Source organism: Sorex fumeus, unplaced genomic scaffold (assembly GCF_029834395.1).
Source record: "Sorex fumeus unplaced genomic scaffold, SorFum_2.1 ptg000064l, whole genome shotgun sequence".
Taxonomy (NCBI): Eukaryota; Metazoa; Chordata; class Mammalia; order Eulipotyphla; family Soricidae; genus Sorex; species Sorex fumeus.
In genome coordinates, this window is record NW_026606121.1 from 1,123,729 (window position 1) to 1,262,757 (window position 139,029).

At 43.7% G+C, this 139,029-nt stretch overlaps 4 protein-coding genes and 1 pseudogene across 5 annotated transcripts; 1 reads left to right on the forward strand and 4 right to left on the reverse strand.

The window, feature by feature from the left end:
- Nucleotides 1-17,629: 17,629 nt before the first annotated feature.
- LOC130036628 (cytochrome P450 3A12-like) lies at nt 17,630-53,069 on the reverse strand. Of its 2 annotated transcripts, none has more exons than XM_056128521.1 (13): nt 52,999-53,069; nt 47,584-47,677; nt 46,759-46,811; nt 43,208-43,307; nt 40,758-40,871; nt 40,434-40,522; nt 39,847-39,995; nt 31,339-31,466; nt 30,100-30,166; nt 27,329-27,489; nt 27,005-27,231; nt 22,813-22,975; nt 17,630-17,726 (listed from the first exon to the last, which is right to left on the reverse strand). In XM_056128521.1, exons 1-13 carry the CDS (start codon nt 53,067-53,069, stop codon nt 17,652-17,654), a joined length of 1,491 nt encoding a protein of 496 aa, XP_055984496.1. In that variant the 3' UTR covers nt 17,630-17,651. The 2 variants fall into 2 exon arrangements, with proteins under 2 accessions (XP_055984496.1, XP_055984497.1); XM_056128522.1 differs by having other exon boundaries at nt 22,813-22,969; nt 27,002-27,231.
- A 16,289-nt stretch (nt 53,070-69,358) lies between these two features.
- Nucleotides 69,359-90,472, reverse strand: LOC130036629 (cytochrome P450 3A12-like; annotated as a pseudogene).
- Nucleotides 90,473-90,566: 94 nt separating this feature from the next.
- On the forward strand, nt 90,567-106,173 carry LOC130036475 (cytochrome P450 3A19-like). The gene is given in 7 exon segments (XM_056128316.1): nt 90,567-90,716; nt 92,926-93,034; nt 96,771-96,871; nt 96,873-96,932; nt 100,772-100,998; nt 103,610-103,772; nt 106,099-106,173. Coding segments are annotated over 7 exon segments (885 nt in total).
- Nucleotides 106,174-124,583: 18,410 nt separating this feature from the next.
- Nucleotides 124,584-131,104, reverse strand: LOC130036636 (olfactory receptor 2AE1-like). Its single transcript, XM_056128532.1, has 2 exons — nt 131,000-131,104; nt 124,584-125,711 (listed from the first exon to the last, which is right to left on the reverse strand). The coding sequence occupies exon 2, from the start codon at nt 125,695-125,697 to the stop codon at nt 124,753-124,755; it is 945 nt and encodes a 314-aa protein (XP_055984507.1). The 5' UTR covers nt 125,698-125,711; nt 131,000-131,104; the 3' UTR covers nt 124,584-124,752.
- A 6,689-nt stretch (nt 131,105-137,793) lies between these two features.
- On the reverse strand, nt 137,794-138,738 carry LOC130036637 (olfactory receptor 2AE1-like). Its single transcript, XM_056128533.1, has one exon. The coding sequence runs from the start codon at nt 138,736-138,738 to the stop codon at nt 137,794-137,796; it is 945 nt and encodes a 314-aa protein (XP_055984508.1).
- Between the last annotated feature and the right edge of the window lie 291 nt (nt 138,739-139,029).

The following is a 139,029-nucleotide window of genomic DNA, read 5'->3' on the forward strand; positions in this document are numbered from 1 at the left end:
CCCAGGAACATCTACATTGCTTTTATCTCTCTCTCTCTCTCTCTCTTTCTCTCTCTCTCTGTCTCTAGTTGTATAAGTTATCAATATTTGCAGTTGTTTGGATAAACGCAGTAAGAGACAAAGATCCCAACACTTATTCTGTGGGCTGAGAGCAAGCAAGGCTTTTAACACTTAGTTCTCTGGGCTCTGAGAGCAAGCAAGGCTTTTACCATAAATCCCAGACTAAGTCCTCAGGCCAATTCAGCTTGTCTTTTCCCATGGGGGTCCTGTCTCTTTAGTTGTAACAGCTTGCATCAAGAACAAGCATTTATGTTTTATAGAATGTCCCATTTCGATGCCAGGTAACTTTGCGACTCACCCCGGATCCATCCAAGTCCCACGGTGGAAACTTCCTTTTGGGGTGTTAGGAACTACAGCAACAGAAGCCTGAGTCAAGTAATTATGACCAAGTAATTATGCCCAGGAGCAGATATATTTCAGAGTCAATCAGCTCCCAAATATTAGGAGCCTAACATTAATGATCTTTCTGTATTTAACCAAAGAACATTGCTCTATAGTTCGTTAATTGCCTCGAGCAGGCACCAGTAATGTCTCCTTCCTAGCCCTGAGATTTTAAAAGAACCATATTCAATGCTCTTTCAGGGTTAGGAGAATGAGACCCATCATTGTTACTGGTATTTGGCATATTGAGTCTGACACGGCAACTTTGCCAGACTTTGCCGTGCAGGCAGGATGCTTTTGGTAGCCTGCGGGTTCTTCAAAGCAAAAATGAGATAATAAGATTTTGCGCGGCCGCATTGTCTTGGCCGTTGATGGAATCAACCTGGTGCTGGTGGCCATTGGTGGGTATAATGCCTACCTACTGGAAGATGGGGCATCTGGGTGGAGAAGGCCCAGTCCCAATCCGAGCAGGCTTGGAGATCTCAGCCCCGAGACCCACATGCCTGGGTTCCTCTGCCAGTTCCTTCATGCATGAGGCTTGTCCAGACATGTGGAGAGTGGTCTCAGCATGGCTGTGGCTGGTTCTGGAGGTCTTTGGCTGTTGTGGCTCTGCTCGTGGGCGGAGGGGGGGAAGCTCAACCCGCTTCCCTCCAAGGGGCCCCGTGAGGACAGCCAGGGGCGGGGGCAGAAGACTTTGCGCTGTTCTCTTCTGGGAGCTGGATTTTACAGTCTCTGTGTCTTGGCCATTGATGGGACCAACTCTATAGTAAAATGTAAAAAGGCTACAGTGGAAATAGAAAAGCAGGTACAAATACACAGCACCTCAAATAAAAAGCAGTACAAATACAAAGTTCAGAATTATCAGAAACTTTTGGCTTATAAGTAATCAAGACTGACTTGGGGAACTATGACAATGATAGGTAAAATACAAGGGAAAGTGGCTGGAGCAATAGCACAGAGGGTAGGGTGTTTGCCTTGCACGTGGTCAACCCGGGTTCGATTCCCAGCATCTCTTATTGTCCCCTGAGCACCGCCAGGGGTGATTCCTGAGTGCAGAGCCAGGAGTAACCCCTGTATATCGCCAGGTATGACCCAAAAAGAAAAAAAATACAACGGAAAGGTTAAAGATAATCTGTAACTAAATTAGGGATGCTGGCAAGAGCATGTTAAGCTTCTATAGGAGGAAGAGAAGGGGCAATTCACTGATGAAGCCTAAGGATTTAGGGTTGATACCCAACTCAAAGGAAAGGTTGAAGATAGACTTTAACTAAATTAGGGATGTTAGCAAGGGCATGGTGAGTTAGCAAGCTTTGGGAGTGATGCAGGCAGGTTGTAGGGAAGGCCCCTCCCAAGGCAATGGCAAAAGCCAGCCCTTCAGAAAATAGGAACTAAGGCCTGATAAGACCTTCACCTGTCTCCAGCAACAATCCCAAGGAAACTCTTGCAGGAACAAAAGGCTAGGAAAGGAATTTCAAAGAAGACCATCACCACTCCCAACCCCCCTGGAAACCTCCTTAGCAAAGGACTTTGACCTAGGTAGAAGCCCTACAAGGGGGCAGGTTGGAGAAACCCTATATAGGCCACCTTGAACAAAGGAAGGGCGCGCATGTGCTGCCTGAGCCCATGTGCTGCTAGCGCCCATGTGGCCGAGCACCTGTGGTGCCTCAGCACATGGGTCTCCCACATTTCCCATCTTGAGATGTCTACTTTCATGCTTCCGTGTCTAATGCTAGCATGTGTGTAGGGGCTCTCTCCGCCCTTGGAGAAGCCAGTGTTCTCTCTTGAGTACGTTACTCTCTCACTCTCCCCCCCCCATCCACACCTTAAAAACCCTCTAAATAAAATCTATTTATTTCACTGCTTGTCTACTCCTGAAATTCCTTTCTTCAAGGCCAGACAAGAACCCAGTAACCCTAAGTCCCAGGTGGCAGGGGCAGTTGGGGAGAAAGTGACCGTCTTTCTCCCTGCTTCACTTAAGTCACCATGGGGCCCACTGACATCAGGAGGAGGAAAGGGGCAATTCACCAGTGAAGCCTAAAATACTTAGGGTTGAAATCCAACAGAAGATATGAGAACATTTGCAGAGTTTTTTTGAATTTTAGTAAAAGTTATGGAGTAAAGAAAATAATATATATTTTGTATACATGCACATTCATAACAAATGTACTATGAGTTACATTTTACAACTTTTATTGTGTTCCTACACTGAGCCGGATGCCATTCCATTATTTAAAGACAGTGGTTTTCACCCTTGTCCAATTGAACATGATTTTTAGCACGTATGTATGTCTGCTCTCTGCTGATCTCCCTCCAGTTGACTTTTATTCTCTTCCTTTTATTGTTGTTACTGATATGAATCACATCACAAATGCTCTCATACTGCCATAAGAAGCATTCAATTCTCTTCATCCAGCAATAGTTGACAGAGATAATTATGCAATTATCCTGGGAATCTGAACACCACTCCAAAACTCTAAAATCATTGGTCCTTTATTTTCTGTCTCTTTTGCATGAATGTTTTAATATTTGACTTCTTATTGCTAGGGTTTCTGAACATTAGCTCTCAGACCTCCTTTATCCATTTTCATTTCATAATGGGTTTGCCACTTCAAATTTATATTTTCATCCCTATCTTTCTTCAAACTCAAAATTTTAATGCTGGCTTCAAAGTCCTACTACTGCAAAACATGGTTTATTATATACAGAATTTCCCCCTAACACCTCTTTATTTAAAGGGGGACAGAAGGGAATGAGGCTTTAAAAAATCTAATTTTAATTTGCACCCATCATTTATTAGGTCATTTGCTTGATATAACTTCCTGAAGTCTAACACAAAATTTTGGGAGGTAGGCAGCCAGGATCAACCCATCTTATGGTAAATAAGGTGTAAAGAAAGTTAGTTAACTCTACTAGCCTCTGGGTGGCTACAGAGACCAGGAACCACACCCCAGAGCCCAGAGAGAGGCCAAGGCAAATAGGGATGTGCAAGGAAGTTTTGCTTCCAGGTCCATATGTTCTTGCTTGACCCCGAGACTGAGGATTCCATAAATGTGGTACCCCAGGCTCCTCACATCTCTTACTCTGGTCCTGCTCCAAACTGTTTGACTTCAAGCCCGTGACATCCCATGACTTTCCTTTTATGAACTTCAACCTGCATCACAAGCTTTTTCCTTACCTGCTGCTGCAGTTTTCCTACACTTGTTGGGTTGAGAGAAATTTCCATATTTTGACATGGTCTCTCATGAGGATCTTTCCAGATTTCACTGAATAAAATATACCACTGAAAGTAAACTAGAGGTCAATTTTCTTTTATAAGATTCTAACAAATTAATTTTATGGTTTTTATTTTTCTGGTGGTAATGGGGATCGAACTCAGGGTACACTCATGTGAGGATGAAGACATTCTCTCAACCCCTGGGCAACACCACATCATTGTTCTCCCTCAAACAAGTGGAACAACCAAGAAGTATTCCAGAAATAGAATCTGCTGAGAAAATTCTACACCCGGATATACTTTATGTGGGTCTCAGTATATTGAAGATAACGCCAATGTGGAGAAATTACTGGTTACACTCACCCTTTTGATTTTTTTCATTGGTATTTCCTCCTTTAAGTCACGATTACAATAGGATTCATCTTTGGGGTTCTTGCTCTGGTTAGTCTGAGATTCTGCTTTTATTAAGACGTTACTGGGCCCACTCAAGGAAATCGATGAACAACGGGAGGAAAGTGTGTGTGTGTGTGTGTGTGTGTGTGTGTGTGTGTGTGTGTGTAGGGGGTTCAGGATTTTGGGAACTCAATCTTTTCAGGTGCAGTGATATTTAAAAAAAAGATAGAAGCGATCATATGTTTGGGGGGAGATGCCAGTATATTCAACTCTATTCCATTGGTCTGCTGTTCTGCCTTTGTTCCAGTACCATGCTGTTTTAATTATTACTGCTTTGTAGTAGAGTTTGAAGTTGGGGAGGGTGATTCCTCCCATTTTCTTTTTCCCAAGAGTTGCTTTAGCTATATGTGGGGGCTTATTGTTCCATATAAATTTCAGGAGTGTTTGCTCCAGTTCTCTGAAAAATGTCATGGGTATCCTAATAGGAATTGCGTTGAATTTGTACAATGCTTTGGGAAGTAGTGCCATTTTGACAATGTTAATCCTCCCGATCCATGAACAGGGGATATTTTTCCATTTCCTTGTGTCCTCTTTTATTTCCTGAAGCAGCGTTTTGTAGTTTTCTTTGTACAGGTCCTTTACTTCTTTAGTTAAGCTAATTTCTAGGTAGTTGAATTTCTGGGGCACAGTTGTGAACGGGATTGTTTTCTTCATGTCATTTTCTTCTCTCTCACTATTTGCATATAGAAAAGCCATGGACTTTTGGGTATAAATTTTATAGCCTGCAACTTTACTATACAGATCTATTGTTTCTAGGAGCAAGAAATGTGAAATGGAGTAAGAAAAGCCTTTTTAACAAATCGTGCTGGCAAAACTGGACACCTACATGCAAAAAAAATGGGCTCAGATCTCTGCCTAACACCATGTACAAAAGTAAGATCAAAATGGATTAAAGACCTCAACATCAGACCGGAATCCATAAGGTACATTGAAGACAAAGTCGGCAAAACCCTTCATGACATTGAAGCTGATGGTGTCTTCAAAGGTGTCACGCCACTGGCTAAACAAGTGAAAACAGAGATAGACAAATGGGACTATCTTAAACTAAGAAGCTTCTGCACCTCAAATGAAACAGTGATCAAAATACAACGACAGTCTTCAGGATGGGAAAGGATATTCGCCAAATACACATCCGACAAGGGGTTGATATCAAGGATATACAAAGTACTGGTTGAACTCCACAAGAAGAAAACATCCAACCCTATCAGAAAATGGGGAGACGAAATGAACGGAAACTTCATCAAAGATGAAATTCGAATGGCTAAAAGACACATGAGAAAATACTCTACATCATTAATCATCAGGGAGATGCAGATCAAAACCACAATGAGATATCATTTCACACCACAGAGACTGGCCCACATCCAAAAGAACAAAAGCAACCGGTGCTGGCATGGATGTGGTGAGAAAGGGACCCTCCTTCGCTGCTGGTGGGAATGTCGACTGGTTCAGCCCTTCTGGAAAACAGTATGGACGATTCTCAAAAAACTAGAAATTGAGCTCCCATTTGACCCAGCAATTCCACTCCTGGGAATATACCCCGGAGAGGCAAAAAAGTATAGTCGAAGCGACATCTGCAGTTGTCTGTTCATTGCAGCACTGTTTACAATAGCTAGAATCTGGAAAAAAAAACCTGAGTGCCCAAGAACAGATGACTGGTTAAAGAAGCTTTGGTACATCTACACAATGGAATACTATGTAGCTGTCAGAAAGGATGAAGTCATGAAATTTACATATAAGTGGTACTACATGGAAAGCATCATGCTACGTGAAATGTATCAGAAAGAGAGGGATAGACATAGAAAGATTGCATTCATCTGGGTAACATAAAGTAACAAAATAGGAGACTAACACCCAAGAATAGCCGAGATAAGTACCAGGAGGATTACTCCATGGCTTCGAGGACAGCCGTACATGCTAGGGGAAAAGGCAGCTCAGATAGAGAAGGGAGCACCAAGTAAAGGGTGTTGAGAGGTTCCTCTCAGGATGGGAAATGCGTGATGAGAGTAGACTATAGCCCGAACAAGATTGCCACTCAATATCTCTTTTGTAAACCACAGCACTCAAAAGGAGAGAGATAACAAAAGGGAATGCCCTGCCACAGTGGTAGGGTGGGATGGGGATGGGGGGAAGGGGGATGGGAGGGATACTGGGACTGGTGGTGGTGGAGAATGGGCATTGGTGGAAGGATGGGTATTCGATCATTGTATAACTGAAACCCAAGCACAAAAATTTGTAAGTCTACAACTGTACCTCATGGTCTTTCACTAATAAAAATTTAAGGAAAAAGAAAACCGATAGAAGCAAAGGAAAGATACTTAAATCCCAGGCAACTGATGAGTGATGTAAATCAATCAAGATTTGTAAAACAAAGAACTGTGTGGATTGAGAGGGCCTGGCTCGCACTTGGACCAGTAGGTGTCAGCATTAGACTAGGGCCTCATATAAGCAAAGGCAACACTCTCCCAGTGAGCCAAGCCACAGCCCTTTCAAGTGGTGGCTCCCCATCAAAGACAGACTGGCATTAGAGACAGAGCAGTCAACTGCTAGGTTTCCTCGCCCAGAGCAGGGGACTGAGACTGAAGTATCTCTTGAAACCTCTAATGTCCACACAACCAAAGATGGGGTGCGGCTGTGGGGGATCTTCTTGAGTGCTCGACCCAGGCAATACGAAAAGGACCTGAAGGAACTGGCCATTCCCCCTCAAAAGGGCAAGGGATAAAGTTAATCTAGACCCTTGTCAAACCTTGGTATCCATAGGGACCTTGAAGTGTGCCCACAGCTGGCAGACAGCCTAGTCTTAGGTCTGGTACCCCAAGGGGACAGGTAGAATATACACTTTCCTTACCCCTGCCAGCAGCAGCACCTGGGAATCTTCCAGGCCTAACCTGGAATGAAGTGAAATATGAAGGAGAAAACAGGCAGAGCACCACCTTCTAGAAAAGAAACAGGTAAATGACCAGATTCCTGGCTTGTATCCCTGGGAGAACTTGGTGCAGTCAGTTTCACTCTGGATTTGGAAGAAAGGAATTTCCAAGTAGGACACTAGACAGCTAGCTACTCCCAATGGACTGATGTTGTAGAACAAGATCAAAACTGTGCTCTGATGTGCCAGGATAAAACTGACCCAGCAAGTTTAAAAACTTTGGATAATAAAATTGATAAGTGATCCACCCCATGTGAGGATTTTAGATTTCAGAATTTCTCCTGGTCAGGGCTTCAAGTCGAAGTGCTTCATTCCTTGGTTCGTTTCTTTCTCTGTTGTATAATGGAAGAGTTAAAATTAGCTCCTCTGGCATCAATATGTGGATATGTACATATAAGGGACCTTTGTGGTTTGCCTTTCGGTGGGGGAATCAAACCAAGGCTGGTGGGATGCAAGGTAAACTCCTTAGTCCCTGTCCTATTTCTCTGGGCCATGAATAAATGAATGTTTCAAAACAAAACACAAGAGTTTTTATAGTCTGGTGAAATATCTATCACTTACGCTTATTAATAAGTCTAGAAGAAAAAATAACTAGTAAAGTAAAGTAAAGTAAAGGCCCTCCCGTTGATCATTGATTTGCTCGAGCGGGCCCAGTAACGTCTCCATTGGAGACTTTGTTGTTACTGTGTCTGGCATATCGAATACTCTCGGTAGCTTGCTGGGCTCTCCGAGAGGGGCGGAGGAATCGAACTCGGGTCGGCCATGTTGGCTGCGTGCAAGGCAAACACCCTACCCGCTGTGCTATTGCTAGTAATTTAAGATAATAGATATCTCAATAGATATCTTCACTCGCTACCTATCTGAATTCAAGGTTCTGTCCCAATGGAAAACCAGCAGGACCGTGCTACTGTTCAAGAAGGGAGACATCCATGACATTGGCAACTGTCGCCCGATCTGCCTAGTGTCTGTCATCTACAAGTTGTTCACTCGAGTCAACCTAAATAGGATTGGCAGAACACTAGATGAAGGACAACCATGCGAGCAAGCAGGGTTCCGCAAAGGATTCAGCACCATCGACCATATCCACACAATAACCAAGCTCATTGAGGTTTCTCAGGAGTTCAAGATGCCGCTCTGTTTAACGTTCATTGATTTAAAGAAGGCCTTTGATTCTGTTGAGACGGAAGCGGTCATTGAAGCCCTAGCCAATCAGGGCATTCAAGCCCAATACATCAGGATCCTCCGTGAGCTGTATTGCGGATTCACTACCAGGATCTCACCATTCTACAAAGAAGTGATCGTTGATGTCAAGAGAGGGGTGCGGCAGGGTGATACCATTTCACCGAAACTCTTCAGTGCCACCCTCGAGAACATCATGCGATGACTGGAATGGGAAGGAATGGGAGTGAAGATAGATGGTCGGCAACTAAACCACCTCCGCTTTGCTGATGACATTGTTTTAATAACACCAAACATCAGCCAAGCGGCACAAATGCTGGCCGACTTCGACCGTGAGTGTGGAAAGGTAGGACTACAGCTGAATCTTACGAAGACAATGTTTATGAGAAACAGCCTTGTTCCTGACGCCCCATTCGCTCTCAATGGAACGACCATCTCTGAATGCAACAGCTATGTGTACCTAGGTCGAGAGGTCAACATGAGAAATGACCTGGCACCCGAGCTGCGCAGGAGGAAGAGAGCGGCTTGGAACGCCTTCAAGAACGTCGAAGAAATAGCTAAGAGGACGAAGAACCTCCGGCTCCGGGCACAACTCTTTGATTTCACTGTTCTTCCTGCATTAACATATGCCTCAGAGACCTGGGCCCTATGCAAACAAGATGAGAACGCTATTCAGGTCTCCCAAAGAAGAATAGAAAGAGCTATGCTTGGAATATCACGTTTCACTCAAATGAGAGAAAGAATCCGGAGTTCTGACATCCGTCGACGATCAAGGATCAGGGACGCTGTCTCATTTGCCAAGGTGTCGAAAATCAGATGGGCTGGTCACGTAATGAGATTTAAAGACGACCGCTGGACTAGAGCTGTTACCGACTGGATTCCACGGGATGTCAAAAGACCGCGTGGCTGCCCACCTACCAGATGGTCAGACTTCTTCGTGAAGATCATGAACGATTGGTTTGAGGCCCTTCATGTTCCCGGAGCGAACAGATGCCATTGGGCTACACTAGCACGTGACAGGGACAAATGGAGATGTTACTGACGCCCGCTCGAGCAAATCGACGACTAACGGGAAGTTAAGTGATTAAGTGATTAAGTGACTTATCTTCAACCCAATTTCAACTAACTAGGATAATTCAATACCAGTCAATGGACTTCTCATGCTTCTGTTATATAGTAAATGACACTGATCTGAAAGTAATTGTTTTCAACTAGCTGTTGCTATAATTATATTTCAAAAGGTCTTTTCTCTGTTCTATCAGATCATGTTTCAGGATGATGGAGAATATGTTAAGACCAGAGAATCACATGTAACAAGTAACAGTCATCAGACGTTGTGAAGTGAGTTCTTAATCAGAAGCAATGCTTCGTGGAATGTCATGGGAATAAAACATTCCATCAATTCATAGCTGGTACTGTGACAGAAGCACTGCAGTTAAAAGAGGCAAATGTATTTCCAGAAAAAAATGTCTCTTGCAGTCAGAGTCTCTTCCCTGATGGTAAGCTCCGATGCTCACACTCAGTAACTGTCTGATGCCCATAGGAATGATTCCATATCTGGGATAAGTGTTGCTCTCTGCAACGGGCAGATTGCGCTTCCAGCAGAGTCCAGTGAGATTGCTCAGGTGAGTGGAAGCACTTACACAGTCTCTTCCTAGTGCCATGGTTACATTGTTTTGAGCATTAACAAGAGTGACTAGAAAGAGCCCTGACAAACATCCACAGGACTGTGTTTGTGCTTCCATATGGGAGCCATTCTACATACAATAATACAGACTATTTCTTCCTTGTTTCCATCTGAATATATTGTAAATATGTATACCAATTTTTTTGGTTTTAAGTTATAGATAATCAAGACAGGACAAAAATAAATGTCCTGAATAAGACAGGACAAGAAGAACATCAACCAAAGATAATACACATAATTTGCATTATCTTCTGGGAAAGACAATATTCTATTTTGCTCATATGTTGAATACTTGTGTTGTATTAGGAAAAAAGGATTAATTGGTTATGTTTATTTTGCGATGACACATAGTTGAAGGAGATGTGTGTGTTTGTGTGTGTGTGTGTGTGTGTGTGTGTTCCCAGTTTGATGTGAAATGGCTCAAAAAGCTTTGCAGTATTTTAGTCTGGCTAGCACAAGCTACATTTCTTAGATTTCTTGTTTTTTTTGTTTGATTATTTCAGGTTCAGGTGATTTGAAAATGTACTCCTCATCATTTATTAGGAAACTGCAAATCAAAACCAGTGAGAAGAACATACATCAAAAAGACTGGAAACAACTAGTGCTGATGGGGAGGTGTGACAAAATAACTCATTCACTATTGGTGGAAATGACTAATGGAGATAGTATATGGAACTTCTGAAAAATCTGTAACTAGAACTTTCTGGGCTGAGCAATAGTGTGAGGGTGAAACTGATGCCATGACAAGCTGCAGCTAACATTAAGTCTGAACTAGGTCTCAGTTTCTGTTTCCTCACAGCACGAATTGCCATTTCTGGTAAACTCCAGTTGAGTAATTTGCCGAGATAAGGAATTGTGCAGTTGTGTCTGGCCAGTCATGAGGGATTACTGTATTCTCCTTAGAAACTGTTACTAAGTGTTACTGAGGAAACTATTGTCAAATTGCTGACCACTGTTGTAATAGGGCGATGATAAAAATAGACCAGTTCATAAATTGCTTCTTAACTTCTTAACACTATATAAACTGCTTGTAATTTGAAGTCGGGGTCCTTGTCAAGACTCCACTGTGGTGGATGAGACTTGGGCCCTAACGTTTCCTTTACACACAGCCTACTTGCGTTTCATCTCCGGCACCCTTTATAGTCCTCGAGCACTGCCAGGAGTGACCCCTGGGTGCAGAATCAGAAGTAACCCCTGGGTATTGCTAGGTGTGGCCAAAAACCAAAAAAAGTAAATAAATAATTAATAATGGAATTTTTAGGCCCAAGAGATGACTCAGTGAGCTGAGCACATGGTTCTATTCCAAGTCTGAGCACTGCGACATCCACCCAAGCACAAAGCAAGAGTCACCTCTGAGCACTGCCATGAATATCTCCAAAATGAGACAAAACATAAAGTTTTCAGTCTTCCTCCTGGGACAAGTTTCCTGGTTCCAGGCCTCCCACTAACCCACCTGGAGCTGATCAGAGGGTATGGAGGGAGACCGGTTCATTGTCTCCCCCCCCCCCCCCCCCCCCATCCTCTCTGCTTCAGGAGCAAACGAAGTTATTGCCAGCAGCTTCAAGCATATCCGAACTTCAGCGGGTGTGCACCAATTCCAGAACTTTCCCATTGGCAGGGTTGAGCTGAGTTTTCTGCTGAATTCCGCGGAAGTGGCCTGTCCTGGGGCATCCTCTGGCCATTCCACGGCTTAGGATCCTGCACGTCTTTCTAAGCCGCTCTCCACCGTGCCCAGCTTCTGACACCCTGGGATGTTCGACAGGGTGAATAGGATCCTGGGGCAGAGGACACCTACCTAGGGGATGAGGAGGACCGGCCAGGCATTTGATGCAGCGGACACCTGCCGAGGCAGTGGGAGTCTGTGGGAGGCCGAGGTAAGGAAGATCTGGAGCTGTCCGGGGTGGTGGGGGCTGCGCTGAAGGGGGTCCCTGTGCTGGCCCGTCTGTGGACAGAGAGTGCTTGGTCAGGGGAATTGGAGAAAGGACGTTTCGGGCTGCCCATTTTATCGTGGATGTTTCTTTTCTTGGTTCCAAAGTACAGCATCACCCGCAACAAACGCTTGTTTTAGTTTTTGTTTTGTGGGCGCCACCTGGTGGTGCTGAGGCTATTCTGCTCTCAGGGGTCATCCTGGCAGTGCTCAGGGGACCCAAAGGAGTGCCCGAGATTCATCCTGGCTGCCATATGTGGGACAAGCTCCGAGTTACTGTACTTCCCTCCCGTATCTTCAGCCACTACTGCGGCTAGCGAGGAAGGCATAGGCTCCCGCGCCCAGCGAGGGGCTGCCCTTTGGGGCAAAGGTTCGGGCCCAAGTGTTCAGGATGGCATCAGCCACAGAGCCTAGCTGGCACGTGCAGGCGGGTGTTGAGATTCAGAGGTTTAGCGTTGGGAAACAGTTTTTCCTCAGCGTGCCCAGACACGTTGCACACTGTGTCCGGGCAGACACAGGGCGAAGGATGATGGGTGCATGGAGAAACCATTCCAAGAGACAGCTGCTGGCCGCTCACTTTATTGCAAAATACACACCCATTTTATAGGCTTAAGAGGATGGTCCAATCACATAAAGTTTAGCATTACTGACCTATCACCTTTCCAGCTCTGCTTTGCCCCTGCCCAATCCCATTTAGGGTTAGATGCTGCAGTTAGGTGATAGTTCTTGGGAGTGAGGGTTGGGTGAGATTCAGGGCTGGATACCTGGTGCCTGTCAAATGCACCCAGACACTCCCTACTGGGTCACTATGCAGAGACAGATCTTATCTACTATGCAGGGACAGATCTATCTGCTCTTACTCCTGCTGTCATGTTCCACATCTTCCCCTTTTTATTGAAATTCAAAGCCTACAGCATTAATAATAGGGAAATCATAAAAAGTCAATCTCAATTAAAGGTGCATTACCTTCTCATTCCTTTGGCTAGTAATCTATTGAAATCACCATATTAAATTGACTTCTAGTCATTTTGTAATACGTGGCTCCTCCTGGGAACATCTCTTATCAGAAAACAGTTCTCAGATCAGATTGATCCTTCCCAACCCTAGCAGGGTCCTTGTTCTGTGAATTCTCTTAGAGTCATGACAGAACTAGTCCATAAGCGTGGTCCTAATTTACTGTTCCCATTTCGGCGTCAGGGTAGCTCAAAGCTTGCCCTGGGTCCATCCAGTCCCTTCATCAGGACCCTGTCTTTGTGTGCTAGGAACTTAGGGAAACTGAGGCATAAATGGAGTAAATGGATGCTCAGAAGTGTATATTATCCGGAGTCAATTAACTCCCAACTTACAAAACCATAGCATGAACTGTCTTTCTGTGTCTATACAAAAAGGGCACTGCTCTGTAGTAAACTATGTAAAAGGACATAAGGGAAAGAGAAAAGCAATATATGCACACCCAGATATTACAGTTGGGAGTCGCGTCGCCACATGTAAGAAAATTGGTTGTTAGGGACTCATATTGCTGAACTGTAAATTGATGGACCAATACCAAGTCATCTCTCAGCGGTTAAGCCATTTGCCTTGCACGCAGCCAACACTGATTCAATCCTTGGTATCCCATATGGTACCCCAAGCACCGCCAGGAGTAATTCCTGAGTGCAGAGTTAGGAGTAACTCCTGAGCATCACTCTGTGTGACCCAAAAAGAAAAAAAAAGCAATCAAACAAAAAGATTAAAAAGATTAAAATACTCATAGATTACCATAAGACAGTAAGACAGCAAGGATTTCACATTTGCTTACAAAGTTCTCTGAAGGTCAGGACTAGGTTGATACCTGGTGACAAAGCTTTGCATGAAATAAAATTATCATAATAATAGCATGCATTTTTACATACTGGACAGACTAATTAACAATCACTGTCACTGTCACTGTCATCTGGTTGTTCATTGATTTGCTCCAGCATGCTCCAGTAACATCTCCATTCATCCCTGTCGCGTGCCAATATAACTTTGTGGCATATTGAGGGCTCTTTCAGGCTCAGGGGAATGAGGACCATTATTGTTACTGTTTTTGGCATATCAAATACGCCATGGGTAGCTTGCCAGGCTCTGCCCTTCGGGCGGTATACTCTTGGTAGCTTGCCGAGCTTTCCGAGAGGGACGGAGGCTTTTGGGGCTCCAGGAAAAACTGCAAGTAACAATTAACAATATAGTTAGTAAAAGTTAACTAGTTATTTTGCCACTTTTTCATGCCATTCTTCATTCTCAGAAACTACTATAGCCGAAGGGCCTGTTCTTAGCCACTTGAATTTTAAAGTGACTCATTCTTTTTCTTTCTTCTGCAAGAAGGCCTGAATGAAGCTGGTCTGAAATTCCAACAGGAATGCCTGATATCCCTACAACTATTACCAAGGTATTTTAAAGACAGTCTGGAATTCCAGGAGTGAAGCCTGTTATTTTTACACCATTTCCCAAGATAAAATGTTATGACTCCAGACTATCAGACTGACAACTGAGATTAACCCCTTTTAACTTTTTGCTAAATTGCTCTACAAATTTTAGTTACCAAAGTCTCAGAGATCAAATAAAACACTGGTAGCATAAGTTTTGCAACCAATATTATAACTCTAAAAATTCATTTTAAACTAAACCATTACTCTTTGGACCAGTTTTTAGGTATCACTTGTCACACTTGTCATCCCGTTGCTCATCCATTTGCTCAAGAAGGCACCAGTAATGTCTACTTTCTTCCCTGTCGCATGCTAGTGTAAACTAATGGTGTCTGCTCACTCCAGGAACATGAAGAGCATCAAACAGTTCATTCAGGGTCTTGAGGAAGAAGTCCACCATCTCGTAAGTGGGCGGCCAAGCTTTCTTTTGACGTCCCGTGGAATCCAGTTGGTAACGGCTCTAGTCAAGCAGTCATCTCCAAATCACATTATGTGTCTGGCCCATTTGATTTTTGATGCCTTGGCAAACGAGGCAACATCCCTGATCCTCGATCATCAACAGAGGATGGGACTCCAGATTCCTTCTCTCACTTGAGTGAAGGGTGATACTCCAAACATAGCTCTTTTGATTCATCTTTGGGAGACCCAAATAGTGTTCTCTTCCTGTTTTCATAGGGCCCAGGTCTCTAGGGCGTAAGTTAGTGCAGGAATAATGATGGAGTCAAAAAGATGTGCCCAGAGCCGAAGGTTCTTCATTCTCTTAACAACTTCTGATGCTCTTGAAGGTGTTCCATGCTACTCTCTTCCTCCTGTGCAGTTCTAGCACCAAGTCATTTGTCATGTTGAGTTCTCGACCCAGGTGCACATAGCTGCTTCATTCAGAGATTGTCGTTCCGTTGAGAGCAAATGGGACGTCAGAAACTAATATGTTTCTAATAAATATTGTCTTCGTGAGATTCAGCTGCAGTCCGACCTTTCCACACTCATGGTCAAAGTCGACTAGCATTTGTGCCGCTTGGCTAATGTTTGGTGTTATTAGAATGATGTCATCAGCAAAGCGGAGGTGGTGTAATTGCCAACCGTTATCTTCACTCTCATTCCTTCCCATTCCAGTTGTCACATGACGTTCTCGAGGGTGGCACTGAAGAGCTTCGGTGAAATGGTATCTCCCTGCTGAACCCCTCTCTTTACATTGTTGGTCACTTCCTTGTAAAATGGTGAGATCCTGGTGGTGAATCCATAATACAGCTCACGGAGGATCCTGATGTATTGAGTTTGAACGCCCTGTTTGGCTAGGTCTTCGATGACAGCTTCTGTCTCAGTAGAAGAATGGCCTTCTTTAAATTAGACATTAGACAGAGTGGCATCTTTAACTCTCGCGAAACCTCAATGAGCTTGGCCACCATGTGAATATGATTGATCATGCTGAATCCTTTTTGGAACCTGGCTTGCTCACATGCCTGTCCTTTGTCTAGGGTTCTGCCAATCCTATTCAGAATGACTTGAGTGAACAACTTGTAGATGATGGACAACAGGCAGATCGGGCGATAGTTGCCAATGTCGTGGATGTCTTCCTTCTTGTACAACAGAGTGGTCCTGCTGGTTTTCCATAGGGATGGAACCTTGCATTCAGACAGGTAGCATGTGAAAAGCTGATCCAGTGTACTGATGAGTACTGGGACAGATTCTTCAGGTGTTTGGGTCTAACCTTGTCTGGACTGGGTGCTGTACACTTCTTTACTGATGAAATGGCATGTCACCAAGGTCTGTCTCATCTTATCTGCTGAAAATTCTGGTAAGTGTATTTTGTGACTGAAATCTTCAAGCTTTCTCAGAGTTCGGGTCGGCCACCTTCCCGCACTTCCCAATACACATGGAAGCACTGGCAGTCACCCCCACGAACCAACTCCAGCTCCACCCTGTAAGCTCTACCATTAGCCTTGCTTCAGAGACCCCTAAATAAATCTCGAAAGAGATAAAAAACCGCAGTTAAGTTCAGACCTGCACATGGCTGAATAGACCGGGGTAAATCGGAAGGGGGAAGGTTAGCCGGGGACCTGCTAGAACAGAGCCCCCAGCAGCTGCTTGCTTCCACAATCCAAAATCACCACCATACCCCTGACCTAACTCCACGGTCTCTGAATGGACCTCACTGAAATATAATCTCTTGGAAATTCTGGTATGCGGGGTTTGTGACTGAAATCTTCAGGCTCTCTTGGTATTGGGATGGACTATCTTTCCCCACCAACTCATACTTCTGGAAACCTCAGCAGCCATATCCACACCCCAAATCAGACACCCATTTCAAAATCTACTCCAGCCTTACCATCCTGATAAAAATACTGAGTTCCCAAAACAAATAGACCCGGTCTATTACCCCGGTCTATTCCCAAAACATGATCTCTTATCATCTGTGTTGCAAACCATAATGCATAAAATGAAAAGGAGAGAGAGAGAAAGAAGGAAAGTGCGTCCCATAGAGGGAGGCTGGGGATAAGGGGTGGGAGTTGGGGGATGATGGTGGGGAAACGGGGGACATTGGTGGTGGGAAATGTACACTGGTGAAGGAGTGGGTGCTGGATTATTGTATGACTGAAAACCAATTATGAGCAGCTTTGTACTGGTCTATCTCATGAATATTCAATTTGAAAAAAATTTTAAAAAAGTAATGTGGAGTTCATGCCCAGTTCAAACAGCTTAATCAATGACTGAATAAATATCAGAACCCCTACATTTAAAAAAAGGAATACAAAGAGGTAAGAGAAACAGTTTATTGCCTTTCAGAAACATAAGAGGAGATGTGACAAAAATGCTAAATTAAAATTGAACAATGAGTTTGACTCTGTTAATTGTTACAAAATATGTAGGATTAAACTATGAGAATGATTTATTGATTAATAGAATAAATGTCACTTAATATATCAAGATCACCCTAGCTCCAAACTGTGCTGATTAACAATGTAGAATCATGGACACTCGCTGGTACAGTTTTGTAGCTCCTCTCTGATGCATGCAGAGCCATCAGAGAGTGTTCAGGAAAGAGAAGATCACCAACGCACTCAGAGCACTATTCAATATTCAAAGTAAAATATGGTGTTACCCCTTCAGTCACCACAATGATTGTTGTGTAAATTATAATTTTTTTATTATAAACTCTGAGACACTGTCATTGCGTCATCTCCTTTACTTCACTTAAGACACACAACTCTGAATAGGATGCGATAAGTGAACAGAGGCAGTAGCTGCCCACCAACGACAGTCGAGTCAGTTGGTTTCATTACTGGGATTTATTCACAAAGTAAATTGGGCTCTCTAGTGTTCTGAGATGAAGCTTCCTTAAAAAATAAAGAATCAGGTCAGGCTCCACTCATGAATCTTCATCTGCGCTCAATCTTTAGAATGATGGGTTTCTCTGGTTGAATCAATTCTTGTTTTCCAAATTTCACAGGAATCTGCAACAATGAAATTATCACAGGACAGTTGGTGAAGAGAGCAACTACCAAAGAAAAATAGAGAAGACACACGGAGAACAAAATGTTTGGGGGAAATATTTAAAATTATATTCAGCATCATTTGCCATCAGTTATTTCTACATATAATAGAATACCAGAGCAGGATGACAAAAACATTAATCTGTGTGTTCTTCAACAAAATATTTAGAATCTATTCTGGTAGGCTGCAGAACAAAATCCCATTGGATTGTACTGGTTTTTAGAATTAGATTTTCAATGAAAAGAATAAGCATTTAAATTATTTTAGAATAATGAGATGACCATTTGTTTCAAGGTCAGAATATTTTTGGTGGCGGGGGCATACCAGACAGTGCTCAGGGAACCATTTAGGATGCCAGGGATTAAACACTGTCGGCCGGATTAGAAAATTGAACCCAACATTCTGCTGCCTGCAAGAAACGCATCTCAATAGTCAAAGCAAACACAGACTCAGAGTCAAAGGCTGGAAAACAATCCTACAGGCAAACAGCTCCCATAAAAAAGCTGGGGTAAAAAAGCCATAAAAAAGCCATCCTTATATCAGACCACATCGATTTCAGAGTGAGGAAGGTCATAAGAGACAGTGAAGGCCATTTCTTATTGATCAGAGGATCTATACAACAGGAAGAACTTACAATAATAAATGTATATGCACCTAATGAGAGACCAGCAAAGTACTTAAAACAACTACTCATAGATTTGGAAAAAGACATCAATAGCAACACAATACTAGTGGGAGACTTCAACACTGCTTTGTCACCTCTTGATAGATCAACCAGACTCAAGCTTAGCAAGGACATACTTCATTTGAGGGAAACAATGGAAGAAAGGGACTTAGTAGATATATACAGGACACTTCATCCACAAAAAGCTGAATACACATTCTTCTCAAGCGTACATGGAACATTCTCCAAGATAGACCACATGCTGAGTCACAAAACATGCCTCCATAAAATTAAGAAGGTAGAGATTGTATCAACAATCTTCTCAGACCATAATGCGCTGAAATTAGAAGTAAATCACACACAAAAACAGAAAACTAAATCAAACACCTGGAAATTAAACAGTGCACTATTGAACAACGAGTGGATTAGACAGGAAATCAAAGAGGAAATCAAAAGATTCCTAGAAACGAATGAAAATGAGAACACGAGTTACCAAAACTTATGGGACACAGCAAAGGCTGTGTTAAGAGGAAAGTTTATAGCTCTACAAGCATTCCTCAGGAAGGAGGAGCGAGCACACATAAGTAACCTAACCTCACAGCTTAAGAGCTTGGAGAAGGACCAAAAAAAGGAGCACAACCTGAACAGGAGAAAGGAAATAATAAAACTCAGAGCAGAGATTAACGAGATGGAAACCCAAAAAACAATCCGAAAGATCAATGAAACCAAAAGCTGGTTCTTCGAGAAAATTAACAAGATCGATAAGCCTCTAGCAAAACTCACAAAGAAAGGGAGAGAGAAAACCCTGATAAACCGAATCAGAAATGAAAAGGGGGTCATTACAACAGAAACCACAGAAATTCAGAGGATCCTCAGGGAGTACTTTGAGAAGCTTTATGCCACGGAACATCAAAACCTCGAGGAAATGGATAAATTCCTAGACTCCTACAGACTCCCAAGGCTGAACCAAGAAGACCTGGAATACCTAAACAGACCTATCACCATCAAGGAAATTGAAATGGTAATAAAAAGTCTCCCCAAGCACAAAAGTCCTGGCCCGGATGGATTCACTAGTGAATTCTTCCAAATCTTTAAAGAGGACTTACTCCCGATGCTCTTTAAGCTTTTCTACGAAATTGAAATATCAAAAACACTTCCGAACAGTTTCTACGAAGCAAATATCACACTGATACCAAAAGCAGACAGAGATACCACAAAGAAAGAGAATTACAGGCCGATATCCCTGATGAACACAGATGCAAAGATCCTCAACAAACTACTAGCAAATAGAATCCAACTACTCATCAAAAAGATCATACACCATGACCAAGTAGGATTCATCCCAGGGATGCAAGGATGGTTTAACATTCGGAAATCAATCAACATAATCCACCATATCAACAAAAGAAAAGATAAAAAGCATATGATCATATCAATAGATGCAGAGAAAGCATTTGATAAGATCCAGCACCCCTTTATGATGAAAACCCTAGCCAAAATGGGTATAGAGGGGACCTTCCTCAACATAATTAAAGCCATCTACCACAAGCCTACAGCAAGCATCATCCTCAATGGGGAAAAACTGAGAGCCTTCCCTCTAAGATCAGGGACGAGACAGGGATGCCCACTCTCTCCACTGCTGTTCAATATAGTACTGGAAGTACTTGCAATAGCGATTAGGCAGGAAAAAGATATTAAGGGCATTCAGGTAGGAAAGGAAGAAATCAAGCTCTCACTATTCGCAGATGATATGATACTCTACTTAGAGAACCCAATAACTTCCACCAAAAAACTCCTAGAAACAATAGACTCGTATAGTAAAGTTGCAGGTTATAAAATCAATACCCAAAAGTCCATGGCTTTCCTATACGCAAACAGTGAGAGAGAAGAAAGCAACATGAAAAAAACAATCCCATTCACAATTGTGCCCCAGAAAATCAAGTACCTAGGAATCAGCTTAACTAAGGAAGTAAAGGACCTGTACAAAGAAAACTACAAAACGGTACTTCAGGAAATAAAAGAGGACATGAGGAAATGGAAAGATATCCCCTGCTCATGGGTCGGGAGACTTAACATTGTCAAAATGGCAATACTACCGAAAGCATTGTATAAATTCAATGCAATCCCTATAAGGATACCCATGACATTCTTCAAAGAAATGGAGCAAACACTCTTGAAATTTATATGGAACAATAAGCCCCCACGGATAGCTAAAGCAATTCTTGGGAAAAAGAAAATGGGAGGAATCAACCTCCCGAACTTCAAACTGTACTACAAAGCAGTAATAATTAAAACAGCATGGTACTGGAACAAAGGCAGAACTGCAGACCAATGGAACAGGGTTGAATACACTGACATCTCTCCTCAATCATATGCTCATCTAATCTTTGATAAAGGTGCAAGTAATGTGAAGTGGAGTAAGGAAAGCCTCTTTAATAAATTGTGTTGGCATCACTGGACGGCTACATGCAAAAAAATAGGCTCAGAACTCTGCCTAACACCATGTACAAAAGTAAGATCAAAATGGATTAAAGACCTCAACATCAGACCAGAAACCATAAGGTACATTGAAGATAAAGTTGGCAAAACCCTCCATGACATTGAAGCTAATGGTATCTTCAAAGATGCCACGCCACTGGCCGAGCAAGTGAAAACAGAGATAGATAAATGGGACTATCTTAAACTAAGAAGCTTCTGCACCTCCAAAGAAACAGTGACCAAAATACAAAGACAGTCTACAGAATGGGAAAGGATATTCACCGAATACACATCTGACAAGGGGTTGATATCCAAGATATACAAAATACTGGTTAAACTCCACAAGAAGAAAACATCCAACCCCATCCAAAAATGGGGCAATGAAATGAACAGAAACTTTCTCAAAGAAGAAATCCGAATGGCAAAAAAGCACATGAGAAAATGCTCTACATCATTAATCATCAGGGAGATGCAGATCAAAACCACAATGAGATACCATCTCACACCTCAGAGACTGGCCCACATTCAAAAGAACAAAAGCAACCGATGCTGGCGTGGATGTGGCAAGAAAGGGACACTCCTTCACTGTTGGTGGGAATGTCCACTGGTTCAGCCCTTCTGGAAAACAGTATGGACGATTCTCAAAAAATTAGAAATTGAGCTCCCATTTGATCCAGCAATACCACTCCTGGGAATATATCCCAGAGAGGCAAAAATGTATAGTCGAAGTGACATCTGCACTTGTTTGTTCATTGCAGCACTCTTTACAATAGCCAGAAACTGGAAGAAACCTGAATGCCCAAGAACAGATGACTGGTTAAAGAAACTTTGGTACATCTACACAATGGAGTACTATGTAGCTCTTAGAAAAGATGAAGTCATGAAATTTACATACAAGTGGTACAATATGGAAAGTATCATGCTAAGTGAAATGAGTCAGAAAGAGAGGGATAGACATAGAAAGATTGCATTCATCTGGGGGATATAAAGTAACAAAGTATGAGATTAATACCCAAGAATAGCTGAGATCAGCACCAGGAGGATTACTCCATAACTTAGAGGCCAGCCGGGTATCCTAGAGGAAAGGGCAGTTCAGATAGAGAAGGGAGCACCAAATAAAGGATGTTTGGAGGATCCTCCCAGGAGGGGAGATGCATGTCGAAAGTAGACTATGGACTGAACATGTTTGGCACTCAATGCCTCTTTTGCAGACCACAACACCCAAAAGGAGAGAGAGAACACAGGGGATTGCCCTGCCACAGAGACAGGGGGGATGGGGGGATGGGGGTGGGAGGGATATTATCCATGGTGGTGGAAGATGGGCACTGGTGGAGGGATGGGTATCTGATCATTGTATGATTGAAACCAAAGCACAAAAAATTGTAAATCTACAACTTTAAAAAAATAAAATAAAATAAAGGGAAAAAAAAACCCTTTAAATTAAAAAAAAAACACTGTCGGCCATGTGCATACAAACCAATCTCCTTATTATCACTCCAGCCCAAAGATTGGGTTTTTATTTTTTAAACACCCTGATAATTCCATTTTATGGTTATCACTAAAGGAGCTTTCTCTAATATTGCTGATAAAGAACATTATTCCAGGGTACTAATGTGGTTATCCTGCCACCCCTGTTTCTGCAGAGGAGCCCTTCCTTGCAGATACTGACTCAAGTTCAAAGGACTGTGTACAGTCATGATACAGTCATGATACATGAATTCAAATAATCTCTTCAAATTGAGTCTTGATAAAGTCACAATCCAGACTCTAAAGAGCTGCAAAGGAACCGTTTCCCTATAGAAGAAGTTACTAAAGGATGAGTGATCACCTGTACATAGACATGAGAGATCACTCAAAAAACATCTCCCAGTAGAACATCCCTGATGCAGAGTGAACTTTCTGACCTGTGTTTCTTCACAAGGTTTGAAGGTGAAGTTCTGCAGTGTTTTGACAACAGAAAGTTTCAGGCTCCTGAGAGCAAACCTCATGCCAATGCAGTTCCGGGGACCAGCTCCAAAGGGCATGTAGACATAAGGACTGATGCTGTCCTTGTTCTGACTGCTGAACCTGGTTGCAGATCATTGGTGGAAACAAATTAGTGAAAAATAAAAAAGCACAAGAGTTACATGTTTCATATTATCACTGAGATTCTCCATCAGTGAGAATCAGTCACTGAAATCTTCAGTGGTTATTTGGTTATTAGAATGATAGAGTACAGATTTGTACCACACCTATGCTCCATGGGGCTTCTGGTATTGTTAAGAAGATCTTGTTATAAAAATTTCACTTTCATGTGACATCTTGTGGCATTTGTTGGGATCTGAACTTTTTTCAGTACAAGACCACAGTCCTCCACGTGGCTGGGGCCATGTCTTAAAATTTAAAATATAAACATACATTTTAAATGTTGGATATCTCATTGCCTAGCCAGTTCATGACACAGTCAACATTACCTCTCTGAAATGAAAATGAAAAGAAAATGCATTTTAAACACCAAATTATATTCAAGTAGGATTGAAAAAGATTCCAGTTGAAGGAAAAGTAGGCTTCTTCCTCTATTCAGCTCATGTAGGTCACATACTCCTTGAGAACCAGGACAGAAAACATCATCTCACTTGCTATTATTTAATTCCTCCCTCTCCCACAAAAAACCGCCTTTCCTCGAAAACTGTTGAGCTTATTCGCCAACGTGGTTTGGCGTATGCCTCAGGCAACCACAAGCAAACGTCCAAGCTCGCAAAGCAGTGCAGAGATGCGATCAAGGAAGACCTCAAAGAGAGAAGAGCAGAAGTGCTGGTAGATGCAGCAGAAGCCAGGAAAAGTATTTGTAACGCCCGTCTGTCCTTCGCCAACTACAAGACCAAGATGACTGCCCTCCGACGTCCTGATGTATCTATCACATCTTCCAGAACAGCAATAGAGAAGATTATCCATGACTTCTACTCAAATCTCTTCGATAGCCATGTCCACTTGCCGACATACCAAATTCCACAGGATGGATATGTCATTCCCAATGTTCTCCCTTCCGAAATCCGACACGCCATTTCATCAGTAAAGAAATGAACAGCACCCGGCCCAGACAAGGTCACACCTGAACACCTGAAGAACCTGCCGTCAGTACTCATCAATACGCTGGCTCGGCTCTTCACACGCTACCTGTCTGAATGCAAGGTTCCGTCCCAATGGAAAATCAGCAGGACTGTACTACTGTTCAAGAAGTGAGACATCCATGACATTGGCAACTATTGCCTGATCTGCCTAGTGTCTGTCATCTACAAGTTGTTCACCCGAGTCATCCTAAATAGGATTGGCAGAACACTAGATGAAGGACAACCATGCGAGCAAGCCGGGTTCTGCAAAGGATTCAGCACCATTGACCATATCCACACGATAACCAAGCTCATTGAGGTTTCTCGGGAGTTCAAGATGCCGCTCTGTCTAACGTTCATTGATTTAAAGAAGGCCTTTGATTCTGTTGAGACGGAAGCGGTCATTGAAGCCCTAGCCAATCAGGGCATTCAAGCCCAATACATCAGGATCCTCCGTGAGCTGTATTGCAAATTCACTACCAGGATCTCACCATTCTACAAAGAAGTAATCATTGATGTCAAGAGAGGGGTTCGGCAGGGTGATACCTTTCACTGAAACTCTTCAGTGCCACCCTCGAGAACATCATGCGATGACTGGAATGGGAAGGAATGGGAGTGAAGATAGATGGTCGGCAACTACACCACCTCTGCTTTGCTGATGACATTGTTTTAATAACACCAAACATTAGCCAAGTGGCACAAATGCTGGCCGACTTTGACCATGAGTGTGGAAAGGTCGGACTACAGCTGAATCTTACAAAGACAATGTTTATGAGAAACAGCCTCGTTCCTGACGCCCCATTTGCTCTCAAAGGAACGACCATCTCCGAATGCAACAGCTATGTGTACCTAGGTCGAGAAGTCAACATGACAAATGACCTGGCATCTGAGCTGCACAGGAGGAAGAGAGCGGCTTGAAACGCCTTCAAGAGTCTCGAAGAAATAGCTAAGAGGACGAAGAATCTCCGGCTCTGGGCACTTCTCTTTGATTCCACTGTTCTTCCTGCATTAACATATGCCTTAGAGACCTGGACCCTACCAAACAGGATGAGAACGCTATTTGGGTCTCTCAAAGAGGAATTGAAAGAGCTATGCTTGGAATATCACGTTTCACTCAAATGAGAAAATAATCTGGAGTTCTGACATCCGTCGACAATCAAGAATCAGGGACACTGTCTCGTTTGCCAAGTGTTAAAAATCAGATGGGCTGGTCATGTAATGAGATTTAAAGACGACCCCTGGACTAGAGCTGTTACCGACTGGATTCCACGGGATGTCGAAAGATCCCGTGGCCGCACACCTACCAGATGGTAAGACTTCTTCATCAAGATCATGAATGATCAGTTTGAGGCTCTTCATGTTCCTAGAGCGAACAGACGCCATTGGGCTACACTAGCACGCGAGAGGGACAAATGGAGACGTTACTGGCACCCGCTCGAGCAAATCAACGATTAACGGGAAGTCAAATGATCAAGTGAAGTGATCCCTCTTCCTGGTCCTCTCTTGTTCTCACAACTGATCCGTCATCTGTCCGTCCTGCTAGGGTATTAAATCCTTGAATGCTATTTTAATTCTGAATTTGTTTCTCAATGTTCATTTGTTAAGAAATATATTGATTTGGGGCTGGAGCGATAGCACAGCGGATAGGGCGTTTGCCTTGCACGTGGCTGACCCGAGTTTGATTCCCAGCATCCCATATGGTCTGCTGAGCACCTCCAGGAGTAATTCCTGAGTACAGAGCCAGGAGTAACCTCTGTGCATCATCAGGTGTGACCCAAAAATCAAAAATAAATAAATATTGATTTGGGCACGGTGATTGTGTATTTCAATAGAGTTCTTGATTGTGTAATTTCTAATAGATTCTTGCCTTAAGGGAGTGTGATTATCAGGAAACAACCTGAGTGCCCAAGAATAGATGACTGGATAAAGAAACCATGGCACATCTACACAATAGAATACTATGCAACTGTTAGGGAAAATGAAGTAATGAAATTTTCTTATAAATGAATGGACATGCAGAGTATCATGCTGATTGAAATGAGTCAATAAGAAAGAGACAGACATAGAATGATTGCACTAATTTGTGGGATATAAAAAACACAGTATGAGACTGTTACCCATGGACAACAGAAACAAGGTCCAGGAGGACTCGCCCACTGTGGGAAGCTTGTTACAACTTAAGAGGAAAGGGGATGAGGGCGGTTAGAACAGTGAAGGGAGCACTGTGACAATGACAGTTGGAAATGATCATTCTGACCAAGAATTGAGTGCTAAAAGTGGGTAAAGGTATATACATGATAACCTTAGAGTACCTTTATCACAAAACATAATGACCAAAAGGGAGAGAAAGAGGTGTCTGCTACAGAGGCAGACTGTTGGGAGGGGGTAGGGTAGGGTGGAAGAGGGGAATCTGGGGACATTGGTGGTGGGAAATGGACACTGATGAAGGGATGGGTGTTAGAGCACTGTATGACTGAAAACCAATCATGCACAAGTTTGTAACTGTTTATCTAACAGTGATTTTACTTTAAGAAAAAGAGATTGGCTAAGTGTGGCAGTTTACATAAGAGCAAAGATGTGTGAGTACAATGTATACAGAATATGAGAACGTGACATTAGTAAGATATAAAATGGAAGATATTATTTACATTTTCTATTAAATAAATTGAGAAGTTCAATAGCATGTTATGCATAATAACATCACACCATTTAAATAGCCATAAAAAGTCTACCTATGGATAGAAAACTGTCCCAAAGGACATATAGCACCTATTTAATTAGGTCTATCTTCAGAATGGGGATGATCGATGAGTTTATTTGCTCTAGACTGCTATTTGCAAAATTTTGACAGTCATCTATCATTCTTTTGGAAAGAAAAATCATGAAAAAAAACTAGAGAGGAGAAAATGAATGACATGTCTGTCATCACACTCAGAGACATGAGGCCATGTTCAAGTCAATTCGATCCAAGTGGCGGCCTTCCGGGGCATGGAGAAGGGGGCACTACCTTTCAGGACGGAATTCCTCGGGCTCTGCCCACAGTTCCGGGTCTTTATGAAGAACTAAGTTGGGTATCATAACCACAGTGCCTTTGGGGATGAGCAGCCCATTGATCTTCATATCTTTCTTGCAGACCCTAACGATTCGGCCAACAGATGGATATAATCTGAGCGTTTCGTTCACCACCATGTCAAGGTATTCCATCTGGAGCAGGGCGTCATAGGTAAGTGGTGCCTGAAAAGAAGAAACAGATTAGGATAAATGGGAATTTGGAGTACATTTTCAATTTCATTTGCAAAATACTGCTGAAATAGTAGACAGTTCCACTCACATTATTGGGGAAAGTGGCATCGATCTCCTGCTGCAGTTTCAGCTGGACATCAGGGTGGATGGCCAGGGAATACATGAGGAATGAGAGAGAATTGCTCGTGGTCTCATATCCAGCAATAATAAAGATGATTGACTGGGCTATGAGCTCCACGTCAGTCATAGCTAAAACGGGAACAATTGAAAGTGAGATACAGCTGTTCAATCAAGAACATCACAGTGGAAATGAGGTTAATCCTAATGCAACTTAGAGTCAAGCCAGGAGAGGTATTGGTCTGTCTATGAGTCAGAAAAAAGGCAAAAATACAAAAGAAGAGAGAAAGTATAGGTGAAATTGTCTACCATGGAGGCAGGGGGAGGGGTGGGATGTGGGGAGGGATACTGGGGACATTGGTAGTGGAAAATGTGCACTGGTGGAGGGATGGGTGTTTGATCATTGTATGACTGAAACTCAAACATGAAAGCTTTGTAACTGTACCTCATGGTGATTCAATAAAAATAATTTTTTAAAAAGCTAAAGGCAAAGAGTCTAGATCTGGCTTCTCAAAGTCAATACTCTTCCTTCCTCTGAGGATGGCAGGGCTGCAGGGTGTACAAGAACTCTCCCAGGGAGCCATAGAGATAGGCTCTCACAAAATAAAGGGCACTTGCCCTGCATGTGGCAGACCCAGGTTCTATTCCTAGAACCGCCTATGGTTCGATTCCCAAGGCCTACCAGGAGTGATCCCTGAGCAGAGAACCAGGAAGTACATCTAAATACCTCATGTGGCCCCAAAACTAGGGTGCCTTCATCTTCAATAAGTAGTGTTGAGGAAATTGTTTTGTCACATGCAGAAAACTGAATTAAGATCCTTTCCTAACTCTGAGCACAGAATCCAAGGCAGACTGAACTACAGACTTGAGATCTGACTTGAATCCATAAGATGCATAGAAGAAAATTTAGGCAGAATGCTCCCAGCTCCATGATATTGAAGCTAGAGGCATCTTTAAGGATTCAACACCACTGGCCAACAGAGGGGAAACAAAGAGATACAAATGAGACTACATTAAATTAGGGAGCTTCTGCATTTCAAAGGAAATGATGATCAGAAAACAAAGACATCCCACAGATTTAGAGAAACTATTTGCCTACCTTTCATTTGATAAATGAAATTTAATAAACAATAAATATAAAGCACTGGTATAACTTCACAGGAAAGGAACATCCAACTCTTGAAAAACTGTAGAGAAGAGATCAATAAACACATCCTCAAAGAACGAGATATCACCTCACACCACATGAGAAAGAACAATAACCAGTTCTGCTGAGGATGTTGGGGAAAGGACCCTCATTCACTGCTGGTGGGAATGTTGACTGGTCCAGTGTTTTTTGGAAAGCAATATGGACATTCTTCAAAAACAAGGAATCGGGACTTCATATGACCCAGAAATCCTATTCCTGGAATATACCCAGTGGGCCAAAATCACAATGCAGGAAAGCTATCTGCAGTCCATTGTTCATTGCAGCACTATTCACAATAGCCAAAATCAGGAAACAAATCAAGTGCTAAAGAACAAGTGACTGGATAAAGAAATTACGATACATGTACACAGTGGGCTACTATTCAGTCTGAAGAAAAGATGAAGTTATACGACTTCCTGCTATGTGGAAGGATCTGAAGAATATTATGGTAAGTGAAGTTAGCCAGAGGGATAGGGGCAGACACAGAATGAATTCTCTTACACGAGCGATATAAAGACACAGATTACTATAGGCAATAGAAAGAAAAAACATGAGAATTGATTTCCAGTAGGAAGCTGGAGGGTGGGGGAAATAGGTAGAGGAAAAGCCCAGTATGGCATTGGTGGAGGGAAGGACCACTCTGGAGGAGAAAATAATGCTGCAAGAAGTTCTGAAGTGGCTACCATAGAGGCAGGCAAGGGGGTGAGAGGGAAACTGGGGGCATAATGAAGGCAAATAGACACTGCGAAGAAACATTGGATGATGGAAACTCAGTCATAAAAACTCTAACTTTGTAATTCGTCATAATTCAATTTTTAAAAAGGAATTTGGGATTATTTGGAGCATTTGAAAATAAAGAATATAGTCAGAGAGTTAATGGGTGACATAGGTGGTCCTTCTAACCTAAATGAGTAAGCAGAAAGAAGAAGGTCGTTCCCTTACAATGACACAGCAACTTGCAAGATGGAAGAAGCAATGTGACTAGAAAGGTACAATCTTGCAGTTATCATTCTAAATGACTGCACCCAAAATTCTCTGGAGGTGATAAATCTAGTAAGGAAAAATCTGAAGAGATTCAGTGTGTGTACACAGCCTCAAAGCCATTCCCACAAATAACTTACCAAACAGAAAGGTGGGGAAAGCACAAAGGGGAGCAAAACTTTAGCCAGATGACCCAAGTTCAGCTCTGCCGCTTGGGAGAAAACATGTCTGGAGTGATGAGGGCCTTGATGCCAATGTCAAGGCCGGGTTCTGATTTCCTGACTCCGGCCTCAGAAATGTCTGTGCACACATATCCCCCAGAGCGTTCTGTGATGTTTTACGGACACTGCCTGTCTCTGGACATGGCTGCCTGCTCCTGGCTCCTGTCCTTCAAGCCCAGAGCAGAGTGGTGCCTGCCATTGCCACAACAGACTCTGGCCACTGTATCTGTCTGAACTGGCCCCTTTGATTTGGCAGGAAATCGGGTCTGCTAGAAAAGTGTCTGCACAGTTGCAGAACCACACCCACCTCCTCACCGCCCCTCGGAGGGGCCCTGGGCACTCCTTGGTTACCTTTGTGGGTGTCCACTACCTTGGAATTCTGGGAGTTGAGCATCAGTTGAAGAAGGTCCACTCGTTGCTGAAAGCAGAGAAAGTTTTAGTGAAAGAAAGTTACTTGCAAAGCCAAAAATCGACAGAGTCTAAGACTTAATGTTCCCCGCTGCTGCCCTCACAAGAATGGCCCTTTACGTGCAGAAGTTTGAATAGTGATGAGAGAACAAAACATTCTTTCTCAGCAACCGTTCTGGAGGATCAGCCATCTGCCCGGAAAGTGCCTCGAAAGGGTACTCAGTGTACTATTTCTCTGGTCCCTCCAGCTGCTTCTTCGGCTTTCTCTCACACAGTCCTCAGCTCTCTGACTTGTCTACACAGACCCTTGGCCAAAGAGTTGCCTGCTCCACCCCTCCCCCCTTCATCACTGCTCTCAACATGAAGCCCAGACTCCAGTCTGGCTCTTTCTCTAAAGGTTCATCACCAGCGTTGGGGTGAGACTCCGACATGCCCCTCCCTCTCAGAATCCAACCCCATCCTTGCTGGCATCCTGGGGCGGGAAGCACTCCCTCCCTCTGCAGAGGGGCTCTTGCTGCCTCAGGCTCAGTTTTCTCTGGGTGACAAAACTCCTGCTCACACTGGCCATCAGAGTTTCATTGAAACACATCCTACCAGGCAGCCTCAGGCTTCCAAGGGACACTGGATAAGATAAGAGGCTTGGGGCCAGAGAGATGCCTCAATGGGCTGATCGGGTGCTTCGCATGCAGGAGGCCTGGGATCTATCCCTGAAAACTCCCTTGGCACCCCATGAAGCAACCCCTAAGAACTACATGGAAATAGCCCTGGAGCACCATTGGGTGTGACTCCCATCAAAAAAGAGGGAAAAAAAGAAAAAAAAGACTTGAAAATGAGATATTTGCCCATCTAAGAACTGGAGTAATTATAACAGGAAAATTGTTGTCTGCAATAATTTTTATCCTTAACCATTTTTTCAAGGGAGTTGGAAATTTTTTGAGTCAACAGTATTTATGAAGTGACATGCTTATCTCCATGCCTATTCTTAAGTTTAGCATCGTCTCTGGCTCAGTTTGTCTTCTTCAATCTCCCCTACTTCATTTCTCCCCAATGACAGGGCTCACTCTCTAAATACACATGATCTTTCCCTCCTTGGAAATACTTCAGAGCAGTGGCAGGTCACATTCTATAGCTCAACACCTTAGCAAGAAAATGAGCATCTCGTGAACCCACCACAGGTCTTACCAGGCCATTAGCTTTGAGCCGACTTTCTTTCATTCTTTGAATGGATTTTTTGAAAAACTCAGTGGCGCTTCTCGAAAACAGAGAGATATTGAACAGTTCACATATTGGTGTGAGGAATGGGAAGAGTGCTGTAGAGGAAAGGAAAGGAGAAGGGAACTACAATGAAAATACAAAGTGGAGCAAAAATTATGAACAAAATCAGATGAACAAATAGGCTTAAACAACAACAAAACTGGAAATGAGTTGTCATTCCCTGACAGTCTCTGTGTGACCTTTGCTGATACTTCCAAGTTAATGGCTGAGCCGGGGCAAGTCACACACAGATGCCACATGACAGCAGTGAGCTCTTTCCATATCCCTGCAGTCACCGAGAAAGAGAATAAAATTGTTGGATACTTTAGCCTTTAGTCTGTTGACTGTGTTTTGTCTAGTCTCTACAATTGGGCCACAGACTGTTCCTTTGATTGTGCCATTTAGAAATAGTAGTCAGTCGAGAAGTGTTGGGGTGTGTGTCCTTCAAATGAAATGAAAAAATTAAAATAATAGATTAAAATTCAGGAATCTCACAAACTGATATAAAGTTTAAAATACACTTACAAAAATCTCAGGAGATCCAAAAAGAAAATGAGAGGATAATGACTTGGAGATGAATAAAAAGTCAAACCCTACCCAAACGTTATGAATATTGTCAAAGTTGTGCTTACAGAGAAATTTATAGCTGTGGTTTTCTTTGATGTAAAACCAGATTTATTTGGAAGCTTTAGAGGAAAAGGAGGAGGGAGAGAAAGACAGAGAGATAGAGTAACACTTCAAGAGAAGCCTATGCTTCTCCAAGGACGGAGAGAACCCCAGTACATCACAAGAGGGGAGATGAGGGTGACACATGTTCTCGGGCACCCCATATTATCAGCCACCTGGGCACAAGCAGCACATGGACTTGGATGGCATATATGTCTATAGTTGTGTTTTATAATTTTAAAACGTCCAATCAATAACCTGATACCTTAATACTCTCAAAATATAAGAGAAAATGGAGTCTAATGCAAGCCAAGGAAATGAATGATAAAGACTGGATATAGGAGAAATATTGGAAGTATGAACTAAGGAATCAATATTTTTAAAGGGAGAGATTAATGGAATTGAAAATTCAGAGACAGATCCTCAGGTATATGGACAGCTAATCTTCAGCGAAAGGACAAAAAAATGTGAAGCAGAGCGAGGAAAACCTCTTAAGCAATTGTATGAGACCTCCATATCAGACATGTTACAGAGAGAAAAACGTAGGCAGAATTTTTGATGAAATTGAAGCTAGAGGCATCTTTAAGGAGTCAATGCCATTGGCGAAACAAGTGGAAACATCAAAAGAAAATCTGACTAAATTAATTCCAGAACCTTCTGCACCTCAAAGATGAACAAAATGTAAAGCCCCACACAGACTGAAGGAGAATTTTACCTAGTATTCATTTTATAAAGTATTAGAATCCAAGCAATATAAAGTTAAAACTATAGAAAAAATTCAATACCACCCAATAAGGTGAGAAGAGATGAATAGAAACTTCCTCAAAATAGACACAAGTGGTCAAAAGGCATAGGAAGAGAGGGAAACATACATCAAATCATGAGGTATCACCTCACACTACAGAAAACACAAGAGCAACCAATGTTGACTTGGATAGGAGTGGACAGAGGGACCCTCATTCACTGCTGGTGGAACTGTCAACTGATTCAGGATTTTGGGAAGCAATATGGACATTTCTCAAAGAAAAATTGGAATTGAGCTCCCATTTGACCCAGAAATCCCACTTCTTTGCATATACTCCAAAGGCACAAAAACACAATGGGGAAAAGACATCTGCATACCTCTGGGCCTTGCAGCACTAACAACTATAGCTAAAATCGAAAAACAACCCAAATGTCTAAGACCATACGATTGGGTGATGAAACTCTGGCATATATACTTAATGGAAATTCTGGCATATATACTTAATGGAATATTATTTGTCCAAAAAGAAAGATAAAATCATGCAATTTGCTGCTACTTGGATAAATCTGGAAAGTATCATGCTGAGTGAGGTTAGTCAGAGGGAGATAGATAGACAAAGAATGATCTCTCTCATATGCAGGATATAAAGAAACACAGGAGGATAATAACAAATGGCTAAAGGAATTAGAAACAAAGAACATAGGTACTGGTTTTCAGTAGGAGGATGGGAGGACAGAATAGGACAGGCAGGTGAACACCAAAATAATGGTGGAGGGAAGTGTTCAACCAGGAGAGGGTGGTGCTGAAAGGTGGACAGTGACCTGAATGAAACCCTAACAATAACAGTACTGCAAATCACAATGCCAAAACTGAAGATGAGAGGTGCTAATTTCCCTTCTACCTATAATCCATAAGATCAGACTTATAGGTAGAAGGGAAATTAGGAAAATAAAAGAAAAAATATTAAAACAAGAGAGAAGATCAATGAAGCCAAAACTTCTGAAGAGACATTTAGGCAGATTCACTGAGGAAAAAAGAAGAGAATAAATTATTATGAACTCCAATAATAATAAAAAGAAATTCCTGGGGCTGGAGAGACAGCATAGTGGGTATGACATTTTTCTTGAATGTGGCCAACCCAGGTTCGATATTCAGCATCCCATATGATCTCAGAGCACCACCAGGAGTGATTCCTGAGTGCAGACCCAAGAGTAACCCCTGAACATAACCAGGTGTGGGTGTTCAAGATGCCATTCTGTCTAATATTCATTGATTTAAATAAGGCCTTTGAGACAGAGGACAAAAGGGAATGCCCTGCGACAGAGGCAGGTTGGGATGGGGGGAATGGGGGGTGGGAGGGATACTGAGATCCGTGGTGGTGGGAAATGGGCACTGGTGGAGGGATGGGTATTTGATCATTGTATAATTGAAACCCAAGCACAAAAAATTTGTAAGTCTACAACTGTACCTCATGGTGTCTCACTAATAAAAATTTAAAAATTAAAAAAAAATAAAGAAGGCCTTTGATTCTGTTGAGACTGAAGTAGTCATCGAAGCCCTAGCCAAACAGGGCGTTCAAACTCAACACATCAGGATCCTCTGTGAACTGTATTACGGATTCACCACCAGGATCTCACCATTCTACAAGGAAGTGATCATTGACATAAGAGAGGGGTTCGGCAGGGAGATACTATTTCACAGACTCTTCAGTGCCACCCTCTAGAACGTCATGTGACGACTGGAATGGGATGGAATAAGAGTGAAGATAGACGGTTGGCAACTACACCACCTCTGCTTTGCTGATGACATTGTTCTAATAACACCAAACATTAGCCAAGCGGCACAAATGCTGGCTGACTTCGAACGTGAGTGTGGAAAGGTCAGACTGCAGCTGCATCTCACCAAGACATTGTTCATGAGAAACGGACTCATTCCTGATGTTCCATTCGCTCTCAACAGAACGACCATCTCCAAATGCAGCAGCTATGAGTACCTAGGTCAAGAACTCAACATGACGAATGACCTGGCACCTGAATTGCGCAGGAGGAAGAGAGTGGCATGGAAGCCTTCAGGAGCATCAAAGAAATAGCTAAGAGGATGAAGAACCTCCTGCTCTGGGCACATTTCTTTGACTCCACTGTTCTTCCTGCAGTAACATACGCCTCAGAGATCTGGGCCCTATGAAAACAGGATAAGAACGGTTTTCTGGTCTCCCAAAGATGAATTAAAAGCGCTATGCTTGGCGTATCAGGCTTCACTCAAGTGAGAGAAGGAATCCGGAGTTGTGACCTCCATCGATGATCGAGAATCAGGGTTGCTGTCTCATTTCCCAAGGCGTTGAAAATCAGCTGGGCTGGACACCTAATGCGATTTGGAGACAACCACTGGACTAAAACCATTATGAGACTGGATTCCATGGGATGTCAAAAGATTGCGTGGCTGCCCACCTACGATATGGTCAGACTTCTTCGTCAAGACCCTGAACAAATGGTTTGAGGCTCTTTGTGTTCCTGGAGCGAGCAGATGCCATTGGGTTGCACTAGCACGCAACAGGGACGAACGGAGATGTTACTGGCGCCCACTTGAGCGAACTGATGAGTAAGGGGATTTCAAGTGATCAAGTGGCCAAGCCAGGTTCGATTTTCAGCATCCCATCTGATCCCAGAGCACCACCAGGAGTGATTCCTGAGTGCAGACCCAAGAATAACTCCTGAATATATCTAGGTGTGGCCCAAAAACAGAAGGAGAAGGAAGAAGCGGTGGAGGAAGAGAAGGAGAATAGGGAGGAGTAAGAGTAGGAGGAGGGGGAGGAATGGTAGAAGAAGATGAAGAAGAAGAAGAAGAAGAAGAAGAAGAAGAAGAAGAAGAAGAAGAAGAAGAAGAAGAGGAGGAGGAGGAGGAGGAGGAGGAGGAGGAGGAGAAGGAAGAAGAGGAGGAGGAAGAGATTTTTGATGACATTTTAAAATAAATAAGAATTATATGGAGGGGGTATGGTGCTGCCAGCTTGTCACTCTGTACCTGTGAGGTGAGTGCATTAGCAGCCTGATGGCGCCTTCAGACTTCCAGATACCCCAAAATTGCTGCTGTGCCTTTGGCCAGACCCCAAAAACTTGGCGCAAAGTTTACAAAGAAAGTAAATGGCCAAAAGTTAGGTATGTGGAAAACACACCCACAAACCACCTCCAGCTCAGCTATATAATTGGAGGCATGGCCTCTCGGGTTCCTGATTGAACTGCTTAACAGCCATGACCCCAGAGACTCAGAAACAAATCTAGAAACCCAGTGGCTTTTGGCAGAAATGCGTCCAATCCCTGCAGTAGGTTACCGGTGCTGGGGCCACCCCAAGTGGGAATAGATTTCGTGCCTTGGCCTGTTCCCCTTGGTGGCCTGGTGCCACCATCCTCCAGAGGCCACTGGACAGTCAGGTTTGGGCCTGCAGTGACGGGACATTTTGGGCCTCACGGGATGGGGGTGGAGCTGGTCCTGTCCTCCCTACCTCAACGAGACCCCCAAGTCATCGCCCACAAACGGCCTCTCTGGCTCCTGATCAAGCTGATTAATGGCCATTATCCCAGAGACTTAGAAATAAATCTCGAAACCCAGTGGCTTTTGGCAGGAATGCGTCCAATCCCTGCAGTAGGTTACTAGTGCTGGGCCAACCCAGGGGGGACAGGGTGTTGTCACTCTGCCTGCTCCCCCTTGGCGGCTCGTTGGCCGTCATCCTCCAGAGGCCATTGGACAGTCAGGCTTGGGCCTGCAGTGATGAAACTCATTGGGCCTCACAGGATGGGGGTGGAGCCGGTCCAGTCCTCCCTGTCCCAATGAGACCCCAAGTCATCGCCCACGAACGGCCTCTCTGGCTCCTGATCAAGCTGCTTAATGGCCACGATCCCAGAGACTCAAACAAATCTCAAAATCCAGCGGCTTTTGGCAGAAATGCGTCTGGACCCCGCAGTAGGTTACTGTTGCCAGGCCATCCCAGGGGGAAAGGGTGTTGTCCCTCGACCTGCTTCCCCCAGGAGGCTCGTTGGCCACCATCCTCCAGAAGCCATTGGACAGTCAGGTTTGGGCCCGCAGTGACGAGACATGCAGGGCCTCACGGGATGGGGGTGGAGCCGGTCCTGTCCTCCCCACCCCAAGGAGACCTCAAGTCATCGCCCACGAACGGCCTTACTGGCTCCTAATCAAACTGCTTAATGGCCATGATCCCAGAGACTCAGGAGCACTTCTCGGAACCCAGCAGGTTTTGGCAGAAATCCCTCCAGATTTAAGTGTTAAAATTTCGGAATTTCAAAATCACGCGGCCACTACTGCAGCCACGTGACATCATATGTTATTCATAACCAGCAATAAAGAGCAAATTGTCTACTGTTAAAAAAATTTATATGGGAATACACTGAATAACTGTACACCAATAAATAGATAAGTTTGATCAAATTGATCAATTCATTGAAAAATACAAATAGACTCAGAAAGAGATCAGCTATCTGAATAGACCTCTATTAGGTAAAAAATGATTAAACTAATAGTCAGGAAATTACCACAACGAATAAAACAAGTTCAGATGATTTTAACAGCATGTTTAAAAATTAATACTTGATGGTATGGTGCCATCAGCAGGTCAACCTATACCTGCAGTGTGGGTGCATCAGCAGCCTGATGGTGCCTTCGGACTTCCAAATACCCCAAAATTGCCGCAGTGCCTTTGGCCAGATACCAACAACTTGGAGACAAGTTTATCAAGAAATTAAAAGGCCAAAAGTGAGGTATGTGGGAGACACACCCACAAATCACCTCTGGCTCAGCTACATAAGCTCATTTATTGGCCTTATTTCAGAGACCAATAAATCTCAAAAGAGATCAAAGGACACAGTTAGGGCCTATAGCGCAAAGGTAGGCAGAAAACCGTGACTGAGATCTCCAGGCACACATGATTGGGACTGGGCCTGCTCCTCCAAGGTCCTGCTCCTCCCAGTTTTTCAGTAGCTTGGCAGTCACTGGTACTTGGCATATTGGGTACGCCACAGGGAGTTTGCCAGACTCTGCCGTGTGGGCAGGCTACATTCGGTAGCCTGCCAGTTTGCCCAAAGTAGGAATGAGATAATATGATGTCATAATAAGATGTCGCGCGGCCGCGAATGCGGGTTCCGGGAGCTGGTATTTATAATCTCAGGGCTAGGATGAAGGAGATGTTACTGGGGCCTGCTCGAGGCAATCGACAATTAACAGGATGGTCGTGAGTGATTTGTCGTGGCAGTCACACCCACAAACTGCCTCTGGCACCGTGTAATCTCACCAATGGCCAAGACCCAGAGACTATCAATTAAAGCTCGCAGAAGAGAATGAGACATAATTTCCTGGACGTTATGTTCTATCCATAACAAGTAATACAAAACAAATTGTCTAGCATTGCCTTTTCAGCAGGTTTTAGTGGTGGTGGGACTGGTGTCAAAATATCAAAGATAACCAAAGTAGAGAGAGAGAATGGGGGAAATTGTCTGCCACACAGGCAGGGGAAGAGTTGGAACGAGGGTGGGAATGGAAACTGGGGATTTTGGTGGTGGAAAATGTGTACTGGTGAAGGGATGGATGTTTGATGATTGTATGACCAAAGCTCAAACATGAAAGTTTTGTAACTGTATCTCACGGTTAATCAAAAAAGAGGGGGAAAATTAGTAATAAAATAATAAAATAAAATTAACATTCTGAATTTTAAAAAGTAATATGGAGTTCATTCCCAGTTCAACCAGCTTAATCAATGACTGAATAAATAGCAATATAAAAAAATAATACCTGAGTTCCACAAAATCTGGAGGGGCATGAATTCCTTCTTTTTCTGATGAAGTCATTCCCTCTAAATTACTATATGCAGACAGAGTTATGGCAGGAAAAGGAACTACAGACCAACATATGATACAAACATGGGTGCAAAAATTCTGAACAATTCATGTCCTTCTCTCCCAGAAGGAAGAAACATGACACTCGCCATAACCATGCCTCTAGACCGCATGCCAGGCTATTTCACTCGGGGTGCCCCAAAGGGTGGGGGCGGGTGAGACCTCACCCTGCCCAAAGGGACCCAGACTCAGCAGCCGAAAACCTCCAGACCTCACCGTCACCCTGGTCATGGCTGCTCTTCACATGCTTAGGCTGAGTTTCACCCACGAGTGAACCATTCCCTGGACTGCACGGCCGCATTCTCAGCCACACAAAACTCCATAGGACACACTCTACCCATAGTCCTAGAGTACCACACCACATTTGGTGGGATTCAAAGTAGGAGGCAACCAACCTAAGAGGGAAATATTATATTATTTTGGTTCTGCTTTGGGGCAGGGATCGGGGTTCAGGATAGAAACACCCGAAATATGGTGGTGGAAAAGTGTAATGGTGGTTTGAATATCGGTGTTGGAATATCAAACGTAATCAAATATTGTGAACTACTTTATAAAATAAAAATAAAATTTAAATCCTGAACCAAACAGAATCCAGCAACAAATAAAACAAAAGTGTGTCCCATAAATGAGGTTGCTGCATCCACAGGACGGTGAGAGCTTATAATATGTCATATCAGCAGAACAGAAAACTCAAATCACATCCCTGTAAATGCAGAAGGGTCTTGGGAAAAGTCAACTCTGTTTTATGATCAAAACAAAACAGAAAAATTATGGGCCTAGATATGGATCACGGAGGAAGACACACCTGCATGCAGCTGACATATTAGGAACAAAGATATGTCCTCAACCTGAGAGAGTACATGAAAGGAGGAAGAACAGGCAGAGGGGGCGGAGTATTAAAAGAAGGAGAGAAATAGGAAAACAGAAGTCATTTTTAAATAGCAGGAAAGGGGCAGAACAGTAGTATAGTGGGCCGGGTGCTTGCTCGCCTTGCTTACTACAGACCGGGTTTGGTCTTGGGCACCAAAAGTGGCCCCCTGAGCCAACCGGGAGTGAGCCCTGAGGAGAGAACCTAAGCACTGCCAGGAGTGGCCCAGACCCCACCCACCAGAATGGCAGTAGACATACTAATGAAGAACAGGAACGGATCAAGGAAATCGAATTTCAAGAGCTTCTGGACATTTTCCATAAAGGGGTCCTTAGGGTTGTTGAGGGAGTCCACGTTTACTCCAAATGACGTGCTGGTGATGACATCCATGCTGTAGGCCCCAAACACGCTGAGCAGAGAGAGAAAAACAGGGACGTTGAAAAGTCAGACCCTGTCCATACCGGAGTCCCACCCCGGCGGTGAGAAGCTCCTGGAACTGGCCTTGGCCAGCAGGAGGGGCATGGTCACGACTGTCAGGACTAGCTGCTCCCCCATCGCACCTGCTCAGGAGGGGATTGTCTGGGCAGGAAGGGCGGGCTGCTCTGGGCAGGAGCAAGTCCAAGCCACCCCTCTGTGGAGGGGGATGGAGACTCACGCCCGGCGGCCCTTAGCAGTTTGCCTGCACTGGCGCCAGCACTGGGCAGTAGAGCCCTGCAGTGGACCAGGCGGGCCGGAAAATCAGGCGCCTTCCTAGGGGCGTCCACGAGGTGGAGAGCATCTGGCACGCCTCAACGCGAGCTGTGCTCACAGTGGCCCCCAGAGTCCCCACAGCCACACCCCTACTTACGCTTTCAAGTTGATGGATGTGCCCTGAGCTGCCGACTTCTTCAGATGCCTCACCAGTGCATCTCCATCCTGGGCAATGATGGGGAACATCTGCACAATTTACAGCCCCCGAATTAAAGGCGGAGACTCAAAAATGTTCCCCACACAGTCTGAGTCCCACTGGAATGTCAATCTTACAGTGTTTCTTCTAGGACACAAAAATTCTAGGATTCAAATTCAGCAGACTACACCTATAAAGGGAACCTTATTTAAAAAGAAAATATCTAATTTTCTGGCCCCCAATTCACTCCTGAATTTCTAATTTGAATTCCTCTTAAGTTCTTACCTCCTTGAGTTTTCCGCTGGTGAAGGCTGGAGACAGCAATGCCCTCAATCTCCTCCACTGCTCATCCTCAGACACAGAGACAGCATCTTTCATAAAGCCTAGTGGACCCAGGACCTAATTCCAAAAAGGTCAATTTTCATTCATAAATGTTGGAGGTCACAAAGGGTGTAGAACATTTGTCAACGGTCATCAACCATATGATAATATTTAGTGACTGTGTAGTCTTCCCGCTCTATGCTTGAGGTTTACAAAATGTTGATCCCAAATATAAGTTTCCTATGACAGTAGAGGAGACATTCTAATGCTAGTGAGATTGCTAATCTTCTGACAGATGGCGTGTGTGTTAAGAAAAATGTTCCCAGAGGAACGGGTGGAATAGAGGTAGGGCATGCTCCAGGGCTGTGTATATTGTCTGGGGATAGCCAACACCTTGGTCCGTGCCTCAGGGCAGTTCTGTGGGCTTTTGTGTATATAATATGAGCAACTCAAAAATGGGGTGTCTTGGAATGGTAAATTTTCAAAAGTAAGTTAATACTTAAGAGATGACAAAAAGATTTCCTCTCATCCTAATGGATGATACCACTACATGGAAACCATTTCCCTTCTACTTTTACCATCAGGGATAGAAGGTTAAAGAAAGACATTATTTCTCAGCTTGAATTGGGATTAGAACCATCAAACTGCATCCAGATTGATGGTTTCTTTCACTATCCTAAAATATGTTTGCTTCCAAATGGACACCTCCAATGCACTGTACCAGAGCACTGTCATCTCGTTGTTCATTGATTTGCTTGAGTGGGCACCAGTAATGTCTCCATTGTGAGACTTTTTGTTACTCTTTTTGGCATATTGAATATGCCACAGGTAGCTTGCCAGGCTCTGCCATGCAGGCGGGATTCTCTCGGTAGCTTGCCAGGCTCTCCGAGAGGGGTGAAGGAATTGAACCCGGGTCAGCCATGTGCAAGGAAAACACCCTACCCACTGTGCTATCACTACAACCCAGACACTTCCAATATCTGTAATAAAAACATATGAAGCAGGAAGAGAGGGAAACCTCCTCAGTTGATAAAAATTGCCCCCCCCCCCAAAAAAAACCCCTCCATCTAGCATCAGACATAGTGATGAAAGACGTCTGAAGTCATCAGGATGGTGGGGAGGGAGGGACCAATTCCATTCATCCACAAAGAACTCAGCCATCAGCCACAAATGCAAGCCAGTTTGGGAGACCTAAGGAGTCTAGTTCAGAAGCGGTGCAGAGAGCCCTGAGCATAATGCACGCAAAGGGGAAGAACAAGAGCTTTGTAATTTCTGAATCATTCCATATCCTAGATTTCCAACAAGTGATCTGTAGGTCTGATTTCAATTGCTCTACACCAATGCAAACATTGTTAAGCTTATCTACCTGTGCATGGACAAGAAAAAGAACCAAGAGAAGGTCTAGAGCCCCTGAGACAATTCTGGATGAAACATGAAGGAACCACCCTTTAGAATGTAAGACAACATAAAGCAAGAGGAATTCAGCCTGCATAATATTACTGGAAGCACAAACCAATGGATCAACAAACAGAATAGAGCAAGGAAACACACTCACACAAATAGGCCCAGTGAATTTTACTATGGATTCAAAAGCAACTCAGTTGAAGAAGGAGGAAATTTCCCAAATGGGACTGGAGCAATTAGCACAGATCCTACCACTCCCACTAAAAGAACCTGATCTAAACCTGAACAAAAACTACTAAAACAAATACAACAGACTCCAAATGTCAGTTCCATGGAAAACACAAGACATGCACTATCTAGAAAAAAGTAGGAGAGAGTTATTAGGACACAGATCTAAATGATGAGTTTTTAGACTTAATATCAAGGTGACAATTCACATAATCAAATATGAAAAATTGGTTTCATCAAAATTAGAAAGCTTTTCTTTGATAGAGACCCTCTTAGGAGAAAAGGCAAGTTACACAACATCACAATAAAAGAGCATTAAGAAGGATCCTGATGAGGTCTGTTTCATTCTTTATTGGATAGAGAGGACTCATGTCAGCACTGGTCTGAGCTCAGGGCCTCGAATATGTAAGGCGAGTGCTCCACACTGGAGCTTGCTCCCTGGCCCCAGGTGCTGTCTTGGCTGTAAGCACATCACAGAAATCTGCACAAATGAGACTCTTTCACAAAGCCTCACATTAAGATAGCATGCAGAGGTGCTGGAAGCTGAGCCAGCTCTGTGCAGAGTTATGAGGTCAGCATCCCATTTAGATATTGAACTGTCGTGATGTAGGCAGTCAGCATCACTGGGGAAAAGAGCATGAACAGAACCCACAGTCCAGAGCATGAATGAAGGGCACATGGCATGAGATATCCTTGAACTGCGCTTGGAAACTTCCTGTGGATTATCAAGTATGAGCATTGAGTTCATTAATAAGTGCCCAATCAAATAAAAGGGTGCCTACCCGCCGGTTTGTGAAGACAGAAAAACATTCTTTCACCAGGACGGTTCTGATCATGTCTGGGTCAGTAATAGCCAACACGGGCGTTGGGCCATCAAAAATCCTGCAGTGAGAAAACGGCTGATTATGTTTAGCAAGTCAGTTTCTGCCGCTGGAGCCCTGCATGGAAGCCCAACTCCCACCCTGAGGCTGTGGAATCTGCATGGCTAGAATTCAGTTTTAGGGATGGAAGCAATAGTTCAGCGAGTAGGCCATTTGCCTTGTACGTGGCTGGCCTGGGTTGGATCCCTGGCATTCTATATGGTTCTCTGAGCACCGCCAGGAGTAATTCCTGAGTTCAGAGCCAGGACTAGCCCCTGAGCATTGCTGGGTGTGACCCAAAAACATATATAATTCAGTTTTGCCACAACACTGGGATTATGTCACATCTAGAAGATGTGTGCATGTGTGTTCCTGTATCATTCTTCATAAGTTTTGTATACTTAAATATTACGTTTAACTTTTCTTTTTTGTACATTTAAATATCAAACATTATCAAAAGGGAACTTGGTTAAGCAAATAAAAGAAGTCAAACAACTCATTCAGCATGAATCAATATAAAATATAAAACCCACTGATCATTCAAAATGAGAATATTGAAGACACAAGAAAGGAGCATATGCCCGGATATTAGATGGAAATTATAGATACATTGCCCAAGAGTGTGTGTATATTGTCTCCAAATGGATAGTTTTTGGTAGCTAAAAAAATAGTAGAGCATGGGGATATGGTGCTGCCAGCAGATCAATCTGTACCTGTGAGGGGAGTGCATCAGCAGCCTGATGGCACCGTCAGACTTTTAGTAAAGTAAAGTAAAGGCCCTCCCATTGATCATCGGTTTGCTCGAGCGGGCCCAGTAACGTCTCCATTGGAGACTTTGTTGTTACTGTGTCTGGCATATCGAATACTCTCGGTAGCTTGCCGGGCTCTCTGAGAGGGGCGGAGGAATCGAACTCGGGTCGGCCATGTTGGCCGCTTGTAAGGCGAACGCCCTACCCACTGTGCTATCGCTCCAGACTTTTAGATACCCCAAAATTGATGCTGTGCCTTTGGCCAGACCTCCAAAAATTGGAGCAAAGTTTACCAAGAAAGTGAACGGCCAAAAGTTAGGTATGTGGGAGACATACCAACAACCCACCTCTGGCTCAGCTATATAATTGAAGGCATGGCCTCTCTGGTTCCTGATCGAACTGCTTAATGACCATGATCCCAGAGACTCAGAAACTAACGTTGAAACCCAACGGCTTTTGGCAGAAATGCGTCTGGTCCCTGCAGTAGGTTACCGGCGCCGGGCCACCACAGGTGGGAATAGGTTTCGTGCCTTGGCCTGTTCCCCCTGGTGGCCCAGTGACCATCATCCTCCAGAGGCCACTGGACAGTCAGGTTTGGGCCCACAGTGACAAGACACGTGGGACCTCATGGGATGGGGGTGGAGCCAGCCCTTTCTTCCCCATCACAACAAGACTCCGAGTCACTGCCCACGAATGGCCTCTCTGGCTCCTGATCAAGCTGCTTAATGTCCATGATCCCAGAGACCCAGAAACAAATCTCGGAACCCAGCGACTTTTGGCAGAAATGTGTCTAGACCACGCAGTATGTTACTGTTGCTGGCCACTGTAGGGGGGAAGAGGTGCTGTCCCTCTGCCTGCTCCCCCTTGGCAGCTTGGTGGCCTCCATCTGCCAGAGGACATTGGACAGTCAGGTTTGGGACCACAGTGATGAGACAAGTGGGACCTCACAGGATGGGTGTAGAGCCAGCCTTTTCCCTCTCACCCCAATGAGACCCTGAATCACGGCCAATGAACGGCCTCTCTGGCTCCTGATAAAGCCATTTAATGGTCATGATCCCAGAGACTCAGAAACAAATCGCGGAACCCAGCGGATTTTGGCAGAAACACGTCCAGTCCCTGCAATAGGTTACTGGCGCTGGGCCACCCCAGGTGGGAATAGGTTTCGCCTATTCCTTGAATTGTTCCCCCTGGTGGCCCAGTGGCCGCCATCCTCCAGTGGCCATTGGACAGTCAGGTTTGGGACCGCAGTGATGAGACACGTGGGACCTCACGGGATGGGTGTGGAGCTGGACCTTTCCTCCCCCTCCCAACGAGACACCGATTCGCCACCCACGAACGGTCTTTCTGGCTCCTGATAAAGCTGCTTAACGGCCATGATCTGAGAGACTCAGGAACAAATCTCAGGACCCAGCAGATTTTGGCAGAAATCCCTCCAGATTTAATTGTTAAAATTTCATAATTTCAAAATCACACGGCCAGTGCTGCAGCCATGCAACATCATATGTTATTCATAACCAGCAATAGAAAACAAATTGTCTACTGTTGCCTTTTCAGCAGATCTGAGTGTTGGGGTAAAATTACAAATAATGGTGGGTCTGGTGTCAAAATGTTGAATGTAATCAAAGCAGAGAGAGAGTAATGTGGAAATCATCTGCCCCACAGGTAGGGGGAGGGCGTGGGATGGAGGTTTACTGGGGTTTTGGGGGGGTGGAGAATGGGTACTGGTGAATGTACAGGTGTTTCATTGTATGACCGAGACTTAAACTTGAAAGCTTTGTAACTGCTCTCACGGTGATTCAATAAATAAAATTATAAAAAATGAAAAAAAATCAAGGTGGAGTTCATGCCCAATTCAATCAGCTAATCAGTGGCTGAATAAATAGCAGTACTCCTACATAAAAAAAAGTAGAGCTTGAGTGATAGTAATATGGGTAAGGTGCTTGCCTTTCACTCAGCTGACCTGTATGATCCCTGGCACAACTTACATCCCCCGAAAATCACCATCTCTGAGTGCAGAGTTATAAGTAAGCCTTGAGTATAGAGCCACTACTATTCCCTTAGGAACCAGGTGTGACTCAATAAACAAACAAACAAACAAAAAATAATGTTGTTATGAATAATTTCTTTATCCTGTTTTCTAAAGTTTGCTAGAGGAAACTTATTTAAATTATTGAAGAGAGGTTTTCAGTGGCATCCAGTACAGAAAAAAAATGTGAGTCAAGGGGATGGAGGAGAGTTCAGTGGTTAAGAGCTCGGATTGGATGAAGCCAACCTCAGTGTAATCTCTGGCACCAAACATAGTACCCGGAGCCCTGCCAGCAGCAATTCCTTAGCTCAGAGCCAGGAGTGAGTCCTGATAACTTTTGCGAGTGGACCAAAAGCAAACAAAACCAAACAGCCATACTAATTTTAAAAAATAGAAAAATAGCAGAGAAAAATTATATTTCTATTCTGTTTAAATTTCACCCCCAGTTCTTTGCTCAAGGAGATTGTAGATTCAAATTTATGTGAAGGATTTGGTACCCGCAGAAAATGGTGCTAGAGGTCTGGGCCGCCAGTATCGAAGTGCAGAGACAGCCAGACTGGGAGGGGTCTCCTGAGGAACATGGACCCTGGAAGATGACCTCAAGCTTCGAAACAGATGCTCCAAGCCAGAGGCTCTGGGCCAGGATATTTCTCTGTCTCTGGAGGTCTCAACCCCAGAGACATTCCCAGAATACTCACCCCCACACTCGCCCATACTTCTTAAAACAATCCTTGTCAAATACCCAAAATCCCTGCAAAGAGAAACAAAGTTATATTAGGCATCTAAAATTTTTGAGCTACCTGTAAAGAGGACAGATGTGGCTGGGCACTGGAGGTAGATCCTGACCATCCCTGGCTCAGAGGCATCTCATGGAAAAGGAATGAACTCAGAGGAGACATTGGACAGGGAGCAATAAAACCAGTCTGGAATGTTCTTCTAGTGTGGCAGTTACAAATGTCCAGCCCATACCATGTCCCATTTCTTGCATCCCTGGTGCTAAATCTGACCTCTCTCTCACACTATGTTGGTGACAATCACCTCACGACCTGCAGCAGCAGAGCACAAGGGGGTGGGACTTGACCCTCTAACGTCTGGCTCAGCACCACTTCCGAACCCCAAAGTCCTGTTGAGTGAAGAGTGAAGGATGCCAAAGACTCCTTACACGGGCATGGGGGAATACAGCCAGCTCAGCCCAACATGGAAGATGGAGGTGGGCTTGGTCCCCTCCCCAAGGACAGCAATTTCAACAGTCAATGACAGTGCTTCTGATTTGTTAAACCATCTCATTTTCAAAGTCAGCTGTGATAGCTGAAGTCCAGACTTTGCAAAACGGTCTTATTCAGTCTCCCTGGGGGCTGGAGGCAGAGGGGGGGAGGGAACTGGGGCTTCGGGTGCCCACCCGCCCTGTTGGTGATCAGCGGCCCCGCAGGCCTGTCCAGCTGATCGAAGGAGCACCTTTGCCAAGGAACTAAGCCAGGCCCACAGCGCAGAGTAACAACACAGGAAACGCGAAGCTCACTCACATGCCGGTAGGACAGCAAAGTTCCAAAAAAGGGCAGTGGGGTCGGCCCCGGTACCCCCAGTTTCTTGAACCATCCATGTGTTCGGGTCCCGTACCTGCAAGGGAAAGAGAAAGGAGGACACCACGGAGAGTGTGCAACTGTCTGGTCATCTAAGGGCAGGCAAAGGAGGTAATAATGAGGCGCTAGTCACAGCACTAAGCTGGGGCCATTCTGGGAGTAAAGGCTGGCATGCGCCCAGAGGTTCTGTCTCCAGCACTGTGTGTGGCTCCCTGAATACCACCAGGGTATCCCCGAGCAGAGAGAGCCAGAAGTCAGTCCTGAGCACCACTGGATGGGGACCCCCCCCACCAGAAAAAAAGATGATAATAATTTAATAACAAGAGCCTTTGGAGGTCCAACACGCAGGACAGTTCTTGGAGGCTTCCAAACCCACACGTCCTCCTGCTCAGAGCCAGTAACACTTATAGACAACATAAAGAACTCTGTTCCCCAGAGTTGGATGAAGCAAATTTTGTATCTTCTCCTGTGGACTTCAGTCCCGAATGTGCTTCAGTGCCAGGAGTCTGCCCCAACCCAACAACCTTGGTGTGTGACGAAGTGACAGGAGACCCTGCCAGTAGGGACTTGACCTTGAAGATCCTGCCAAGGCACCTAGCCAAGCCCTTTCTCTGGAGTGGTGGGGAGGCACGTGACCACTGCCCACCCAGGCCAGCCCTGTGGCTCCCAACCCTGCTCTCTCTGCAGCAATCAGTTCACTGTCTGATGCCTTTGCTGAGGTTTCTTTTACTGTTGATGGGTCAAGAGTTCTCGTTTCCAGGGTGAAGAATGAGACCCTGAAGAAGGTTTTAAGGAGGGGCACATGGAGAAGGCGGAGCCAAGTCTGAGGGAAGGAGGAGCGATGTACTGTGTACCTCCAAAGTCATGGTGACCGTGCCCTCCCTGCCCCCCGTGACCTGTGCTGGATGGTGCTGAAGTGGGGTGAAGTTAGAGTAGATCCAGCAACAAATCTCTCCCAGCAAACTTGGAATCTTGAAAGCAGAGAAAATCATAGGATGGAAAAGAAAATTCCAAGGTTCTTCCACTGGATTTCTTCCACCTTGAGGTGGGCTTCCCCCCCTTCCCCATCACAGGTATGGGTGATTTTAATCTGGCCCCGCTGGATTCTGGTTCATCTGGGTCTACACTGACTGAAATTCATAGGGAATAATAAAACCTCCTAAGTAGACAGTCCTAGCTGTAGCAAAGATGGGAGGCTTGTCTCCTTCAACATCAAAATATACTATAAAACATTTCAAAATATATAATAAATATACTTTTCAAAATATACAATAAGCAAATAGGGTGTTTGCCTTGCATGCAGCCTTGCACGCAGCCGACCTGGCAAACCCAGGTTCGATTCCTCCGCCCCTCTCAAAGAGCCCAGTAAACTACCGAGAGTATCTCGCCCACATGGCAAAGCCTGGCAAGCTACCCATAACGTATTCGATATGCCAAACACAGTAACAAGTGTCACAATGGAGACGTTATTGGGGACACTCGAGCAAATCAATGAACAGCAGGAGGACAGTGACAGTGACAATAAGTCAGTTCAGCCCCAGGAGCAAGGAGGTCAAATGAACCACAGAGACAGAGGGACTAGGTCATGGAGTGCAGGGTCCCACCCCCACTGTCTGCTTAAGCACCTTCCCCTCTGGGAACCTCTTCGACCTTCCAACAGGAGAAAGGAAAGATCATCTGATTAGTACCCACTGTTCACTGTCTGATGCCATCGCCGAGGTCAAGCTCTGACCTCAGAAATTTGAACTGTGTCTCAGAAACTCTCCAGAGATGCTCATCATTGAGCATCTGTGCCCAGGGGCAGACCCAGATGTCCTCTGGGCTCACGTGTCCCCACATGGAAGCAAAGGGATGTTCTGGTTTTTGTCCATCCCCACTAGAGAGATTAAGACAGCCTTGTGGTCAGGGAGTCCCAATCATCGCAAGGGGGCTGACCAGGGGCCTGTGTCATGGCCTGTTGCGACTGTGCCTGTGCCTTCTGGGGCTCCAGGTGCTGTGTGGTCTAACCCTGGAGGGCCAGCCTCACCTAGACCACACAGTGTCTCTGATCTCTCTCCGTGCTCAGGGAGACCAGGACAGGAGGCATATCTGTGTCCCAGTGTGCATGACCCTCCCTGCCACCAGCCCCAGGCACCCCGTCCCTGCTCTCCCTCACTCAGTCACCCCAGAAGATTAGAGGATCCTTCAGGCAGGTGCGATCAGAACCATGTCCACCATCTACCTCTAAGGCAGAGTCGCACCAAGACTCTTGTCCCAACTCTGTTCTAGAAGGTTCTGTCACCCATGCACCTGTGTGCTCTCCAGCAAATACTGATCAGCAGCCCTCTTTACCCTCCAGTAGGAAAGTTAGTCTGAGGTCAATTAGAATGAATCTAAACCATGTAGCACATTTGGAAACATCATCTCAAAAACTCAGAAAAACCCAGGTATGTGAGAACCCATGACTGAGATCTCCAAGTCCGCTCAGATAGGGGATGGGCATCCTCCCCCCAAGTTCCCAGTTTTCCAGTATCTTGGCAGTCACACCCACAAACTGCCCCTGGTGCCATGTAATTTCATCAACGGCCAAGACCCAGAGACTATAAACTAAAGCTACTGGAAGAGACCACTGCAGAATTTCCTGGAGTGCATTGCCGCAGTTTCAGCCAAGTGACCTCTTACACTCTATATCATTTGCTTATCAAAAGTAGCACACATTTGTTTGGTTCTAACATGCTTGCTTGTATTCTTTTATATTAAATGACTCCAGAATGAAATACAACAACCTTCACACACTTCCCTCTATTGTGGTGGGAAGGTGCTTGGTGGTGGGATTAGTGTTTGTATAGTATCTGTGATGAACTATTGTGAGCTACTTTTATGAAAAGTTAAAAAATGAAAAAACTCTGCTGCCACACTTCCCTCATACACCCCTCAATGGTTCTTTCAAACACTTCAAATGAACTTGATCACTTCTGTGTTACTGTGCTCAGGATGCCCCCCTCCTAATGACCATGACATTAAAATCAAGGTCAGAGGTGACACACAATGACATTCTACAATAGCTCCTCCCCTCCCCACCTGCTCTCAGATGCCAGGACCCACACTGGGATCATTTTCCTATTCTGTGACACTCCAGGGGAAAGGATTCAAATTCCCAGCTGGGTCCCAGAGGCTGTGACTTTGCAGTTGGTCAGCTGTATCTGCAGTTGGGGCGAAGATGTGGCAGTCACTCTCTGTACTGACAATCTCCTCCCTGCGGACTGAAATGGTGGGGAAAGAAAAGGGACCGATCTCAACTTTTCATTCTTTCCTTTATGCCAGTGTTTTCCTTGAGAGGCAAACTGGGAGAAGATGAGTATCTGGGGCAGATATTAGGGAGAGGCACAGTGGAGTAGTGTGAACCTCTTCTAAGTAAGAAGGATCAATGTCCTGCCCCCCCCCCCCCCCCACAAGGCCAGTGTGCCCCAGTGACCTGAAGGATGATGCCTGGGGTAAGGGGTCTGGAGGTTGGAAAGAGCAGGTCCAGCTACAAGCCTCTCTGAGCAGACATGAAGTCTTGAAAGCAGATAAAAAGATGAAAAAGAAAAATCCCAAACCCTTCCCTTGGATTCCTTCCTCCTTGAGGTGGGCTGGGACCCCCAGTATGGGGCCAGGTGATTTTAATCTGACTCTGCTGGTTTCTGGTTCATCCATCTGGGTCTACACTGATTGAAATTCATAGGCAATAATCACTTGTATCACTTGTTATCCCATTAATCATTGATTTGCTCGAGAGGGTGCCAGTAATGTCTCTATTTGTCCCTGTCGTGTGCTAATGTAGCCCAATGCCATCTGTTCACTTCAGGAACACGAAGTGAGGCCCATTATTGTTACAGTTTTGGGCATATTGAATATGACATGGGTAGCTTGCCAGGCTCTGCTGTGTGGGCAGGATACTCTTGGTAGTTTTTTGGGCTCTCCAAGAGGTATGAGGAATCAGTTGACAATAAGCATTTAAAAAGATATAACATACTATAGAAATGATCCCTGAAAGTACTATGTAGCTGTTAGAAAAGACAAAGTCATGAAATTTACATACAAGTGGTACTACATGGAAACTATCATGTTAAGTGAAATGACTCAGAAAGAGAGGGATAGACATAGAAAGATTGCATTCATCTGAGGAACATAAAGTAAAAAAAATAGGAGACTAACACCCAAGAATGGCCGAGATTAGTACCGGGAATTTTGCTCCATGGCTTGGAGGCCAACCACACATGCTCGGGGAAAAGGGAGCTCAGATAAAAAAGGGAGCACCAAATAAAAGGTGTTGGGAGGATCCTCCCAGGATGGGAGAAGCATGCTGAAAGTAGACTATAGACCAAACATGATTGCCACTCATTGCCTCTTTTGCAAACCATAGCACCCAAAAGGAGAGAGAGAACAAAAGGGAATGCCCTGTCACAGATTCAGGATGGGATGGGTGATATGGGGGGTGGGAGGGATACTGGGATCCGTGGTGGTGGGAAATGGGCACTGGTGGAGGGATGGGTATTTGATCATTGTATAATTGAAACCCAAGCACAAAAATTTGTAAGTCTACAACTGTACCTCATGGTATCTCACTAATAAAAATTTTAAAAAAAGATATACAATTCTGAGAAACTCAGTCATATATATATGTATAAGTAATGCAGGGTGATACAAAATATATTTTACTGTGAGTTGTAGTAAAAGTAAGTTTGAGGGCCAGAAAAAAATCATACAATGGGTATAGTGCTGGCCTTGCATGTGGCTGGCGCAAGTCCAATCTTCAATACTAGATACGGTCCTCCAAGCCTTCCAGCAGTAAGACCTAAGGTGTGGTCCAAAATCCAAACTAAGTAAGTTTGAGTGTGGAAGAGCAAATGCTTCCCATGCAAGAGGACAAATGGGATGTCAGTGATCCAAACCATGTGGGCCATGTGCAAGGCTGGCCCCTGAAATCGTTTTTTACAGGAACTGGCAAGGTGCCTGATACTAATAAAACCTCCTAAATAAAAAATTCTAGAAATAGCAAAGATGGCAGGTTTTTCTCCTCCATCATCAAAATATACTATAAAGCTTTTCAAAATATAGAATAAATAAACTATTCAAAACATACTATCAAGCTTTTCAAAATACTATTCAAAATATGTGATAAGTCAGATCAGCCCCAAGAGCAAAGGAGGTCACCATGCAAATTAGCCACAGAGACAGAAGTACTGGGGTGCATGGGGTGCGGGTGTCCCACCTCCATTGTCTGCTTAAGCACCTTCCTCTCTGGGAAACTTTATGACCTTTCAATGGGGCATGAGAAAGACCATCGGGTTAGCACCCCGTGTCCCAGGTGACAGAGCGGCCCAGTCAGACACTCACAAGTAGAGGAGCACCACGGTGATGACCAGCAGGAGCCAGGAGTCCATGGGAAAGCTTGGGGTCAGTTCCATGGTGACTCCTGAGCACTGTGCTCTTCAGTTTTCGAGTCCAATTGAGCAGTTCCTAGTGGCCTCTGCTTCACCTGTCCCTCCAGCCTGCAGGGGTTCACCTGCCAGAGTGTTATCTGCTGGGAAAGGGGGTGGGCCTGGGGCTGATCCAGTCACTTTCTCTACTCTGAACTTAGGATGATTTGGTGATTTGGAAACACTGTAGGGTTATTCAGTGTGGATGAAATTGGAAGCAAGCCAAGGTAAATCCTACAGGATAACTGATACTCAGCAAGCACCAAATATCAGGCTAGGCAAATGAGTGACTAAGGACACAAAACAATTATCTCCTGACCATTATTTATGGCATTAAGACATGTATCATGTTCCTTTTTTATTTTATTTTTTTTTATTTTTTGATGCACGCTCTGCATCAAAACAGTGGAACAAGTACCAGTCTTAAGTGAGTGGAACAGAACTGGGAGTTCAGAGGTATATCCTCAGCTATATGAACATCTTTTCTTTTCATCCTTTTTTGTTTCGGTTTGCTTTGATTGAGGGCCAAGCCTGACAGTGCTATTGGGCTGATCCTATCTCTGAACTGAAGGTCATGCTCAGCAGTGCTACAAGGATCATGCAAGAACCAGGCCAAGAACCCAAGTCACAGCTGCAAAGCATGAGCTCAGCCTTTTTGAGCTATCTTTCTGTCCGGGAGAAGGGAGTGATAACAAGCTGGACACGGAGCCTTCTTAATTCTCAGTTCTCTGGACTCATTTCTGAACTTTGGGTTCACCTCTGTGGGGGACCATCAGGGAGCCCCTTCTCCCCTCTTTGCCCTCCTTGTTTCCACATCAGGTGAAACAAGGATTCTAATGAATCAGACAGAGACAATGGCTGGAGCACCACCTTTGAGATTAGCTTATACAAAGCACCAGTTCCTGGTCTGAGTGTCTTCTTGCTCTCTCTCTAGCGGAGTCATCTGTCTCATGAGTTGTCCCATGAGAATCCTGATGGCAGAGAGCAACGACCTCTCGTCTATGGTCAGATAGGAACTGAGTCCAGCCAATGATCCTCTTGCCCTTGAGATAGATTGTCCCCTGTCAAGACTTGCTTTACAGTTTTACTATAGCTACAAAGTGTATTTTGATGTTGAGGAGAACAGCTTCCCATCTTTGTTATTGTTACGATTGATTTGGCTATTATGGTGATTTTATTATTCCATGTGAATTTCAAAAACACTTTTTTATGTCTTTAAAAAGTGTCAGAGGTAATTTTCTTATAAGGACTGTGTTGAATCTGTATAATGCTTTTTGGCAAGGTTGTCATTTTCACAATACTATTTTCCAGTCTATGAACAAGAATGTATTTCCATTTTCTTTTGTCCATTTTTATTTCTCTTGCTGGTGATTCATAGTTTTCTCTGTATAATATGGACTGTTTGTCTTTGTCAAAGGAGAAGAAGCATGAAGTGGAGCAAGGAAAGCGTCTTCAATGGTGTTATTCAACAATGGTGTTGAGGACGCTGGTAAGTCACATGTTAAAAAATGAACTCAGACACTTTCTTTTTTTAAATTTTTATTAGTGAAACACTATGAGGTACAGTTGTAGACTTACAAGTTTTTGTGCTTGGATTTAAGTTATACAATGATCGAGTACTCATCCCTCCACCAGTGCACATTCTCCACCACCAATGATCCCAGTAAAGCTCCCACCCACCCCCATCCCCCCATCTCATCCAGCCTCTATGGCAGGGCATTCCCTTTTTTTCTCTCTCTCCTTTTGTGTGTTGAGGTTTGCAAAAGAGGAATTGAGTGGCAATCATGTTCAGCCCATAGTCTATTTTCAGCATGCATCTCCCATCCTGGGAGGGTTCTCCCAACACCCTTTACTTGGCATTCCCTTCTCTATCTGAAATGCCTTTTCCCCTAACATGTGTAGCTGGCCTTCAAGCCATGGGAACTCAGACACTTTCTAACACATGAGCCAAAGTCAAATCTAAATGGATTAAAGACCTCAATATAAGATCCAAATTATATTGAGGAGAACATAGAATACTTCATGACTTTGATTTTAGAGGTATCTTCAATGGTCCAATGCTATTGGCCAACCAAATAGAAGCAAAGTTAAACAAACAGTTAAACAAATTAAACAAAAGTCTAATACTTAGATTTTAGACTTAGAAGTTTCTGCAATGATAAAGAAATGATGACCAGTACAGCCTTTTTAGAAAACAATATGGATATTCCTCAAAAAACTGGAAAATGAGCTTCCAAAAGATCCAGCAATACCACTTCTGGGATATATCCTGGGGATGCAAAAAAAAAAAAAAAACAAAAAACAAACAGAGTAGAAATGATATGTGCACTTGGACGTTTATTGCAGCACTGTTCATCACAAAAATCACAAATCACAAATCATCCTGTTATTCGTCAATTGCCTCGAGCAGGCCCCAGTAACGTCTCCTTCATCCTAGCCCTGAGATTATATTCAAGGCTCTTTAGGAGAATGAGACCCATCATTGTTACTGGTATTTGGCATATTGGGTATGCCACGGGGAGTTTGCCAGACTCTGCTGTGTGGGCAGGCTACATTTGGTAACCTGCCAGTTTGTCCAAAGTAGGAATGAGATAATAAGATGTCATAATAAGATGTCGCACAGCCGCGTTTGCGGCCGCGTGGTTCCGGGAGCTGGTTTTTATAGTCTCTGAGCCTTGGCCGTTGATGGGATTATACAGCGCCAGGGGGCCAGTTGGTGGGTATGACCCCCGCCTACTGGAATTTGGAGGATCTGGGTGGAGGATGCTCGGGCCAAATCCGAGTAGGCTTGGAGATCTCAGCCCCGGAACCCGCGTGACTTTGTCCCTCTGCCAGTACCTTCATGTGTGCGGAGAGTGGTCTCAGCATGATGGTGGCTGGTCCTGGAGGTCTTTGGCTGCCGGAGCCCTGGTCAGGGCGGGGAGGAAAGCTCAACCCGCTCCCCTCCAAGGGGTTCTGGCGAGCGAGGACAGTCAGGTGCGGGGGCAGGAGATTGCACTGTTCTCTTCCGGGAGCTGGTTTTTATAGTCTCTGAGTCTTGGCCGTTCCAGTAGGTGGGGATCACACCCACCAACTAGCCCCCTGGCGCCGTGTAACCCCATCAGCACTGTTCATAATAGTCAGAATCTGGAAACAATCTGAGTGCCCGAGAACAGATGACTGGTTAAAGAAACTATGGTACATCTAGTACACCTGCACAACAGAATACTATGCAACTGTTAGAAAAGATGAGATAATGAAATTTGCTTATAAGTGGATGGACATGGATAGTATCGCACTAAGTGAAATGAGTCAGAGAGAGAGGGACAGACAAAGAATGATCTGCACTCATTTGTGGAATATAAAATAAGAAAATATGAGACTAACTCCCAAGGACAATAGTGACAGGGGCCAGGTGTATTGCTACGTGGTTTGGAAGTCTCCCTCATGTGTTGGGGTAGAAGGCAGTTGGGATGGATAAGGGACCACTAAGTCAATGATGGTTGGAGGTATCGCTTGGGATGGTAGATGTGTGCTGAAAGTAGACTAAGGAACAAACATGATGACCTCTCAGTATCTGAATTGCAAACCATGATGCCCAAAAGTAGAGAGAGTAAGAAGGAAGATGGCTGCCACTGAGGCAGGGGGTGGGATGAGATGGAGGTTGTCGGAGGGATAGCAGGGACATTGTTGGTGGAAAATGCACACTGGTGGAGGGATGGATGTTCAATCATTGTATGACTAAAACTCAATTATGAAACTTTTGCAACTGTATTTCGCCGTGATTCAATTAAAAATTAAAATAAATTTTAAAAAGAAATGACCAGAATAAGAAGACATTCCACACTCCCATCACTCATCTAACAAAGTGTTAATAGCCAAGATATATAAAGCACTGGTTGAACTTGAGAAGAAAAATGCAGCCCCATCAATAAATGAGGGAAGAGATGAGCAGAAACTTCCTTAATGAAGACATATAGAAGCCAAAAGGTATTTGAAAAATGATCTGCATCACTTACATCAGGGAAATGCACATTAAAACAACAATGAGAATGATTCACTGCTAGTGAGAATTTTCACTGGTCCCACCATTTTGGAAAACCATATTAAAACTTCTAAAAAACACTAAGAATTGAGCTTTCATCCGACCAAAAAATTTCATTTCTTGGTGTCTACCCAAGGACCAAAAACTTTATTCAGGAAAGACATTATCAATCCTGTATTTATTGCAGAACAATTCACAAGAGACAAAATCTGGAAACAACCTAGTATCCAAGAACGAATGACTGGCTAAAGAAACTCTGGCATACAGACACATCAAATACTAGTTACTTGTAAAAAAAAGACGAAGTCATGCCATTTGCTGGTATGTGGATAGATGTGGAGTGTATCCGCTGAGTGAAGGTAGAAGGAGATACAGAATAGGTTCTCTCACATATGTAATATAAGTAAACAGAGTAGGTGAGTAACAGATGCACAAAATAAACAGAAACAGAGAATCGTCCTCACTGGAAAGCTTACCACAAGGGAGGGGAGAGGCAGGACGGAGGCAGACACTGGCACAATGATGTCGGCAAGCAGAAACTCTGGTGGAAGGTGCGGTGCTGGAATGTTTGATGCTGGAAATCCTATCATTAACAATACGATGCATAAAACAATATTTTAAAATAAAGGTAAAAATTAAAAAAAATTAAAAAAAATTAATTTAATTGTTTATTTTCCCACATGGCAGAGCCTGGCAAGCTACTCATGGTGTACTCGATATGTCAAAACAGTAACAATGACACTTCTCATTCTCCTGACCCTGAAAGAGCCCCCAGTATGCCATCGGGCCACACTAGCACGCTACATGGATGAATGGAGATGATACTGGAGCCCGCTCAAGCAAATTGATGAACAACGGGATGACAGTGATGATTTTTTTTATCTTATAAGTTAGTTCACATTATTTGATTACATTTAATATTCAAACACCAATCCCATCACCATTACACCTCCCCACCACCAATTTCAGGATGTTCCCATCCCAAGTCCCAAGCCCAATCCCAAAGTTAGTTCACAATATTTTATTACATTTAATATTCAGACACCAATCCTAACCACCACCACATCTTCCCACTGCCAGTTTTGGGATGTTTCCATCCCAAGCCCCAAGCCCTGTCCCAAAGCACAGCCGAAATAATTTATTTTGTGTTGTCTGTTTCGGTGAAATGGTATCACCCTGCTGAACCCTTCTGTTGACATGGATGATCACTTCTTTGTAGAATGGTGAGATCCTGGTAGTGAATCTGTAATACAGCTCACTGAGGATCCTGATGTATTGAGTTTGAATTCACTGATTGACTAGGGTTTCAATGACTGCTTCTGTCTCGACAGAATCAAAGGCCTTCTTTAAATCAATGAATGTTAAACAGAGCAGCATCTTGAACTCCTGAGAAACCTCAATGAGCTTGGTTATTGTGTGGATATGGTCAATCGTGCTGAATCCTTTTCGAAAACTAGCTTGCTTGCATGGTTGTCCTTCATCTAGTGTTCTGCCAAACCTATTCAGGATGACTCGAGTGAACAGCTTGTAGATGACAGACAATAGGCAGATCGGGCAATAGTTGCCACTGTCGTGGATGTCTCCCTTCTTGTACAGTAGTACAGTCCTGTTGGTTTTCCATTGGGATGGAACCTTGCATTCAGACAGGGATCATGTGAAGAGCCGAGCCAGCGTATTGATGAGTACTGACAGCAGGTTCTTCAGGTGCTCAGGTCTGACCTTGCCTGGGCCAGGTGCTGTTCGCTTCTTTACCGACGAAATGGCGTGTTGGATTTCCGAAGGGAGAATGTTGGGAACGACATATCCATCCTGTGGAATTTGGTATGTTAGCAGATGGACATGGCTATCAAAGAGATCTGAGTAGAAGTCATGGATAATCTTCTTCATTGCCCTTCTGGAAGATGTGATAGATCCATTAGGACGTCGGAGGGCAGTCATCTTGGTCTTGTAGTTGGCGAAGGACAGGCAGGTGTTATGAATGCTTTTCCCGGCCTCTGCCGCATCTACCAGCACTTCTGCTCTTCTCTCTTTGAGGTCTTCCTTGATCACGGCTCTGCACTGCTTTAGGAGCTCGGACGTTTGCTTTCGGTTGCCTGAGGCATGAGCCAAATCACATTGGCGAATGAGCTCAAGAGTTTTCAAAGATAGGAGTTTTTTTTGTGGCTATGTCTCTCTTGGCATTCCTCGCACAATCATGGAGGTGCTGAACCAGTCTATCATATTCCTCATCAATGTTGTCAACAGTGGCATCTTCCCATGTTGCAGTAATAGTGCCAAAGAGCTCCCAGTTGGTGGTCATTCTGGGACTTCTCTTCTTAAATTTTGCAGCCCTTTCTCCCCACTCTGTGAAGTAGAATTTTGCACGAAGGAGACGGTGGTCCAATCCCGTTTGGAATTTTGGAACAATAGCGACATCAGTCAGGCAAAATCGCCGATTGAATATAATGTCAATTTCATTGTGGAACCATCCACCGGGAGACTACCATGTCCAACGTTTAGATTTGACCTTCTGGAACTGTGAGTTACCATAGATGGTCTTGGTCGACATGATGAACTCAGACAGTCTCTCACCCTGTTCATTGCATTCTAGGTCATGGGTCCCGATGTGGAGTTCTTCAGCTGATCTTCTCGGTCCTATCTTGGCATTAAAATCACCAACAATGATCTTGTAGAAGGTGCGGTCTTCTTTATAGAACTTCTCCAGCTCCATGTAGAACTTCTCAATTTCTCCTTCATCATAACTGGATGTTGGTGCGTAGACAACGAAGATAGAAACTGCCGGCAGTGAGCCACATCTATTCAAGTGTAATTGTCCGATTTGGGTTGTTAGGCATTCGAATGAATCAATGCTCATGGCCAAGTTCATGCTGACAAGGACACCGACGCCTCCGACATCTCTTTTCTTTCTCGTGCCACCCTCAAGAACGTCATGCGATGGCTAGAATGGGAAGGAATGGGAGTGAAGATAGACAGTCAGCAACTATACCACCTCTGCTTTGCTGATGACATCGCTCTAATAACACCAAACATTAGCCAAGCGGCACAAATTCTGGCTGACTTCGACTATGAGTGTGGAAATGTCGGACTACAGCTGAATCTCACGAAGATAATGTTTATGAGAAACGGTCTCGTTCCTGACGTTCCATTCACTCTCAACGGGACAAACATCTTAGAATGCAACATTTATGGGTACCTAGGTTGAGAAGTCAACATGACAAATGACCTGGCACCTCAGTTGTGCAGGAGGAAGAGAGCGGCTTGGAATGCCTTCAAGAGCATCGAAGAAAGAGCTAAGAGGACGAAGAACCTCCGGCTCCGGGCACTTCTCTTCTATTCCACTGTTCTTCCTGCATTAACATACACCTCAGAGACCTGGGCCCTACAAAAACAGGATGAGAACACTATTTGGGTATCTCAAAGAGGAATCGTAAGAGCTATGCTTGGAGTATCACGGTTTACTCAAATGAAAGAAAGAATCCGAAGTTCCGACCTCCGTCGACGGTCAAGAATCAGGGATGCTGTCTCGTTTGCCAAGGCATCTAAAATCAGATGGGCTGGATACATAATGAGATTTGGAGATGTAATGAGATTTGGACTAGAGCCGTTACCAACTGGATTCCACGGGACGTCAAAAGACTGCATGGCCACCCACCTACCAGATGGTCAGACTTCTTCGTCAAGACCCTGAAAGATTGGTTTGAAGAACTTCATGTTCCTAGAACGAACAGACGTCATTGGGCTACACTAGCATGCGACAGGGACAAATGCAGATGTTACTGGTGCCTGCTCCAGCAAATCGATGATTAACAGGAATTCAAGTGATCAAGTGTTGTCTGTTATGGAAAACTGCTGAAAATGCTACAAAAAAGTATCCATAGAGGAAACAGTGTGAAGACTGTTCTATTTTGGCAGGAGCCATTAAGACGTTCTATAGGATATCACTAACACGTTGTTAAAGTTTGGGTAATGTGAGCTTTGGTATATATATCTGAAAATATGTATATATGCATATATATTTCCCTCTATGATTTGTTGCCTACTGTGTGGTACTTATGGAGAATGGGTAGGGAGTGTCTTATGATGTTTCAGTCCAAGAATATGTTCACTCATATGTGAGGCTCGGCCCGGCCTGAGCGTGTGGAGGGCGACTGGGAGCGTGACGGCGGTTGGGGAGTGGAGGCCGTCTGCTGGGGCTGGGTCCCTTGGGGTGGGGAGGGCTCTCACCCTCCCCCCTCTGGGGTGCCCCGAGTGGAAACAGCCTGGTGCGGACTCTGGTGGCATGGTTATGGAGGCTTCATTTTATGCTCCCTTCTAGAAGCAGCCTTGTGATCTGGAGGATGACCGATGATGAGATTGTCTGGCCAAATTAAAATTTTAAGACAATATTGAATCTTTTTCTTTATCCAAATCAAGCAAAACAGGACAAGCAAGGAAGGTGAATTCAGGCCTCAGTCTTAAGCTTCCACCTGAAACAAGTGGGCAGTAAACCCAATGGGTACAAAGTAGTGACTGTACCCATGGCCAAGATGGAGTGGACCCTGGAAAACATAGGTGGTTTACGGATGAAATGGCAAAGTTCTCAAAAGCAACCGGTGCTGGCGCGGATGTGGCGAGAAAGGGACCCTCCTTCACTGCTGGTGGGAATGCCGGCTGGTCCAACCCTTTTGGAAAACAGTATGGACGACTCTCAAAAAATTAGAATTTGATCTGCCATTTGACCCAGCTATAGCACTCCTGGGAATATATCCCAGAGAGGCAAAAAGGTATAGTCAAAGTGACATCTGCAATTGTTTGTTCATTGCAGCACTCTTTACAATAGCCAGAATCTGGAAAAAACCTGAGTGCCCAAGAACAGATGACTGGTTAAAGAAACTTTGGTACATTTACACAATGGAGTACTATGTAGCTGTTAGAAAAGATGAAGTTATGAAATTTACATACAAGTGGTACTACATGGAAAGTATCATGTTAAGCGAAATGAGTCAGAAAGAGCGGGACAGACACAGAAAGATTGCATTCATCTGGGGAACATAAAGCAACAAAAAGTGAGAGTGACACACAGGAATGGCTGAGATTAGTACCAGGAATTTTGCCCCATGAATGGAAGGCCAGCCACAGGCTCTAGGTGAAAAGGAAGCTCAGATAGAGAAGAGATTACCAAATGAAGGGTGTTGTGAGGGCCCTCCCAGGGTGGGAGAAGCATGCTAAAAGTAGTCGATAGACCAAACATGATTGCCACTCAAAGCCTCTCTTGCAAAACACAGTACCCAAAAGAAGAGAGAGAGAACAAGGGGGAATACCCTGCCACAGAGGCAGGATGGGACGGGGGGGGGGGGGATGAGGGGGGGGGATGCTGGGACCCATGGGGATGGATGACGGGCACTGGTGGAGGTATGGGGACTTGATCATTGTATAACTGAAACCCAAGCACAAAATTTGTAAGCCTATAACTGTACCTCATGGTTTTTCACTAATAAAAAAAAAAAAAATTTAAAAAAAAAAAAAAAAAAAAAAAAAAAGAAATGGCAAAGTTCTCTTCCAAAAATGAACTTTTTGACAGTAATAGGACCAAGAGAGAACATCTTATGATCTCAAGCCTTCGGGGAAAAGTGTTTGAACTTTTATATCTTAAATCTTAAACTTTTATATCTTAAATCTCCCATTTAAGATATAAAAGATCTAAAAATGCTAATGAGAACTTTCTCACTCTGATAAAAGTTTGATATATATCTGATATATACATATTTGATACATATCTGATATATATAAAGATATATATCTGATATATCATATCATATATCAAGTGAAAGCTTACCAGTAAGAAGAGAGAAGAGTGCTTTGTTCAAGGTACTGATTGAAAAGACTCTCCAAGAATCTCTACTCTGCAAGGTAGATTTGATTTGAGGGAATGATTAAAAAAACATTCGCAGACAAACAACAGATGAGGGCACTTGTCATTTATCAAACAGCTCACAAGGGTCACTGAATGGCAGTAAGGAGATAAAACAGACACTTCTCCAAAGAAGACAAATGGGTGGTTAGTAAATGTATGAAAAAGTACTTCTCATCACTTATTATTAGGAAACTGCAAATCAAAACAAGAATGGGATATCATCTTAGACCAGTGATAATATCAGAAAAACTGAAAACAGCAAGTTTTGGGGCTGGAGCGATAGTACAGTGGGTAGGGTATTTGCCTTGCACACGACTGACCCAGGTTCAATTCCCAGCATCCTACATGTTCCCCCGAGCACCGTCAGGAGCAATTCCTGAATGCAAAGCCAGGAATAACTTCTGTTCATCACCGGGTGTGATCCAAAATGCAAAAAGAAAGAAAACAGAAAAGGAAACAGCTAGTTTTGGTGGGGAAGTGTAATGAAAGAAATCTCATTCACTTTGGTGGGAATGACTGGTTCAGACTCTATGGAAAACAATATATAAAAGTCTAAAAAAACTATGATTAGATCTTCTATATGACCTGTGATTCCACTTCTTGGTGTTTACCTCAAGACCACAAAGACATTAACTCAAAAAGATATATGCACACCTATGTTCACTGCAGCATTAAGTATGACATCCAGGACATGTAAACAACACAAATGGCCAGTAACAGAGGGAATGGAACTGAAGAACAGCACCAGGTTAGGCAAAATAGGACAGAGGGAGAAGGGCAACTAAGAGATGGTCTTATAATCCGTGGGATACAGAGACACAAAATCAGAGAATGGAAAATATTGGATAATGGCAAACTCCTGTTTTATGAGCACAAAAACTGTCATACCCAACATACTAAGTTATGTTGGGTATGACAGGAAGCAAGGGACTAGATAGAAGTGACGTAAAGACAGAGGTGGAGGGTCTTGGGCACCTCAGTGGTGGTTGAAGGGGTACTAACCTTGTATAACAAAACTGTAACAATGATCACTACTGGAACTCTCTTACCTAACACAAAATATAGGAGAACATTGTTTTCTATACTATCATATTCTACCTGCACTGATTAGATATTTGGGCAGTAGGGGTGGTGGGCGTGGGGGTGGTGCTAGGGGAGGTGGGTTCATTCCTCTGATGTCCTTGAGTTACAATAGGGGATCCTTCAATAAGACAAAAACAAATGCATGACACCTCAAAGAAGATGACAAAGATTGTTTTGTGAGAAAATTGTAAAGGTAGTTCCTCTCTTCACTATGTTAAGTCCAGAATGTGTAGCTCTTCCAGTCATTGAAGGAACAGCCAGCATGTCTGACCACAGTATCTTATATAAGTGTCTTTCTACGGAGGTCTGAAACATCTCACTGCATTACACAACAGCTCTGCCCTCTCTGAAATACCACTGATACGATGGGGCTCATAGTCATCATGGTAGAGCTATCTTCATTTCTAGAAGTGCCAAGTGTTCGTATCACCAGAACCTGAAGACAAATCTAGGTGTTATTGCCCAGACCAAAGTCAAGATCGAAGAAGGTTCTACTCACCTCCATTCGAATGGCATGTTAGAAGAAATGGTTGGAAACAATCAATGTGGGCGAGAGAGGGAGTGAAAGGAACCTGAGGCCCTGTAAGTGGGAATTTGTGGTGGAAACCACAATGCAGGAAGCCAGGGCTAATCCTGGCCACCTGCATAAAGTGCACCTCCACCCCACGTAAGGAGAACCCAGAGCACAGAATCACTTCCAAAAGAAAACCTCAAAATGAAAATTTCATTTGGGCCAGTGATTTGCCCTAGAACGTGAAAGTACCAAGTGGAGAGAGGGCATTTATGTTCCTGAAATCAAGGCAGAACGATTCACAGAGGCCAAAACATTTCATGCATCTAATCACCCACCACCAAACACCAGATAAAGAGGCCGGTAGGTGCAATGGAACACTGGGCTTCCACTCTCAAAGGTAGAATTGTGCCATGTGAAACATGGGGTCTGAATTCAAGGAAATTAAGTTAAGTGAAATAATCCAGGAAATTAAAACTGTCATGGTTTGGGACTAGAATAATAAATAGTACAGCAAGGAGGACACTTGCCTTGCATGCGACTGACCTGGGTTCAATCCCCGGCATCGTATATGGTCCCCCATGCACTTTCGGGAGTAATTTCTGAGCACAGAGCCAGGAGCAAGTCCTGAGAACCGCTGGGTGTAGCTCCCCCACCCAAATTAAATTAAAAGAAAACCCTGATGGTTTCACTCGTATCTGGAAATTGAATAACTCAAGCAAATAACCTGACAGAAAGAGGTAAAACCACCCAAATCAAAACATAACGAACTCTTCATGGCTTGAGAGAGCGTTAGGTGCTTACCTTGAGCGTACCTGAGTAGTTCCTAGTGCTTCCTATGATCCCCTAAGCACAGAGCCAGAAGTTAGCCTGGAGGATGTGGCCCCAAACCACCCCTAAATTAACTTCCATAGTCAGTGACAATGTTGGTGACTGGAGAGAAAGGGGAAGGGATGTGAGAGGAGCAATAGAGGAGTCCTCAGAGGGTGGGGGCAGTGAGTGCTCTAGACATACAGAGGGGTAAAGCTGTAACCCCAAAACTCATTTATGTTGTAAGTGAATTATCAGTTATTTAAGAAGAGAAATAATTAATTCAAAATTTGTAATCTGGTGTTTGTAGTGACTGTACAGCGGGTAGGGCACTTTACTTGCACGTGGCTGACCTGGGATCCATCCCCAACACCCCTTCGCCCTTCAAGAGTGAGCCCTGAGCTGAAAAGCAGAAGTAAGCCCTGAATGCTGTAAATTCTGGTCCAAATTCCAAAAGAGAAATAAAAAAAAAGATCCTGCCCCAAGGGCTGCTAGCTCTGTGGGCCAAGCACATGCAGAGACTGCTGGGGGTTGTTGTTTAATCCATGGCACCAGATGGGTCCCTAAACAACACCCAAATAACCCCAAGTCCAAAACAGGTGTAGAGCCCAATCACTTCCTGGTATGCCCCAGAAATAAAGCCACAATTTTAATCTCCCTTCTTGGAACAGTTTCATGGTTTCAAGCTTTCCGGAAAGACACTAATCAATCTGGAGATTGAGGACCGTGGTGGGGGGTCAGACACTTTAGCTCCCATCTCTGTTTCAGGAGCAAACACTATTCTGGCAAGCAGCCTCAAACAGATCAATCACTGGGTGTGCATCCACTCCAGAACTTTCCTAACAGCAGGTTGAGGCCAGCTCACTGTGACCTCCAGCAGGAATTGCCTGTCCTCAGGCATCCCCTGGCCACCCCACAGCCTGGGGCCTGCGTGTCCCTCCAGGCTGGGTGTCCACTGTGCCCAGTGTCAGACACTGTAAATACCCAAGGTGAGCAGGACCACACGACAGAGGACACTGATGTCAAGGACCACTTGGGGCTTTTGGCTGCAGCTGACACCTGGTAAGACATTGGGAGCCTGTTGGATCTGGGATAAGGGATTTCTGGAGCCTTCCAGTGCTGACACAGCCATGAACAGAACAAGCATTTGGTCAAGGGAGTCAGAAGGAGGACACCTCAGGCTACCATAGTACCATTGATGTTTCTTTTCTTGGTTCCAAAGTTTCTCATCCTCCTTCAGCCAACTTTCATTGTAAGAACAAGGAAGTCAATCAGCTCACAGGCCCAGCCGAGGAGCCTCCCTTTGAGGGCAAAGACTCAGGCTCCAGGTGGTCAGAAAGAAGATTCTAGAGAAAGCCACAGGGCACAGCAGGCAGGTAGTGCAGAGGTTCAGAATTTAGAAGCCCCTTAAAAAATATTTAGGGACCAGAGTGATAGAACAGCAGGAAAGGTGCCTGCCTTACATATGACCAACCTGAGTTGGATTCCTGCCTTCTATATGGTCCCCAGAGCACCACCAGGAGTGATTCCTGAGAGTAGAGCCAGGAGCGACTCCTGAGCATTGCTGCGTGTGGCCCAAAAACAAACCAAGAAAGTACTTAGACAAAACTCATGCAACATCAAAGTGAGTAATCTTTTTTGAGTCAATGACATCCAGTGGCTCTGCTTCACTCCAGACATTTCTGTTCTGTGCTGGTGGATTTACCCAAAAGACGGTCCTGAGAACAGTCACTTGGTTCATGGCCCCCAGATGTGGGTCACTGAGTGGCCATGTGGGAGGTCCCCCCATGCTGTGCCCTGTGTCCTTCCTGACATGGTAAGTCTCTGTCCTCTCTGTGTGCCACTGTCTTGTGGTCTCACCTTTGGATGCGGTGGCGTCTGTTGTGGCAGGACGGCTCTGGGGTCAGGGCCTCTGCAGCTCTGGGGTTTTTTCAGGGTGATTCTGGGTCACCAGACTCTGTGCAAACTTCTGCCAAACTGCCAAACAGCTTTCCATCTCAGCTGCAGTGTCCAGGCATCGGTCCCAATTTTTATGCATCCTCACCGCTGCCTCTTGTCCCAACACCTTTCTTAGTGGGCAACCCTATAGCTGAGAAGTCCTCAGGCTTTGGGACTTGGCTTTGGGTACCACACTGGTTAACAGTGTGAGAACATTCTAGACAGAGAAGAGAAGGCAAGATTGAGACTGGGACCTGGACAGGGGGTCAGCTGTGTGGTCTCCCTGGGGACCCCAGGGACATCCATGCTGCTGCTACCGACAGTTTTCTACAGAACCCTGGCTCCTTTCAGGGCAAATGACACTTATTCTTATAGATCTTGCTTTTGTAAGTGATATTGCTTCTTGTTGATCACGAGATGCGCTTATTGCTATTAACATGTAACCGGAGTCTGGACTGATAGCACCAGGCCTCAGGCACCAGCTGCTCCAAATCCTTGGCATCACAAACAGTCCCCCAGGTTCAGCCAAGGGTCACTCCAGAGCACAGAGCCAGAAGCAGTTCATGAACACCGCTGGGTGTGTTAATTAATTAATTTTAAAATGTTCTAAGTCATTTCAGTGCCACCAAGTGGGGAATGTGTTTCTCTATCTACACACTGACACTCATCTTCTGCACAGACATAAAACATGGACTGACACTGGCACCGTCAATTCCCACCTGAACTCATGGTCTCATTCTGTTCCTGTTCCTGTTGCTTCCTTTCAGTCACAGCCATGAAAATCTGGCCTCATCTTTGCTATGAGGCAGGTTGGGTGCATCCCCGCTATAGGCTGCCCCTCCCCACTTACGGCTGCCTCTCTCGCCCTCCTTTGCTCTCCATCTGTCCATAGCACTGGCCACTCTCGCCAGGATGTCCTCTTGCGTGGACCCCAACTGCCTCACGTGAGATCCCCCCCTCGTGGGACCATCCTCCCACCCAAATGCACTCCAGCTTGAGCCACTGTTGCCCCCTGCTCTGTCTCTGTCTGCCCCCACAGTGAATGACTGCCCACCTTATGGTGTCAGTCTGAATTATCCAGGAAGGGAAGGGAAGGCAAAGGAGAGAGAGATGGAGGAAGAAGGAAGGATGGAGGGGAAGGAAGGGAAGGAGCAGAAAGAAATAGCAAAGAACTCTCACCTGCTGGGACCACCTCAGATCAATGAGAGCTTCAGCCCTGGGGCCCAACCACAGACTTACAAACCTTTCATGACTCAAGTTTATTATGTTTAAATTTGGGAAATTAAGGATGGAGCACAAAGAGGTAAGAGAAGTTGTTATTGGCCTTTCTATATATCAGGGAGATGTGATTTTTAAAATATCCAATTAAAATTTAAAAAATGTGTGTGTCTCAGGTAATTGTTACAAAATATGTGGGTATTGAGGCTAGAGTAATAGTACAATGGGGAGGGTGTTTGCTTTGCATGCAGCTAAGCTGGGTTTGATCCCCAGTATCCCATAGGGCCCCCCAAGTACCACCAGAAATAATTCCTGAGTGTAGAGCCAGGAGTAACCCCTGAGCATCGCCAGGCATGATCCGAATTGCGGGGAAAAAATTTAAAGATATAGAAATAAGCTATAATTATATATTATAGCAGTGAAAAATGTCTCAGTGGATTATTCTCACTTAACTTAATACCAAGTTTGAGTTCTGAAAAAGGTTCCACCTAATGATGTGGATTAAAAACAGAATCATGGACACCTGCTGGCTCATTTCTGTGACTTCTCTCTAGTGGACACAGAAAATTCTAGAAAAAGATGTTTGCTGACTTGCTAAATATTCTACATAAAACCTGCTATCACTCCTACAGACAGAACAATATTTTTGTGTTCATCAATGGTTTGTTTTGTTTTTATAATAACTCTTGTGTCATTTTTGCTGAGTCTCCTCCTTTAGATCACTTAGACCATGTGACTCTCAATAGACAGCCATGAGTGAACACAAGCGCTAATAGACCCACCAAGTGCAGTCAGCTAAGTCAGTTTCATTACTAGGATTTATTTACAAATTCAAGTGGACACTCTTGTTCTGGGATGCAGGTTTCTGGAAGAACAAAGTGCCAAGTCAGGTTCCACTCACGATCCTTCATCTGGGCTCAATCTTGAGAATGATGGGTTTCTCTGGTAGAATCAGTCCTTGTGTCCCTAATTTCACGGGAATCTGTAACAATGAAACGATCAAAGGAGAACTGATGAAGGAAGCATGGCCAGCAACAAGAGCAAAACATTGGAGAAAAACATTGAAAACATTGAAAATGATCATTTGCCTTCATTTATATGTATTCTAAAACATGTCAAGGTGGATGAATAAAAGTGTTAATCCATGCATCATTCAACAAAATATCTACTCAGCACCCATTCTGTTAGACTATAGGAAAAACTCACATTGGCTAGTAGTCATTCTTATTGAAATTTCGAATTAAAAGAAAATGCATGGGGCTGGAGCGATAGTACAGCGGGTAGGGCATTTGCCTTGCACGCAGCTAACCAGGGTTCTGTTCCCAGCATCCCGTATGGTCCCCCAAGCACTGCCAGGAGTAATTTCTGAGTGCATGAGCCAGGAGTAACCCCTGTGCATCACTGGGTGTGACCCAAAAGTAAATAAATAAATAAATGTATAAGAAAATGCATTTGGGCTAGAATAATAATACAGCAGGGAGAGCATTTGCCTTGCACACCGCCAACCCAGGTTCGATCCCTGGCATCCCACTTGGTCCCCAAGCACCACAAGGAGCAATTCCTGAGTTTAAAACCAGGAGGAGTTCCTAAACATCACTGGGTGTGACCCAAAAAGCAAACAAACTAACGAACAAACAAACAAAAAACCCAAAATGTTTATAATTTAGGCATTATGGTGACTTTAGTTTTAGGAACTTTTGTTCCTAGACATCTACCCTAGAACGTCATGATGCCAAACATGTGCTATGCTCCTGAACTGAATCCGGCTCTGATGACAAAGCACTGTAAACTGCCACATAATCAGCTTTGTGGTGTCATTTGTGTCACTTGTAAGGTCATGACCCAGTTTTATGACCGGAAGACTTCTCAAAAAAATCTGTTTTGTAACAGCTCCTGAGGCTCAGATGTAGTATAAACACGGAACTTCTGGAGGCTTAAAATCAATGATTAAATTACTCCTTCAGGGTTAATGGGATAAAGCAGGGTCTTATATAAAGCTCCTAAAAATAAGAGTTGGGTCTGGAGCGATAGTAGGGTGCAGACTTGCATGTGGTTGATCCGGATTTGATCCCCGGTATCCCATATGGTCTCCCAAGCACCACCAGAAGTAATTTCTGAGCACAGAACCGGGAGTAACCCCGGAGCATCTCTGAGTGTGTCCCCAAAACAAAATAAATGAATAAAAATAAGTTAAAGACCTTCTTAGGAGGCTAGAAAACACACAAAGCCAAACTGGATGGCTTAATGACAGAGTTTTAAATTTGGTGGTACAAAAGATGCTGCCAGGCATCATGAACTGATGAAGAGGAGAGAATGGGGCTGAAGAATCAAACTAATGCTAGAAGGAGGAGAAGAGATTTCACAGTAGAGGATATTCCTGGCCTGTGGGAATCCTTCACACCTGGCAGAAATGCTTTATATCAATGGGGAGCTTTTAAAGTTAAACTGGGAAAATTATTTTTAAAAATATGAAATTACCTAGGGTTTTTTAATTTCAGATTTGGCAGAGGTGGGAGGCACAACAGGCCATGCTCAGGGGTCACTCCTGTCTCTGGACTCAAGAATTTCTCCTGGCAGTGTTTGGCAGGCCATATAGGATGCCAGGAATCAAACCCAGGTGGGTTGCATGCACAGTTAGCACCCTACCTGCTGTACTATCTCTCCAGCCCCTAGTTTCAGATTTTTAACAAGACTTTAGCCTCTGTTCAAGAGTTTCTGTAAGCTCTGGTGGAGAAGAAGATTGTTCACAAATCACAATATGGTGATTGTTGCCCCCTGTCATTTATGCAGAGCTGCTCTTCCTCCCAGAGAATTTGAAACTGAACTTAAAACTTGACTCAAGTTCCCAGGCTTGTGCATAATCTTGGCACACTAACCAAACAGATGCCAGATGATATACTTCAATTGGGCCTTTGTGAAACCACAAAATAAGCACTTTAGTTCTACAGAGTCTGTTGATGATTCCAAATAAATTGGTTCACCAGTAGAATGTGCTTTTAAAGTAAAAATGATTATATCCATGTAAAAATGTATATATGTATATACATATCATTTAAAACTCTTAATAAATATTATTTATATTAGATAAGTAATATTGTTTATATAAAAAATTCATTAACCTGTGTTTCTTTACAAGGTTTGAAGGTGAAGTTCTGCAGTGTTTTGATGAGAGTAAGTTTCAGATTCACGAGAGCAAACCTCATGCCAATGCAGTTCCAGGGACCATTTCCAAAAGGCATGTAGACATAAGGATTGATTTTGTCCTTGTTCTCCTTACTGAACCTGATGGCAAATGTTGATGAAAATGTTAGTGAAATAAGAAACACACAAGAGCTCCGTGTTGGGGGTTCTCACTGAGATCCCTCAGTCAGTAGCACCCAGGAAACTTTTGAGGGTCACTCCTGAGACATGGCTGTTTTACTATGCGAACTGTAAACACCAGATCTGTTTACCATGACACTCAGGTCAGGATGCACCAAGCTGGCTGCCTTTGAGGAGGGGGATAGCCAGGCTCTACCTTTCAGGACGGAACTTCTCAGGTTCTGTCCACAGTTCCGGGTCTTTATGAAGTACAAAGATGGGCATCATGACCACTGTGCCTTTGGGGATGAGCTGCCCATTGATCTCCACATCTTTCTTACAGACTCTCTCGAGTTGGCCAGCAATTGGATATAATCTGAGCGTTTCATTCACCACCATGTCCAAGGTATTCCATTTGGAGCAGGTCATCATAGGTGGGTGGTGCCTGGGAAGAAATAGATTTGGAAACATGGGGTTCTCGGGTTAATTTTCACCCTATCTTTGTGATACTTTGAAAATGTTAGATGGTTCCACTCACCTTATTGGGGAAAGTGGTATCAATCTTCTGCTGCAATTTCTGCTGGACGTCAGGGTGGATGGCCAGGCAATACATGAGGAATGAGAGAGTGCTGCTGGTGTCTCATAGCCAGCAAAGATAAAGATAATCGATTGGGTCACTAGCTCCATGTCAGTCAAAGCTAAAATTGAAACAAAAGCAGGTCATTGGACAGCACCACTTTTTTGAATGATGCGAATTCCAAATGCAACTCCCAGGTAAGTCTACAACAGTACCTCATGGTGTTTCACTAAAAAAATTTAAAAAAAAATTTTTTTTTAAATTTTTTTAAAAAAATGGGCTGGAGTGATAGCACAGCGGTAGGGCGTTTGCCTTGCATGCAGCCAACATGGCCGACCCGAGTTCGATTCCTCCACCCCTCTCGGAGAGCCCGGCAAGCTACCGAGAGTATCTTGCCCACACGGCAGAGCCTGGCAAGCTCCCTGTGATGTATTCGATATGCCAAACACAGTAACAACAAAAGTCTCCAATGGAAACGTTACTGGGCCCGCTTGAGCAAAAAAAAAAAAAAAAAAAAGAAAAGAAAACTGCTATTTTTTTTTTTTATAATTTATTTCTTTATTGAATCACTGTGGGAAAAGTTACAAAGCTTTCGGGTTTAGGTCTCAGTCATATAAATATCAAACACATTTCCCTTTACCAATACTTATTTTTAACCGCGAACCCCAATAGAACCCCACCTCCCACCCCTCCCAATTCCTGTGAGGCAGTTGAGTTCTAGTTAATACTCTATCTACTTTGACTAGATACATTGTTTCGATAGAAGATGCACAATTATTGTTTAGGGTTTACGACCGCCCCCCCCCCCCCCAATCAGACATGCTGAAACAGCGTTGTGAAATGATTTGCTTTCTACAACTTGGTTTAAGAATAAAATGATGTCGCTATTGCGGCCACGCGGTTTTGGATTTCTGCTATTTTACTTATTAACCCTGGAAGAATTTCTATTAAAAGATAGATAGTTAAGAGATTGGTTTCTGTGCTCTGGAGTTGTGGCCGTGCCGGAGAGCCGCTCGTGGGGGGCAGCTGGCGACCTCGGTCGGGCGTGAAGGATGGCCCAGAACGCCCCCCTTCCCATGAGGCCCCTGCCGCACCCCCCTCCCCCCTCCACCCCCCCCCCCCCCCCCCGCGGCTCAAACCTGCTGTCCACAAGGGTCCCGTGCGGCCGCCATCTTTCTTTCCCGAGAGGATTGGGCGAATGGAGCAACACCCTTTCCCCTCCGGGCAGGCCTGCTGGCGCGGTTTAACACATAGTCCATTTGCTTTTCTGCTCCAAGCGGGTGGCTCTCTGTGCTAAGTCCTTGTGCTCCCGGGGCCGTGGCCGTGCCGGAGAGCCGCTCGTGGGGGGCAGCTGGTGACCTCGGTCGGGCATGAAGGACGGCCCAGAACGCCCCCCTTCCCATGAGGTCCCTGCCGCCCCCCCCCTCCCCCGCGGCTCAAACCTGCTGTCCACAAGGCTCCTGTGTGGCCGCCATCTTTCTTTCCCCAAAACTGCTATGTTTTTATTAGACAAAATAAAGAATATAACACAGATAAGAAAGGTTATTAAAAAAATAAGTAATGGAAAAATCAACTCAAACAGGAGTGATTTGTCCTGTGATATCTATCTTAAATCAGAAGGGCTCAAAAATTGAATCTATGGACCAGAATGATATAACAGTGGGAAGAGTGCTTGCCTTACAAGTAGGCAGCCAGGACTTGATCCTCGGCATCCCACGTGGCCCCTAAGCCCACTAGGAGTGACCCCTGAGTGCAGAGCCAGGGGTAAGCCCTGAGCACTGCTGGGCATGGATCCCAAACAAAAACAAAACAAAATTTATCTGGATCCAGTTTCCTCTCCTCCTCAGTCCTCCATGAATATGTAGGGCTCAGGGGTATAGGAGAATTCTCTGGACCTCCCACTCAATTTTGCTCTGAATCTAGAAGCATTGTAAAAAAAATAGAGACCATGAAAAATATTTTAAAGTGAGGCCAGAGAGATAGTACAGAGGGTAAGGCACTTCCCTTACACATAGCTGATCAGAGTTTTACCCCTAGCATTCCATATTTTCCCTTGAGCATTGCCAGAAGTATTTCCTGAGTGCAGAGCCAGGAGTAACCCCCAACCATCACTCATGTGGCCCTAAACAAAAAATTTAAAGAAGGCCAACACAGGAGTCTTTGTTGCATGTTCAGGTGTGATGAGGGCCTTGATACAAATTGATAATTTGAACTTCAAAATTAAGCCAGAGAATCAATGATGGACAGAGATCACCTGGATACACATGACTAAGGCAACAGAGGACCAAAACCCTCCTGTCCTTTACCACCAACACCGCAGGTGAAGCAATGGTTAACACCCCTAGAGAATCAGCCATTCATAGTCAGCCACATATGCGTATGTCACAACCAAACATTCTAGGAATGATCAAACTGGTGAGGAGAAATTTGAAGAGCACCAGAATATTGGCACAGTCTGAAAAGCATGACCCCTCCACAAGTTCTTTATTAATTGCAAAGTGAGGGTGAAGTGCGGTCGTATTAATTAAAATTACATTTCATACTAGATTGGAACAGAAACACAATTTTAGCCAGGGGTCCTGAGTTAAGATCACCAACATGGGAAAAAACACATTCAGGTGTGATGTGGGCAAATTTACAGCTGGGTTCTGATTCACCACCTGAATCAGAAGCTTGAGAAGTGTCTGTGCACACACACTCCCCTGAGCATCCCAGCATGCTCTACAGAAACACCTGACTTTGCTCCTGGCTCCTGTCCTTTAAGCCCAGACAGAGCCGTGTGTGCCCACTGCCACAACATACTCTGGCCACTGATTCTATATGAATTGGCACCTTTGGATTGGCAGGAATGCATGTTTTCTAGAAAAGTTCAATACATTTGCAGAATCACATCCACCTCCTCCCCTCCCTGCAGAGGGCCCCGGGCACTCTCCTCACTTACCTTTGTGGGTTTCCACTTCCTTGGAATTCTGGGAGTTGAGCATCAGCTGAAGGAGATCCACCCGGTGCTGGAAGCAGAAGGAGACACTTAGGGGAGAGAATTCAATAACAAACCTTTATCCTAGATACAGCTCTGTCCAGCCCAGAAGTCTGAGGAGCACTGCGGAGTTCACAGAGCAGAATACCAACAGTTTGCAGAGGTGGTGGGGAAGGTGCAGAAATTGGACATCTATGCAATCTGCCTTTAACACTATTGTGATTACTGAAAATATGACTTATGTTGTTTTATTTTTTTTAAAAAAACAGGGGCTGGAGCGATAGTACAGCGGGCAGGGCGTTTGCCTTGTATGCAGCCGACCTGGGTTCGATTCCCAGCATCCCTGGTCCCATGAGCACCACTAGGAGTAATTCTTGAGTGCAAAGCCAGGAATAACCCCTGTGCATCACCAGGTGTGAACCAAAAAGACAAAATAAACAAATAAACAGTTCATGGAGAAATCTGACCAATCCATCCAGTTGCTTCTTTGGTCGTTTCTCTCCCAATCCTCAGCTCTCTGGCTTGTCTACACAGACCCTTGGCCAGAGTAGCCCTCCCCCCCCCTCCCCCCCCGTCATCGCTGCTCTCAGGATGAAGCCTGGACTCCAATCCCTCTCTTTCTAGGAGTTCACCACCAGCCTTGGGGTGAGACTCCCCATGTGCCCCTCCCTCTTGGAACCCCACCCCCTCCTCACTGCCATCCTGGGGTGGGCAGCCCTCCCTCCCTCTGCAGAGGGGCTCCTGCTGCCTCAGGCTCAGGAAGGCCAATCTGAGTGAGAAAACTCCTGCCCACACTGACCATCAGAGGTTTCACTAGAACACACCCTACCAGGCAGCCTAAGCCTTCCAAGGGACAACGGGTAAGACTTGGGGCCAATGGGCTGATCAGGTGCTTTGCATGCAGGAGGCCTGGGATCTATTTCCAGCAACACATTCCCTTGGGATTTCCAGGAGAAACCCCCAAGAACTGAATGGAAATAGCCCCTTAGTACTACTTGGTATGCTCCATCCCCCCCACAAAAAATAAAGGGGGGAAAGAGAATGACTTGAAACTGAGATATTTATATATCTAAAGAGCTGAAATAATTAGAATACCAGGAAAATAATATGGAGCAGTAATTTTTGTCCTTAATTCATTTTTCCAAGGGAGATGATAAGATTTTGAATAAAAAATATCAGTGTGATGATATATTAATTGCATGCCCATTACTAGATTTTTACCATCATCTCTGACTCCATTTCTATTTTTCTTTAATGTCCCTTTTCTTAATTTCTCCCCAATGATAGCACTCCCTTGAATACTCACGGTCTCTCCCTACTCAGAAACACTAAAGAGAAGTGCACAAGTCACTAAACTCAGTTTGCAATTCAACAACTTAGCAAGAAAGTGAATAGTCTCGTAAAAACACGCACAGATCTTACCTTCTCTTTATCTTTGAGACGATTTTCTTTCATCCTTTCTATGGATTTTTTGAAAAACATAGTGACACCTCTTGGAAACAGAGAAATATCTGCTAGTTCACTTAATGGTACGAGGAATGGGAATAGTGCTGTAAAGAAAAGAGGGGAAGGAAAGCCCAATGAAGACATGAAATCACACAGGAACAACAACCATATTTTCTACCAATCAGAAGAGTGGCAAAATCACACAGAAGGCTCATCACAAGAGAGTAAACTGTTTCCTTGGAGTAACCAAAGAGACAATTAAATGGCTTGATTTTGTAGCCGTTTTTCAATTGACTAGGATGTCTTCTATACCAGACCATAACTGCGACTTTAATTAACCATGTTGTCAAAAAAACAGTCGTCAGTGAATTGGAGAGGTGCTCAGTGGGCAGAGCTCATACTTTGCATGTAAGGCGTGGGTTCCATCCTCAGCTCTGCACAGTTCCCTCAGCACCACAGAGAGAAACCCCTGAGCACTAAAAAGCAAACAACCCTTATGCACCACCAAACATGGCACCAAACCAGAACAAAAGTAAGAGTAGCCAGGATACAAACAAGAATGTGTATGTCCCTCGACCACAATGAATTAAAATTAGCAATCTATAACAAAAAGAAAACATGGAAAGTCACAATAAGTTAGAATTTGAAAACACACTCCCAGGCAAGAAACTGAAAGGATGTTAATTGAAATTGAAAGGACAGTAGATATAAGGGCCAGGAGGATTGCCCCATAGCTGGAAGCCTGCCTCATGAGTGGAGGGGAGAAGACAGATGGAACAGAGAAGGCATCACTAAGAAAATGATGGCTGGAGGAATCAGTCGGAATGGGAGATGTGTGTCGAAAGTAGATAATGAACCAAACATAAAGACCTCTCAGTGTCTGTATTGCAAACCATAATGCCCCAAAGTAGAGAGTATGGGGAATATTGTCTGCCATGGAGGCAGGGGGAGGGTGGGGAAGGGGGGGTATACTGGGGAGATTGGTGGTTGGGAATGTGCACTGATGGAGGGATGGATGTTTGATTATTGTGTGATTGTAACCCAAACATGAAAGCTTGTAACTTTCTCACGATGATTCAATAAAATTTAAAAATAAAATAATAAATAAATAAAAAAGAAAGGAGGTCTGGGGCCAGAGTGATAGTACAGTGGGGAGGGCGTTTGCACACGACCAAACCCGGATCTGATCCCCGGAATCCCATATAGCCCCCCGAGCACCTCCCAGAATGATTCCTGAGTGCAGTGCCAAGAGAAAACCCTGAGCATCGCCATGTGTGACCAGACAAAGAAATTTTCTCAACAGATTAAGAATGACTAAGATTTCCTCAACCTGGCAAAGGCCATCTATGAGGGAAGGAATGGGGAGAGGGAGGGAGGAGGAAAAGGGAAGAAGGAATAAGTTAAGGACAAATGAAAGACTTCTAAAAATAGTAGCAGACATACTCATTAAGAGCAGGAATGGGTCGAGGAAATTAAATCTCAAGAGCTTCTTGATATTTTCCACAAAGGGATCCTTAGGGTTGTTGAGGGAATTCACGTTTACTCCAAATGATGTGCTGGTGATCACATCCATGCTATAGGCCCCAAATACGCTGGGCAGAGAGGGAAAAAAAAACAGGGGACATGAAATGAATTCCTCTCTATGTCCATATCCAATATGTTCAGCAAGATTCAATTGCGTGTGAATTCCCATGCCCAATAAGACAGGTGAAGTGTCACAACTGTCAAAACCACCTGCTGCAATATCACCCACACTCACAGATGCTTATCCGGCCAAAAGGCAACTGGCTCAAAATCAAATCCAACCCAATTTTCTGTTAAAGGATGAAGACCCCCATTCGCAGTTTGCCTGGACTGGTGCCAGCACTGGACATCAGAGCACCAGAGTGGAGTAGGGAAGGGGGGAAATCAGGCCTCTTCCTAGGGGTGTCCACTGGCCATCCCAGTCTATGCTCACGGCAGGTTCTTCCGCAGCCACATCCCTACTTACTCTTTCAAGTTCACAAACGTCCCCTGATCTGCATCCTTCCTCAGATTCGTCACCAATACATCTCTATACTGGGCAATGACGGGGAACATCTGCACAAAATACATCCACCAAATTAAAGGCAGAGACTCAAGGATGGTTCCCACAACTAGAGTACGTGTCCCCTGGAATGTCAATCTTACATTGTTTCTTTGGGATACAAAGATAAAAGGCCATCAGATTCAGAAGAATAAACCCAGGAAAGGAGACTATGACCTTATCTCCTACTACAGTCACGTCTACAGTCACGTCTGAATTTTTAATTAAAATTCCTCTTATTTTCCTTGGTTCTTACCTCCTTGAGCTTTCCACTGGTGAAGGTTGGAGACAGCAATGATCGTATTCTCTTCCACTGCTCATCCCCAGATACAGAGACAGCATCTTTCATAAATCCCACAGGACCTACGGACTGGAGTCCAAATAAAAACCATTTTTCCTACATCAATATTTAAGGTCTCTGGGGCTGGAGCGATAGCACAGTGGGTAGGGCGTTTGCCTTGCACACAGCCGACCTGGGTTCAATTCCCAGCATCCCATACGATCCCCTGAGCACTGCCAGGAGTAATTCCTGAATGCAGAGCCAGAAATAACCCCTGTGCATCGCTTGGTGTGGCCCAAAAAGAAAAAAATATTGAAGGTCTCAATAGGCATTGAACATTTGTCAAATCACCATCAGTCATTCAACGAATAATTGGTGATGATCTACATATGTTCAGATCTTTTTCTCAAAGCTTAATAGCTATTCTAAACATTTGTTTCTTAAACTTAGGGTGAAAAATACACAAGACACATTTCCAGCATCCTTTAAAATGACAGGGCCTTTGGATTCAGAGCTATAGTACAGTGGATAGGGCACCAGACCTAGTTTCAATTCCCAGCACCTCATATGGACCCCTGAGCACCGCCAGGAGTGATCCCTGAGAGCAGAGCCCTGAGAACCACCACATGTGACACTGACTCCACAATCACAGGTGGTCCCCAAGCACTGCCACGAGTGATCCCTGAGCACCATGAGGTGTGATCCCCAAAGCCAAAATAATAACAATCACTGTCACTGTCTTCCCATTGTTCATCGATTTGCTCGAGCAGGCCCAGTAACGTCTCCATTGGTGACTTTGTTGTTACTGTGTTTGGCAAATTGAATACATCACGGGTAGCTTGCCAGGCTCTGCCGTGCGGGTGAGATACTCTCGGTAGCTTGCCAGGCTCTCCGAGAGGGGCAGAGGAATCGAACTCGGGTCGGCCATGTTGGCTGTGTGCAAGGCAAATGCCCTACCACTGGGCTGGAGCAATAACAATAGTAAGAGTCAAAATATGATGGTCCATATGACAAAGTGTTAGTTGTCAAAGATTGATGCAATCTATGCTCATCACAGTCAGTGCTTAATATGACAACCAAAAAAAATGTATTGTTTTGTTTTGGGATCACATCCAGTCATGCTCAGGTGTTACTCCTGCCTCTGCGGAGGACCACATAGGATGCCAGTGATGGAACCTAGGTCAGCCACGTGCATGCAGCTATGAGAAAAGATAAAATCATGCAACTTGCTTCAAAGAGCTCAGAATTTGGAGGCCATTTAAGCAAACAAGTCAGAAGAAGAGGGACAGATACCCCATGGCCTTATTCATCTGTAGTATGTAGAAAAATAAACGGACAGGACCAAGCAATAACAAACCCTTGGCCTTGGACACAAAGCAGAGGATTCCTAAGAGAAGACAGGGGAGGATACGGGTAACTAGAAATTATACTGAGACGTGGGCCAAGGTTCTTGGGTACTCTGGTGTTGGTGAGGTATGATAACTGTTAACATCAAAACCATAAACGTTATGGGGGGCAGTAATGATAGGACAGCGAGTAGGTGCTTGCCTTTCACGTGGACAATCCAGGAGTAATTCCTGAGTGCAAAGCCAAGAGCATCCCCGGGTGTGGGATAAAGACACCCCAAAAATACTAATCATGAAATTTTATACTATTGTCAACATGCTATAGAAACTATAATAATAAAAACAAATAAATTAAATAGTCTGACAAATAAATTAAACTGTCCCACGGTCAGTATCCTGCTTGAATAGTGAACTGCAGTTATTAGCAAGAGGTTATTAGCATTGGGTGAATTAAGGGTACATGACCTGGAACAAGAAGCCATCTGCGGGGTAACTTCCTGTGATTCTCTAAGCATGTCAAAACTATACATTTAGGCGTCCTCTGAACCCGGGAGACAAAACTGATCTGCGCCTCTCTGCCTCTCTCTTTCCGCCGCCCAAGCCGAGCTGTGGTCTCTCTTCCATAATCCCCAGGTCAGTTTTGGCGCCGTTTCTCAGACCTGGGACTTGGTTTGCAACGTGCAAGCCCCGGAGGCGTCCCCTGGACCCCAGGAGACAAAGCTGATCTGTGCCTCTCTGCCTCTCCCTTTCCGCCGCCCAAGCCGAGCTGGTCTCTTCTCCCCACCCAGTCTTTACTCCCCCGGCACACACCAGGTATCCGTGGGGGTGTGGCCACTGTAGAAGTGGGCGCGGCTTTTAAAAAGTGGGCGTGGTCTAATTTTTGGCCCTGGGTAGTTTACTCAAATCAAGAAATCTCACCCCTACACCTACACAACAACATGAAGAAATAACGCAAACCCCCACCACAGGGAGACCATGAGGAAATAACTCCAGAAACCTCACTAAGTGCTAGTCACCTTAGGGACCTCTCTGACAAGGAATTCAGATATGAAGTCATTAAGATGTTCAATTAACTCGATGAAACAGTCAGACAGATATCCGCTAAATTGAAAGACTACATGAAAGAAATAATCGATCGCACAATCAACAAAATATAGCAAGAAATGGAGCAGAAATTGGAAAGCTTCGCACAGAAATGGCACGGATCACAGATTCCATAGATGAAGTCAAAAACTCACTCTCTGCCCTCAAAAAATAGAATGACCACAGCTGAGGAAAGAATCAGTGACCTGGAAGATCAGCTGCACCAAGCCAACACGCAACAACAAACAGTGGCAAACGACCTCAAAATAGCTCTACAGAGAATCAGAGTCCTACGAGACGATTCCAAAAGAAACAAAATTAGAATCATTGGACTACCAGAAGCCCAGGGAAACAATCCCAATGAAAAAACCACGCTTAAACAAATCATCGCTAAGAAATTCCCAGAGTTCCACAATACAGCCATTCAGATTCAAGAAGCCCGAAGGGTGCCAGCTAAAAGAGACCCTAACAGAAACACTCCAAGACATATTATAGTTAGAATGACTGATGCTGCCGATAGAGACACAATACTGCAAGCAGCAAGGGCAAAAAAGGAAATCACATACAAAGGAGCACCCCTGAGATTCACAGCAGACCTATCAGAGGAAACCCTACAAGCCTAAAGGCAGTGGCGAGATATAGTCAAAAAACTCACTGAAATGAATGCTTCACCGAGAATACTCTATCCGGCTAACCTCTCACTCAAAATCGAGGGAACGCTACACTATTTTCTAGATAAACAGCAGCTCAGAAACTTCATAGACTCAAAACCAAACCTAAAACAAGGCCTAAAGGGGCTACTATAAGACAAGACAAACCCTACAACCACAACACACCCACACAGAAACATGACACAAACCCCCATAACCATACTCTCTCTCAATGTCAATGGTCTAAATTCATCATTTAAGAGACACAGAGTGGCAAAATGGATACAGAGACAGAACCCAACATTTTGCTGCCTACAAGAAACTCATCTCAACACTCAGAGCAAACACAGACTCAAAGTCAAAGGATGGAAAACAATCCTGCAAGCAAACAGCTCCTGCAAAAATGCTGGGGTGGCCATACTAGTATCCGGCAACATTAATTTCACCTTGAAAAAGACTAGAAGGGACAGTGAAGGCTATTTTCTCTTCATCAAGGGATACGTACAACAGGAAGAAATCACACTCTTAAATGTATACGGACATAATGAGGGAACAGCTAAATATTTAAAACAACTGCTAACAGATTTTAAGGAGGACATTACGAGCAACACAATAGTACTTGGAGACTTCAATATTGCCCTATTACCTCTGGACAGATCAACAAGAACAAAACTCAGCAAGGAATCATTGGATTTGAAATAAGAAATAGAAAAAAGAGGGCTTATAGACCTTTACAGGGATTTACAACCCAAAAAGAAAGAATACACATTCTTCTCCAGTGCGCACGGAACATTTTCCAAAATAGACCATGTGCTAGGACACAAAACATACCTCAACAGAATCAGGAAGATAGAGATAGTATCAGCCATCTTTTCAGACCATGAAGCACTGAGGATAGAAGTGAGTCACACACAGACACGGAGAATCAAATCAAACACCTGAAAATTAAACAACTCGATGCTGAACAACGAGTGGGTCACGAATGAAGTCAAGGACGAAATCAAAAGATACTTGGAAACAAATGAGAATGAAGACACGAGCTACCAGAACCTATGGGATGCAGCGAAAGCCATATTAAGGGGAAAATTTGTAGCTCTGCAAGCATATCTTAGGTCTGTAGAAACGATGCACATAAACAACTTGACCTCACAGCTCAAGACCCTAGAAAATGATCAACAGAAAGAGCCTTAATCAGGCAGAAGGAAAGAGATCATAAAACTTAGAGCAGAAATCAATGACATGGAAACCAAAGAAAGAATCCGAAAGATCAATGAAACCAAGAGTTGGTTCTTCCAGAAAATAAACAAGATAGATAAACCACTAGCAACACTCAAAAAGAAACAGAGAGAGAGAACCCTAATAAACCGAATCAGAAATGAGAAGGGGGATATCACAACAGAAACCAAAGAAATCCAAAAGATCATCAGAGACTACTTTGAAAGTCTGTATGCCACGAAACAAGAGAACCTAGAAGAAATGGACAAATTCCTGGACTCCCATAATCTCCCAAAGTTGAATCAAGAAGATCTTGAGAATCTGAATAGACCTATTAACATCAACGAAATAGGAACTGCAATCAAATGTCTTCCCAAAAACAAAAGCCCGGGCCCAGATGGATTCACTAGCTAATTTTTCCAAACATTTAAAGAGGACCTGCTGCCAGTCCTTCTCAAGCATTTTCAGGAATTGAAAAAACGGAAACTCTCCCAAACAGTTTCTATGAAGCCCATATCTCTCTAATACCAAAAGGAAACAAAGACACCACGAGAAAAGAAGAAAACTACAGGCCGATATCCCTGGTGAACATGGATGTGAAGATTCTCAACAAAATACTAGCAAATAGAATTCAACTACTCATCAAAAAGATCATACACCATGACCAAGTAGGATTCATCCCGGGGATGCAAGACTGATTTAACACTCGGAAATCAATCAGCATAATCCACCATATCAACAAAAGAAAAGATACAAATCATATGATCATATCAATAGATGTAGAGAAAGCATTCGACAAGATCCAGCACCCATTTATGATGAAAACCCTAGCCAAAATGGGGATAGAGGGGACTTTTCTCAATATAGTTAAAGCCATCTACCACAAGCCTACAGCAAGCATCATCCTCAGTGGTGAAAAACTGAGAGCCTTCCCTCTAAGATCAGGGACGAGATAAGAATGTCCACTCTCTTCACTGCTGTTCAATATAGTGCTAGAAGTACTTGCAATAGCGATTAGGCAAGAAAAAGATATTAGGGGCATCCTGGTAGGAAAGGAAGAAATCAAGCTCTCACTATTCGCAGATGATATGATACTATACCTAGAAAATCCTAAAACTTCTACCAAGAAACTTCTAGAAACAATAGGCTTGTATAGTAAAGTGGCAGGCTATAAAATCAATACCCAAAAGTCCATGGCTTTCCTATATGCAAATAGTGAAAGAGAAGAAAGTGACATGAAGAAAACAATCCCATTCACAATTGCGCCCCAGAAAATCAAGTACCTAGGAATTACCTTAACTAAGGAAGTAAAGGACCTGTACAAAGAAAACTACAAAATGCTACTTCAGGAAATAAAAGAGGATACGAGGAAATGGAAAAATATCCCCTGTTCATGGATCGGGAGAACTAACATTGTCAAAATGGCAATACTTCCCAAAACACTGTGTAAATTCAATGCAATTCCTATTAGGATACCCATGACATTCTTCAAAGAAGTGGAGTAAACACTCCTGAAATTTATATGGAACAATAAGCCCCCACGAATAGCTAAAGCAATTCTTGGGAAAAAGAAAATGGGAGGAATCAACCTCCTTAACTTCAAACTCTACTACAAGGCAGTAATAATTAAAACAGCATGGTACTGGAACAAAGGCAGAGCTGTAGACCAATGGAACAGGGTTGAATATACTGACATCTCCCCCCAAGCATACAAGCATCTAATCTTCGATAAGGGGGCAAGAAAAGTGAAGTGGAGCAGGGAAAGCCTCTTTAACAAATTATGCTGGCAAAACTGGATGGCTACATGCAAAAAAATGGACTCAGATCTCTGCCTAATTCCATGTACAAAAGTAAGATCTAAGTGGGTTAAAGACCTCAACATCAGACCGGAATCTATAAGGTACATTGAGGAAAAAGTTGGTAAAACCCTTCATGACATAAAAGTTAACGGTGTCTTCAAAGATGTCACACCACTGGCCAAGCAAGTAAAAACAGAGATAGACAAATGGGACTATCTTAAACTAAGAAGCTTCTGCACCTCAATAGAAACAGTGGCCAAAATACAAAGACAGTCTACAGAATGGGAAAGGATATTTGCCAACTACACATCTGATAAGGGGTTAATTTTAAGGATATACAAAGTAGTGGTTCAACTCCACAAAAAGAAAACATTCAACCCCATCAAAAAATGGGGAGATGAAATGAATAGAAACTTTCACAAAGAAGAAATCCGAATGGCTAAAAGGCACATGAGAAAATGTTCCACATCATTAATCATCAGGGAGATGCAGATCAAAACCACAATGAGATATCACTTCACACCACAGAGACTGGCCCATATCCATAAGAACAAAAGCAACCGGTGCTGGCGCGGATGTGGTGAGAAAGGGACACTCCTTCACTATTGGTGGGAATGCCGATTGGTTCAGCCCTTTTGGAAAACAGTATGGACGATTCTCAAAAAATTAGAAATTGAGCTCCCATTTGATCCAGCAATACCACTCCTCGGAATATATCCCAGAGAAGCAAAAAAGTATAGTCGAAGTGACATCTGCAATTGTCTGTTCATTGCAGCACTCTTTACAATAGCCAGAATCTGGAAAAAACCTGAGTGCCTGAGAACAGATGACTGGTTAAAGAAACTTTGGTACATTTACACAATGGAGTACTATGTAGCTGTTAGAAAAGACAAAGTCACGAAATTTACATACAAGTGGTACTACATGCAAAGTATTATGTTAAGCGAAATGACTCAGAATGAAAGGGATAGGCATAGAAAGATTGCATTTATCTGGGGAACATCAAGTAACAAAATAGGAAACTAACACCAAAGAATGGTTGAGAATACCAGGAATTTTACTTCATGACTTGGAGGCCAACCACACATACTAGGGGAAAAGGGAGCTCAGATAAAGAGGGGAACACCAAATAAAGGTGTTGGGAGGATCCTCCCAGGATGGGAGAAGCATGCTGAAAATAGGCTATAGACCAAACATGATTGCCACTCAATGTTTCTTTTGCAAACCACAACACCCAAAAGGAGAGAGAGAAGAGAGGGGAATGCCCTGCCACAGAGACAGGGTGGGATGAGGGGGTGAGGGGTGGGAGGAATACTGGGATCCGTGGTGGTGGGAAATGGGCACTGGTGGAGGGATGGGTGTTTGATCATTGTATAATTGAAACCCAAGCACAAAAATGTGTAAGTCTGCAACTGTACCTCATGATGTCTCACTATTAAAAAATTTTATAATAAAAAAACTATACATTTAGTCAGTAAATTAATGGGAGCAGGGAGCATGCTTACCCGCCGGTGTGTGAAGAGAGAATAACATTCTTTCACTAGGATTGTCTTGATCATGTCTGGGTCAGTAACAGCCAACACGGTCTGTCGACCTTCATAAATCCTGTGCTGGGAAAAAAAAAACTGATTACACTTAACATGCCTGTTTCTCTAGCCTGAGCCCAACTCTCATCCTGAGTTCACAGAATCCAAATTGCTAATGATGTAGCTTAGAAAGAACTTTTGGGCTTTGCCAAATCTAGGATGTGTGTACATAAAAGTGTTACAGTGTTATGTGCGTACATACATACAGCCCCTGGTCAGGAATAACTCCTGAGCATTGCCGGACGTGACCTATAAAACTAATATGTGTGCATGTGTGTCTATATATATAAAATATTCCTATATAAATATATGTATTCCTTCCCTTGGAGTTATTTTGATATGTAAATCTCTAGTACCTTCAGGCTCTATACTGCTCACCTGGAAGTGAAGCCCCCTATAGGACACAAGCTGATACTTTATAGGTGACACCCCCATACCCCATCTCCTGGGTCAAAAAACCTGTTAATACATATGGCCACCAGCGTGTAGTGACAATGATCATAATGACATAGACTTGCATCTTATTTGCCTCTATAAATCATCTGCATAGGCTAGAACAAATGAAAGGGTTTCACCTGCTCTTTCTGGCACATCCCATGGGACTGTCTCTGTGGGTCTATGACAGTTAGAGCTGAAAAGATTGACAATTGCTCCTGCCAATTTTACATCACTTGTGCCCCGTTGGAAAGTCTGACTGGTCTCTTTAGCTCCATAAACTCATCCTCGTCCTAGGATATTTTCACGACTTTGACAGACATTCTAGGTTTAGAGCTGTAGGCCCATGAATCTGCCTTTGTAACAAATTCTCCAGTACATGAGAACTGTTATCCAAAGAGAGAACTGGAGTCCAGGATGAAAGAGTGATTCCATCCTTGCTGTACGGGTGTGCCAGCTCAGCAGAGAGCCCTGAGGTTTCTAAGGTCTTGGGGATGAAGAGGGGTGGGGACATAGAAACTCCATCTGCTCTGAAGGTCATGACCCAGGACCCCTTTGCTAACCAGAGGCCACAGCCCTCTGGGTCAGGGCGGTGCCAAGTCAGCAACACTGTGTGATCATTAACGAAAGTCTTGACCTCAACTGTTCTTAAACATCCAGGTCCACAGAGAAGGAAAATACACCCGAGAAAACTAATTTCCAATTCCATTTGTGTGTCAACCCAGCCCTTTCCCAAAGGATATGGCAAATTCAAAGTTGAAATAAATTGAGGATCTGGGGTTTTCACTCAGCCGTGGGAGCGGGTGTTTCTGATCACATGTTAGAAGGATGTGAATCAGAGGCACTGGTGTGTTTAAGGGGACTGAGGAAGGACAAACAGATAAGAGGGGGAACAGAAGGCACCCACCGAAAATGACATTAGAGGCCCAGCCTGCCAATATGGGGAGCCCAGTAACAGCCTGTCACTCTGCCTCAAGACCAAGTAGGAGACTAGAGGGACAGCCCCAGGTGACCTGGAGCTCCCCAACAGTCTCCACTCCTCTGCTCACGGGGTCTCAGCCCCAGACACACTTCCAGAATACTCACCCCCACATCTTCCCATACTTCTGAAAACATTTCATGTCAAAGTCCCAAAAACCCTGTGACAAGAAACAAACTTGTATGAGTCGTGGAAAGCAGTGCTGTGCCCTGGCCTTTCCCTGCCAGGCTCCTGTCAGCCTTGTCTCCCCCCTGCAGGCCCGCCCAGCCCTGTTTTTTTTCCCTTTATTTTATTTTTTTTTAAAGTTGTAGATTTACAATTTTTTGTGCTTTGGTTTCAATTATACAATGATCAGATACCCATCCCTCCACCAGTGCCCATTTTCCACCACCATGGATAATATCCCTCCCACCCCCATCCCCCCATCCCCCCTGTCTCTGTGGCAGGGCAATCCCCTGTGTTCTCTCTCTCCTTTTGGGTGTTGTGGTCTGCAAAAGAGGCATTGAGTGACAAACATGTTCAGTCCATAGTCTACTTTCGACATGCATCTCCCCTCCTGGGAGGATCCTCCAAACATCCTTTATTTGGTGCTCCCTTCTCTATCTGAACTGCCCTTTCCTCTAGGATACCCGGCTGGCCTCTAAGTTATGGAGTAATCCTCCTGGTGCTGATCTCAGCTATTCTTGGGTATTAATCTCATACTTTGTTACTTTATATCCCCCAGATGAATGCAATCTTTCTATGTCTATCCCTCTCTTTCTGACTCATTTCGCTTAGCATGATACTTTCCATATTGTACCACTTGTATGTAAATTTCATGACTTCATCTTTTCTAACAGCTACATAGTACTCCATTGTGTAGATGTACCAAAGTTTCTTTAACCAGTCATCTGTTTCCAATTGTGAACCTCTTGAAATAGCCCAGTGGCCCACAGGGGTCTATACAGCCCCTGGCCAGAAACACTTCTTAAAATAATTGAGCAAGTCTGTAAAGAGAACAGGGCCAGCCCAGGGTAAGCAGCCCTGTAGCTCAAGGAGGCCCTTACTCAGAGGCATCCTGGGGGAAGCGGAGAATACAGAGGAGACGTTTGAGAGGGAGCACCAGTCAGTCTGGAATGTTCTGTGAATCTGTAGGTATCTGATGGCCTGCCTCCCCTCCACCTCCCAACTCCCTGTCAGACTTTGACTGCATTTGGAAATCCTAGTTTGTGGGCAGGAGTGCTAGGACAGTGCGTGAGGCATTGGCCTGGTGTGTGGCTGGCCCCAGTTCAGTCTCAGCACCACACAAGCCCCACCAGGAGTGAGCCTCTGAGTGCAGAGCTTGGGGCAAACCCTGGGCCCACCTAGGTGTGGTCTAAACACAGCTACAACAACAACAAAAAAAAGGTTTTCATCTGAAAAATTAAAATCCTCCTTTAGGATGGGAGAGATAGCTCGAGGTTCTGGGCACACACCTGGAATATAGGATATCCCGGTTTCATCCCCTGCACTGCCAGGAGTAACCCCTGAGCATTGAGCCTAGAGTAGCCTCTGAGCACTGCTGAATGTGGCTCTAAAACATAAATTAATTAAAAGAATTGCCAAGCGGCGAAGGAGCCAAAGCCCACGGATGCGCATCGCCTTGTCACAGTGACCCCGGTCAACTCCTGAGCGTAGCCCAGAGGCGCCTCCTTTGAAGGCAGAGAAGTGAGACTGAAAGATCATCCTATTCTCAGACCCCCAGAGGACCCGCAGGGGTGAGGCCTGCAAGGCCAGCAGTTCCGGGAAGTCCAAGACATGGTTACAGTCCTGCAGGGGCACTTGGACTGCTGATGACTGAAATGCAAAGAACATGCTCCCCATGGAAGTTTGGGTGCAGTGGACAATGGGGATCCAGGCCCTGGACCCACACTTCTCCCCAGAACTAAAGACAGGACGCCAAACCCAAGGCCACCTCTGGTGACCGCAGGGGCCTGGAGGAAACCTGGCTAAGACACTGTTTCCAGAAAGCGTGACACCCCACAACTTCCTCCAGAGGGCACCTCTGACACGGGCTAAGCCAGGCCAGCAGCCCTGAGAACAGACGATGGAGCTCAAAGCACACTCACATGGAGGTAGGCCAGAACTGTTCCCAAAAGGGGCAGCGGTCTGGGTCCTGGAATTCCCAGCTTCTTAAAAGTTCTATGTGTGTAGGTCCCATATCTACAAGGGAAAGAGAAGGTGAACTGTGAAACTGGGCTGATCAGTTGCCAGCTGGAAGGTCAAGAGAAGGAAGTTCACATAGGCAACGAATGACTCCCGCAACTCCAAAAGCCACAGTCAGGATCAATGATCTGCTCCGTTCCCGCCTCCACCAAGATGAACTTGGACAGTTGATGAAACCAGCTGGAGGCTACAGCGAATTCCTGATCGACGATTCTGAAGTTCAATTCCCAGGAGAGGTTTAGGCAGAAATTCTTCCAGCGAACTCTGTTGTGTCTATTGGGGAATCTGACTTTTCTACCATTGTGGTCTCAGTCAAGGAATGGGGACTTGCTCCCAGTGGGAGGGAGGTTTTATTTCTGAGAGTTCTTGAGAGCTGCCCAAGCCATATCCGTTGACTCATGTACACCTATTCTCTCCCAAAACCCTTGGGCCCTGCTCCTTTTATTTATTTATTTATTTTTAATTAGTGAGACACCATGAGGTACAGTTGTAGACTTACAACTTACAGCTCTACATTCAGGGCTCACTCTTGGTGGGCTCGGAGGACAATATGCGTTGCCGTGGATGAACTTTTGTCAACTACTTGCAAGCAAATGCCTTACCTACTATACAGTCTGTCAGTCCCCTATGTGGGATAGTTTTATGTGTTAGGCAAAAGGACAACCTATCGTGCATGTGTTTAGCTGAAGCATGGCTTAAGGAGATGTGTGTGTGTGCGTGTGTGTGTGTGTGTGTGTGCGCATGTGTGTGTGTGTGTGAAATAAACATGGACAGACTCTGGTGACTGAGCAATGTGTTGCAGTGACCAGGATGACCCATGACCTTTCCAGTGTCCATGTTAGATGTTTCTGGTTCATGTGGGTCTCAGGGAAGACTCAGGGATGCAGAGTGCAGAGCGCACAGCAGTGCCAGACTGCATCTCCCATGTTTTTTGCGGTTGCCCCTCCCAGCTGCCCCATGATGTAGCAACCCCCATCCCCCTGACCTTCAACTCCTGTGCATTTCCCGTCAGATGTGTGTGTTTAGCTCCTTTAAGATAGACCCAGATTTGCAGTCACCCCCCATCCCCTGTCAGTTCCAGAAGCATGAAGAGCTGAAGTGTGTTCGGTCTTCGTTTGTGGGTGTCCAGCCCAGGCAGTGGGGTCCAGTCTGTCTTCTGCTGGACTCACAGCCATCATCAGTTCCTGACTCTGTGCCTACCCCAGGACTACAAGTTCTGGCATCAAATAAAACAGGGGTTCATTTCTGGCACCACAAAAACCAAAGATTGAAAGATTTCAGGTCTCCATAGGTTACTCACTGGTTTTAAAATTGTTAATGCCAGGTTTCTGTAATATTCCATCAAGTGTACATGTGTGCTTAATCTTAATCGTTTGTTTTTAGATTGAACTCTTCAGTTATAAGAAACCCAAATAGTATTTCAACAAATGTCATGTCCCGCAGGACTAGTCAACGTGGATAACAGGGAGAGGGTGTGAGAGTGAAAGAAAGAGACAGACAGCAGGATTAGAGTACAGTGAGCAAAAGCTGAAGCTGCTATTGTAAATTCAACAGCACTTATATACGTTGAACTTAAGTTTTGTCCCTCATAGCTTTGGGGCAGAGGCAAAAAAGGGTAATCATGGGACAGATGGGAGAGATAACAGGTTATCAGGGGCTCTTCAGAAGGGTACTCTAGTTAAATCACAGGCTGACATCAAGAATGTTCTAGTTCCTGTTGGCCAACTATCCTGTTCTCGTAAAATGCCTTTCTTAATCCTGTAAATGGGCTGGAGCCATAGCACAGCGGGTAGGGCGTTTGCCTTGCACGCAACCAACATGGCCGACCAGAGTTTGATTCCTCCGCCCCTCTCGGAGAGCCCGGCAAGCTACCGAGAGTATCTCACCAGCATGGCAGAGCCTGGCAAGCTACCCATGATGTACTCGATATGCCAAAACACAGTAGCAACAAGTCTCATGATGGAGACGTTACTGGACCCGCTCGAGCAAATCGATGAACAATGGGAGAACTGTGAGTCCTGTAAATATTCTATAGGCAGTGTCTTGTGAAAGCTATGTATCCAAGAGCCTGCTCACTACATCTTCTCCCTTTCTCTATTTTAAGGAAGGTAAGGTTGTTGTTTAAAGGGCATTAACCAGCAAGGAGAGTAGAGGCCTATATCCCTTTAGGGCCTTACTGGGGGATGGTCGATAAATTAGACCCTTTTTATAGGGGGGAGAAATTTCCAGGGTCTAATCTCCATGCAGATAGGCATGCTCTTCGACAAGGGCTTGGAACCTGCTCAAGGGCTCCCCTTGCCCGCAGATACCTCTATCCCACATTTTAAAGGTGCCCTAGCCCAGGAGGTGATTGCTGGTCCCAAGTGCCAGCGGGCATATGACCTGTTAAGGATATAGGATACCCAGTGAAGCACTAACGTCCTCACTGTATCCCCTATCTGCCAGGTCCAGCCGGTGGTAGTGAACTTGTATGGGTTTAGCCTGCAAGGAGTCCAATTGTTGCTTGATGAAAGTAATCAGGAGCCGAAAGGCCCATGGTCCAAAGGAGATAACAGTAAGAGCCCCATTAGAGGACCAAGTATAGTTGGTAACAGAGTGGTTAGCCAAGGGGAAGTAGGAAACCAAGTTTGAAACCAGCTTTGTTCCTGGTCCCATTGTCGCTTGCGTTTCTCCAAGCCCTCCCGCACTTTAGCCATAGAGTCCTTAACCTGCCCGGAGTGGTCCATGTAGAAACAGCACTCTTCTTTCAGAGCAGCACATATTCCTCCTTGGTGGAGGAGCAGCATGTCAAGATCTCTCTGATTCAATTCTGCAACACCACGTACAGGTACGGTTGAGGGGTACATGTGGATTAGATCCTTGAATCGTCTCAAGCCATGTCAGGGTTATAAAGGCCAGTTGCTAGAACAGCAGAATTTGGGTCAGTGATTTCTTCTCGGCCATCTTTGTTGGTTTCACCTAGGAAGGAAGGAGGACAGGTCTCAGGGCCTTCTGGGTCCCTGGAAGCAGGTATATCACTAAAATACTTCATTAATCTTTCAGGAAGCCAGTTAGCAGCTCCTTCTTTAAGATCAAAGATGCACACAGACCCACGTCCCCATAAAAGTACAGGGTCGGGGTCGTTCCATGGCAGGATGGATACGAGGGATATTAGTGGTGGGAAATGTACACTGGTGGAGGGATGGGTGTTGAACATTGTATGACTGAAACTCAATCATGAACTGTGTTACAAACTGAATTGTAACTCTGTCTCATGGTGATTCAGTGAAAATAAAAATGTTCTGGATCTGTTTCCCAAAGTTTCTTCTATCAAATAGGAAGAGAACAGGGCTATATAAGAAGAACTCTAGGGGATGCAGAGACAGTGCAACACGTAAGGTGCTTGCCTTGCATGTGGCTGGTCTAGATTTGATCCATGGCATCCCAGCTGATCCCTTGCACCCCAGCAGAAGTCATCCCTGAGCACAGGTAGGTGTGCCCCATCGCAGTCACCAACAACAAAAAATACCAAACAAGCAAACTGAAAAGAACTATGTCATTGTACCTCCCATTCAATTTTACACTGACTTAAAGCTGCTTTTAAAAAATTAAAGCCTATTGAAAATTTGAAAAGAAGAAGAAAAAGGAAACAATGGAGCCTATGTACAAGAAATGGGGTTATTTGGAGCATCAAAAGGAAGGGAAAAGTCAGAGTGATGCAGGTGATCACTCTGACAAATGAAAGAACAGTGGGAAAGAAGACATATAACCCCCTCATAATGAACAGCAACTCACCAGGGTTGGAGAAGCACTACAGAGACAGCAATCTACAGTAAATCATCCTAAGTGACTGCACACCAAAATTCTCTCCAGATGATAAAAATAGTGAGAAAAAGTCTGAAGCTCCAAAACAAATACACAGCCCCAAATGCACCCTTCCCGAGGAATTTATCAACTACAAGAGGGAAAAGCGCACAATAATGGTCTGGGGAGCAGAACGTCAGCTAGGGGTCCCGAGTTAAGGTCGTCAACATGGGGGAAAGCAGGTCCTGGATGATGAGGGCCTGGATGCAAATTTCCAGGCCAGATTCTGATTCACTGACTCATGCATGACAAATGCCTGTACAGACCCTCCCCTGAGTGTCCCATGATGCTTTACACACACTGTGGGCATGACTGCTTCTGGCTCCTATCTTTCAAGCCCGGATCAGAGTCTTGCTTGCCCACTGCTATAACATATTCTGGCCACTGTTTCTATCTGCATTGGCACCTTTGAATTGGCAGGAATGTGTGTCTGCTAGAAAAGGTCAGATGTTTTCACAGCTGCACCCACTTCCTTCCCTCCCCAAGTAGGGGCCCAGGGCACTCTCTTCGCTTACCTTTGTGGGAGTCCACTTCCTTGGAATTCTGAGAGTTGAGCATCAGTTGAAGGAATTCCACTCGTTGCTGAAAGCAGAGTAAAAGCTTAATGGAAGAAAGTCACTTGCAAAGCCAAAATGAACAAAAACTAAGACTTAACCTCTTTCCTAGAAAATGGCTGCTTCTAGGGTAGAAGTTTGACCAATGATGAGAGAGCAAAACATCCTCAGTAACAGATCCAGAAAACTCCAACCACCATAGCATGTCAGTTGCTTCTTGAGCCTTCTCTCTCCAAGTCCTCAGCCCTCTGGCTTGTCTTCACAGACCCTTGGACAAAGTGTTGCCTGCTCCCTCCCGTTATCGCTGCTCTCAGGATGAAGGCCGGACTCCAGTCTCTCTCTCTAGGGGTTCACCACCATCCTTGGGGAGAGAATTCCCACGTACCCATCCCTCTCAGAAAGCACCCCCATCTCGCTGCCATCCTGGGCTGGCAGCCCTCCCTCCCTCTGCAGAGGGGCTCCTGCTCAGGCTCAGGAAGGCCAAGCTTGGTGAGAAACTTTCTGCACACGTTGACCATCAGAGGATTCACTGGAAAACACCCCGACAGGTTGCCTGAGCTTTCCAATGGATAATGGGTGAAATAAAAGACTTGGGGCCAGAAAGATTGCTCAATGGGCTGATTGGGTGCACGCAGGAGGGTCTATCCGCATTTGTTCCCAGTAACACATCCCTGCAGAACTCCCAGGAGCCACCCCCAAGAACTGAACGGAAATAGCCATAGCCCCTGAGCATTCCTGATGTGACCCTCACCAAAGAAAGGAGAGAGAGAGAGAGAGAGAGAGAGAGAGAGAGAGAGAGAACTTGAAACTGAGATATTTATTTGCCCATCTAAGAGAGTAGTTATAATTACAGAAAAATAATTGTAAGCTGCAGGTTTTTCCCTTTTGGTCTTGAGACTACACCAAGCAATGCTTAGGGATTATTTCTGGCTCTGCATTCAGGGATCACTCCCTGTGGGATTCAGGGTACCCTATGGGGTACCAGGGATTGAACTCAGATCAGCCACGAGTATAGCAAGCAGCCTACCTGCCAAGAGTATCTCGCCCGCACGGCAAAACCTGGCAAGCTACCCGTGATGTATTCGATATGCCAAACACAGTAACAAGTCTCACAATTGGGCCCTTCACAATTGAGACGTTACTGGGCCCACTCGAGTAAATCAAAGAACAACGGGAGAATAGTGCTACAATGCTACAGTTCATTACAGATATTACAGTTACAGATAATTAACTATTATCAAAGACCAATCCCACCACTCTGCACCTTCCCACCACCATAAGAGGAAAGTATGTGAATATTGTTTTATTTCAACCTGGAGTTATTTAAGCCCTTGTATAAGAGATTATAAGAATGTATATTAAATCCAAACAAATGTGTGCTACTTTTGGTACATCAGTGGCTAAAATATAAGAGGTCATGGTCGTGTGCTCCAGGACATTCTATGTCATTCTCTTCCGAGAGCTTTATTTCATAGTCTTTATTTATTTATTTATTTATTTATTTATTTATTTCATAGTCTTAACCATTGATGAGATTATATGGCAGTTTGTGGGTGTGTCAGCCAAGCTGGAAAACTGGGGACCTGGGGAAGAAGGCCCAGTCCCATTCCAGAGAGCTTGGAGATCTCAGTCATGGGTCCCACATACCTGGGGTTTCCTGCAGGTTCCCTCATAGGTGAGGCTCATCCAAGCCTGTGGAGAGCAGCCTTGAGCATGACTGTGGTTTGGTTCTGGAGATTTTTTGGCTTCCAGGGTTCTGCTGGGGTGGGGAGGGAAACTCAACACCCCCTCCCATCATTCTATGTCTCTCTCTTTCTGCGTTGATTTTGGAGTCACATTATATCAGCTATGACGTTTTCTACCTCACTCTCAATCCCATTTCTCCTGTTTTAGCTCTGACTGACCTGGAGCTATTGGCCCAATCAATTATCTTTATCTTTTCTGGCTATGAGAACACCAGAAGTACTCTCTCATTCCTCGTGTATTGCCTGGCCATCCTATCCTGACGTCCAGCAGAAACTGCAGCAGGAGATTGATGCCACTTTCCCCAGTAAGGTGAGTGGAACAGTCTAACATTTTCACAATATCACAGAGATGGAGTGAAAAATAAATCTCAAATCCTCATTCATCCAAATCTATTTCCTTCTTGTTTTGGTGGGGGTTCACTGGGCAGTGCTCAGGGGTTAGTCCTGGCTGTTTGCTGAGGAATCATCTTGGCAGTCTCAGGGAACCATAAGAGATGACAAGTATTGAACCTGGGTTGGTTGCATGCAAAGCAAGCACCTTAATTTTTTTTAATTTTTATTAGTGAAACACCATGAGATACAGTTGTAGACTTACAATTTTTTTGTTACTGGGTTTCAGTTATACAATGATCAAGTACCCATCCCTCCACCAGTGCCCATTCTCCACCTCCAATGCTCCCAGTATCCCTCCCACCACCCCTTCTAACCCATCCCACCCCACCCCTTTGGCAGGGCATTCCCTTTTGTTTTCTCTTTCCTTTTTGGGTGCTGTGATTTGCAAAAGAGGCATCGAGTGGCAATCATGTTCGGTCTATAGTCTACTTTCAGCATGCATCTCTCATCCTGGGAGGATCCTCCCAACACCCTTTATTTGGTACTCCCTTCTCTATCTGAGCTGCCTTTTCCCCTAGGACGTGCGGCTGGCCTCCAAGCCATGGAGTGAACCTCCTGGTTCTTATCTTGGCTACTCTTGGGTGTTAGTCTTCTATTTTGTTATTTTATGTTCCCCAGATAAATGCAATCTTTCTATGTCTGCCCCTCTCTTTCTACTCATTTTACTTAGCATGATACTTTCCATGTAGTAATGCATGTATGTAAATTTCATGACTTCATCTTTTCTAACAGCTGTATAGTACTCCATTGTGTAGATGTACCAAAGTTTCTTTAACCAGTCATCTGTTCTCGGGCATTCGGTTTTTTTTTTTCCAGATTTTGGCTATTGTGAATAGTGCAGCAATGAACATAGAAATGCAGATGTCATTTTGACTGTACTTTTTTGCCTCTCCAGGATATATTCCCAGGAGTGGTATTGCTGGATCAAATGGGAGCTCAATTTCTAATTTTTTGAGAATCGTCCATACTGTTTTCCAAAAGGGCTGAACCAGTCGGCATTACCACCAGCAGTGAAGGAGAGTCCCTTTCTCGCCACATCCATGCCAACACCGTTCCTTTTGTTCTTTTGGATGTGGGCCAGTCTCTGTGGTATGAGATGATATCTCATTGTTGTTTTAATCTGCATCTACCCGATGATTAGTGATGAAGAGCATTTTCTCATGTACATTTTAGTCATTCGGATTTCTTCTTTGGGAAAGTTTCTGTTCACTTCATCACCCTATTTTTTGGTGGGGGTAGATGTTTTCTTCTTGTAGAGTTCAACCAGTGCCTTGTATATTCTTGATATTAACCCCTTATCTAAAGGGTATTGGATAAATATACTTTCCCTTTCTGTAGATTTTCTTTGTATTCTGGTCACTGTATCTTTTGAGGTGCAGAAACTTCTTAATTTAAGATAGTCCCATTTGTTTATCTCTGTTTCCACTTGGTTGGTCAGTGGAGTGTCGTCTTTGAAGATACGGTTAGCCTCAATATCGTGGAGGGTTTTGCCAACCTTGTCTTCAATGTACTTTATGAATTTTGGCCTGATGTTGAGATCTTTAATCCATTCTGATCTGACTTTTGTGGATGGTGTTAGGTCGAGGTCTAAGCCCATTTTTTTTTTGCATGTGGTTGTCCAGTTATACCAGCACCATTTGTTGAAGAGGCTTTCCTTGTTCCACTTCATATTTCTTGCTCCCTTATCAAAGATTAGATGTTCATACATTTGGGGTTGTGCGTATGGATATTCCATCCTGTTCCATTGGTTTGTGGCCCTGCCTTTGTTCCAGTACCATGCTGTTTTAATTATTACCGCTTTGTAGTAGAGTTTGAGGTTGGGTAGGGTAATGCCTCCCCACGTCTTTTTCCCAAGAATTGCTTTAGCTATTCATGGGCATTTGTTGTTCCGTATGAATTTCAGGAATGCTTGATCTATTTCTTTGAAGAATTTCATGGGTATTTTTATAGGGATTGCGTTGAATCTGTATAATGCTTTCGGGAGTATTGCCATTTTGACGATGTTGATTCTTCCTATCCATGAGCACGGAATATGTTTCCATTTCCTTGTGTCCTCTTTTATTTCATGGAGTAACATAGAGGTCCTTTATCTCTTTAGTTAGGCTGATTCTGAGGTATTTGATTTTCTGGGTCACAATTGTGAACGGGATTATATTTTTCATGTCACTTTCCTCTGTCTCATTATTTGCGTATAGGAAGGTCATGGATTTTTGAGCACTGATTTTATAATCTGCGACTTCACTGTACAAGTCTATTGTTTCTAGGAGTTTCTTGGTAGAGGATTTAGGATTCTTGAGATATAGTATCATATCATCTGCAAATAGTGAGAGCTAGATTTCTTCCTTTCCTATCTGGATGCCTTTATTGCCTTTTTGATTACTGCTTCAATTTCCTTAATATGAATTGTTCTATTCAGGTATCGCAAGTCTTCCTGGTTCAATCTTGGGAGATTATACGAATCCAGTATTTTATCCATTTCTTCTAGGTTCTCTTGTTTCATGGCATACAGACTCTCAAAGTAGTCTCTGATGATCTTTTGAATTTCGTTGGTTTCTGTTGTGATGTCCCCTTTTTCATTTCTGATTCGGTTTATTAGGGTTCTCTCTCTCTCTTTCTTTTTGAGTCTTGCTAGTGGTTTATCAATCTTATTTATTTTCTCAAAGAACCAGCTCTTGGTTTCATTGACCTTTCAGATTTTTTTTTTTGTTTCCATGTCATTAATTTCTGCTCTAAGTTTTATTATTTCTTTCCTTCAGCCGGACTTGGGTTCCTTTTGTTGGTCTTTTTCTAAGATCTTGAGCTTTGTGGTTAGGTTGTCTATGTAGGCCCTTTCTTCTTTCCTTAGGAATGCTTTCAATGCTAAAAATTTTCCTCTTAGCACAGCTTTAGCTGCATCCCGTAGGTTCTGGTAGCTCGTGTCTTCATTCTTATTTGTTTCCAGGTATCTTTTGATTTCGTCTTTGACTACCTTTCTGACACACTCATTGTTCAACATTTTGGTTGTTTAATTTCCAGGTGTTTGATTTTTTTCTCGATGTCTTTGTGTGATTTGCTTCTATCTTCAGTGCATCGTGGTCTGAAAAACTTGTTGATACTACTTCTATCTTTCTGATTCTATTGAGGTATGTTTTGTGGCCTAACACGTGGTCTATTTTGGAAAATGTTCCGTGTGCACTGGAGAAGAATGTGTATTCTTTCTTTTGGGGGTGTAAAAACCTATATAAGTCTACTAGCCCTCTCTCTTCTATTTCTTCCTTTAAAACCAATGTTTCCTTGTTGAGTTTTGTTCTTGTTGATCTATCCAGAGGTGAACAGGCGATGTCGATGTTGAAGTCTCCAACTACTGTTGTGTTGCTAGCAATGTCCTTCTTAAAATCTCTTAGCAGTTGTTTTACGTATTTAGCTGGTCCCTCATTAGGTGCATATATATTTCAGAGTGTGATTTCTTCCTGTTGTACATATCCCTTGATAAATAGAAAATGTCCTTCGCTGTCCCTTCTAATCTTTTTCAACCTGAAATTTATGTTGTTGGATACTAGTATGGCCACCCCAGCTTTTTTGAGGGAGCTGTTTGCTTGCAGAATTGTTTTCCATCCTTTAACTTTGAGTCTGTTTGCTCTGATTGTTCAGATGAGTTTCTTGTAGACAGCAGAATGTTGGTTTCAGTTTCTGGATCCATTTTGCAACTCTGTTTCTCTTGATTAAAACACCTTACTTTTGTACCATTGCTTCAGCTCCAAATCTATTTCTTTCCAGGAACCACCCGCCTTTGACACCCTGGAGCAAATGGAATACCTTGACATGTTGGTGAGCGAAACTCTCAGATTATATCCATCTGCTGGCCTACTCGAGAGGGTCTGTAAGGAAGATGTGGAAATCAATGGGCTGCTCATCCCCAAAGGCACAGTGGTCATGATGCCCATCTTTGTTCTCCATAAAGACTTGGAACTGTGGACAGATCCTGAGGAGTTCCATCCCGAAAGGTAACGCCTGACTCTCCCATCCTCCAGAAGGCAGCCACTTCAATCTAATCTGGGGTGATTTTATTTTTTGGGGGGTTCACTCCCAGCGATGCTCAAAGGTTACTACTGGCTCTTCACTCATGAATTATTCCTGGCGATGCTCAGGGGACCATATGGAATGCCAGGGATTGAACCTGGGTCAGCTGCGTGCAAAGCAAACGCCCTACCTGCTGTACTATCGCTCCGGTCTCCTGATTTTGTTTTTAACTTCAGTAAATTATTATTTTTTTAATTTTATTTTTTTTATTAGTGAAACACCGTGAGGTACAGTTGTAGACTTACATATTTTTGTGTTTGGGTTTCAGTTATACAATGATCAAGTACCCATCCCTCCACCAGTGCCCATTCTCCACCACCAATGAACCCAGTAGCCTTCCCAACCCCCCATCCCCCCCACCCCGCCCCACTTCTATGCCATAGCATTGCCTTTTGCCCTCTCTTTCCTTTAGGGTGTTGTGGTTTGCAATATAGTTATTGAGTGACCATCGTGTTCGGTCTATAATCTGCTTTCAGCACGTGTCTCGCATCCCGAGCGAGTCCTCCAAAAACCCTTTACTTGGTGTTCCCTTGTGTTTTATTTTAAAATAGACTTTCCTCCCCCCTCCTCCTCTTCCTCCTCCTCTTCCTTCTCCTCCTCCACCTCCTCCTCCACCTCCTCCTCCTCCTTCTCCTCCTCCTTCTCCTCCTCCTTCTCCTCCTCCTTCTCCTTATTCTCTCACTGTGAGATACACAGATACAGAACTGTTCATGGTCAGGTTTCAGTCATACCATGTTCCAACACCTATCCCTCCACCAGTGTACATTTCCCACCACCAAAGTCCCCAGTTTCCTTCCCACCCTCCCTCACCCAACCTTCTCTATCGCCAACACTTTCCTTCTCTCTCTCTCTCTCTCTCTCTCTCTCTCTCTCTCTCTCTCTCTCACCCTACCCCTCTTGCTCCATCTCTCTCTCATTTTGGGCATTATGGTTTGCTATTAATATAGATACTCAGAGGTATGCTTATCCCTTTACATATTTTCAGCACACAGGTTTTTATCCAGACTGCATTTCTAACTAACTTTGTCATAGTGGTCCATTCTCTATCCCAACTGTTTTCTCCACCAGCACTTGAGGCAGGCTTCCAACCATGGACCAATCCTCCCAGCCCTTGTTTCTACTGTCTATGTGTATTAGTCTCATGTTATGTTCTTTTATATCCCACAAGTGAGTTTTGATCTAATTTGACCTATAAATGCCCTCATTCCGCTGAGTGTAATGATGAACATGTGACTGTTCACTCATTTCCTTCCTCTAAATTGTTTTTGATTTTTCTTCTCAAAAGTGTGATGGCTGATTGTTAAAATTTTGCAAACCAGACCGAAGAAAGTTGATATTGTTGACCCATTCCTAAGATAGACCTTACTAAGTATGTCCTTATGGACATTTTTCTATGCATAGATGGTCTCTGTTTTTACATGGACTTTTAAAAGTTAGAATGCTGTTGTACTGGAGCAGTATTGCAGCAGGTAGGGCACGTGCTTTGCACCTGTCTGAATGGGTGCAATACTAGGCACACAGAATAGTCCCTAGAGCCCTTACAGTAGTGCTCCCTGAATACAGAAACCAGGAGTAAGTCCCCAGTTCTCTCAGGTTGTCCCCCAAACAATAAAAATACCCCTAAAGCTTTAATTGTTTGTATTATATGGCATTGAAATTTTCACTTTTTTTAACAGAAAAAGATAAGTCATATCTTATTCATGTCTTTCTTGCTTCATATATTTATACATATACTCACAAACATTTACCTTGCAAGAAGTTGATCCCCAAGTTAGATCCCCAACATTATACTTCATTCCCAAAGTCCTTCCAGGAGTGATCCCCAGCACAGAATCAGGAGTAAGACCTTAGAATAGCTGCGTAGCACTGTAACACTGTCAACCCATTTGCTTGAGCAGGCAAGAGAAGAGAGTGGCAGCAGGGAAAGGGAGGAAAAAGTAACAAGTTAAATAATGGAGTTTTTTTTTGCTCGTTTGTTTGTTTTGGGGCTATACCCAGGATCGCTCAGGGCTTCCTTCTGGTTCTGCATTCAGGAATCACTCCTGGTGGGCTTGGGGGACTACACGGGGCACTGGGGATCAAACCTGTATCAACCATGTGCAGAACAAAAACCCAACCTGCTGTAGTATCTCTCCAGCCCTCAAACAGTGGTTTCTAACTTGGTCCTTAATGGTCTCCTGACCTACATAAAGTGAATCGAGGAAGAGCTCTACTTTCCCTTCAACTGGGATCTTTCCAATCCTGCTTTCTTTCAGGAATTGTAATGCTCACCACCCAGAATGTAATCTTAGTTTTTAAAGTTACATCTTCTTTGCAACAGTGTTCATCTCATCTCCTTAGCAAATCCAGGAGCCCTACGAGTATAGGGGTGGTACAGATCTGCACTCTACTGTTTTCATAGACAAATAGCCACAGGAATAAAAAAGTGTTTGTGTACACTGACTGTGAAATCTCAGTGAAAATCTGAAACATATAACTTTTGTATTTTTTAATTAATATTCACTAACTTGGTTTCATTCAATGATCTGCAACCAGGTTCAGCATTCAGAACAAGGACAACATCAGTCCTTATGTCTACGTGCCCTTTGGAGCTGGTCCCCGGAAATGTATTGGCATGAGGTTTGCTCTCATGAGCCTGAAACTTGCTGTTGTCAAAACACTGCAGAACTTTACCTTCAGACCTTCTGAAGAAACACAGGTCAGATAGTTCACTCTGCATCAGTCATGTTCTATTGGGAGTTGATTATAGAGTTCTCTCATGTCTATGTAAAGGTGATCACTCATCCTTTTATAACTTCTTCTAAGGCCAAGAGATCCCTTTGAAGTTATCTAAGAAGTCTGGATGCTTCAGGTCTGGAGTGCTTAGTTATGACTTGGTGGAGACTCAATTGAAGAGATCATTTGGATTCAGTGCAGCTAGTGTATCTTGCTTGTACACAGTCCTTTGGACCTGATTCAATCCACTGGAAGGAAGGGGGCTTCTGCAGTCAAAAGTGGCAGGATGGGGCTGGAGTGATAGCACAGCGGGTAGGGCGTTTGCCTTGCATGTGGCCGACACAGATTCAATTCTCAGCATCCCATATGGTCCCCCCAAGCACCGCCAGTAGTAGTTCCTGAGTGAAGAGCAAAGAGTAACCCCTAAACATCACTGGGTGTGACCCAAAAAAAACCAAAATAAAGTGGCAGGATGACCACACTAGGACCCAGGAACAATGTTCTTTCCCAGCAGAACTTATACAAACTCTCTTAGTGGTGATTATAAAATTAGGAATGTTCTTCCCACTCTACCCTATGTTTTCTTACCCTTCATGACTTAGTTAAATCCCCAAACCACCCTAGGGAGATTCCTTTTAGAGCCCAGAGCTGCTTCTCTGCTCTGTCATCAGCTGTTGTTCGCTGGTATCATCAATTCTGCCACCAAACTCAATAGTCTGTCCTTAAACCATCCAGTTTGGTTCAGTGTGTATCCCCTCTTTGTAAGAATGTCTTTAATTTACTTATTCTATAAACTCATGGGGTCATGCAGAGACCCTGTTATTGTTGAACCAGTGCTAAATTCAGACTAGTTATGTACAAATTGATACCAAGTGGGTTAGATACAATTTTAACCTATTTCACTCTGAAAAATTGAGCACATGCCATTTTTGGTATGTGCAAGTTTTGTGCATGGTACTTGAGAAATACATGTGTGCCATTTGAAATTTTCTAAAATTTCAAAGAATAATGTGGTGTTTCTCAGAAGATCTGAAATCCCTCCATCAGGAAACATGGAAAATCAACCAAGAACCATGAGGCTTATTTTTTAGGACTCGTGCAAATACTGTGCTTCTCCTTCCCTTGAAGAGATCTTTTCAGGTTTTCATGGGATGCTGGAGGTGGACTATGCATCTTACTGTGGGTTTAGGGCATCCTTGGAGCAGTCCTTCAGCTAGGTAGAAATGGAGACCTCAGTCCTGAGAGAAAACTGGCCTCTGGCCCATCAGAGTTGAGCCCCATGAGCTTCCAGATACACACAGGCTGGTGCTTCTTACCCTTTGTGAGAGTTTTATTCCCCTAAGTCAACTGGGATCAGACGGTGCTGGTTAGTCATTCTCTCAAGGGACTGAGTGAGTTTCTGTCAGAGAAAGAAGACAATGGTAGCAATAAAGACCTGGAAACCTTCAGAAGTTCAGTGCTGTTAGTGCATCTGTGCCCCAGGGGTTGTTAGAACACACAGACAGACAGTCTTTCAAAGAGATCCTCCCATCAAGAAGCTGAATCATGACCCTGCGAGTTTCTCAGACCCACAAAACTTGCGGTTGTTAACAGCACTTTGCCATTGGCACCTCAGGGTGACACTCATAACATGCACATGTTTGTGGCACCATGAGTTTCTAGGTTAAAAGCCTATGATAAAAAGTACCTAAAAAGCAAAATTTCCATGCTGCTTAAGAATCCAGTTTGAACTTTAAATATTATTCTTCTGGTTTAAAATGTAAAAAATTAATTAATTAATTAATTAAAAAAATATTATGAGCCGGTGTGAAAAATTCCCCAGCCTGACAGAATGAATGTTGAAGAAACATTTTGTTGAATGATGCATGGCTTAATACATTCACTCTCCTGCCTTGACATATATTCTAGGATCCACATAAAGAATTAAAGGCAGATGATGCTGAAAAACTTTTAAAAGACTTTGAATTATTTTTCCAGACATTATTGTTCTCCATGTGTCTTCTATATTTTGGTTTGTTGTTTCCGCAGCGGGTAGGACATCTGCCTTACACGATGCTGACCAGGCCGACCCGAATTCAATTCCTTCTCCCCTCTCAGAGAGCCTGACAAGCTACCGAGAGTATCACGCCCGAACGGCAAAGCCTGGCAAGCTCCCTGTGATGTATTCGATATGCCAAAAACAGTAACAACAAGTCTCACAATGGAGACGTTACTGAGCCCGCTCGAGCAAATTGATGAACAATGGGAGAACAGTGCTACAGTGCTACAGTTTCCTCCCTCATCATGTCTTTTCTGTTTCCCTGTTTCAGATTCCAATGATATTAGGGAAGCAATTGCTGATTCAACCAGAGAAACCCATCATTCTGAAGGTTGAGCCCAGATGAAGAATCACACGTGGAGCCTGACTTTGCACTTTGTTCTTCAAGGAAGCTTCATCTCTGGACATTACCGAGCTCAATTTACTTGGTGAATTCATCCCAGTAATGAAAATGGCTTAGTTCACTGTGTGCATCTACTGCTTCTGTTCACTCACTTAACTTCCATTGAGAGGTGGATATATTGAGTGATCTAAGGGAGATGACACAGTTAAAATAGCTCAGGAATTGATAAAGAAACTTTAATAAACTCAAAATTATCATCCTGTCTCTAGAAGTGACACCATGTTTTATTTTGAATATGGACTGTTCCATTGAGCAAGTCAGTGATCATCTCTTTCCCAAACACTCTCTGATGGCTCAGTTACATCAGAGCAAACTACAGAACTGAATCAGCAGGTGCCCATAATTCTATACTGTTAATCGCCACAGTCAGAGGTTGGAGGACCTTTTTCAGATATAACTTGATATATTAAGATTAAAGAATAATCCATCGAGATTTTATTTCACTGCTTATAAACATATCCAGAGTTTAAGCCTACATAGTCTGTAACAATTAATGGAGACACATTCATTGTTAACTTTTAATTTGGTGTTATCACCTTTGATGTTTCCAGAAGGCAAGAAATTGTTTATCTTAAGCTCTTTGAAGTCCCTTCTCAACGCCCCAAAAATTAAAATAATAAGCTGAATCACAAAATATTTGTGCATCCTTGATTGGTCAGAAGGTCTAAACCACCGATTACTCTGGGATATATCACCCTTGGAGAGCTCTTTGTTTTTATTTTTGAATCTTCTCTCCTATCTTCCTTCCTTCCTTCCTTCTTTCCTTCCTTCCTTCTTTCCTTCCTTCCTTCTTTCCTTCCTTCCTTCCTTCCTTCCTTCCTTCCTTCCTTCCTTCCTTCCTTCTCTCTGTTCGTTCTCCCTTTCTCTTCTCTCTCCCTCCTTTGCTTTCCCTTCCCTTCCTGGATAATTCAGACCGACACCAACCACAAGGTGGGCAGTCACACACTGTGGGTGCAGACAGAGACCCAGAAGAGTGCAACAGTGGCTCAAGCCGGAGCCCAAGTTGGGTGGGAAGATGGTTCCACTAGGCGGAGGAGCTCACGTGAGGCAGTTGGCGTCCACACAAGAGGGCGGCCTGTTGAGAGTGGCCAATGCTACGGACAGATGGAGAGCAAGGGAGGGTGAGAGAGGCAGCGGTGAGTAGGTCCTGCTAACCCTGGGCATACATAGTGTCAGACACTGCACAGTGGACACCCAGGCTGTATGGGCAGGCAGAACCCCAGGCTGTGGGTTAGCCAGAGAATACCTGGGGACAGGCCATTCCTGCTGGAGTTCACAGCGAGCTGGCCTTTACCTGATGCTGGGAAAATTCTGGAATTGGTGTGCACTTAGTGATGTGTCTAGTTGAGTTCTGCTCGTTGCTGCTTGCCAGAACTGTGTTTGCTCCTAAAGCAGAGTGAGAGCTAATGAACCTTACCCCCCCGCCACACTCTCCGACCAGCTCCACCTGGGTTAGTGTCTTTCATGGAAGGCCTGAAACAGTGAAACTCGTCCAAGGAATGAGATAAAAATTGTGTTTTTATTCTAGGGGCACAGCTGCGGTGCTCAGGGCTGACTCCTACTTTGTGGTGGAGACTGTCCCCGTGGTGTTCATGGGACCATTTGGTGCCAGAATTGAGCCAGGACTCAGCATGTGAAAGCCTGTGCTCAGTCTACTAGGCGATCTCTTAAGCCCAGATTTGTTTTTTAAATTTATTTTTTTATTTTGGGCCATACTTGGCCATTCTCAGGACTTTATTCTGGTTCTGAGTTCAAGGGTCACTCATGACTGGGCTCAGGGACCATCTGGGTTCTGAGGATTGGATCCAGATCCACTGCACACAAGTCAGTGCCTACCCGATGTACTCATACTGCAAATACCATATTAAATTTTGTTTGGTTTGGGGGCCACAAGTGGTGGTTCTCAGAGCTTCCTCCTGGTTCTGAACTCAGGAATCACTCATGATGGGCTGCGGGGTGGGTGTTTATGGGGTGCCAGGGATCAAACCTTGGTTAGATTGTGAAAGGCAAAACATCCTACTTGCTGTATTGTTGCTCCAGGCTCACCAGATTAAATATTTCTTTGATTAATTATTAAATTCTTTCCTTGATTGTTCTTAGATTACATTACAGAATTTTGGGGTTACAGCTTCACACCTCTATATGTCCATAGCACTCTTGCATTCACCCCACTAAAGACCTCTCTGCTCTTCTTCTCACATGCCTCCTTCCCCTCCAGTCACTGACTTTGACTCTAGCAGTTAATTGGGGCGGAGGGGTGGGGGGGAATGACAGTTTGGAGTCACATTCTCTGGCTCACTCCTCACTTTTACTCTGGAATCATATGAGGTGTCAGGGATAGGGATCATATGATGTGCTATGGCTCAAACGAGAGTTGCTGTGTACAAGGTAAGCACCTTCACCCTAGTACTATCTCTCCGGACTCTAAGCATTAATTTTATTGATTTTGGAGGTTTTACTTTTTTTGTTGGTTTGTTTGCTTGAGTTATTCATTTTTCAGATATGGATGAAACAATGGAGCACTTTATTTCCTAGATGATTTCACTTAGCATAATTACCTCCAGTTCATCAACGGGTCCCACACGGCACTAGATCTCATTTGAGAGTGGAGGTGCGAGCCAGAGCCATAGTACAGTGGGTTAGGGCACTTGCTTTGCATGGGGCTAAGCCAGTTTTTTTTCTTTTTGGGTCACATCTGGCGATGCACAGGGGTAACTCCTGGCTCTGCACTCAGGAATGACTCCTGGTGGTGCTAGGGAACCATATGGGATGCTGGAAATAGAACCCGGGTCGGCCGCATGCAAAGCAAACGCCCTATCCGCTGTGCTATCACTCCAGCCACGCCAAGCCAGTTTTGAACCCTGGCAACCTCTATTGTCCCCCTGATCATCGCCAGCAAAGTTCAGAGTCTGGAGTAATCCCCGAGCATCTCTAAGAAAGTACAGAGCCAGGAGTAATTCCTGAGCATCACCAGGAAAGTACAGAGACAGGAGTAACCCCTGAATATTGCCACATGTGGCCCAAACCAAAGGTAACAAACATAACAACAACAACAACAAAATAGAAGCCGCGTGTTTCATTTCATCTACTGGCCACAGCCTCTTCTTCAGTGGGCGGGCACTTACAGAGGTGCCATGTGCCGCTGTGACCTCAGGGGTGCAAACACCCTCTCCACTTAGTGTTTTCATGTTCTAGGACAACTGTCTAGGAGTGTTATCACTGGGCCATATAAAATTTCATTTTAAATTTTGGGGAATTTTCTTTTGGAGGTGATTCCCAGTGATTCTGTGCTCTGGGTGCTTCTGGAAATTTTGGGGGATCATACTTGTAGGATAACATTGGTTTGGACTTTCTCCCTTGCCACAGAGAGCTTAGGTTTAGCGGGTTACACACATCACAGTGTTCCCGAGTCACTCCCATTCCTCTGGGCTTATCTGTAACTTCTCTATGCTGTCTTCCCCAACCAGTTAATCAGCTTTTTCCCCCTACTCAGATTCTGTTAATTTGTAAGGTCAGATCCTTCTAGGACACTGAACCTGTATTGTAAGTTAATCTTGCCTTTCTCCTCTCCTTATGTCTTTTTTAAAAATTTTTTATTAGAGAAACACCATGAGGTACAGTACAAAATTTTATGGTTGGGTTACAGTTATACAATGATCGAGTACCCATCCCTCCACCAGTGCCCATTTTCCACCACCGTTGATCCCAGTATCCCTCCCAACCCCCATCCCTCCCATCCCACCCAGCCTCTGTGGTTGGGCATTCCCTTTGGTTCTCTCTCTCCTTTTGGGTGCTATGGTTTGCAAAAGAGGTATTGAGTGGCAATCATGTTCGGTCTATAGTCTACTCTCAGCACGCATCTCCCATCCTGGGAGGATCCTCCCAACACCCTTTATTTGGTGCTCCCTTCTCTGTCTGAGGTGCCTTTTCTCCTAGCATGTGTGGCTGGCCTCCAAACCATGGAGTAAACCTCCTGGTACTTTTCTCGACTGTTCTTGTGTGTTAGTCTCCTATTTTGTTATTTTATGTTCCCCAGATGAATGTGATCTTTCTATGTCTGTCCCTCTCTTTCTGACTCATTTCGCTTAGCATGATACTTTCCACGTAGTATACCACTTGTATGTAAATTTCATGACTTTGTCTTTTCTAACAGCTGTATAGTACTCCATTGTGTAGATGTACCAAAGTTTCTTTAACCACTCATCTGTTCTCGGGCATTCGGTTTTTTTCTGTGGTGGTGGAAAATGGGCACTGGTGGAGGGATGGGTATTTGATCATTGTGTAATTGAAACCCAAGCACAAAAATTTGTAAGTGTACAACTGTACCTCATGGTGTTTAACTAATAAAATTTTTTTAAAAAGATAGTTTCATTTGTTTATCTCTGTTTTCACTTGTTTGGCCAGTGGTGTTACATCTTTGAAGATACCATTAGCTTCAATGTCATGAAGGGTTTTGCCAACTTTGTCTTTAATGTACTTTATAGATTCTGGTCTGATGTTGAGGTCTTTAATCCATTTTGATCTTACTTTTGTACATGGTGTTAGGCAGACATCTGAGCCCAGTTTTTTGCATGTAGCTGTCCAGGTTTGCCAGCACAATTTGTTAAAGAGGTTTGCTCGCTCCACTTCACATGTCTTGCTCCCTTATCAAAGATTAGATGATAATATGCTTGGGGAGAGATGTCAGTATATTCAACCCTGTTCCATTGGTCTGCAGGTCTGCCTTTGTTCCAGTACCATGCTGTTTTAATTATTACTGCTTTGAAGTACAGTTTGAAGTTAGGGAGGTTGATTCCTCCCACTTTCTTTATCCCAAGAATTGCTTTAGCTATTCCTTATATCTTTTGAGTAGTGTAATTTAAAGCAATGTACTTTTGGAGTAAACACGTGAAGACAGTTAATATTATGCTTTTGTAAATTGGGATTTAATTGACTTCAAATATTACGCACTACGGGGCATCTGCTTCTTGACTTAAGCCTCAGTTTCCCTTAGTTTCTAGCAGCCCCAAAGCAGGGTCCCAATGAGGAACAGAATGGACCCAGGGCAAACTGTGAGCTTCCCTGGCATTGAAATGGGCAGGGCCAAAGCACCAAGATACTCAACTATAAGTTGGGAGCATGATCATGGACAAATGTTGTCATGATCCGAAAGTAATGATGAGATTAGGACCCTGCTAGGAATAGAAAATTCTAATTTGGCCTAAGCACTGTAGTCTGAGATCGAGATAACCCCAGGAGAGCAATTCTATAAGCTTAATGATTAATACATATTCAGTGATTAATATTATGAATGTTTATATGTTTGTTGGACAAGGAGAGGAGAAACACACCCATGGGATTCTGCTCTTGAGTGTGTCATCCTGATGAATGAGTATCTGGCCTAGAAGTAGCTTTCCCTGAGGGAAAGAGTTTACATCTATTGATTGTGATCACACCTATGTGTAAGTCCCAACCCCTCATGCTTTGGGATTTAACTAGGCCGAAGGAGGGGGCTGGTGAATCCAGAGTCAGAAGGAGAGATCCAGAGCGAGAAGGAGAATGAAGTGGGATCTAGAAGGAGAATGAAGTAGCATGGGGGAGGAATAAGCAGGAGGAGAGTCAGAGGAGAATGGAGAGGTGATTGGAATAAACTGCAATTGAGACCAACCAGCCTGGCCCTCGTTCCTTCCTTCACCTGCTCATCGACCTCCGTGGGGTGGGGAAAGCGGTGTAAGACTACCTAATGCAAGTGGCAGGAGAGAGAGAGTCAAGTGAGGCCCCCTCGTAATTTAGTTTTAGTGAATAAACACATACTCAGTGCCCAGGACTAAGCCTGGACTTCCTGTATTGTGGTTTTCAACGCACATTCCACCCAGGGGCCTCTGGCTCCTTTTCACTCCCTTCCTCACAAACACCGTTTTTAACCTTTTATTTGAACATGCCGTTCTCACGGGTGTGACAGGAATGTCTCCTGAATGTTGACTTTTGTCTGAGCAATAACTCCTGGATTTGTCACCTAGCAAGGTTTTGAGGGTTAAAAGCTGACTAGTGCTTGATATTCCCAGAAATAAAGGTATCTGTAATAGAGATTACAAGCCTTATTGCATCAGGGTTATTTCTAAACTGGAGCTCTGTTGTGTAACAGTGAATTGTTCCAAACCCTCCTGACAAAGATGTTCATGGAAGCTGTTCCTGCAGTGAATAGAAGTGATTCACCTTCCATATTAATGGAGTAGATACAGAACTTGTTATGGTACTTCTCATTTTGTTTCTCTGTAGACCACAGAGGACTAAGACCATCTCTTAGTTGCCCTCCCTCTGTCTGATTTTGATTAATCTGGTGCTGCTCTTCAATAGCATATAGATTGCAACATAATGCAGATTTCCTCTTTTCTAATAAATGCATAATCTGCTCTGGGACTTTGGTATATAGACCACAAACCCTTGATCCATTCATTTGTTGCTCGTCATTTGGGTTTCCATGTCCTGGCTGTTGTACTTAATGCTGCAGTCAACGTAGGTGTCCATATATCTTTTTGGGGTTAATGTTTTTGAGTTCTTGGGGTCGATGCCAAGAAGTAGAATCACTGGGAGCTATAGAAGATCTATTCATAGACTTTCCCCCCAGAAGTTTCTATACTGTTTTCCATACAGCCTGAGTCAGACATTGCCACCAACAGTGATTGAGAGTTCCTTTGTCACACCACTCCACTAACACTAGTTGTTTGCAGTCTAAGGATTTTTTTTATCACTCCCTCAAATCCAAGTGATAACCTTGCAGAGTAGCGGATTCTTGGTTGGAGATTCTTTTCATTCAGTACTTTGAACATATCACTCTGTTCTCTTTTTTCTTGCAAATTTTCACTTGATATATCTGATGTGAGCGACACACTTTTATTAGATTGAGAATTCCATTTTACTATATCCTCATAGTGTATTTTGATGTTGGAAGAGAAAAGACTCTCATCTTTGTTATTCTTAAGATTTATTTGTCTATTTAGTTTTTTTAATTCCATATGAATTTCAAAATCCTTTTTCTATGTTTTAAAAAAATGACATAGGTATTTTTATAGGCACTATATTGAATCTTTCGGAAAGAATGTCTTTTTGACATATTAATTTTTCCAGTCCATGAACAGGAAATGTATTTTTAGTTTATATTCTCTTTATTTCTTTTCATGGTGAATCATAGTTTCCTTTGTGTGATATGTAGAGATGATCTTTGACAAAATAGAAAAAGTATGAAATAGAGCAAAGAAACTTTCTTCAATGATGGTGTTGGGAAAACTGGTAGTCACAAGTTAAAAAAAATTGAACTCAGACCCTTTTATAATACCACCTGCAAACATAAAATCAGACCACTCGCTGGACTTGTGTTCTGCTCATTCCATCATCAGAGAGCAAGGGCTGACTGTGTCAGGAACTGTCCAGGCAGTGAGAAACTCAAAGCTAAAAGTGTCATTTATGTCTATCCCTCTCTTTCGGACTCATTTCGCTTAACATGTTACTTTCCATGTAGTACCACTTGTATGTAAACATAAAGTAACAAAATAGGAGACTAACACCCAAGAGTGCCGAGATTAGTACCAGGAATTTTACTCCATGGTTTGGAGGCCAGCCACACATGCTAGGGGAAAAGGGAGCTCAGATAGAGAAGGGAGCACCAAATAAAGAGTGTTGGGAGGATCCTTCCAGGATGGGAGAAGCATGCTGAAAGTAGACTATAGACCAAACATGATTGCCACTCAATGTCTCTTTTGCAAACCACAGCACCCAAAAGGAGAGAGAGAACCAAAGGGAATGCCCTGTCACAGAGGCAGGGGCTGATGGGGGGATGGGGGGTGTGTGAGAGATACTGGGATCAATGTTGGCAGAAAATGGGCACTGGTGGAGGGATGGGTACTTGATCATTGTATAACTGAAACCCAAGCACAAAAATTTCTAAGTCTATAACTGTACCTCATGGTGTTTCACTAATAAAAATTAAAAAAAAAATGTGTCATTTAGGGCTGGGGTAATAGTACAGCAGGGATGGCATTTGCCTTGCATGTGACTTGACCGGGTTTGAACCCCAGTATCCAGTATCCCAAATGGTTGTTCAAGTACCGCCAGGAGTAGTTCCTGAGTGTAGAGCCAGGAATAAACCCTGACTTATTCCAGGTGTGGCTCCAAAACCAGAGAGAAAGAAAGAAAGAAAGAAAGAAAGAAAGAAAGAAAGAAAGAAAGAAAGAAAGAAAGAAAGAAAGAAGAAAAAGAAAATAAAGAAAAGAATAAAATTTCATTAATAGATGGCTAGAGAAATAGTATCATGGGTAACATGCTTGTCTAAGCAACCAACCTCTTTCTGTCCCCAACATCACATATCGTTTCCAGTCCCTCCAGGAGTGATCTCTGCACACAGAGTCAGAAGTAAGACCTGAGAACAGAGGGTTATAACCCATAAACCAAAAACAAAAAGTTTCTTTTGGATATTTGTGACCTAGACAAGTTCTATGTCTATTTGGCATAAATACAAGCATGCTCCATATATGACCCATAGAATATTGTAGTAATTCTATATTACAGTATTTCATCCACACACCACTGCCACCCTACTCCCTTCCTGATATTCAGACTCCCTTAACATAAGAATTTATTAGAAATTACACAATACAAGAACTCTGTTGAAATACATAATCAACATGTCCAAATCAATATATTTCTTAACAAAACAAATATTGAGAAACAGATTCAGAATGAAAAAAGGATCAAACATTCAAGGACTTAATACCCTAGTGGCACAGACAGATGAGGGATCAGTCAATCAGAAGATTGTAGAGTAGCATTGTCTGCCCATGTAAATCATCTGGTTTAAGCTCATCCATGGGAAACAGAACGAGAACAAGAGAGGGTCAGGGAAAGGGAAGAAATAAATAATAGCAAGTGAGATGATGTTTTCTGTCTTGGTCCCCAGCGAGCATGTGACTTACATGAGCTGAGTGAGCAAGAGCCCTACTTTTTATTCAACTGGTATCTTTTCTATTCTACCTGCTTTGAGTATGTGAAAAGCTCAACACCCAGAATTTTGGTGTTAAAAATACATTTTCTTTAGGAAGAGAACACAGAATGATATGCCATAGACATGCCTCCAGACATGCCCCCGCCAGGCAGTTTCATTTGGGTCAAACCGAAAGGGAGGGGTGAGTGCCCCTCCCAGTCCCAACAGAGCCAGCCCTAGCAGCCAAATGTCTCCGGAATTCAACCGCCACCAGGCTCATAGCCACTCTCCACATGCTCGGAAGAGCCTCACCCATGAGTGAATCTATTCCTAGACATCTCATACTTTACACCACTAATAAACCAAAAATAACACACCACATTTGATGGAGCTTAAAGTAGAAGGCAACCAATCTTAGGGAGAAATAATATTTTTATTTTAATTAATCACTGCGAGATACAGTTAAAGACTTACAAACTTTCATGATTGCATTTCAGTCAAACAATGTTCAAGTACACATCCCTCCACCAGTGCCCACTCTCCACCACCAATGTCCCCAGTATCCCTCCCCTCACCCGCACCCTTTCCCACCCCCTGCCGCCGTGGCAGGCAATTCCCTCTCTCTCTCTCTCTCTCTCTCTCTCTCTCTCTCTTTCTCTCTCTCTCTCTCTTCGGGTGCTATGGTTTGCAATACAGTTACTAAACAGCCATCAAGTTTGGTCCATAGTCTACTTTCAGCACAAATCTACCATCCCAAGCGATCCCTCCAACTATCATTTACTTAGTGGTCCCTTCTCCATTCCCGATGCCTTTTCCCCCAGCACACGAGATCGCCTTCCAAGCCAAGGAGCAATCCTCCTGACCCTTGTCTCTACTATCCTTAGGTGTTAGACTCATATTATGTTACTTTATATTCCACAAATGAGTGCAGTCATTCTATATCTGTCTCTATCTTTCTGACTCATTTCACTTAGCATGCTATTCTCCATGTCATGTTGATCCACTTTATGCAAATTTCATGATTTCATCTTTTTCTAATAACTACATAAGATTCCATTGTGCAGATATACCAATATTTCTTTAACCAGTCATCCGTTCTTGGACACTCGGGTTTTATCCACTCTTGGCTATTGTAAAGCGTACTGCCATGAATGTACAAGTGCAGATGTCATTTGTACTGTACCTTTTTGCATCTCCAGGATATATTCCCAGAAGTGGTATTGATGAGTCAAATGGGAGCTCAATTTCTAGTCTTTTGAAAAAGTCCAAATTGTTTTCCAAAAAGACTGGACCAGGGGCTGGAGCGATAGCACAGCAGAGAGGGTAGTTGCCTTGATGCAGCTGACCCGGGTTCGATTCCCAGCATCCCATGTGTCCCCTGAGTATGGCCAAGAGTAATTCCTGAGTGCATGAGCCAGCATTAACCCCTGTGCACCGCTGGGTGTGACCCAAAAAGCAAAAAAACAAAAACAAAAACAAAAAAACAAAAAGCCCTTAAAAAAAAAAAAAGGCTGAACAAAGTTGGCAATTTCACCAGCAGTGAAGAAGGGTCCCTTTCTCCCCACATTCAGGCCAACACCACTTGCTTTTGTTCTTTTGGATGTGGTGCAAGTCTCTGTGGTATGAGATTATGTCTCATTGCTGTTTTGATCTGCATCTCCCTGATGATTAGTGATGAAGAGCATTTTCTCATATGCCTTTTGGCCATTCGGATTTCTCCTTTGAGAAAGTTTCTAGACATTTCATCGCCCATTTTCTGATGGGGTTGGATGTTTTCTTCTTGTATAATTCAACCAGTCCTTGTATATTCTTGATATTAACCCCTTATCTAAAGGGTATTGTATAAATATCCTTTCCCATTCTGTAGACTGTCTTTGTATCCTGGTCACTTTTTTTTTTGAGGTGCAGAATCTTCTTAGTTTAAGATAGTGCCATTTGTTTATCTCTGTTTCCACTTGCTTGATCAATGGCATTTCATCCTTGAAGATACCTTTAGCTTCAAGATCGTAGAGGGTTTTGCCTACCTTTTCTTCAATGTACCTTATGGATTCTGGTCTGATGTTGAGGTCTTTAATCCATTTTGATCTGACTTTTGTGCATGGCATTAGATAGAGGTCTGAGGCCATTTTTTGCATGTAACTATCCAGTTTTGCCAGCACCATTTGTTAAAGAGGCTTCCTCCACTTCATATTTCTTGCTCAATTAGAGGGAAATATATTTATACAGATACAGATATAAGCACACAAGGCTCGGCCCTTAACAACATGTCACTAATCACTTATGGAAGGGCTCAATGTGTCCTGGGTGAAATACAACTATCTTCAAACACTTTCCTCTAAGAAACGTTTTTTGGATCATTTTAGCTAATTATTCATAACAAGCAATACAAGGAAAATTATTTTGGTTCTGCTTTGGAGGCAGGATTTGGGGTTCGTAATGGAAACATCCGAAGTATGGTGGTGGGAAGATGTAATGTTGGTGGAATTGGTGTTCGAATATTAAATGTAATCAAATATTGTGAACAACTTTATAAAATAAAATAATAAATAAATAAACAATAAATACATTTTCTTTGAAGCAGCATTAATCTTATCTCCTTAACAAGACCAGAAGCCCTAGGGGGTACAGCTATGGTACAGATCTGTACTCTACCATTCTCATAGCCAAATAACCACAGAAGATTTCAATAATTAATTCTCACTGATAGAAGAATCTCAGTGATAATCTGAAACCTGTAACTCCTGTACATTTTTATTATTTACTGACTTGTTTCCATCAATGATCTGCAACCAGGTTCAGCAATCAGAATAAGGACAGTATCACTCCTTATGTCTACAGGCCCTTTGGAGCTGATTCCCAGAACTGCATTGGCTTGAGGTTTGCTCTCATGAACCTGAAACTTGCTGTTGTCAAAATACTGCAGAACTTCACCTTCAAACCTTGTGAAGAAACACAGGTCAGACAGTTCACTCTGTATCAATGATGTTCTATTGGGAGGTGACTATTGAGTGTTCTAAAGCCAAGAGATCCCTTTGAAGCCATCTAAGAAGTCTGAATGCTTCAGGTATGGAGTGCTTATGACTTGGTGGAGACTCAATTGAAGAGATCATTTGGATTCAGTGCAGCTAGCATATCTTGACTGTACACAGTCCTATGAACTTGAGTCAGTTCACTGGAAGGAAAGGCTCCTCTGTAGGCAGAAGTGGAAGGATGACCACATTAGGACCCAGGAACCATGTTTTTTCCTCATAAAACTTATGGAAGCTCTCTTAGTGATGATTATAAAGTGGAGTTATCAGTGTGCTTTTTAAAAATTCTGAGGGGCCGAGCAATAGTATAGCAGGCACTTGAATGCAGGCAGCTGACCTGGGTTGGATACCCGACATCCCATATGGTCCCCCAAGCCCGCCAGAAATCCCTGAGCACAGAGCCAGGAGGAAGCCCTGAACATTGCCAGGTGTGGCCCAAAAATATATAAATAAATCATTTCAAATTTCTGACCTTAAAGGCAGGAGCAGTAGTACAGCAGGTAGAATGCTTTCCCTGCACACAGACGACTTAAATTTAATCCCCCAGCACTCTATATGGTCTCCTGAGTCATGCTTGGAGTTATCCCTGAACAGAGAACCAGGAGTAAACCCTGGGCACTGCAGGTTGTGCATCTCTGAGAAAAAAAAAAGAGGAAAAAAATCTCAGCCTAAAAAAATGGTCATCTCATTATTCTAAAACAATTTGACCCTGTGGATTTATCACATCTCCCATTGATTCTCATATGTGTAGCCAAGATTGAGAGTTACTGATTTTTTTGTTTGTTTTTATTTTGGGACCACGCCTGGAAATGCTCAGGGGTTATACCTGGATACGCCCTCAGGAACCTAATGGTTCTTGGGGGACCATATGGGATGCCGGAGATCGGTTCACGGTTGGCCACATGCAAGGCAAGTGCCCTACCTGCTGTGAAAGTCGCTGATTTAAAGCATGTCTACCTGTTGGAAAAGACATCACAGCTGTAGAAACCTGACCATTTGACCTCATGATCCAGGGGCCCCGTTCCTTTGCTCCTGATGTCTCTGGGTGGGTTCTATGTTCACTCCTCCTTCAATTCCTACTTAAATCCCTAAACCATCCTAGAAATATTCCCCCGCCCATAGATCCCAGATAGAGCCTCTTCTCTGCTCTATCATCAGCTACTCTTGGTTGATATCATCAATTCTGCCACCAAACTTAACACTTTGTCATTAAACAATCCAGTTTTTGTTGTGGCTTGGTTTGGGGTTTGGTTTGGGGAGGTAGTTTTGGGTTTTGAGACACACCTGCGATGCTCAGTTTACTCCTGCCTCTGTGCTCAGGGTGGTGCTCAGGCGACCACAATGGGATGCCAAGCATAAAACCTGGTTCGGCCATATGCAAGGCAAATAACTATTGTACTATCTCTCCACCTCCCAACCAGTTAGTTTGGTTCTGTGTGTTTTCCCTCTATCCGTAATGTCTTTAACTCATTTTTTTCTATAAATTCCCATGGGTTCAAGCAGTGATCGTATTATGCTGTAGTGATTTACCATTAATTCAGAGCAGTTCAATAAACATTTCACTAATTTTACTTTGAATAATTGAGTACATGCCATTTGTAGTATGTTCAGATTTTACGAGTATCTGCCTGGTACTTGGGAGATACAGGTATGTTATCTGAAACTTTAAAAATTAAAAGTACGGTGTGATATTTCTCAACAGATTTGGAGCCTCTCTCTCTGAGAAACATAAAGAAAATCAACCAAGAACTTTGAGGCTTATTTTGTAAGACTCGTGTGTATACTATGCAGCACCTCCCCTAAAAAGACCTCAGATTTGCCTCAGATGATGGTGGACTGTTCATCTTACTTGTGTGTTAAGAGCTACCTTGTAGCAGTCCTCAAACTGGGCAGAAGAGAGGCCTCAGACCACCACCAAACTGTTCAAACTATCGAAAATGAGTCTGTGAGCTGCTTCTCACCCTCTGCAGCAATTTTGTTCCCTTCAGTCTACAGGTATCAGAAGGTGATCGTTGGTCTCTCTCCCAAGTGATTGAAGAAGTAACTGGTAGAGAAAGAGGGTAAAATGATCAGTCCAGGCCTTCAGAAGTCCAGTGTTCATACTGCACCCAAGTCCCAGAAGATATTAGAATGGACTATTTCTATACTACTCCTCAAGACGCTCTTCCCATCATGGAACTGGATGGCGTTCCCTGGACTGGAAGTGACTGTGTTAGAGGTCAAGGTTGGGCCATGTAATATAAATCTATACCTAGTGAAGGGCCCACAAGCACCACCAGCAGTAATTCCTGAGTGAAGAGCCAGGAGTAACCCCTGTGCATCACCAGGTGTGACCCGAAAAGCCAAGAAATAGAAAAGGAAACTAAAGTTTAAATTTCCAGTCTTTCAGTTGAATAACTTTTTTCATAGAACTCTTATTTTCCTTTCTACCTTTTTTTTAAATTTTGATTTTGGTTTTTTGCTCCACACCTGGCAGTACTCAGGGCTTACTCCTGGCAATACTAGCCAACCTTATGGGATGTTGGGGATTAAACTTGGGTCAGCTGTGTGCAGGGCAGACAATCTACCCACTGTATATTCCCTCTAGTCCCTATATTTACTATTCTTATATTTTTAAAGGCTATTGTCTATTACTGGGCTGGAGTGATAGCACAGTGGTAGGGCATTTGCCTTGCATGTGACCGGCCGGGCCAACCCGAGTTCAATTCTTCCACCCCTCTTGGAAAGACCGGCAAGTTACTGTCAGTATCTTGCCCGCACGGCAAAGCCTGGCAAGCTAACCGTGATATATTCAATATGCCAAACACAGTAACAACAAGTCTCACGATGGAGATGTTACTGGACCCACTAGAGCAAATCTATGAATAATGGGAGGACAGTGCTACATTGCTACCTAGTGAGGGTTACCTTGCAAGTTTCAACATACACAGAATCAGCTCCACCTGACTTTTAAAAATATTTTGCTGGGGCCAGAGCGATAGGACAAGGTTTAGTACAGAGCATCGTAAGGATTTGCCTTGAACACAGCCAACCTGGGTTCAATCCCCAGCATCCCATATGATTCCTAGGCATTGCCTGGAGTAATTCCTAAGTCTCAAGCCAGGAGTAACCCCTGAGCATTGCCAGGTGTGAACCAAAAAGACAAAAAAATATAGTTTGCCATTGAGGGTTTGGGGTGTAGCTCAGTTGCAGAGTGCCTGTTTGATACACATGCTGTTCTATGTTATATCCCAAAACACACACACACACACACACACACACACACACACACACACACCTAACCAAAAAATCTTTCCATAGGCCTAAGTCTTTTTTAATTTTAGAAAGTTATTCTTTTTATATAAAGTTTCAATAAACATGAGTCTAAGCTAAAATGAATGGCTTCAGTCAATTGCTACTGGAGAACTGATGTTCTATTTATATTTTCTTGAATGAATGAATGAATGATTGAATGAATATTTTACCTATTCAACTTTGGTGTGGCATTTAGAATAAATATTAAGAATCAAAAGTATATGATGCCAAGTATTGATGGCCTTGATCCAGAGACTCAGCTGTCCCTTCCGGAAGACAGCAGCTCGCTGGAGAACTCTCTGGACCCCATACCGAGCGATTCCACTGGGGCATCTCAGATGGAATGGGTGTTCCCATTCTCCACCCACTCCAGATGAAACCTGAGTGGCCACAGATTTACAGAATAAAAATCCAGGTACACAGGAGTGGGGACTAAGAATCCAGGACACGTGGCAGCAGCAGAAACAGGCCCGCCCTTCCTGTCTCCCCGCCCACTCGGGTCATACTCACAAACTGCCTCCAGGTGCCATCTCAGAGCATTAACGGCCTTGATCCAGAGACTCACAAATGAATCTCAAAATGGACTAGCTCCCTAAAGAGATGTCTCTGGACCCCAGTCATTTACAATTTTAGAATTCCAAGGGTGCACGACTTCCCATGACATTCATAATAAGCAATAGAAAATAAAGTATCTAGCATCGGCCTGTGGTGGGCAGGCTTGAATGGTGATGGGAAAATTCAAAATAATGGTGGTGGGAAGGTGTAATGGTGGTGGGATTGGTGTTGAAATACTGAGTGTAATCCATTAATATGAACAAATTTATGAAAACAAAATTAAAAAATTAAAGAAAAATGTCTATGATGCCAAAATTGCTTTTTAATCTTTTCCCAAACACTGGGGGCCAGGACAATAGTGAAGCAGATAGGACCTTGCCTTGTACTGACTGACCCAGGTTTGATCCCCAACACTGTATGATGCCCTGAGCTTGCCAGAAGTGATTCCTGAGTTCAGAGCTATGAGTAAGTCTTGAGCAACACCAGTTGCGGTAAAAAAAGTGAAAACTATATATATTTCCAAACATTATTGTTCTCCACGTATATTCTCTATTTTGTATTTACTGCTGGCCATGTGTCCTACATTTTTTTATTTTATTGTATTTTATTTTATTTTTTCTTTAATTTTTAATAGTGAGACATCATGAGGTACAGTTACAGACTTACACATTTTTGTGCTTGGGTTTCAATTATATAATGATCAAATACCCATCCCTCAATCAGTGCCCATTTCACACCACCATGGATCCCAGTATCCCTCCCACCCCCCCAACCCCCCCATCCCGCCCTGCCTCTGTGGCAGGGCATTCCATTTTGTTCTCTCTCTCTTATTGAGTGTTGTGGTTTGCAAAAGAGGCAATGGGTGACAATCATGTTTGGTCTATAGTCTACTTTCAGCATGCTTCTCCCATCCTGGGAGGATACTCCCAACACCTTTATTTGGTGTTCCCTTCTCTATCTGAGCTCCCTTTTCCCCTGGCATGTGTGGTTGGCCTCCAAGCCATGGAGTAAAATTCCTGAAACTAATCTCGGCCATTCTTGGGTGTTAGTGTCCTATTTTGTTACTTTATGTTCCCCAGATGAATGCAATCTTTCTATGTCTATCCCTTTCTTTCTGAGTCATTTCGGTTTTACTGTGCTTGTTACACTGCTGCAGATTCCTGTGAAATTTGGAAACTAAGTAATGCTTGTCCAGAGAAGCCCATTGTTCTAAAGGTTGAGCCAGGAGGATGGATATGAGGAGAGATATGAATGGAGTCTGACTCTATAATTTGTTCTTTGAGGAACCTGCAATTCAGAATGCCAAAGAGCTCAAATTCTTTTGTGAATAAATCCCAGAAATGAAGAGTGACTTTGCTGATTGCCCTTGATGTGTTTCCAACATTTATTTACTGGGTTTGTATGTTGAATGTTATAAGATAGTCAGATCAATGAAACTGTCTCAACAATTTTATCAAACAAACTTCTATGAACATGAAAATTATTGTGGTATGTGTAGAAAGACCAGAATAAATCTCAGGGTTGAGATTGGAAATTTTTTTTAATCTTTGGTTTGGGGGCCAGACCCAGAAGTATTCATGACTTATTCTTGGTTCTGCTCTTAAGGATAACTCCTGGTGGGACTTAAAGAACTTTGTGGGCTACTGGGGATAGAACGCAGGTTGACTGTATGCCAGGCTATCACTCTGGCCCTGATATTAGAATTTCATATCCCACTGTCAATTCATGATTTTCTGTATACATATATAGATGGAAGGTGGTGTGTGGGTAGAAAAAATGTCATTTCCCACTTCAATTCCACTAAAATGAAATTACTCAGAACAATGACACTTTCATAGCAACGAGCAGGACTTATGTTCAGACCTTGGGTGCTTAATGTTTCACTCTGTAAAGAGCCAAGGTTCTTGAAAGTAATGGCTACTCCCTGGGCGAGGGGCTGGGAGACTTGAAGACGTTTGAGGAGAACAAAAGCACACGAAAGCAGCTCAGGGGCAGGGAGGGCTTCCACAGACAAGGTCAGAGACTGTGTGATGCTTACAATAAGGCATAGTCCAACAGAAAGGAAAAGTGTAAGGGAAAATCAGTTACTGTGTACTCACTCTGTTGTGTGGTCTGAAGTCAAACCCAACATTTCTCTCACATGTTCCTGGGAATGGGCAAACTGCAAGGTTTCATGAGAATGATTGCACATTTTCATGGATGCACGTCAAAATAGCTATTTATTGCAAAAGCATAAACAGTAGTTGAACAGAGGAGAAAAGCAACAGCTGCCCCTCCCCCACATCCATCAAACAGAGTGAGCCCCAAAGGGAAGGGAAAGGTAGACCTCTATTTCGCCTCTGTGATGTTCCTTTTAGGGAGCATATCTAAAATACTCCTTGAGTAAGCGCTGACAAACTCATACTGTGGAGGTGTGTGTTCACAGGATGGTGTACAGGAATGTGAGTCTGTACACTAGCTTGTCTATACTCAGGATTGAGTGCAGAGATGTGAATGTGTGCGCTAGCGTGTATATACTCAATATTGTGTGCAGAGATGTGAGTGTGTGCATGCTGGCATGTCTATACTCAGGACTGCATGCAGGGATGTGTGTGCACGCTGGCGAGTCTATACACAGAATTGTGTGCAGGGATGTGAACGCATATGTACCCATGTGTCCCACTTTAGGCTTGCTCTCAGATACGACAGTCATCGTCTTTGAGTGACAACATCTCTCCCTAGGACTTTCTGCAGTGCCTTAGCTACATCCTTATTGCGGAGAGTATAAATCAGAGGATTCAGAGTAGGGGTGATGATGCTATAGAACACGGAACCGACCTTGTCTTGCAGTGGAGTGCGCTGGGTCCTCGGTCTCATATATGAGAAGATGCAGGCACCAAACCAGAGAGAAACCACAGTCAGGTGAGAGCTACAAGTAGCAAAGGCATTTCTCTTACTCCCAGCAGATCGCATCTGAATGATGCTGTGGAGGATGAAGCCATAGGAGGTAGAAACCAAGAGGATAGGGAAGACAAGAACCAGAACGGTGCTGATGTAAACCGTCTTCTCATAAACAGTGATGTCTCCACAGACTGATTTCAGAATAGCTGGAAACTCACAGTAGAAGTGGTGGATTGTTCGAGACCCACAGAAAGGGAAGTGCATCAAGATCACAGTGTGAATTAATGAGTTCACGGATGCTCCCAGCCATGACATGACAGCCATCAAAAGAGCCACCCTCCTGCTCATGATAACCGCATAATGCAGTGGGTGACAGATGGCAACATAACGGTCATAGGACATGAGAGTCAGGAGAACACACTCAGCTCCTCCCACTGCCAAGTAGAGGAAGTGCTGGGTAGCACAGCCCACAAAGGAGATGGACTTCTTGCCCGACAGGTAGTTGGTAGCCATCTTGGGGACGGTGGTGGTGAGGAACATCAGGTCCATGAGGGAGAGCTGGCTGAGCAGGAAGTACATGGGGGTGTGCAGCCGGGGGTCAGCACAGATGAGGAAGATGGTCAGGGAGTTGCCACTCACAGCAGCAAAGGCAACCACCATAGTCAAGGAGAAAAGAAAGACATGGGTGAGGGAGTCATCAAAGAGCCCTTCGAGGATGAAGTCGGCCAGAGAGGACTGATTGCTCTGCCTCATCACCCTTCACAGTCCTGCGGACACAAGAAGAGAGCATGGATGAATATGAAAAATCCTGAGTTCAGTAACTTAACAATAAGCACCTTTTGATCTAAGAAAGAATTTTTGGAAAGAAAAATGTTCCCCCTCTTCTCTCAATTCTAATTATTAAAATAACATTAATAAGGTTGGGGAGGTGGGAGGGCTACTGGGATCATTGGTGGTGGAGAATGGGCACTGGAAGAATGATGGGTACTCAATCATTGTATGACTTAAACCCAAGCACCAAAGTTTGTAAGTCTACAGCTATACTCATGGCGTTTCACCAATAAATAAATAAATAAATAAATAATATAACATCAATAAGAGAGATAGACCTTCAAACACATGAAATTCTGAAATGACACTATTCAGGGTCTATTTTTATTAATGCCTTTGTCTATTTTTATTAATGCCTTGGGCCACACCCAGAGATGCTCAGGCCTGACTCCTGACTTTATGCTCATGATCATTCCTGTGAGACTCAGGCTCCATATGAGGTACAGGTGTCTGAAGGCAGGTCAATCACATGCAAAGTAGGCGTCCCATTGGCTACACTATGTCCCCAGTCCCCTATGGACTATATATATATATATATATATATATATACACATATATATATATAGTCTTAATCTTGAGTCACATCATCCACTGTGTTTGTGGATAATACAGGCTAGGTTCATAAAGTTTACTCTGGCAGTTCTCAGGGCACCATGTTCTTTGCAGGTGGAACCTGGCATTCCCCTGCAAGTAACCCATTATTTGTGCCCTTTGAGCCAAGATTATGGATTCAGCACGCTCAAACTCAACGAGTTATACACTCAATACCTGTTAAACCTCAACAAATTTCTTAACATTAAGCAAGAATTACAGAGGTACATACTCACACACATATAAAAGTGAATGAGTTTCTAGGCACATAGAAATTAACTTTCATATGTATTAAAATAATCTACAGACAAAATGTAATAGTTATGTGCATTAATTCCTTTGATAAGAATTACAAGACCCGAGGCTGGAGCAATAGCACAGCGGGTAGGCTGTTTGCCTTGAATGAGGCTTACCCGGGTTCGATTCCCAGCATCCCTTATAGTCCCCCAAGCACTACCAGGAGTAATATCTGAGTTCAGAGTCAGGAGTAACTCCTGTGCACCACCATGTGTGACCTAAAAAGCAATAAATAAATAAATCACTGTCACTGTCCTCCCGTTGTTCATTGGTTTGCTTGAGCAGGCCCAGTAACATCTCCATTGGAGACTTTGTTGTTACTGTATTTGGCATATCGAATACATCATGGGGAGCTTGCCAGGCTCTGTTGTGCAGGCGAGATACTCTCGGTAGCTTGCCGGGCTCTCTGAGAGGGGCGGAGGAATCAAACTTGGGTCGGCCATGTTGGTTGGCAAGGCAAACGCCCTACCTCTGTGCTATAGAATTACAGTGACAGAACAATAGTACAGCAAGTAGAGCATTTGCCTTCACAGGACTAACCCTGGCTCCATCCCCAGCAACACATATGGTCCCCTGAACACCACCAGGAGTAATTCCTGAGTGCCGAGCCAGGAATAACACTGAACATCACTGGGTGTGACCCAAAAAGGCAAAAAAAAAAATTATAAAAGTACATACCAAGTATTTTGATGTCTCCTTAATCATAATAATTTTTAACATAAATTTAGAGTCAAGTTTATATCTGAATATTTAACCCATGATACAAAAGGGGAGCACAAGTTATATAGTTGCAGAATAAATCTCAACAAAGATAAATAAGAAATTTTATTTATGTCCTCTTATTGTTCGGTAACGGTCCTCCCGTTGTTCATAGATTTGCTCGAGCAGGCCCAGTAACGTCTCCATCATAAGACCTGTTGTTACTGTGTTTGGCATATCGAATACGTCACGTGTAGCTTGCCAGGCTCTGCCGTGCAGGCGAGATACTCTCGGTAGCTTGCCGCACTCTCCTAGAGGGGTGGAAGAATCGAAATCCAGTCGACCATGTTGGCTGCATGCAAGGCAAACACCCTACCGCTGTGCTATCGCTCCAGCCCACCTCTGGAGGGGCTGGAACTATAGCATAGAGGTAGGGCATTTGCCTTGCGCGCAGCCGGCCTGGCTGAGCCAGGTTCGATTCCTCTGCCCCTCTCGGAGAGCCTGGCAAGCTACCGAGAGTATCTCACCCGCCTGGCAAGCTACCTCTTATTTTTACTACCTATTATTTTTTTTAATCCCTTTCTTGGTAAAATATTAATACGTTTGGAGTTTTAGACATGAAATTATTGTATCGTCTTAGATGGAAGAAAGCTGGTACTGTATTATTAGGCAATTTAGTGTCATCCAAAAGGTGTGTGCATAAGAAAGAGAGATAAAGAGAGGGGAGGGAGATGAAGGGGGATGGAAAGCCAGAGAGACAGAGAGAGAGGAACAAAGTGCCAGAATCAGGCTGGAGCTGGAGTTGGTGGCCAGAGGGAACCTGGGGACAGTGGTGGGAATTGTACAGGGTGAAGGGAAGGGTGTTGGAACATTTTATGACTGAAATCCAATCATGAACAACTTAGTAACTGTGTATCTCAGGGTGATTCAATAATAATAATAATTGTTATTATATAAATGATATTATTTATTATTATAAAATTATTATTGGCAGAATCTCCTGCCCCCGCACCAGGCTGTCTTCACTGGGGCCCCTCGGGGGGGGGGGCGGGTTGAGTTTCCCTTCCCTCTCCAAGCAGAACCCTGCAGCCGAAAACCTCCAAAACCCAGGCACAGCCATGCTCAAGGCCACTCTCCACATGCTCGGACGAGCCTCACTCATGAAGGAACCGGCAGAGGAACCCAGGGGTGCGGGACCCAGGGCTGAGATCTCCAAGCCTGCTCGGATCAGGACTGGGACTCCTCCACCCAGATGCCCAATTTTCCAGTAGCTTGGTAGTCACACCCACAAAATGCCCCTCTGCCATGTAATCCCAGCAACGGCCAAGATCCAGAGAGTATAAAAACAAAGCTCCTGGAAGCTTTGACTTTGAAGCTTTTATAGACCTCTTATAATCTAGCCCACTGATGTACCTAAAGCAGCACACATGTGTTTGGTTTTGACATGCTTGCTTGTATTCTCTTATTTACATTCTCCATCCCTCTTGGAGAATCCTGAAGCTACCAAGAGTATATGACACCTGCACGGCAAAGCCTGGCAAGCTCCCAATGGCATATTCGATATGCCAAAGACAGTCACAATAATGGGTCTCATTCCCCTGACCCTGAAAGAGCCTCCAATATGGCCTTGTTGGAAAGGACGAGTAAGGAGAGGCTGTAAAATCTCAGGGCTGGGTCAAATGGAGATATTGCTGGCGCCCACTCGAGCAAACCGATGAACAGGATTACAGTGATACACTGATACAATTATTATGTTTTAAATATTATTATATTATCTTAATATTAATTATATCTACTCATATGTTTTTACATTAATTATTATCTATGACATATAATAATACAACTATTATGTTTTATATATTATCATTACATTAAATATAATTATATCAATTATTGTTATATTATGTTATCATATAAATTGTTATATATTGTATATAAAAATTATTGTCATTATATTACATATAATACATTATATATTATTTAAATTAATTATCAAATATTATTATATAATACATATTATAGAAAGGTTTTTTAAAGGTGTGTATCCAATGGAATACTATGTAGCTGTTACAAAAGATGAAGTCATGCAATTATGCAATTTACATACAAGTGGTACTACATGGAAAATAAATGAGTCAGAAAGAGAGGGACAGACATAGAGAGATTGCATTCATCTGGGGAACGTAAAGTAACAAAATAGGAGACTAATAACCAAGAAGAGCTGGGATAAATACCAGAAGGTTTACTCCATGGCTTGGAGGCCAGCTGCACATACTTGGGAAAAAGGCAGCTCAGATAGAGAAGGAAGAACCAAATAAAGGGTGTTGGGAGGATCCTCCCAGGATGGGAGATGCATGCTGAAAGTAGACTATAGACCGAACATGATGGCCACTTAATGCCTTTTTTGCAAACCACAGCACCCAAAAGGAGAGAGAGAACAAAAGGGAATGCCCTGCCACAGAGGCAGGGTGAGATGAGGGCAAAGGGGATGGGAGGAATACTGGGATCAGTGGTGGTGGAGAATGGGCACTGGTGGAGGGATAGGTACTCAGTCATTTTATAACTGAAACCCAAGCACAAAAATTTGTAAGTCTACAACAGGACGCCATGGTGTTTCACTAATAAAAATTTTAAAAGTAAATAAATAAAATAAAAAGGTGCGTATGGATACCACATAGACACGTTAAAAAAACATATGACTATATACTTGAAGACAAATTAGAAATGAGTCTCCAAATATGAATCAGACAAATAAAATCAAGATTAGAAGGTTTAACTAGGGTAGTAGCAATAGTAGAGCAGGTATAGCACTTTCCTTGCACACAGCCAAGACAAGTTCAATCCCTAGCATCCCATATGGTCCCCCCGAATCCTCTCAGAACTGATCCCTGAGCACAGAGTCAGGAGTAAGTCCTGCGCATTGCTGGAAATGACAGGGAAAAAAGCAATAAATAAAAAAATTTTAAATAAAACATTTAACGAGAAAAATTTCTCAATGAACTTTAATTTAATTTTCATATGAGTACTGATCAGGATGAGAGCTATCATTTATTTTCAAGGAAGCCCACCTAAAATTATTACCAAAATCTCTACCCTTCTACCCTACCAAAGAAAATCACATTTCTTAGTGAGTGGTCTTCCTTATAAACATCTCTTGAGATTTCAGGCATTCCAGTGTCTAGATGTACATTTTGAAGCAAATAAAATATAATAAATGCATTTTACAAAGTACAATTTGATCAATAAGAAAAATTTATCATATTTCAACCTTTTGGCTCTAAACTCAGCTTGTGAATAATTAAGAGCTAATTTTAACTCCTGTCATTCTAATGTAATACTAAAAGCCACACCTGCCCCTTTCACTTCAGGACCACATCCTTCCCTTTCTCCCCTTCACTTATCTGCACCTTATTTATGCCTTTCTTCCTCTTTAGGAAATGCCCCTTTTCACAGTCTTATCTGGAATCCTCGGGTAACTTGTTTTCTCTGCCTTTTCAGACCACTCTCTTCCTGAACTGACCAACATCTATTTCTAGCTATAATGACAAGGAAACAAACTGATAGTGCCAGAGCATACTCTAGGTTCTTAGGTTCTAAAAATGCTTTCCGGATCACTCATCCCCTGATCTTCACTTACCTGGCAGTCACAGTGAGAAGAACACGCAGAAAAGTGAAACCAGAGGAGAATGGATCCACCTTGACTCACATATTGCCTACTAATCATGTGAGGAATCCTTTTCCCAGGTTGCTCCACTGACTTCCTTCACTAATCCCAGAAATCTCAACTACTGAGGGAATGTCGGAGAGGAGATTGTCCACACAACCCTTGTTTGCACTAATTTTCATGTGACCAGAGCAAGACCAAGAGCACCAGATGGAACTCTGTGATACTTTTATAATCTGAACTCAGATTTTCACCTCTCTCAGCAACCAGCAGGAAAGATGAACTGACTGAACTTCTTTACGGATAGGAACTTGGAATCATACATGTGCTTCCACTGACTCAACACGGACCTGTATGCCCACTCTCTCCCAACAGAGCATGAAAGCTCAGTCACAGAGAAGGTTCATGAATGTCACCTAAGAGTACCTTGATACCATATTAATGAGTGCAGACTCAAAAGAAAGTTTGTTTGAGTTTTCAGCTCTGTTGAGTCACTGAGGGTTTGCTCTGCTTGCTTAGCTTAGTCTAGAATAAAACAAGAATTGAACTTGAGCCCTGTGGACTTAGAATAAGTTCCTTGCTCACTGCATGGATGTTTCCTTAACAAGAGTCGCAGAGTTTACAGTGAGGACAGACTTAGCCGGATTTAGCCAAGCAGAGGAAAGAGGGGTATCACTTGTGAGATAGGAAACAGCCGCTTACCCGGAGCACCAGGCTGCGATCTATGGCTAATTGTGGACACTAAATATCTGACCAGAAAGATTCCAGTTCAGGGACACATACTGAATCTCTGCTGGAGACCAGTCCTCAAGATGCCAATTAGACTTGCCATGGGCACTGAGCTAAGCGTTCCCAAAGGACTTTGTCTGCAGGTTTCTCTGGGAACTGGGCAATGAGATATTTTGGTGTGTGACCAGAAGGAAAACATGGGAATATCTTCTCTAAAGTCCATTTCTCCATGGAGATAAACAAGTTATAATGACCCTGATTAGATTTTCATCCTGAGATTCACAGGGAACATGTGAGACGTCTATAATCTTAAATTACTCGTCATGTTTTCCCTCTAGACTTTTGTTGCTTTGGTGCCAACAATCATTAATATTAAATATATTTAGGTATATAAATATATAATATAGAAGGTATATAAATATATAATATATAAGGAATATAAGTATATGTAAGAAATATATAATGCATATAAATATATAGTATGTAATAAATATATAATATAAATATATTATATTTTAGGTATAATTATATTTTAGGTATACTATAGGTATCCAGAGATACCTATACTTTAGTCTTGGATCAGGGGTCACTCCTGTGTGTCCAGTGGGGTTCAGTGAACACTATGTGAGTTTGAAATTAGACCCCAATTGGACACTTGCAAGACCAACACCCTACCCACTGAACTACCTCTCTGGCTCCAGGTTTTACTCTGAAGACCTTCAGGAATCTTGAGCCTTTCCTTTAATGAGCACACAGTTAACATCCCACCAACAGCGCGAGTTTTCTCTGCATCCTCACCCACAGCACGTTAGGTTTTTTTTCTTTTTGGTATAAATTGTTTAACAGATCTGAGATGGTTGCTCATTAGCAATTTAGTTCGTGTTTTCCTGATATGTGGCAACAAATATCTTTTCACATACCTTGGGCCCCCTGTGTCTTCTTTGGAAAAGTTAAGATCATGATCTAATTGAATTCTTTTGCTTGTTGCTGTCCAGTTTTCCTAAGAGAATTTAGTGAAGACAACACCCTTTTTCTCTTGGATGGTCTAGTCTCCTCTGTAAGCTGTTCAGATGTGTGTTGATTGACTACTGGACTCTCAGTTCTTTTTCTTTCATCCGTGTGATAGATTTCTTGTAATAACCATATTGTTTGGATAACTAAGGGGAGGGTCTTTAAGAATCTTGAATTCTGGGCATAGGAAATCTCCATTTTTGTTTTTCTTGCTCGAGATGGTTTTGACCAGTTGTGTTCTTTTTATGTCTGCATACAAATTGTAGTACTGTTTGTTCTGTTTATGTAAAAAATAAATGCCACTGAAACTTTGATAGAGATTCTACTGACTCTGATTATCAACAGGTAAGATGACTACTTTTAAAAATTCATTCTTTCAATCCAAGAACACAGAATGTACTTCCATTTCTTCACTTTCTTCAGGATTTTTCAATAGATTGTTAACTCTTCAACGTCCATATATTTTACTTTCCTGATGAAATTTTGCTCTAGGTGTTTAATCCTTTTTAAATATAAATGTAATCTAAGGAAAGAGGCAGAGCAAAAGGGTATGCCCTGCCACAGAGTTGGGGTGGAACGGGGTGGGGGATGAAATGGGGGTGGTTGGAGGGATACTGAGATCATTGGTGGTGGAGAATGGGCACTGGTGAAGGGATGGGTACTCGATCTTTGTATGACTGAAATGTAAGCACGAAAGTTAGTGAGTCTGTAACTGTACCCCACAGTGATTCATTAAATTAAAATAAATAAATGAATAGAAATTGAATTGTTTTGTTAATCTTTCTCCCTTCAATATTATGTTTGTGTGTAGAAATGCAGCAGATTTTTGACAGCTGATTTTGTAACATGATAGCTTTCTGTGCTTGTTCATCATTTCTAGCAGCTTTGTAACAGACTTTATAATTTCCTTCTGTATGCTATCGCTATTTGAAAATAGCGATACTTTGATTACGTTCACAATATTGCATAGTTTATGTTTACATTTCTTTCTATTCATTCAGTTAGGATTTACAACATATTGAATAATAGTGGTAAAGTGAATGTCCTTTTCTTAATATGAATTTAAGAAAACAATTTTCAGTGGGTTTGTCACAAATGAGTTTTATTATGAAGAAATATGTTTCTTACTTTCCCATGTTACTGACTTTTAACACAAACTAATTTTATATCTTATCAAAGGTATTTTTTCTTCATCTATTGAAATGATTATATAATTTTTATTCTTTGCTCTGGAGATGTGTAGTGCATTGCACTAATTGATGTATTTGTGTTAAACCATCCTTGCATCCCTAGAGTAAGTCCCTCTTATTTGGGGTGTATTATTTGTGGTGACGGTGCACAGTCATGTGGAGTATACTTTTTATTTATCTATAATTTTGGGGGGTTGGGGAAACACCAACTGTACTCAGGGCTTACTCTTGGCTCTATGTCCAGAGATCACTCCTGATGGGTCTCAGGGTCCCATCAGGGACCTTAAGGGGTCCCAGGGATTGAATTCAGGTTGAGCATATGCAAAGTAAGTGCCTTACATGCTGTACTATCTCTCCAGCCTCTATTTTAAGATAAAATTATAAACATAGGAAAATTTGTGATGATATTTGTATCAGTGGCGTTAGCAGGGTGATGAGAATCAAAGCCAATGCAAACTCGATGAACAGAGAGGAGGGCACACACATACACACTCATAATGTTCAGTTTGGGGCTGGAGCGATAGCACAGCAAGTAGGGTGCTTGCCTTTCATGCAGCTGCCCAGGGTTTAATACAAAGCATCCTGAATGGTCTCTCAAGCACCACCAGGAGTCATTTCTGAGTGCAGAGCCAGGAGTAACCTCTGAGCATCACCAGGTATGACCCCAAAAGCAAAAACATGCTGAGTTTAACAAAGACAAAAATCATTGTCTTTTGTTCACTGACAAATACCTGGTGTAGCATTAACTCAATCAATATTGAAAATATGACACATTAATCATTAATGTGCTATCGCTCGGTAGAGCATTCGCCTTACAAGCGGCCAACATGGCCAACCCAAATTCAATTCCTCCGCCCCTCTCGGAGAGCCCGGCAAGCTACCAAGAGTATTCGATATGCCAAACACAGTAACAACAAAGTCTCCAATGGAGACGTTACTGGGCCCGCTCGAGCAAATCGACGATCAATGGGAGGGTCTTTAGATTTAGATTTTAGAATCATTAATGTGTATACATACAAACTATAAATTCCCCCTCCTGAACTCTGTGATTCACAAAACTTTGAAGATCTAACACATTCTAGTTCATACCTACAAATATTCTCTGATTGCACATCTGGAATATGCTTTTACTAATGAAAAGAATCATGGGAAAAGATTCCAACTACTGCTAGCAAGGACTTTCATTGCCACTGTAAATTCTCATTCAAAGTGATTTCATTTTTTTTCTATATTGACTTTTCTGAACTGTTTACTGAATCTTTGCGTGACAGAAAAACTTCTATGGGTTTTTATTTGGGGTGTTTTTTTTTAAGTTTTGTTTAGTTTGGGGCCACATCTGGCAATGCTTAGGGGTTACTCCAGGCTCTGCACTCAGCAATTAAGAAATTATTCCTTGTTGGGGATATGGTGCCACCAGCAGGTCAATCTGTACCTGTGAGGTGAGTGCATCAGCAGCCTGAGGGCATCTTCAGACTTCCAGATACCCCAAAATTGCTGTTGTGCCTTTGGCCAGACCCCAAAAACTGATCCCAGATACTCAGAATCAAATGTCGAAACCCAAGGGCTTTTGGCAGAAATGCGTCCAGTCCCTGCAGTAGGTGACTGGTGCTTGGCCACCCAGGATGGGAATAGGTTCGTGCCTTTGCCTGTTCCCTCTGGTGGCCCGGTGGCCACCATCCTCCAGAGGCCACTGGACAATCAGGTGTGGGCCCGCAGTGACAAGACAAGTGGGGCCTTATGGGATGGAGGTAGAGCCGGCCCTTTCCTCCCCACCCCAACGAGACCCTGATTTGCCACCCATGAACGGCCTCTTGGCTCCTGATCAAGCTGCTTAAGGCCATGATCCCAGAGACTCAGAAACAAATCTTGGAACCCAGTGGTTTTTGGCAGAAATGCATCTGGACCCCCGCAGTAGGTTACTGTCGCCAGGCCACCCCCGGTGGGAAAGGGTGCTGACCCTCCGCCTGCTCCCCCTAGGCAGATCGGTGGCCACCATCCTCCAGAGGCCACTGGACAATCAGGTTTGGGCCCGCAGTGACAAGACACGCGGGGTCTCATGGGATGGGGGTGAATCCGGCCCTTTACTCCCCTCTCCAACGAAACCCCGATTTGCTGCCCATGAACAGCCTCTCTGGCTCCCGATCAAGCTGCTTAATGGCCATGATCCTAGAGACTTAGGAACAAATCTTGGAACCCAGCAGGTTTTGGCAGAAATCCCTCCAGATTTAATTGTTAAAATTTCGAAATTTCAAAATCATTCGGCCACTACTGCAGCTATGTGACATCATATGTTATTCATAACCAGCAATAGAAAACATTGTGTATTGTTGCCTTTTCAGCATATTTGAGTGTTGGGGTAAAATCCCAAATAATAATGATGGGTCTGGTGTCAAAATATTGAATGCAATCAAAGTAGAGAGAGAGTAATGTGGAAATCATCTGTCCCACAGGTAGGGGGTGGGTGTGGGATGCGGGTTTACTGGGGTTTTTGGTGGTGAGAATGGCACTGGTGAAGGTACGAGTATTTCATTGTACAGCGGTAGGGCGTTTGCCTTGCACACAGCCGGCCCGACCGACCCGGGTTCGATTCCTCTGCCCCTCTCGGAGAGCCCAACAAGCTACCGAGAGTATCTCGCCAGCAGAGGCTGACGTATTTATTATGCCAAACACAGTAACAAGTCTCAAAATGGAGACGTTACTGAGCCCACTCTAGCAAATCGATGAACAACGGAAGGACGGTGTTGTTGTTGTGTTGACCGAGACTTAAACCCGAAAGCTTTGTAACTACTTTCACGATGATTCAATAAATAAAATTGTAAAAAATTTTTAAAAAAGTAAGGTGGAGTTCAGGCCAATTCAATCAGCTAATCAGAGACTGAATTAATAGCAGTACTCCTACATAAAAAAATAAGAAATTATTCCTTGTGATGCCCAGGGGACCATATGGGATTCCTGGGATCAAATATGGGTATGCACAAGGAAAGCGCCCGCTCACTGTACTATCTCTCACCAAATCGTATATGTCTTTACCTAATCTCCAATATCATTTTGGAGGTGAGCGCCTTTGGGAGGTGATTAAGTCATCAGTAGAATTAGGGCTTTAGAAGGGGATTTTCTCATTCCTTCAACCATGAGAGAGATCTCCTTTTGAACTTGAGTTTGCCCTCATGAAACACAAAAACTCAGACTCAACTTTTGAAAAACATACCTAGAATTTTCTGCTTCACCTGTCTCTCAATATTTGTAAAAGCACTTGTAATAAAAGGAAATATCTGAAAACTCTAACTTGTGGTATGATTGCAGATTCATATATGTCTAAAGGGCTACAAAAAATGTGTGTGACCTTACCCCACGTTCTTTTGGGTTTTCCAACCTAACAAATCGTTTAGTTATAAAAACATGAGGCTAGAGCAATAGTACAGCAGGTAGGGCATCTGCTTTGCATGCAGTTGACTTGGGTTCAATCTCCAGCATCCCATATGGTCCCCTGAGGACCGCCAGGAGTAATCCCTGAGTGCAGAGCCAGGAGTCATACCTGAAAATTTTGGGTGTGACCCCAAAAGCAAAAAACAAAAAGAAGTAAAAACTTATTGTGCTTTATGCTGCCAATATAAAATACAAATTTAGTGTAATGGCACAAATAAATAACGTGGTAGCCTATGAGACTTAGATCCCCAAAACCAATATAATTCTTAGAATATAAGAATTGTGTATTTACCATATTACTTTTAAGCAACTGAAGAACATCTTGATTCTGAACTCTAAAAAGATGTTAAGGCTTATTCAGATTAATTGAGAATCTTATAGTATTATACTCTGTATGTAAGGCAATTACACCTAGAGTCTTTGAATGACCACATCTCTCCCCAGCACTCTCTTCACAGCCTTAGCCACATCCTTATTGCGGAGAGTATAAATCAGAGGATTCAAGGTCGGGGTGATGATGCTATATAACACAGAACCAACCTTGTCTTGCAGTGGAGTGCGCAGGGACCTGGGTCTCATATATGAGAAGATGCAGGCACCAAACCAGAGAGAAACCACAGTCAGGTGAGAGCTACAAGTGGCAAAGGCATTTCTCTTACTCCCAGCAGATCGCATCTGAATGATGCTGTGGAGAATGAAGCCATAGGAGGTAGAGACCAAGAGGATAGGGAAGAGGAGGAACAGGATGCCACTGATATAAACAGTCTTCTCATACTCAGTGATGTCTCTGCATACCAGTTTCACAACAGCAGGAAACTCACAGTAGAAGTGGTGGACTGTTCGAGACCCACAGAAAGGGAAGTGCATCAAGATCACAGTGTGAATTAATGAGTTCATGGATGCTCCCAGCCATGACATAACAGCCATCATCAGAGCCACCCTCCCATTCATGATAACCGCATAATGCAGTGGGTGACAGATGGCAACATAACGGTCATAGGACATGAGAGTCAGGAGAACACACTCAGCCCCTCCCACTGCCAAGTAGAGGAAGTGCTGGGTAGCACAGCCCACAAAGGAGATGGACTTCTTGCCTGACAGGTAGTTGGTAGCCATCTTGGGAACGGTGGTGGTGAGGAACATCAGGTCCATGAGGGAGAGCTGGCTGAGCAGGAAGTACATGGGGGTGTGCAGCCGGGGGTCAGCACAGATGAGGAGGATGGTCAGAAAGTTGCCACTCACAGAAGCAAGGGCGACCACCATGGTCAATGAGAAAAGAAAGACGTGGGTGAGGGAGTCATCAAAGAGCCCTTCGAGGATGAAGTCGGCCAGAGAGGACTGATTGCTCTGCTTCATCACCCTTCACAGTCCTGCGGACACAGGAAGTGAGCATGGATGAATATGAGAAAACCTGAGTTCAGTAACTTAACAATAAGCACCTTTTGATCTAAGAAAGAATTTTTGGAAAGAAAAATGTTCCACCTCTTCTCTCAATTCTAATTATTAAAATAACATTAATAAGGTTGGGGAGGTGGGAGGGCTACTGGGATCATTGGTGGTGGAGAATGGGCACTGGAAGAATGATGGGTACTCAATCATTGTATGACTTAAACCCAAGCACCAAAGTTTGTAAGTCTACAGCTATAC

Excerpts from the sequence above, each read along its gene's own strand:
- LOC130036628 (XM_056128521.1), bottom strand. The coding sequence starts at position 53,069 with ATGGAACTGACCCCAAGCTTTCCCATGGACTCCTGGCTCCTGCTGGTC. Across the intron at positions 40,523-40,757 it reads CCAGCGGAAAACTCAAGGAG|ATGTTCCCCATCATTGCCCA; the intron begins GTAAGAACTTAA and ends TAAATTGTGCAG. Across the intron at positions 39,996-40,433 it reads ACATCCATCAACTTGAAAGC|CGTGTTTGGGGCCTACAGCA; the intron begins GTAAGTAGGGGT and ends CTCTCTGCTCAG.
- LOC130036636 (XM_056128532.1), bottom strand. The coding sequence starts at position 125,697 with ATGAGGCAGAGCAATCAGTCCTCTCTGGCCGACTTCATCCTCGAAGGG.
- LOC130036637 (XM_056128533.1), bottom strand. The coding sequence starts at position 138,738 with ATGAAGCAGAGCAATCAGTCCTCTCTGGCCGACTTCATCCTCGAAGGG.